This window comes from Coloeus monedula (assembly GCF_965178545.1).
Source record: "Coloeus monedula genome assembly, chromosome: 14".
NCBI classification, from domain to species: domain Eukaryota; kingdom Metazoa; phylum Chordata; class Aves; order Passeriformes; family Corvidae; genus Coloeus; species Coloeus monedula.
In genome coordinates this window covers 5296502-5435121 of record NC_138794.1, presented here as the reverse complement: position 1 = coordinate 5435121, position 138620 = coordinate 5296502, and the positions used below count along the sequence as shown (strand labels likewise).

The 138620-nt window shown below is 51.7% G+C and overlaps 7 protein-coding genes across 9 annotated transcripts; 3 read left to right on the top strand and 4 right to left on the bottom strand.

The window, feature by feature from the left end:
- Positions 1–46224: 46224 nt before the first annotated feature.
- On the bottom strand, positions 46225–54056 carry RHCG (Rh family C glycoprotein; the record flags this gene model as incomplete). Its single annotated transcript, XM_082290561.1, has 10 exons — positions 46225–46290; positions 46386–46459; positions 46677–46801; positions 47352–47488; positions 47844–47981; positions 48635–48801; positions 49200–49347; positions 49689–49839; positions 50294–50480; positions 53846–54056. 10 exons carry the CDS (start codon positions 54054–54056, stop codon positions 46225–46227), a joined length of 1404 nt encoding a protein of 467 aa, XP_082146687.1.
- Positions 54057–58984: 4928 nt separating this feature from the next.
- TICRR (TOPBP1 interacting checkpoint and replication regulator) lies at positions 58985–75992 on the top strand. The gene is made up of 22 exons (XM_082290941.1): positions 58985–59657; positions 60207–60492; positions 61052–61293; positions 61555–61798; positions 62319–62454; positions 63178–63320; positions 64026–64238; positions 64892–65040; positions 65776–65870; positions 66230–66323; positions 66491–66570; positions 66895–67131; positions 67546–67642; positions 67863–67935; positions 68643–68783; positions 69278–69368; positions 69884–69945; positions 70759–70914; positions 71646–71803; positions 72005–74267; positions 75458–75562; positions 75701–75992. Exons 1-22 carry the CDS (start codon positions 59010–59012, stop codon positions 75817–75819), a joined length of 5832 nt encoding a protein of 1943 aa, XP_082147067.1. The 5' UTR covers positions 58985–59009; the 3' UTR covers positions 75820–75992.
- Positions 75993–77979: 1987 nt separating this feature from the next.
- On the bottom strand, positions 77980–88343 carry KIF7 (kinesin family member 7; the record flags this gene model as incomplete). 2 transcript variants are annotated; one of them, XM_082290366.1, is made up of 18 exons in its annotated part: positions 77980–78667; positions 78870–79019; positions 79112–79310; positions 79778–79984; positions 80186–80401; positions 80703–80879; positions 81357–81482; positions 81679–81876; positions 81992–82194; positions 82497–82652; positions 82952–83058; positions 83341–83543; positions 83953–84177; positions 84317–84454; positions 84753–85284; positions 85846–86257; positions 86508–86708; positions 88043–88343. In XM_082290366.1, the coding sequence occupies 18 exons, from the start codon at positions 88341–88343 to the stop codon at positions 78282–78284; spliced, it is 4137 nt and encodes a 1378-aa protein (XP_082146492.1). In that variant the 3' UTR covers positions 77980–78281. The 2 variants fall into 2 exon arrangements, with proteins under 2 accessions (XP_082146492.1, XP_082146493.1); XM_082290367.1 differs by having other exon boundaries at positions 77980–78664.
- Positions 88344–89157: 814 nt separating this feature from the next.
- Positions 89158–91105, top strand: LOC309578154 (ras-related and estrogen-regulated growth inhibitor-like protein; the record flags this gene model as incomplete). Its single annotated transcript, XM_082290568.1, has 4 exons — positions 89158–89296; positions 89711–89764; positions 90030–90106; positions 90665–91105. 4 exons carry the CDS (start codon positions 89158–89160, stop codon positions 91088–91090), a joined length of 696 nt encoding a protein of 231 aa, XP_082146694.1. The 3' UTR covers positions 91091–91105.
- Positions 91106–92337: 1232 nt separating this feature from the next.
- PLIN1 (perilipin 1) lies at positions 92338–103743 on the bottom strand. Of its 2 annotated transcripts, none has more exons than XM_082290923.1 (10): positions 103635–103743; positions 97618–98662; positions 96778–96976; positions 96565–96647; positions 95939–96191; positions 95474–95754; positions 94808–94954; positions 93876–94109; positions 93102–93386; positions 92338–92559 (listed from the first exon to the last, which is right to left on the bottom strand). In XM_082290923.1, the coding sequence occupies exons 2-10, from the start codon at positions 97660–97662 to the stop codon at positions 92488–92490; spliced, it is 1599 nt and encodes a 532-aa protein (XP_082147049.1). In that variant the 5' UTR covers positions 97663–98662; positions 103635–103743; the 3' UTR covers positions 92338–92487. The 2 variants fall into 2 exon arrangements, with proteins under 2 accessions (XP_082147049.1, XP_082147048.1); XM_082290922.1 differs by having other exon boundaries at positions 92338–93386; positions 97618–97676; positions 98309–98662.
- PEX11A (peroxisomal biogenesis factor 11 alpha) lies at positions 101461–106802 on the bottom strand. Its single transcript, XM_082290924.1, has 3 exons — positions 106686–106802; positions 106065–106180; positions 101461–104527 (listed from the first exon to the last, which is right to left on the bottom strand). Exons 1-3 carry the CDS (start codon positions 106739–106741, stop codon positions 103962–103964), a joined length of 738 nt encoding a protein of 245 aa, XP_082147050.1. The 5' UTR covers positions 106742–106802; the 3' UTR covers positions 101461–103961.
- WDR93 (WD repeat domain 93) lies at positions 105477–118286 on the top strand. Its single transcript, XM_082290921.1, has 16 exons — positions 105477–105560; positions 107504–107812; positions 108546–108741; positions 109361–109425; positions 109667–109745; positions 110590–110717; positions 112214–112301; positions 112876–113053; positions 113257–113324; positions 113782–113868; positions 114189–114320; positions 114827–115058; positions 115719–115779; positions 116496–116652; positions 116779–116980; positions 118099–118286. Exons 1-16 carry the CDS (start codon positions 105525–105527, stop codon positions 118208–118210), a joined length of 2130 nt encoding a protein of 709 aa, XP_082147047.1. The 5' UTR covers positions 105477–105524; the 3' UTR covers positions 118211–118286.
- The last annotated feature ends 20334 nt before the right edge of the window (positions 118287–138620 follow it).

Sequence of the window (138620 nt, the reverse complement as noted above, 5' to 3'; positions counted from 1 at the left end):
CGGCTCCCCTCCTCCTCCTCGTACTTCTGTATGCAGCAGGCAGGGCCTCAGCGCAGGTTCCTGCACTGAGCTGTTGCCAGGGGAGTAGTTAGGCGAGTCTGAGCTATGTGGGGAAAAGGCCCGGCCTGTCAAAGTGTCTGAGATGAACCATAGCCCGGTCCCCCTGCAGCTGGGCCCAAGCATGCATCAGCCCTTGTTTGGAGCCTGGGAATGGCAAAGCCCAGGGAGGTTCAAGGGCAAACTTGCTATTCATTAGTCAGGGGTCCTTGACGTTCCCACTCTCTGTCTCCCTTCTTCTTCTTCTTCTTCTCTTTTCTGTCCCTCTTTTGACAGATTCCTGGGTGCTTTTGGGGAAAACTCCCCTCCTCCTCCTCGCCCCAGCAAAAGCCCTCCACATAAACTTCCCCAGCAGACAAGGCAGGAGGACAATAACGTCAGGGCCACGATGCAAACGAGAGCCAGCGGAGCAGCCGCATCCCCCGGGTGTCCTTTCTCCCCGGCCCTTCCCGCGCTGCTGCGGGAGGCTCAGCCGACGCATTCATTTCGCTCATCTTGCCCATCGCCGATGTTTTATTATCTTGATGCTTGCAGGAAATTGTAACTTGAGATAAGGAAAATGTCAGACGCCTTCTCCTCTCTCCTGTAGCCCAAAGCGCCGAGAAGTTGCTCCGTAGGAAATGTAAATGCTTGCCCAGGTGCAGAGGATGAGCACGAGATGGAGGGAGCCTCGAGAGGCCGCGCGAGCATCTCCGTCAGGAGATAAAACTCGCGGCGTAGGCGTAACACGGAGCCTCCCTCCCGCCCCGCTGCACAGAATATTTCATAGCTCTTAGAAGCCGAAGCTCCCTTGTAATTATCCAAAGCAAACAGCACGTGTTATTAGTTTAAAATGATTTTTTTTTCCCCCTCCCCGGGCCCCTGGAGCAGAATGGAGGTGTAATTGTGCTAAGGAGTTAGCAGGGGAGAGCACAGCTTTTGGTCACATTCAAGTTGGAGGGCTTGAGCCAGGGAGGCTGGTATGAAAGGCTGGTATTTGCATAAGCAGCGTGCATCCCTACAAAAAAGAAAGATATCAGGGGCTTGCAAAATTCAATCAAGGCTGGGAGGGAAGAAAAAAAAAGGGGGGGGTGGAAGGGAGGGGGGAAAAAAATTGACAGTGAAAAAGGTTTTTCTAAGTAACACCCTGTCGAGATTAAATTGTCCAGAAAGTTTCTCCGTGTGAGCCGGTGAAGCGGAGGCTGGGCTGAGGGCAGGGGAGGAGCGGGGTCCCTCCTTCCTGGCCTCAATAGGGGACAGGAATCTGATTAGGCAGAGCGTTCTGCATCCATTTACCATTATTTGAGGTTTTTTTTTTTTTTCTCTTCCCACCGCCCAGAATTGCTGTGGCAGGGGAGTTTATCAGCATATAAACCTCAGTGCTGGCTTTGTAAGGGCACGAGGAGGTCCAGGAGCAAGTGTTGGGGCAGAGGCTGAGCTATAATTTCAATTATTTATGCAGTTTTTAAAAAAAAGATGGACAGTAAATCCACACGGAGAGGGATGTTTTCCCTGTGCAGGGCGCTGGGGAGGGAAGGCAGTGTTGGCCTGGGATTGGGTCCTGGTGGAGCCCTATTTTTGCAGGCACCCTCAGTGCAAGGCTGAACTGTGCCCGTAGAGAAAGTGCATGCAGGAGATTTGAGTTTTCCTGAGGCTTATGTCAAATCAGTCGGGTTGGTCCAGCCCCTCCTGCCTTCAGTTACTGAGTGCCAGAAGTTTCAAGCCCACCAGGCAGGCAGCGTGTGATTTCCAGGCTGGGTTGATGTCTGGTACCAACGAGCATCCTCTCTATCCACACTACAGAGGAGTTTCTCTGAGGCCTGTCCCTACAGCCTGTCCCTACAGAGGATAGGGGCTGTCCCTGCCCAGGACAGGGGGCTTTACCTGCCAGGTAAAGACTTTTGCCTGGTGAGCACAAGGATTCAGCCACTTCCTCGTCTCCTGGGCTTGTGAAAGCACCCACCACCATTCAGATCTCATCTGTCCTGACCTCAACAGCCTTGCCAGCCTTGGGGGAATATTCAGGATGACTCCTAATCTCACATAGGATAAAGAAGTGCTGAGCCTTGGCTTTTTGCAGCCTGGGTCTCCCTACACACATGCCAGCATGGGGTCTGTCCTCTTGGCACCCAGAGACAGAGACAGGCCACGGTCCTTCCCCAAACCCATGCACTTGGGGTAGGTTTGGTCTCTGCCTGTCTTAAGTTCTAGGCTTGCTTCAAAGTTGCGGAAGGGAAGGGATTTTCCTTGGATTTCCATCAAGTGCTTTATGAATATTGCAATAAAGGGGTTACAGAAGATCTATTTTTAAGAGAGAAAAAAAATACCCATGAAAATTGCAGCCTGGACCCCAGAGTGTAGAGTATTTGCACAGTTCAAAGAGTTACGGTGGTTCATCCAGTCACAGCCTGGGAACGTCGCGGTGCGACCTACAGCAGATCACATGCCAGCTACTCCCAGGGTGGCTCATTAGAGAGCCACACAGAAGATTTATCTCTTAAAATGGGCTTGCAAATATTTTATAAAATTTGCAGTATTTTATAAAATTACAATTTGGTGCAATAAAAAGAATAAATTAGCCAGCTGATGGTTCCTTTTGCAAGTGTACTCAAGGATTTGTTGTATTAGTCTTTACTCCTTCCAATGTAACAGATGATGGGCGAAGCAGAGGGAGGACAGGAGAAGGATGGGACTGGTTTGGAGGCTAGGGAATACACACTCAACATGGATAAAGTGTAAAGGAAATAGAGGGAAAAATCAGAAAAAAGGGAGAACATGCTGCAAGGTGCAAGATGTGTGGGGCAAAGCACGGGAGGCATGGGGAAAGCCGAGAGGGGGACTTTTGCTGAGTGTCACAGCTTCGGCTCCAGCTCGGTGGCTTGGTATCACTTTCTCCAGCCAGGCAAGGGCGCCGAGGGCAGGGAAAGTTAACACGAAGATTAAAACATCAGAGGGCTGTGCCTTTAGTGGCTCTGACATGCAGAGTAATCCCATGCCCCAAAGCCTAGGGAGGAAGGACAAGCGGTGAGCCCTCCCCTGGCTGGCGGTGAGTGGGGCAGGCAGAGGTAAGGGATTGAGGAGGGCGCAGGGAAAGCTTGGCATCTTGGGGACCACAGTTTCCCTCGTAAGGAAGAGGGTAAGGTGGTCCAGAGCCATGAGAAACGTGTGGTGAGGAGGGAAAGAGGATTGGAGTTCTGCTGCATCAGTGAGACAAGTTGGTCTGTTCTCAGCCAAGAGACCAAGAGACTGGACCATTTCTCTGACAGAGATCATAACCACTCCATTTTTTTTTTCTTTCCTTCCTAGATCCCAGTGAGTGGACAAGGGACTTTTGAAGCCTGTGAGTTCCTTCTTGCAGCTGGCTACCACCTGCCCGGACTTGACATCTGACTTCTCCGAGTTTCTCCAGGAGGGTCCCAACCTTCTTCTCCATGGGCCCAGAGAGGAGACAGCTTTGTCCTGTGAACACAGTGGATTTCTGCATCACTTCAAAACACAGCGGTGCAGCCATGGGGAGGGAGCCAGGGCAGCACAGGGAGCCAAGGGATCTTCCCACATCACTCCTGTATGTTGCCTTCGGTGCCCTCAATATCCAAGAGCAGGACCAAAGTGCTTAGGCAGAGAGACCTGAGTCAGCCACTGTTTCACCTGGTGAAATACCAGCTGTGTGAAGTTTGGAGGGAGATTTTTGGAGGCTTTGCTCATGGAGCGGAGCTCGGCCCTTACTTCTCTTGATCCCTGGGTCTGTGGAGCTGTGGGAGTGCAGCCTTCCCAAAGGCACTGTGCTTGGGGCTCAAAGGACCATGAGCCTGTCCAGGCCAGGCAGCCCTGCTTGCTGTTGTACTGCACCCTCTCTGTTCCTGTAAGAGAAATGTACTGCCTGTAATTCTCTCCCATTCAAATCCCCCCCACCCCATGCACTGTTGAAAATAAAACTCTCCCTTTTGCAAAAGTGAGCGTGTGATTTGGTGCAGTCTCGAGATGGAGGAGGCAATGGGCACAAAATAAACCCGGGCAAATCAACAGGGAAGCGGGAGCAGCCGAGAGCCAAGCAGCCGGGCTGCGCCGTGCCCCGCATCAGGCATATTTCCCTGAAAGCCCGAGCGAATCCCTCGCCGCTCAATGATCTTTATTTGGTCTGAACCCCGTCTGGGAAGTAACCGCTAAACCCAATGCAAACAGACCCCCGTGAAAGAATATAATGAATATGTCTCTCAAATGATTTGGAGCCCTTCTGCCTGCAGAGCAGGGTTCCCCATTGTGCCCCGCTCCCGGCGTGCTCGGGGCAGGCTGCGCGAGGTGGCCGCTTTCCCAGCTGAAATCCGAAAAAAGCAAACAATGGGTCAAGGCCGGCATTGTGCAAGCCCAGGCAGGCAGAAGGAGCGCAGCCCGGCATGGCCAAGTTCAAGGCTGGGCAGGGGGCCGGGCGCGCGGGGATGCTAATGGGGGCTGCGCGGGGGCTGCGGAGCAGGGGGGCCGGGGGCTCTGCGTGCTCTTACGCTGTGCAGCCCCGAGCACCCAAAAACCACCTTGCAGAGGGGCAGTGATTGCCAAGTGCAGCGAGGGATGCTGGGGGCACTGGCGGTACTGGGAGGAATTTGGGTTGCTGTGGGGCTGGTGGTGCTTGGGGGGCTGTGGGGGATTAGCGTGAATTGGAGGAGGACTGATGCTGCTGGGGACAGACTGGTGCTATGGAGGTGTTGCGGGGGAGCTGGTGTTGCTAATGGGTATTACTGGGGGGACTGGTGCTGTAGGGGGGCTGCAAAAGGAGACGATGGCACAGTGCGGGGCCCTGAAAGTGCAGTGGGCGTCGCGGGGGTGATCTGGGCTTGAGATCCTCGCAGAGGGTGCAGCCTCTTTGGGTCTGCCTGGCGCTCCAGGCCCGAGCAGAGACCCCCCCACACCCCCTCATCTCCCCGCCGCTCCCCCCTCCCCGGATGAAGTGTGCGGAGACAGGCGGAGCGGCCCGTGGAAAAACACCATGGAGGGCCTGCACAAAGGGGGTTTTATTCAAATTTGTTTAGAGTTTAGCGGATTTGCATGAAAAATGTGTGAGAAAAGCCGGCTCCAATGACCTCATCCCCAGCTGCCATTAATGTTCAATTAAGTGCTGAATAGTAGCAAAGGGGGGACCGGCCGGGACGTGCAGAGAATCCAGGCTCGGGCGCAGACTATGAGAACCGGGCGGCCCCCCCGACCGTCTGGCCCTGGCCATCCCCGACGGGGTCCCCCCGCCGCCGCCCCGCTCTGCACCGGGAGGTGCGCTGAGCCCGTCGGGTCTCAGCCCGTCTGGGTTATTCCCCGCATCACTCTCATCCTGAAGTAGAGTGCACCCCCGCCCCGTCAAAGGTGGGTGTTTGGAGGGGGCAATGCCCCCTCTCTGCGTTGCCGGGGCTGTTGTCACTCCCCCCGCAGCCCGCCTCGCCCGGCCCGGAGCCGCTCTCCGCCTGGCAGACGGTGTCAAAGCCCAAGTTCAAGTCCACGCCGAGGGGCTCTGCCCTGGGATTCCCAGCTCCTTTCCATCCTCCGCCTTTTGTTCGCTTCTGACAATTGCTCTTTATTTCTTACACACCCCCAGCCTCCCCCCCGCACCCCCCTCCCTGCCCGCACTTGGCACCGTTTAGCTGTCTGCCTGCAAACTTAACAACCCCGGTTCTTGGTATAAGCACTCAAATTACCCTTCTTTCTACATATAAACACGGCCCGGGGTGTGCGGCTCTCCCCGGCCGCGGGGTCCCCCCCGGCACAGCCCGGGTCCCCCGCACCGCCCCCGGCCCCGGCCGGAGGAAGTTTCTGCTGCGGGACACGGCAGGAGAAAACGAGCCGGATACAGAATCCCCCGCTCTGCGTGGCTCCCCCGGGCCAGCGCTCAGGTAAGGGAACACACACCCCATTTGCTTTTGGGGGGCTGCCTCTTCTTCGGGGCGTGATGACACGGCAGGTTTTGGGGAGTGATAGGAGGGTGTCTCTCTGCAGGGGTTCCCACACACTCCTGGCAAAACCAGCCCTGCCTCGGGCACGCTGATGAGGAGCCCCGAGCCGACCTCCCCCGGGCGTGCGGACCCACCCCCGGCCGGGGTGCGGCGGGGACACTGCCTGGCGGGGGCAGTCGGAAAGCCAGGGGAGGTGGCCTTCCCAAACCTGCCTCTGCCCCGGCCTGCCTCTCTCCGCCCCCCTCGAGAGGGGAACACCCACCCGGGGAGCGGACCGAGGAGCTGGGGGGCCTTTGAGGGCCGGCACCCCCAGGGCTCCCGAGCACCGACACCTCCGGGCCCCCTGCCCTCCGGGACGGAGCTTCGGGGCAAAGGCCGTGCTGGGGGTCAGCGGCACCATCCCGGCTGGGTCACACCTCCCTCTGCACAGGTGTGATAACATGGGGCTGGGGAGGCCATAGGAGGGAGGTGCTGACTGACCCCACAAATAAACCCCCTCCCAGTACCTGCGGTTGGGTAGTGCTGGGATAAACTGGTCGGGACAGGGCGAGTCCGGGGTCCTCGGGCAGATTTAAGTTTTCGGCTGGTTTTATTTTTCTCTAAGACAATTTCGGGTGAAGGAGGGGGGGATAAACATACATGCCCCTCCACTTCCCGGGGCTAAAATAGCGATAACGGACGGAAGGAGAGAACACACCTTCACCGGGGAAATGAGCAAGATTTGGGGGAGTGAGAAAAGAAAGGAGGGGATAAGAGGCTGAGAAGGGACTGGCAGGAGCTGGGATACCGGGTGGGGAGACAGGAGGGAATCCCCCGAAACCCGTCCTCTAGTCCAGCGCAGCGACGCGGGCGCCCTTCACCGGCGCCTCGGGGCGGGGCGGCCCCGCGGCCCGGGGACAACGACGGGGCCGGGCCGTGCCGAGGGCCGAGGGCTATCACGTCGCATCGCGTCACGCAGCATCGTGGAGTGTAACACGGCGCCATAAATGATAGCGGAACACAAGAATATATGTGTTCTTTACATATCCATAGAATGGAGTGCACATAACGCTGTATGGCATTGCAGTCGTGAGTTGTCCCCAAAGCCCCGTGGGGTGTGGGGAGGTCGCACCGTGCCGCGTCCCCGCCGAGGGTGCGCTGGGGTCGCCGCATCCTCGCTCAGAGAGCGGGGACAGAGCACTCGCCACTCCCCAAAACAGAGCCCTTCTCTCTCACATGCGTGTTTGAAAATAGCGGCGTGGGCGCACCTCGGGGTCGGGGGAGAGGCTGCGCTTTTTATTTTTTTGGTGGCTATTTAAAAAACCCACACTCGCACCGGTGCCTCCAATGTCCGTCCCTTCCGTGGCGTGAATGTACACACGGCTGCTTCTCCCCACTAGTGCCCGTGGACACCTCACGCCCTTCTCAGCAGAGGAACCAGGGCCGAGCCCCTCCGGGGCACCCACCCGCGGCTCTGCGCCCACCGGGGGCTTCACACGGTGCCGGCGGACCCACATAGGTTACAAATTGCCGGGGGCTCAGCACCCGGGCGAGAGTCGGAATGCCTTGGAAGGATGGAAAAGACTTTTCCCGCGGTCGGTGGGAAATCAAAAATATCCCCGCGCGTGGAAACAGTGAAGATTTGACTCTGGGTTTGGGGAAAGCGGGACGAAGTGGGGGGGAAAGGAGGGATGGAGGTGAAAAAGGAATGGAGAGGGATTAGGAGAGTTGAAGGAGAGGATGGAAGGGCGGAAAGGGAGAAGGAAAGACGGAAGGATGGAGGGGGAGAAGGAGGGATAAAGGGTAGAAAAGAAATGGGAGGGTGAAAAAGGAGGGATGAAGGGTAGAAAAGGAGGGATGAGGGGTGCAAAAGGAGGCACAGAGGTGGGATAAAGAGATGGATGGAGTCGAGAGAAGGAAGAATAGAGTGGAAGGAGGACTGCAGGGTCAAAAAGGAAGGATGAAGAGGAAGAAGGAGGAATGGTGGGTGGAAAAAGAGGGATGGAGGGAGAAAGGAGGGATGGAGGGAGAAAGGAGGAATGGAGGGGGGAAGGGTACCGCGCCCCCGATTGGCTGCTTAAGCACAAAATCCGGAGGTGGGTTTGCGGGGAGGGGGCGCGGAGGGGCCGGGGACTGCTGGGGGGCAGAGGTGGGTGCTCGGGAGGCTGCAGGGCCCCCCCCGGCAGCCATTTTGTGGCAGTACCTGCCTTGGTGCCAGGGCTGGGCGGTGGGGCCGGAGCAGAGCCCTGCCCGACCCTCCCCGGCCCGGCGGGGCGGTGAGGGGCGCGGGGTGGGGGGAGGCCTCCACGCCACGGTGGGAAACGTATTACCGCGCCCGCCACGCTTGCCCATTGACAGAGATAAACATGCAAATCAGTCTCTTTGCATGTCATTAGCATACAGGCAGATTGCGGGGGGAGGGGCCGCAGTGTGCGCACTGCAGCGTGCTTTAATGCAACACCCAAACAGCCATTGCGGGTCTCTCCTGCCAGCAGCACCTGCGGCTCCCCGCGCCCCCCGCCGCGGGCACTGGGACCCCATCACCCCCTCGCACCCCCCAGCCCGCCGAGCCACCACCGGGGCTGTCCCGCCGGGCACCCGGCTCGTCCAGCCTGCCCGGGGCTGCAGGGCACAAGGATACGCAGGGACAAATAAAGCCAAATCTCTTTGGAAGCGGCTCTTTTGGGGCTATTTCTGTGCTTTCACCTTTTTCTGTGTTCTTTCACCTTGCGCAGGGAAAGAAGAGGGCGGGGGGCCCTGAGCTGCCGCCCTTGCTGCCCCGCTCCCGCCGCCGCCCTTAATTGAGTGGGTTGGGTGGAGCGGGGAAAAGGAGCGACAAAGCCGACCAGTTTGGGGAGGGAAGGTGCAGGGGAATAGGTACCCAGGACAGGAGGGCTCCCGGAGCCGGGGAGCGGCCGGGGTGCGTTCTGCGGGGGTGCGTTTGCAAACGACGGGTGCGAACCCGGTGTCTGTGTCCGTCTCTGGACACGGGCGTGTCCGCGACCTCTGCGTGTGCCGCCCTGTGCGTGCCCGCACACGCGTGTTGCATCCCCGCGCCGCACGCGTGTCCCCACTCGGGTGGGTGTGTCACACCGGAGGGTCACCACCCGGGGGTGTGCGTGCGTGTCCCGCACACGCGTGTGGGCACCAGAGCGGAGGGTGTCCGCACACAGCCCGGGCACCCTTGGGGAGCATCCCTGCCACGGGAGAGCACCGCGCCCACGGCCGGGGGGGTGCGGGGAAAGGCCGCCGCCCCTCGCTCGCAGCTGAGACGGGGGATCCCTCCCGGCCGGGCTGCCCCTCCATGCCGGCCGTCCTGCGGAGAGGGTGGCACCGCAGAGGGCCCCGCCGTCACCCCTCCGGGTTTTCGTTGAAGGGGGAACAGCTCTCCCGTCCTTGCGAGGAAGGCAGGCGAACAGTGTGCGACGGGCCTCGGGGCAAGGAAAACGCATCCATGGGGCAATTCAGCCTCGGCGGGAAAAGGAGGGCACTTCCCGGGCACCTTTGTGCCTCGCTCCCTGCCCCCCAAATCTCCGCACATCTGCGGTGAGAGAGCGAGGAAGCGCCCTGGATGCGGGGCTGGGTGCGGGCCCCCGGCGCCCCTGGCAGCGGCCGCTGGCAGCTCGGGGGGACCCGCTGGGGAATGAACCCCAGCCCCATTTAGGGGGCACTCGGCGGGGAAGGCACCCCCTTTCTTCTGCGTACCCCCGAGACACGGCACAGCCCCCCGTCCCACATCTCCGAGAGCAGCGGGTCCTCGCTCTGCAAAGAACCGGCTTTTTGGTCTCGCAAATAAACCCGATTTTCATTCCTGAAAAGAAACACACTTTTCATTCTTCCAAGTATATAAGATTTTTAAAAAAAAATCTTGCAAATAAGCACGATTTTTATTCTAGCAAATAAGCCAGCTTTTCTCCGCCTCGATGGTTTATTTCTGGCCGGGAATGACAAAGCGGGGAGAGGATGCGGGGCCGGACCGGCCAGTGTTTTGGGGAGGGGAGAGCCCAAACTCCGGCCGGCGTTGAGAAATTAAATCGCCCTGGCTCACCTCCGTGTCCCACCACAGAGGAGATAAAAGCACCGGCGAATTTGTTTTCCAAAATAATTTTTAAAACCCCGAGTATATCCTTTCCTTGTATGTCCTCGGGAGAGCGAAAATTCACAGAGCAGCCCCGTAATGAATTTTTTTTGCTGAAAATTCCTCCCAAACCCAGTTAATAGATTATGATTACAAATAATGCCGCCTCTTTTTTTCAGCGACTTAATATACAATTGGAAATTAGAAACACCGTTGTTTTGGCATTATTATTATTATTATTATTATTATTATTATGGTTTATTTTGTGTATAGGGGGTGTTTTTAAGTTTGGGGTTTGGGTTTGGTTTTTTTTTTTCAAATGTACCTGAAATGTAATTTTCTTAAGCTTAAGCAGCCTTTCAGAACAGCACTCTGGACAAAATTCGGAGGTTCTGCTTTTTAAAACGACAAAAGTGTTAGGCGAAGGTTCTGGGAGAAGCCCCGTGGCACGGACAATGCCGAGCGGGGATGACTCTGTCCGGCGTGTGCCACTTACGGGAATCATCCTTTTAATTTCTGTCTCGAGTGAGAGAATTTCAAGAGTCTGAAAAAGTGATTTATGGAGACCCTGAGACCTGCGGCCGCCGGGGCTGCCCCGGCAACCCTGGCCCCGGCCCGCAGCAGCCCCCGAACCCGCTCTCCATCTCCCTGCACCCGATGCCTCCAGGATCAGGACTGCAGGGACAGCCTTGAGCTGCCGGGCAAAGTTTGCAGCGCTCGGCAGTATTGCTGCCAGGGCTGTGTGGGGCGCAGGGTCCGGCCCGGCTCTGCAGAACCGGTCCCGGTCTCGGTCCGGGGCTGCCACCATCTCGTGCCGCCCACCCCAGGCACAGCCCTCACCCGGGGCATCTCTGGCTCCGGCTTTGGGGTCAGCCACAGGAGAGGAGGAGAAGGGGGAATGCGGTTAACGAAAGAGGGCTGTATTTCTGGCAGCTCTTTGTCGCTAGGACCGGGCAGAGCTACCCCGGGTCTCTGCCACCCCGTTTCACCGTCGGGGCACGGCGGGGAGTACACACCATCCCCGGCACCGGGAGCAGCCCGCATGCCGACGAGGGCGGCGGAGGCTGACCGAGCCGCTCGATATTCATTAAAACAGCCCCTCGGCTGCATTTGCGTCCCCTATGCACGATTTCTGCGCGCTGGCGGGTGTGCTTGCGTTGGAGTGGGCTCCGACCCGTGCCAAACCGTGGCCCGTCCCCACAGCATGGCCCCGGGGCTGGACGGCCTCCGCGGCGGGTGATCCCAGCCCGGTAACGTGGGGAAAAGGAGGCGAGAGGCCAAGATCGGGCCGGACCAGGGAGGACCCCTCTCCCTCGGCCCGTCGGGACGTGGCCGGAGAACGCGAGGGGACCCGGCGGCGCCGCGCCCCGACGGCGGCCCCGCCCCTGTCCAGGGTCCTGAAACAGTCTGGGGCCGCCGAGTCTGCCGAGCAGCCGACGGGGCGGGCTCGGGGCGGAGGGCGGCGGGACCCCGCGGGGTGCGGGAGGGACCCCTCTGTTGCGGGAAGGGAATGCTCGGGTGCGGGGCGGGAGGCGTCGCTGTATGGGGCGGGAGCCGGGAATGCCACCGAGGAGACGGTGGCTCTGACGGCGGCGAGACGGGGCGGCAGCTGTAGGGCCAGCCAGCGGCCCCGACGGCGCGTTTCCATGCGCTATTCTTCCCCGATTTACTGCTTGTCACCGGCAGCTCAATGGGGGTCCCCCGTCTCCGGGACCTACGCTGCCTTCCCCCTCTCCCGCCCCCGCCGGCCCCGGGGCCGCGCTGGGCCGACCCCCCACCCCCCCGGCACACCGCTCTGCCCGGCGGCCGCTCCCCTGCGCGGCTTCGGGGAAGTTCAAGAAGTTGCCTGGCCCCGCTCCCTCCGAGCAGAGCTAGCCCAAACACCAGCGCCTGCCCCGGAATATTTCACCGTCGGGCAGAGGGAAGGGAGGGGGGCAGACGGCTTAAATCCACCCCCCCAAGCCCCTCAGGGTCTAATCTCCCATGCATCGTTACAACTGTCCGCAACGAGGCGGGGGAGGCCGGGCTGCAATTAGCTATAGAGCCGCTCGCCTTGCAAACAGAGGGGCTCGGATTATTGCAAATTCATTTCTATTTTCCAGGCCAGCGCTTGTATTCTCTGTTAGCATAAGAATAGAGCCAGGCCCTGTGAACTCCTCCGACCTACTGACCCCTCTCCCCAGAAATGAATAGCAGCACTTTCCGTCCCCCCCCCTCGCCAGCCTCTCCAGCAGACTCGAGCCACGGCCTAAATTCCTAATCAGGGTAATTTAATATATCTTAAGCCCCTGGCTGCTTTATTTTCACTCCTTTTTTTTAGTTTGTTTTAGGCATTCACTGGCTCTCACCCCGTCATTAGAGATCCTTATTTGACGGATATAAGAAGCTGTTATGAGACTACAAGTCTCTTTTTATCTTCTAAATAAGCTGTGCTTCCCCGTAATTAGAATGGTGTTCCCAGCCTTTGAGGCCTTTCAGGGCCGCCTAACAAAAAACTTGCAGGAGCTGAATAATCCCGAAGTACAGACTCCCCGTCCCAAGCAAAGAGCCGGGACAGAGAGCCGCGCCGGGCGGAGCAGGGGGGGCGGGTGGCGGCGGGGGCACCCACGCGTGGGCTGCCTCGGCTCCGCCCGCAAGTGTGCAAGAGGCGGCCTCGCCCGCACCCCCCCGGAGCGCTGGGGTTTTCGGTGGGACCGGGACAACCCCTCGTCCTTTGTTTGGGTCTCTGCTCCTCGCTCCTCCACCGCTCCGTGAGGGTCTCGCCCCCTTCCCACACCCCCAGTTGTGACAGCGTGACCCAACCCCACCGCGCAATCCCGGCACCTGGCGCTGCCCCAGCCCTTCCCAGTCCCCTCCCCTCGCCGGGGGATGCGACCCCAGAGCTCCCGACGGGGCGGGGAGGTCCCGGAGCGCCCCGCGGGAGCCTCGAGCCGTCGAGGGGATCCCGGCGGGGCCGCGCCGCCCGCCCCTCATTGGTCAGCGCGGGCTGACGGGCGCGCTCGGGCGTCGCGGATTGGCTGGCGGGGGAGCCGGGCTCGGTGTCGTCACGGCTGCTCGACGGGGCTCCCCCGGGCGCGGGGACGCGACGGGCGATGGGCGCGGGCGGCCTGTCCCCTGCCGTGCTCCGCCCTGCAAAGCGGCAGCCCCGGCTGGCTCGTGAGAGTACCGTGTCTCTGAATATAGACATACATAGGTGTGCGAAATAGATGTGGAAACGCCGGCGAAGTGGCTTTGGGATAATTAGCCTTCTTGATGTGGTTGGAGAGTTATCTAATCCAGAGGAGCCTAAAGGCATCATTACGGAGACAATATTTCAGGAAATCCAATTCATTGGAGCAAAAATATGACATTCATTTTGCTGGTTATGTTATTACAAATATCCTTCAAAGCCGACATTTCACACCCCACCCCACCCCACCCCCCCCAGAAAAAAAAAAAAAGTGAAATAAAATAAAATAAAATGACCAGACTAAAAGCCCCCAAGCTATGGACTGGGTAGTGGGAGGAGGAGGCCGACGGCAGAGGGATCAGCCCTTAGCTTCCAGGACCTGAACGCAGCGGGCTGGATGGAACACGAGGGTCTTTGATGCTGGAGGGAGCTCCCGGAGGGGCAGAGGGTTGTGGGGGATCAGACAGAAACAGCCCCAAACACCCGACACCAGCGCTGCGGCTGTCGGGGGCTATCGGAGGCCGACCCATGCTCGCCTTGCGCTGGGCTGCGCGCTATTTTCAGCTCTTCCGCGGAGGAACTTGCGGTGCGAGCTGCGGGCAGCGGCGGGCAGCGGGCAGAGGGCAGCGGGCAGGGCGGCTCTGCCTCGTACGACCAATCTCGGAGCCGAGCGGCGTAAAACCACGGTCCCTCGGGGCACGGCTTCCCCTTTGCCGGCGCTGCCCGGAGCTCCGATGCCCAGGCATGGCAAGTGCCAGTGCCACTGGTGCTACTGGTGCCCGCCGGGGAGCAGCTGGCCGGGAAATGCTCTGTCGGGGTCTCCCTGCCCGGATCAGACCGTTTCCCACCTCTTGTGTGTAGGGCCGGGGACAGGTGCGGGGCCGCATCCCATGAGGGGGTGGCTGTCAGTCGGTCTGCATCTCCCCAAATCCCCCTCAACGAAATCCGCCCCTTGGAGTGTCCCTCGCCTCTCCCCCGCGCCTCAGACCGCCGGGCACCCGTCCTGCTCTACGCCGGGGCAGGGACGCGCGTGGGCCTCCGCCGTCGTGCTGCGTCCCGCGCATCTTTTTGTAAAGAGGCGGCAAAACGGGGAAGAAAAATGCTGTTTCCCGGCCCTGGCCGGCAGTGTCGGCGGGGAAGCCGGGCCGCCCGTCCAGCCTCGGCTTGCCGAGCCACGCCGGGCTCCGAGCGGCCGACGTGGACTCATCCCGGCGGGGCGGCGACGGGTGTCGGTCCCGAACCGCGCCCAGCCCGGCTCCTCCAGCTGCCGCCACGTCCCCGCTCCAGCTCGCAGCCTGGTTGTTTTGTTTAATTAAACTCAATGTCAGTGTTAATTTTCCGCCTGGCCGGGCAGCCCTGCCTTTGCCGGAGCTGGCGTGTTGGTTACAGATGTCAACGCGCCCCATCGGGGCTGCGCCGAGCCCGTGGAGACGCGCTGCGCCGGCCACGCGTGGCCACGGCCGCGGGTTCCTGGCTGTGGCCGTGGGCTGCGGGGCCGGGAGAGGGCAGGGGCCGGACTTCCCCGGGACCCACCCCCGCCATTCGCGTCTAGGTCCTGCAAGGGAGAAAAGGGTGGGCACTCATGGCTGTGATGCGTGTCCTGTAAAGACCTGTCCCTGTGTGTCTCGCGTGCATTTCCAAGGAGAACGGGGTAACTGGTGAGAATCCGTCCCGGCGGGGTGGGGGCGAGACGCTGGGAAACCTGGAGGCTCATTTTGGGAGCGAGGAGATCCTTCCTGGTGCTGTAGCAAAACAGTCCCCTACCGAGGTTCATGCCCGGCTCTGGAGGGCAGAGATGCTCCAGGGACAAGTGGAGGATCCCGGGCCACGCCCAAACCCATGTCAGGTCCGGAGATGACTCACTCCGTCCCCAGGGCTGTCTCAGGCCAGGCCAGGGCACAGGACAGTGACAGGGAGCGGGCGCTCTCTCGCCTGCTCTTGCCCTGCTTTCTGCAGAGCCCTCAGCCCCAGCGCGTTCATTGCCTTTCCAGCAGCCAGGCACATCTATGCTCTCCCCGATTACTTTTCCAACCCCTCCAAACTTTTGGTCACTGCCGAAGCAGCTTCCTGTGCCAGGCAGGACCGGGAAGCCAGGCAGCTGGAGCATCTGAGCCCCTCTTTCTGCAGGCTGGACTCTTTAATTCCTCCTCGGGCGGCAGCTATTGCACAACTCCAAGATGCCTCCTCGCCCTGCCCTGCTGCCTCCCCAGTCCTCGTGGGATGCCCTCAGTGAGGCAGGGACCCACACGGCACAGGGTGAGCCTGCTCCTCACCTATCTCTGCCCTCTTCTCTGGTCTATCTTGAGTCATTCCTGACATGCCATGTGCCTCTTGACTCTTGCTAGTGACCAGGCTAATCTTTTCAATATCCGTGTCTTGGAGCACCCTTCCTCCATGGATGTAGCTGTTTCATTGTCATGTAGGTAATGGATTTATTTTCTCTGTGCTCAACACTGAATTCCTCCTTCATTTGAAGGCCAGGTTCATTACCACGATGAGACCCTTCCACAGCCTTCTACACAGTGCCAGATTTTATCATGTTGAGGCAGCAATGGATATTGTCCTGTTGCTACTTCCTCCCTCCTCCCTGGCACTTCCGAAGGCTCGCACTCCTGCCTGCTGCGGGGGCTCCAGCACTGACCGCTCTGAGCTGGGAACCCCTCGGGTTTGTTATGCCACTTTGTCTCCTAACTTTTAACCGGTTATTCATTCCCCAGCTGCTTTTCAAACTTCCCTTCTCGGCAACAGGCTTGGTCTTATTTACCAAACAATCAGGTTTATTGCTGTTTCTCCCCATTCTTTGTTACCATTTCTATCTGTTTTCCCCATTAAACTCAGGACGTTGTGGTTTTCCGGACCCCCCGTAGAGCCCTTTTGGGGAAGTTGGCTATCCTCCATTCCTATTTACAAAGACCGATTCACACAGGAGGCTAAACTGCAGCTACTGAAATAGCCATTTCATATTTAACTTCTTCTAAAAGCCTCGCCTAAATCCCATCTTTTCTCACTACTTTTTTCTGTGCACTTGATCAAGCTGTTTTGCAACCTCTCCTCCTGCTGTCAGGGCCACCAGGGCATCCAGGCCCCCAAAAGACTGGGGGATTTTCTTTGAGGTGGTGGTAACAGTGTCCAGTGTGGGAGAGTGTTCCACGTAGGATTCATCCCATTTTCCTCTCCCTCCATTTTCTTCTCCTGCAGATTGCAAGCCCCCAGACATCCACCTCTGGTGCTTTTTATTGGTTTATTATTGGCAAATCATTCCTAAAAATTCCCTTTGTCCTGCTTTTTTGTTTTATGTTGGTGCTGGGGAGTTCACCTTGGAGGGGAATTGAGGATGGGATCTGAGGACTATAGGGGGCCACAGCCCTGACACAAGTGACTGGTAGAAGCAAGCCACCATATGCCTACCCTGCCCTGGTGGGGGGGATTTACTTCTACCACCTGTCCCTAAAACTCCCCAAACAGATCCCTCTCTTCTGGCAGTTGCCACGGTCCAAGCATCCCAGTCATTTTTCCAAGACAGGCATCACATCCCAAGAGACAGAGGATGGATGATGGTGGGCCCGAAACAGTAGAACTCGGAGGGGCTGCAGAGTTGGCCAGCACTGGTCCCTGAGGAGATCCAGCCCCCTGGCATGTGTCCACCCCCTGCCTTGATGGAGGTGCAGGTGTGAAGGAGATAGAGGAGCAGAACGGGCCCTGCCTTACTGGAGCCGCTCGTAAACAAAGCCACTTGAGTGGAGACGATTCAGAGAGCCCAACAGCCGCAGGAAACTATAATTACGTTTAAATATTGTTAGCATCATTATCTTTTATCCGCCATCAGATTAAAACAATTATGGCATTTTCAGGAATCGTCCTTGGCATTCTCTTGACCGACGTTATCTGTCAGGCAGGAAATGTGATTTTCGCTTGGAGAGGTGCCAGCCACCGTGCGGCCGGTCCCACAGCCCCTGCGATGGGAGAAGCCAGCAGCCAGGGTGAATTCCAATTTTGTGGAGAAACCCGCATTCATCCCATTCCCTGTGGTCAGGCATCAGTCACTCCGGCCTCGTCCCCATATTACTCTGAGTTTCTACCAAGTGGCTTTGGGATTGCCGAACGGGGGTGGCAAGGGGAGGCAGCGGTGGGGACACCAGCCTGTGCCATCACCTCTGCCGGTGGCTGTGGCAGCGTGCCGGAGAGGGTGGCCTTGGCAAACACGGCTCCGTGCCTGAAAGCTGTGGTGAGTAATTTACCCGAGGAACTCATTTCAGGAGATCTAGTCTAAGTTAATTAAAGATGGCTGGCTGGGGTCATCGCCTTGGCAACAATTAAGGGCAGGAAAGACGCCTCATTAGTAATAGTTTTTAACAAAAACCGTAATTTTTCATATCAAGACAATCCTGGGCACATGAGACGGGGGGCAGGAGGATGCTTTCTATCTGGCTTTCTCTCTTTTCCTACCCTGTCTGTGGGGTTAGCTCATAAGGCAGGACGGAGAGATGGGAAAACAGGAGTGAAAAGCCCCTTTGCAGATCTGTGTGCTGGTGAGGCTCTGGTGGCCAGTGGCCAGTGCCCGGGTAGCAGCACCAGAGCTGTCGAGAAAGGGGCACATGGATAATAGGGGTTATGACTGGAGGGTAGCAGGTGAGATCCAGTTTCTTGGGAAGGGGAGAAGCCAAGAACCGGCCATCGCTGCCGTGCAGGGGCTGCCTGCACATCCCGACCCAGGGAACATCATGCCAGGCTGCCACCCCCAGCCACCGGCGATGGGGTTATTCCTCCAGCTGTGCCTTTGTTTTTTAATTTCCCCCTTGTACTCCAGAAATCTTAATGCCGCTGCCTACTAATGCCAGGCTGGGCAGAGCAGCTTTATTTTCTACTTAATTAACTGTCATCCAGTGATTGATCAATTAATGATGGAGCCATCATGGTAATGCTCTGGGAGCTGGTGCGCCGGGGCCAGGCCAAGTCATGTGCTTGCCTTCCCACTCCTACCTGCTCCGGCACCCGGCACGCTCCCCCCGGCACCAGGGCTGTGCCGACTTCTCTCCTGACAGCAAAGGACACTGTGACAGATGGAAAATCCCTCGCTCCCGGGAAATTTGGCCATTTACAGGGCAGCTGCATGAGGGACTGGGGACCGGTGACTGGGGACCGGGAGTGATGCTCCTACCCTGCCATCCCTGACCGGTGTCTGGGAGTGGCAGAGGGGCCACTTCCCTGCTGGACAGAGTGCCTGCTGCTGTGTTAAGCTCTAGCTCAAGTATTTCTGCAGCTTCCGCTTGCCTTAGTGACATTTTGGCTGAGTTTGACCACCTGGGTGATGCTCTCACCGCTGACCAAAAGGAGTCAGGGTTCAGCAGAGCCAGCAGCAGGGCGGCTCTGCTCTTGGCCTCCTCCTTCTCCTCCAAAGTTGCACACATGGCTCAAACGGGAGAGATAAATATAAACTCCATTCAGATATCCATAGAAACAGAGCTGGAGATGGAAGACCCCATGCAGATAAAAACCTTTCTCCTTCCCACACACTGCTATTCCCAGTGTTATTCCAGAGCATTTTACAAAACCAGTGGAGCTGGGCAGGGACCAACAGAAATGACCAATAAGGTGTTAGCAGGAAAATCCCCGAATGGGGGAAACACTTTTTCTGCTGAATAATTTATCTGCTATAAAAAAAAAACCCCATCAGGACCGTGCTTAAGAAGGGGTGAGGCTGCACCTGGAATAGTGGGGCCCGCCGGCACACACGTGCACGGGGCTGAAAGGGATGCAGCGAGACTCCGGCGCGGAAGTGGTGTAAGTCCTGTCGCTTAATTACTGTTTCCTCTCCGTGCCGTGAAAAGTGCTGAGATGCGGATTTGATGTGCTGAAAAGCGTCTGGCATCTTGTCATGCACCAGCCCATCTCCAGCATTCAACAGCTGGAGAATAAACCTCCCCACACACCCCCAGGTGTATTCCTGCACCTACAACAGCACCGCCTGTTTATCTACGGATCGGTCCCGATGATAACCTGTTTGTTCAGACAACTCTGACGGCTGCTAGAAAAGAAACCGAATTGGTACCAAAGGGAACCAGCTGCTGCTCGGGGCTGCGTGTGCAGCTCCTCCTCCCCACCGGCTCCAGATTGAGCTGTTTGTCTCATTACATCCCTGCACACACATCCGCACCCACACACCGACACATATATAATCCCGTGCGTACAGCCAGGAGAAAACCTTATATAGTATTATAAACATCATGCTATTTTTTGAATTAAAGCTTAAAACTGTTCATTGGAGATGACACACGCAACGTGTTCAAGGCCAAGAATAGGTTTGGAAGCAACTCGGGAAAATATCAATATTCTCCAGCGTTTCCTTACATCCCAAACCCAATCCAACATAATTTCTGCTATCAATAATGCATGTTTACAGGGAGAAGACATTCAAGGAGGCCCATGGCTCAAGCCCTGCCTCCCTTTAGGGGTGATGTTTCTGCATTTCCCTGGGCTGGGAGAAAGATTTATTTCACCTATCCTCATGGCAAGGAGGCTGTTTGCTGAATTAACCCCCCTGGGAGTTTTTTGGGTGAGGAATAGAGCCTTTTCTCTGCCTGCTCGGTGCCTGGAGGTGCACGGTGGTGTGAGGTGTGGTGTGCCAAGAGAAGCTTAGGCAGTCCCTGGGCTCGTGCCGGCTGCTGAGCTCCCACATGTCGTGGCCATGTGGAGCCTAGAAATAAGCTGAGGTTTGGGTGGCAAGGAGGGGTTTGCAGTGTGCCAAGGTGGGGGATAAAGTGGGGAGTGGGTGGCAAAGCAAATCTCCCCCATAGTCATACAGGAGGGAGCAGAGAGCTGGAGAAATTGTGAATTCATTTGGAAAAGTAATGGCTGAGCACCCTCAGCATCTTCCTGGCTCATCTCCCCATCGGCTGCATCCGTACCCTGTCTGAAGCAGGGGGAGCTCGGCAGGTCCTGGGGGGCTTTGTAGGACTGACCATGGGGTGGAGAAGGAGGAGAGGCCACAGGGGAGGTGAGCTGGCTGCTCACCCACATAAAGGGGCCTGGGCCAGCCATGCCCGGCATGCCCTGACCCCGTGTGGTGCAGTCAGGAGGGCACAGACATATTGTGGCCAGCTCAAAAAGATGCTTCAAGACAGAGCTGGAGCCATTTAAAACCAATTAATAACTGTAAACTGCCCTGGCCCTTGCTGTTCATTAGGCAAGCACAAAGAAACTTTATTTTAGAGTTGCAAGTCCTCTTTTTTTTTTTTTCCAGAGAGAAACTTTTTAAATATGTAATTGGCTCTGGGAACCAGGACCCAAAGGGGTTGCAAAAGCAAGGGAAGCAATTGCCTTAATCAGTCCAAGATCCCTGATTTATTTATGTATTTATTTCGATTTCAAAGCAGTGCTGCTCATCATATCAGAGCCTTTAGAAGCACAATTATTCTCTCGACAGAAGAGCTAACCTAGGCTGCGATTATTTGCCTTTCTGAAAGGCAGCGGTTCCCCGTCAGCCGTCCTTCCCATGAACGCAGTCCCACTCCTGCATCTCTCTCAGCGATTTTAGCATCCGAGAAACATTCCCCCCAGCCTTCCCATAGCCACAGCCTGCCTGAACACCCAGCCTTTCTGCCGAGCTTCCCAGCTTCAAAGAGTGGGGCGAGCATTCACTAAATAATGATTCTTTATTCCTGTTCTTTGGCTGCTTTTCAAGCGGTGGTCGGGAAATGTGCTCACGTCTTTATGGCTTGTAAAAGACACTCGAGGTCACAGGTGGAAGGAGCTGGGCACCCCCAGGTGGGTTTTGGACCACGGGGGTTTGCTTATGCTTCACCCCTGAGAAAAGCTTTATTTCCAGGCTGTGCCTGGAGCTGGAATTGGAGCGGGATCGGGGTGGAATTCAGAGGCGATGCTCTGCTGGCCTGCAGAGACAGAGGGTGTTCCAGCAGAGGAAGGGAACAAGTGGAAAGGCAGGAAAAGAGGGATCTGTTCTTTGAAAAGAAACCTTCTGGAAGCTGCAGTGGGATGCCCAGGGTTGGGGCAATGTCCCGAGCCCTGGCTGCCCACCCTGGGAACACCCATCCACAGGGTGAGCGGGCAGGTCAGGGCTCAGGATGGGCAGGCTGCTTCCTGCGAGGTCAAGGGGGCCACCTGGATCGATCCTACTCTGTTCCCTCCACCAGCTGCAAATTTTGCCCCATAAAGGGACAAACCCCTTTTCAGTGACCGCCCTGCAAGGATCCCCATCTCAGGGGGCTCAGCTGCCCCATCCCTGGAAGGTTCCCACGGCAAGCAGCGATAGAGCACCGCATCCCCAAGCCACCACGGGGCTCCTCCGCGGCAGCACGAGCCATCCGTGGGCTCGGCAGAAATCCTCGCGTGTTGTTTCCCCCCCATCCCCGTCCCCACAATGCATATTTTGCGAAGGTTTAATTGGCAGCAATTATTAACTAGCACGGACCCTGGAAACCTGCCAGTCAGGAAAATAATGAACCATTTTAATACAAATTCAGCCCGTAAACAAATGTGGCTGCCAGAGCCATTGCGGCCGCCTGGCACTGGGAGAGGCAGCACAGAAGATCAGCAGCGAGACCCAGGGCAGCCCCACTGTTCTTCTGGCACTGGCTGAGAGTCTGTGTCCCCAAGGCCAGCCCGTGTCCCTGCAGGAAAGGCCTTGCCTTTCCCTGGGGGCTCTCCACGGGACCCTAACACTGCCCTGAAATAGCAGCATCAGCAATGGAGCTGGGACCGAACCCATGTAGATTTAAGGTGTAGATTTGGGATAGTTTTGAGGGGCAGCACTGGGTCTGTGCATTGGGAACTGAGCGCAGGGGGTGCCCAAGACTGAATCCTGCAGAGCATCCTTGCTCCCTGCCTTGCCCTGCATCCCTCCCTTGGTCCCACGAGCCCAACTGGGGTCCCAGTGCCTCCACTCCCATTTGCACAGTCACAGGGGACAAACCCGCTCTCCCCTGGCTGATACCTCCTTTATCTGCCAACAGGCTCCCCCCAGAAAGGGTTTCCAGGGCATTCAGGCAGTGGGCAAACAGCCTCCTCTGCCCGCTGCAGGTGGAAGAAGGAGATGTCGTGTCCCTAGAACATCGCTGGGGCACTGGCATCCTCCAGCACCCCTCGGCAACCCCCTGCTATCCAGCATAAAAAGGCAGGGCCCCCCTGCTAAAAAAAATATGTGGGACACAGGCTTGAAATCTTTCACCCAGGGAAATATTTCTGCAAAGGAGCCGCTTTAGGTTTATTCTACAAGGACTACATTTTTCCATGTTATATTTTAATTTTCTCTCTCTCTTTCTCTCTCTCTCATTTTTTTTTTTTTTTAATAGTAAAATGAGCTGATGGTTCTTTTAACTTTCAGTAATTTGTGGAAATTAAAAAAAAAAAAAAAAAAGAAAATCATTTGCAACGCGACCCAGATTTAAATGGCACTCTGAAATGGATGTCGCCTGGCTTTGTTTTTTTTTTCTTTCTTTTTTTTTTTTTTATGAACTCACTCCCAGAATGGTGAAAAATCTCTCAAATCTAGATCATGAAAGTGTCATGAATTGTTTTCCTAATTTTTTTAAGTGTTACTGACAAATAATTATTCTGTATCTGGAAGGAGATTAAAATAATCTTTGTTTTGCACGTAGCTCACAGAAGCATATTTTACCACTGGAAAATAAAGCAAAATTGTATAAACCAGAGAGACTTAAAATATATAAATTAGTAAAAAGGTGGAATCAGCTCTTTCCTCAGGTTCATGTGTTTAAAAAGGCATTTTTATATCTTGCCTGAGCTAAGACTATTGCTGCCTGCCTTCAGAAGTGGTTTCTTCCCTGAATTAAGTACCAAGGTAGTAAAGATACAGTATTTATAAGCCAAAAAATAAAGCAGGCACAATTTATTAAACAGCTACAATGTGACAATAAATAATTTTAATGTCAATCAAAATCGGATTATTGTCACTGAAATTTGGATTGAAAAGATAAAAGCCTGAAAGGGAGAATTGAAATCCAACGCTGGAGACGATTCCAGTATCTTTGTTCCTCGCAATAAATATTTTGGGTGAGAGTTTAAACCATCTCATTCTTAATTTGGGGGAAAAAGGTTGAGTGTGGTAGACTTTTAAGAAACATACTAAGAAAATATATTCGTGCTTGGGATTGGTGAGAACAGCTTTTTTTGGTTTTTTTTTGTGGAAGTGAGAAATAAAACAATTTTATTGTATTTTTTAAAAAAAAACTGCTTGGGTTTTAATTTTCTTTTCAGTGTCAGGCAGTGGCGGGAGAGGGATGCTTTTCTTGACCTGGTGAATATTCCCCCTCCTTCCTCCTATTTTGGAAAACCCAGACTCAGCACCCCTTGAATTAATCGGCCAAAGCTGCCCATGCTTTGGGACAGGCATTTTTTGGTGCAGCCGCTCTCCAAAGGCACAGGGAGCCCCGGCTACTGTGGGGTGGCTCTGCTCCTGCACAGCCCCAGCCCCAACTCCCTGCCTGCCGTGCTGGGGCCTTGGGAGGCAAGAGCCCCATCTGAAAACCCTTGCTGAAACATTCCCCTTTGCTCCCAGGGATATTCAGAGGGGTAACATGTGCATCTGGGGAGAAAACGGCCCTTCTTCAAGGCAGTAAAGAACACCAGTAATTCCCCTGGTGGGGAGCAGGGCATGTGGGAGAGTGGAGGTCAAAGGCAGAGCTCTAGGAGAAGCATCCTCATCACCTATTTTTTAACCCCAAAATGAGGATGATGGGGATGCTGGGGTGCAGGCAAGGCTTCTGGCCTCTGCTTGGCTCCCCTGAGGGACTGAGACCATCCGGGCAGGAGAAGGGTCCCTTCTCGATCCCCTTCTGGACAGCATTGCCCAGCTGCCCACCGGCCTCGGGCAGCGGCTCTGCCTTGGCACCGAGTTCCAACCGTGCCTGAACCGGCAAATATTCAACTGGAGTGGCCGAGGCAGAAACACTGTGTGTGTCTCTAGGGCAACGTGTTTGTTCTGCATCCCAATAACGCCCAATTCCTCCTTGAGACAAAGCTCCCAATTATTTTTACAGGGATTTGGGTGCATGGCATAAATAAATATGCCCGTTTTTATATATTTAAATGTGGGTATGTGCACACCAAATTAATACCCAATATTGTTTTAAAACCCAGGGTGTCAGAACACGCAGGGATGCAGGTGTGGGCTAGGAGTGGGATGTCTAAGTTTGTCCCCGGAGCGGCTGATGGATGGACAAGGAGGAACCGGCGGGGGCCGGGTGGTTTTAATCAGCGTGTGTGTGTGACAATAGTTGGGTGAAGAAGGGGACCTGACACCGGCATCCTTGATTTGTTATAAATCACACACATAAAAATGGGGGGGGGGGGGGGGGGGGTGGAAATTAAATCTTGGGGATCACGGTGCCTTTAGTGCCAACTCAATCCCCAAGCTGGAACAAAGCTTTGCCAGCCCTGAAATAAATGATGCTTCACCTAATGGCTCTTATCCCTTCCCCACTGCCTCCGACCAGGCAGCTTTGGGGTTTTAACGATGCCGACGTGATGAGAAGCAACGTCTGGGCCTGGTGCTGATATTTACCAGCAAAGGTAGCCCTGCCAGGTGGGGTGGAGGCCCTGGGGGAGTTGTGGTGGGGAGGGGAGGCTCGTCCCCATGTCCCCAGGTCCCTGCTCGGCCGTGGCTTCGCTGATGCTCCGCAGCCGCCGGGCTCCTCTCTCTGCTCAATTGCACAGCGCTCAAATGGAATCGCTCTCCTCGCTGTGTTTGTGGCCACGGGAGTGGAAGAATTACATTGGGCTGAAAATAGTATTTACTTTTACTGATTGAAAAATAGATGTTAGGAAAAAAAAATAAAAAAAAAAAAGCAAAAGCAGGAATTGAAACTATAATTACAACAAACCATATGTAAACTCCCAGGTAAACACTGATTATACTGTGTCATTTCAGCCAGACTTTATTAGCGAGGGAAGAAGAGAATCTTCTTTCTCTCTCCGCCCGCGGCGGATGCAGCACGCAGGATCCCACTGCCTGCCATTTGCAGAGCACTTTTCACCCTAAAAAATTTCAGGTTCGTGGCCTGATCCTGCATGTCTCTCATCAGCTCCGTTTCCTAGGTGAGCCGTGCCATTTCCCTCGTGTGGCTCTGCTGGGATGCTGCTGTGGGTGCAGGTCTGAGCTCCCCTGTGGCATCTCCTCTTCCCTGGGGAGAGGCAGGGAAGGGACTGGAGTATGCCAGGAGAAGAGAAACTCAGGGCATGGGACCCAGCCTGCTCACTCCTACAGGGTGTCGGGATGGGATGGGATGGGATGGGATGGGATGGGATGGGATGGGATGGGGTGCCCCAGCTGCAGCATGCCCTTTCTCTCAGGCAGTTCACAGGCCCAGGTGCAGAAGGACAGGGCTGGCCAGATCCATCCTTGGAGAAAAGCTGGAGGAGATGAGTGGCTGTAGCCATGCCAGGCCCTTTGCTTGCTCCCCAGCAATGGAGCTGGACCCCTTTTGTCAGGAAGTTGCATCCCCAGAGCCCAGCACACCAAATGCAGGAGAGGAGCATGGCTGGAGTATTGTTCCTGGACATCTGTGTTACACAGCATCCCACTCACTCACTGTCACGGCACAAGGTTCCACAAAGCCCCCAAATTCTCTCCTCCTGGCCAGGTCTGGGGGAGACAGAGCAATGCCATCCCAGTGTTGCCATGTCAGTCTCCTCTGTGTCACTCTCAGGACACCTCAGAGCAGGTGGCAGCATCCCTTCCTCTGCCGTGCAGTGCAGGGGTCACCCGGCAGCACTGTCCCCTTCGGATGAATATCTGGGGGGCTCTTGCCGCAGTTTCCCTGCGGGGTGGATGAGGGGAGATGGGAGCGGAGGGCAAGAAGGAAACCACGAGTAACGTGGGTAACGCCAGGTATCCTTACACAACGGGGCTGCGGGCCCGGCGGCCTTACAGCTTTGCCATAGTGGCACCCTGTGGCAAAACGCATTACTACAGCTGGCAGGGGCTCCGGAGGGGCGACACGGCCTGGGGGGCCCTCGCCCTGGGGGCTCACACCCTGCGGGGACACTCGCTCCCCACGCATGCAGGGATGGGATGGCGGGGGCTGAACAGCGAGTGGTCCCCTCCACCGTGACATCCCAGTCCCCCGTGGCGGGTACCACCCATCTCCACGGGGTCAGGCAGGATGCTCATCCAGCCTAGACATCCCCTGGGATGGTGCTGGGATGCTGGCAGGCTCGCTGGCCATTGCACGCTTGCTCGCTTTGGGCTTTCTGGTGGCATCCGTGCGGCCGGGCGGCGCGGGCTGAGTGCTGGTGTGGAGCGGGGTGTGTGCGTGTGTTGGTTTTCTCCTCCCGGAGCAGACCCGGAGTGACGGAGCGAGCTCTTTGTCTGCCTGCGCCTGCCTGTCACGGCTCCCGGCGTTTCCCAGCCACCTTGCACGGCGCGCAGCCACTTTGGCAGGAGCTGTCTCGGAATTTTAATGCGGCTGATTAACGCGCCACGATGTAATCGTGGAGTCAGCCGTACCCCTTCCCTAGCCTTGCCTTTTGGGGGAATAAATAACCAAACCCAACCAGGCACCCCCACCCACGGTGCCTCATCCTGCGCTGAACTGAGCTAGAGAATGGGACCGAACTGGAGGCAGGAGGTGATCCCAAAGGAAGAGATCCTGATGCTGGTCCTGTCTCAGCCCAGAAAGCTGAGGGGTGTAACAGCGATGCCTCTGCCATCCTGGCCCCAGGGTGGCAGAGCTGGTTTTGGGGCCGGCACAGGGATGTATCAAGGGTTGTGGCACTGCATGACACGACAAGGAGCTGTGAGAAGGGTCACCTCTCCCTCTGGGAACAAGGGTGAGCAATAGAAAACTCCAGGCAGAAGAGGAAACGGTGAAGGGCGAGAGGGGGAAGAGGAAGTCTGCCTGTGGAGCAGGGAGAAGATGGGAGAGCAGATCTCTGTGCCACCCAGGAGATGACGAGGGGGAGTTATCGACACAGAGGACACATTGCTAAATTTTCAATCTGTCCCTTCCTTAGGTGGTGTTGACAGAAGAGGATGGGTAGGAGATTTCAATGGCAGGCACACGTGTCCCAGGAGAGGGTGAGACACCAACAGAGACAGAGCAAGAAATGAACCTTGGACAGCTGCAGGAGAGAAACCCAAACCTTCTTTGGAAAGTGGGGTCACCTGCAGGCTGGGGGCACCCTATGGAATACCCATCCCTCCAGACATCCTGGAAGATCAAGCAGCCATCAGGATCTGGCATAGCTCCCATCGGCATTGGGACAGGTGCAGGGCTGAGTGAGGGGCTGGGGGAGACCCCTCCTGAACATCAGCTGCTCTGGTGGGGCTGTGCCAGCTCTCCACTGCAGCCAAAAATGATCTGGGGAAGAACAGACACCAAACTCCTCTGCAGCGGGGTGGGGCTGCAGGTGCCTGCCAGGCTCGGTGTGGGGACGCTCCCAGCTCCATTGGCCCTCGCTGTGGTACCCACAATTCCCATGCAGGCTGCCAAGCTGAGCCCAGCAGAGACATGAGCAGCCAGAAAGGGAAGGAAGGAAAGCGGGGGCAGCCGAAGTGACAGGGACCACAGCCTGGGCATCCCTGTGCTGTTCGTGTGCCAGCGACTGGGAGCAGTGACGTGGTGCATCCTCTTATGACACGGACATGCAAGGCAGGGTGCTCCTGGAGCAGAGCAGAGCAATGGGGAGAGGGTGGGAGGTGCCACTCAGGACCCATCACGCTGCTGGGATGTGCCCACGGATCGATGGGGAAATGTGAAAGGGACAACAAGGAACCAAGGGAATACCTAAAGTAAAGGGCTGAAGACTGAACATATGAAACAAAGGTGGTTCGGGCTCAGATGGGAGAGAAAATCCATATCTGGAACATGTCCTTCAGTGGGAGATGATTTCAGAGGGGTCATGAAGGTTTGAACTGGCTGAGGGTTTGCCTGGGAAAGGTTGGGCTGAGGTTTCTAGTGTGATTGCAAACAAGCCAGCTCTGCTGGGGATGGCTGTGATGTTTATTCATGGCGGGGAAGGAAGGGAGCAGCTGACTTTTAGATCCCCAAAAGCGTAAAGAGGGGGAATGGGCCCTTTCCCATGACCATGGACAATGATCGTACCCCTTCACCTCAGGGCTTTTCAGACGTCAGCCACGCCCCAAAAATTAAATGATGAAGAAAGAGGGAATAAACCCCAATGCAAGCAAGGCAGCACAACCTCCTCCTCTGCCTTAGGGCTGTCCTTACTAAAGGTTCAAATGACCCTGTTTTTGGGACCTGAAAGGTGAACCCCAAACGCAGACCAAATACCCCTTTTTGGGCATCTCTCATTTCACCCTTAGACCAGAGATCCCCCCATTTCCACAGCTGGGTGCAGCCTCCTGGTCCAACCATCACAGCCTTTTGTCCCATGCAAGAGCTTCCTTTGGGAAGGCAAATTCATTCCCATATGCACCTTCCCTGGTTTTCTTTGGGTCTGTATCCCCCCCCCTTCCAGCATCCCTTTACCCTATTAATATCCTTTGACTGTCCTCACACCTGCAGACAATCTGGTCCCAAACCACCTCCACCTCCCCCCTTCCTCAAAAGCTTCCCTCAGCTGTCTTTAAGTCGTAGCTGAAATCTGCGGTATGTAGGAGGAGAAATTCAGTCTGACAGCAGTTTAAAACACCGCACTACTTGGCAGATTTAAATGCTATTTTAAATATAAGCTATGACACAACGGACAAAAATAGCATTGAAAATACCCTGTCATGTTCCATATTGCGAGGAATAGGGAAGCAGACCAGGCTAGAAAGGAGCAGAGAGAGGGGCCAGATGGAGAGGAGAGGTTATTTTGTTTGTTTTAAAGAAACTGGATAAATGTATTTTGTATGTGACTGAGTAAATGTGTTTTGTGGAGCAACGAGCCAAAAATAAATAAATAAATAAACCTTCTCATGAAAAATCTACATATTTTATTTGATGTGGGATCTGCCAAAGCAGGTTTGCTGGTGAGAGGATATATTTGTTATCAGGTTGTTTTGGAGATGCTCAACACCAGCAGCCACCAGCTATTGAAGACCACTTGGTCTCAGCTGAACCTTTTCCTTCCCTTTATTTATCTACGATTTAATAGGCTTTTAAAAGAAAAAGCCATCCTAAATACCTGGAAGCGACTTTTCACCTGCGACTCCCAGCTTGGTGACCCTGCATTGTAGGAGCTGATGAATCGCAGTGCTTGGCTGGGAGTGTCCCTGCAGAGTCAGCCCATGGGACCAGGGAGGGATGGAGGGATGCAGGCTGAGCCGCCACTGATTTCCCAAAGTACGTGGGGGTGTGGCTGGAAAATCCTGGGAGCTCACCTGACCCTGCAGCACAGCTGCTTGCTGGCATGGGTATGAAGCACCTGGAGCATCTGGGCCCTGAAACTGCAGGGAGAGGTTTCCTCATCATTCTTCTGAATACAACCATGGCTCCAAGCTGCTCTCTCATCACAACATCTTCCTTCCCTGTCCCCCACACACGCTGTGGTACGAGGCAGGACAAACATCTGTTCACTCTTTGGGTTTGTCTCACTGGGGTGGGTTTTGGCTCCTTCCAATCCCCCCAGTACAACCAGCAGTAAATCTGGTTATGAGAATGACCTGAGGCAAATCCCAGAGATTTGGGGAAAGGTCAGAATGTGAGCATGTCTCCCGCTGCAGCACCATGGGACATACTGGGAAGCCTGGAGATAAGGGCTGGTGTTCCACACTAGACTGGCCCTACCTGGGACAGGCACAGGGTTGGCATCCATAGCACATTGGTGCCAGATGCCAGTTGTACCCCAAAATGGGGTAGAATTCGAGGTTCACTCCCAGTACACGATCTGAGCAGCTCTGCCTCTGGCTGCCTGATTGCAATAGCAATTCCCTGCTTGTGCTGGGGTAAGGATTTGGTCCTGACAAGCACCTGATGGCACAAGTTACCAGGGTGGCCGAGCTGCCAGTGCTCTGATGAACCCCCTGGCAGGAATTCAGGGGTTCCCCAAGCCTCCTGCATTCACTGCTAATCCAGCTGCAGCAGCTGAAACCAGGGGTGAAGACACAGAGTGAAACATTTTTGCTATCATCTTAAAAAGGTATTTTTAATTTTAAAACCTAGTATGTTATTATAATAGAAACACACAATATGAAGAGTTTAACAAAACAGTTCAACAAAGCCAGGTTAGCACTAGAAATCAAAGACTGAGATCTTTCAACCCCTTGCCAATCACTGTGGCCTGGGAAAATGTGCCCTCTAGGCAGATTTCTCTGACTATCCAGCGGTGGATGCAAAAAAAGCAAAAGCTTTTTATTAAGAGAGAGAACAGCCCTGAATCTGTGCTCCCGTCTCACCCGCTCACCACTGGGTGCCCACTCCTAGCCAGGGGCTCATGGCTCCTCCTGACCCTCTGGCTGTGGCCACCCTTGGGATTCCTGGGGACAGCAGCTCTGTGGGCACTGTGGAAAGAACTGAGACTTCAAGCACTGCTCACAGTGCCAGAAAGCCTGCGAAGCTCCCAGCTCATCACCACAACCTTGTCTGGCTCTGGACTAAGGCAAATGACAGAGCAGGGCACCCACACCTCCACATCTTAATAAAGATTTTAAAGACTCCCAGTTGTCCTGTCTGCTGCAGGGCAGAGCCAATAGGCAGCAGTTTCAGCATGGAGTCTGGCTCCAGACACTTGTGCCAAGTGGGATGTTCTCACTCAGCAGCTCTCAGCCCTTGTGCACCTTGCAAAGGGGGGTGTGCACCCTTCTTGACACCTCCCTGCACATACAGAAACCCAGAGCTAGAGGGAAACAGGAGAATCCCTGGTGAGAGGTGAAGGAAAACACCTGGTAGGGCCAAGAGAGGCTTTGCTGTGCTACAGACCAAGTAGCATCACTGTTGCCAGAGCTGGCACTGGGCACTCCAGTCATCGACTGATTTTCGTGCCCCACTCAGAAAAGCAGAACCATCGCTCTGTAAAAGCATCTCTTTTGTGCTTCTTTTTTATTTCAGATGAAAATAAAAGCATTTCTGTGTCTTTTGATCTGCCTCACTTCCTTACTGACACATTCAGGATGCTCACAAGCATTTGGATATGGTGGGTCCCCATATCTCAACAAGGTCCCAAGATTCCCTGAGGAATTGCATCCGTGCAAGTACAACCAGCAGCAGAGGAGCAAAGCAAGGATGGGATGTGTCCCCAGCCCCCCTGCTTTTCCTTAGCCGTCACCCCCTGTTGCAATATGAGCTTCAGGGTGCAGTTACTGATGCTCAGGTACGTGGCAGGCCCAGCCCTGGGGGTACGCCAGGCTCCTGCCCACCTGCAGCAGGTATTGCAGGGCCGAAGATGCTCGCTGGAGTGGTGGCATTGCAGTCCTGCCTCCTCTTACCGCCCTGCCCAGCTGCGACAGCAGCTCAGCTCCCTCCCTTGCTCTTTGTTAACCACTGAATTCATCTGACAACTCAAAGAGAGAGAGAGAGGGGAGAGACCCTGCGGCCCGCCGGCGCGGTTCCCCGGCTCCCCCTCTGCCCTCATTTGCAATGCTTGAGTGGGGATTTCTCTATTTACTAAGCTAACAATGTGGGTTCCCAGGGCCTGGGCTGATGATGACATCCCGGCGCTGGTGGGTGGTGGGGCCGGGGGGGCGGTGAGGGCTGGGGGGGGATTGCATAATGCCGAGGCAGGCGTGGGAAACCACAGCATCTGCGAGAAAAGTCTCTGCCAGCCGCTTTGAGCATGGCTCAAAGGGCTCCCGGGGAAGCCACGGGGCAGAGGGAGCCCTGGGGACCCGGTGGCAAGGGGAGATGCTCAAAACCACATCCCACGACCACGGCCCTGCTGGCACGTCCCCGCAGAGCGGCAAATGGCCCCGCTGCCACCGCCGCCGTCCCCGGAAGGGTTAACGCGGGCTGCCACGGGTCTGCTCATTACAGGGTTAAGGGGGAGATGGCACTTGCAAATCCCTCAATTACCCGGGCCAGAAGGCTGCTCAGGAAGAGCTTTATTAACGGTTGCCGTCTTCATTAACCGCTTCTCCACAGCTGCCTAATTACGGCCGCCATTAGGCTCACTGGGTCTCCCCACCACCGCCCTGATCCCCGGCCCCCTGATTAACCTTAATTACACCTCCATCCTCCGAACCGGGTGCTCACCTGAGCGGGGCCACGGCCAGGGGCTCAGGGCTGCCTAATTGCGGGCAACCCCGGCGGGGCGGCGCGGGGAGGGGGCCGGGGCGGCCGTGGCCAGGCGCCCGCCGCACGCCAGATGTTCGCTGCTGAAAAGGCGAGGGCTGCCCTCGCACTGAGCTAAGCGGTGGCAATGAGATCGGTAGCAGGGCATTGAGGGAGGCGGTGAAAGGGTTTCCCACCTGAGCCGATGGGGCTCTGCTGGGAGGAGAACGGGGCTTGCCGGCGAGGGAGGGCGAAGGGTGAGGGTTGGGAGATGCTGTGGGTGCTGCTGGTTGTCTCCCAGAGCTCATCCTTGCCGGGAGACTAAGCATGCTCGGAATGCGGAGGTTGGAACTAGATGATCTTTAATGCCCCTTCCAACCCAAGCCTTTCTATGATGATCCTTCAGGGTTTTCCCCCAGCCTTGTTCCTTTCTGGTAAGGCTATGGGGTGTCTCCCGGGCTGGATGCAGCGCACGTGGGTATCTGTGCCCGGATGTGGCTGTACGGTGCATGTCCAAGCTCAGCATTTCAGGCAAGGCCACAGATGCTACGGAGGGTAGCAGAGATCCCACTGCCCTCCAGCTCTGCTGTCCCCAGGGTGCCACCACTGCTTCAGGACAGCCGCAGTCTGACGTGCCACCCTGGCCTCCTTTCACAAAGAAGATGCTGCCGCTTTTCCTCTCTCCCTCACTGAAGAGGGTGAAGCTCAGCTCCTCAGGCACAAGGAAAATGGAGCCGCTTTCTCCCTCTCCCATGAGATGCCCCTGCCACTTTCTTCCCCCTCCTCACCACACACCTCCCTTTTGGGAGAAAAAAAAAAAAAAAAAAAAAAAAGATAATAAAGTTCTTATTTCCACCACATTTGCCATTTCCTGGTCTAAGTAAAGAGTGTCATAAGAGTGACAAGCTAAAAGCCACTGATTACTGTGGATTCATGGCATTTATTCTCCTCGTGAAAAGAGCAAACATCAGAAATAATGTGGTCCGGCCTGCCTCGGAGCCTAACCCTGCAATTAATCAGCATTCATGTGCAGAAGGTGCACGAGCATCTGATATGTAGAGAGGGAGTAATTAAAGGCAGATGCAATCTCTGCTTCCCGCAGGCCTGGGGAGGGTAACCACGCTCCCCCCTCATTGGGGTGCAGCCCCCAAAAATCACCACTGCTCCCTCTTTCCTTTGGAGCAGCCGGTCACGCTATCCCCATTCGCCTTTGCTGGGTGCATGGGAACAGGCTCTGCTCCCTGGAGCGAACGGGGCGACAGCGACTCCGCATCGCTCGGCTGTCGGCAAAGCGAGCAGGAGGGTTGGGGATGCGGTATTTAGGCGAGCTTCCGATGCCTTGAACCCTGACATGGCTCGGTGACACCGCGAGGTCCCCGGAGAGGGGGATTGCTGCGGGCTGGAGCTTGCCCGGGACTATCACTGGCCTCCTCCCGCCGGGGTCTGCCCCGCTGCTCCCGCTGATCCTGTCGAGACCTTTAATCCGTGGGGGATCAGCAAATTAATCCACTAAAGCATGAAGGGCCTGAGCTGTGTTTAATCGCTCCCTTTTGTGTCAGGGGACGGCTAAATGACCATACAAGAGAAAAACCCACAGAGGGGTCAGAGGGGAGGCGGTGGGCGATTAACCCCCGTCACCTCCCTCCAGGCTGCGGCGCGGGGTGAGACGGGGCAGAACCCGCAGCCGCCGGTCCCGGCACCAGTTGAGTCGGTGTCCCCTTGTGCCCCGATGTCCCTTGGCACCCATCAGGGGTAGCACTGCGGCCCATGGCGCTCTGTAGCCCCCCCCCGCCTGATCGGAGCTGCCCCAGCCGCGGGCAACATGAGCCGTCCGAGGTCTCAGCCTGGCTCGCAGCAGACAAGATGTTATCACGGCAATTACCGCCCAAAACATCCTTTGGGAGCTATTCTGGCCGAGGGGTCAGTGGTGCTGACAGCGGCCGAACGCTCCCGTTGCTCCCGGCGGAGGAGGAGCCGTGCCGGGGGAGGCTGAGCACAAGCCGTCTGCCTGCTCCGGCACAGATTGTGCCAACGCGTGGTTGAGTGCGGCGAACGCTTGCAGCCAGCACCCTTCAAAAATATCACTCGGGGAACAAATGACACCACCTCCCCCTCGCCATCCTCGCACACCAACGCCCTCGCCCAGGCAGGGGCGGCCACGCCAGCCTGGGTGCTGCGGCCCCCCGGTTTCTCCCCCTCCCATTTTCTTCAAAAGGAGAATAACCTGCAGTATATATATATATATATATATATTTTTTTTTTTCCTTTCTGGAAACTAATGGACTCCTTAAATAGCAAAAATTGCACCCTGTAATTAAGATCTTGCTTTTTAAATGATTAATCATTCTAACCCCTTCCAGCGGCATCCCACTTACTGCTGCTCTCATATTGAAATGCAGATCTGAGAGGGAGGGAGCCGAACAGGTCTGTGGAGAGGAGCAATTAAATCTTCCAGCTGTCGCTGGTCCACCCCATCCTCCATTTTTTTCGGGAAGCCCTGGGCGTTGTCCGCCGGGCTGGCTCTGTGCCCTGATTCACATCCCCCTTTATCATCCTCTCATCTTCTTCCTCCTTCCCACCTCCACCCCTCCTTTTTCTGTCGTCTCTTGGTTTCTGGGCTCAGTGACACTTTTTCACTGCAAGGTCTGACCTTCCTTTCCTTGGAAGTGCTGTCAGCTCCCCAAAAATCTGCCTGTACCCCTCTTCCCAGGTGAAAGGGGAAAGGATGTGAATGCACGGTAACATCAGGCAGAGGCCTTGGAGAACCAGCATTCCCAGTTCAGCCCAGAGCAACCGGATGCCTGTTCAGGTACTGCTTCTCTGCATCTCTGCCTAAGCCAGCCTTCGCAGCTCTGTGAGGCTGCACCCTCCTGTCCTTCCCTTGGCTTTCCTCTGAACCACATCCTGCTGCAAAAAAACCAAATCCTGCAAAAGACACCCATGAACATGTGCCACTTCCCTGAAAGGGGTTTCCACAGCCTTGGCACAGCACCTCATTCACACTTCCCCAGGACCAACTACAGATTTCTCAGGCTGCTTCATCAGGAAAACTGCTCTGCTGTGTATAAACCATCATCAAAAGAATGTCTTCTGGCCTGAATCCATCCTGTAGATTCTCCTTGGGTTGGAGGGTATCCTTCAGGAGTTTTCCAGAAGCATGCTGTTGGTTTTTCAGCCCATTTCTGTGAAGCCACGGGTGGATGGAAAAAAACCTGGGGAAAATACACCCGGTTTCAGTCCCCAGCTGTGTCAGGTTAATAGTTTGGGAAGGGCAGGCTCCTTCCTAATCATCACCCAAAGGGGAAGGACCTAGGATGTTCATTTCTGTTTCAGTGCTCTGAAATAAATCCCCCTTTCTGTCAACCCTGCAAGCCAGTCCCATGGCAGGTCCGTGAGATGGATGGGAGTGCAACTTCTATCCCCATGGGCCAAGGAAGAACCTGGCACTCTGGGTCTGTTGAAAATGGACAAGAGTTTCTCCAAGAAAGCAGAGAAGGGACTCTCTGGAGTTTCTGTGTCTCTCTGCCAGTTTGATTTTTCTGATATGGAAACAGAGGAGACAGGAGTGCGTACTCATATGAGATGTGGGAGAGCAGGTGAGAGAGAATAAAAGAAGAGGGGTTAGGATGGGGAGAGAATGATCCCCAAAGAATGGAAATGAGAGGAGAACACGCTTTCCTAAGGGAGCAGAATGGAAAGGGGGTTCCTGTGCTACTGTTACCTTTAAAATACTCACCTCTCCTCTCAAATGTATCCAAAATAGAAGATTCCCAGAAGATCTGGGGAAAGGAAGGAGATTGGAGCTCCTCTGGACCATCCATCTACAGTCACTACGTGGCACATTGGGCCAGCACAGCGCTGAGCCCCAGGGCACAGCATGGGAAGGATGCTCCATAGTCTGGGGGGAGTGAGCAGTGAGCCTCCTCCACAGCACACATCAGACAGCGAGCCCTCAGCATCTGCACTGCTGCCACTCTGATTTTCAGGCTTATTCCTCATATTCTGGGTTGCAATATCTGGCTAGGACATGGCTATACAACAGGACATGGCTCTCCCCACCAGGTACTGACCCGTCCCAGGGCACAAGACAATATTGCCAATGAGGCCAAGGGGAGCTCCACCCCTCCACCCTCAGCCTCTTGACATGGACGTATCCAAGAGGGAAGAAGGCCCTTGTCTTGTCTGAAGGATGTTTTGGTCTTTGTGGTCACCAGCATGTCTTTTAATGGCATGGGCAACACTGACCAGGGGCTTCATTCCCCCCTCACCCAGCTAGAGCTCAGAGGCCTTTTTCCCATGGCAAAATGGAAAAATCAACAAGCCACCCAAGCAGCAGGGAGACACGCAGAGCATGAGCTGCCCTTCCAAAAGGAATTATTCCTTGCAGCCTCCAAACTGTCCTGACACCCTCTCTCGTACAGTCTGGATGCTCCAAAACAGCCAGTGATCCTCCAGGATTTTAAAGCATTGAATACCTGTTTTTTTGCTGTTTTGGCTTTGGTCTTGCTGGGAAAAACATAGGCAACCAGGCTTGTATGGCCAGGAGCACCACAAGGGTTAACCAGTGGGAAGCAGAGTGGGATACAGATGGGTCTTGATGGGACCAGATTCCCAGAGCACCATGAGGAAAGCCAGCAAACCCCACGAAGCTCTCTATTTATGGATCCCTACTCCTCTGCATGGCCCCTTTCTTCCTCCCCTTCGCTTTCCCCTTTTTACTCCCTGCCCTGAGTTGCAAGGCGCAGGACCCCGTCCCGTCCCCAAGCCCCCTTCATGCCGTCATTTGCATTTTCACCAGCCTTGATTAATGCCAGAGCCTGTTTATAGAGTTACAATCTCCAAATTAGGTTGCCGAAGGCATCCCGGACCAGCCCTGGAAAAATCTCGGTGGCTGAAAGGAGCCATAACTAAGCCTCAAGCAGACGTCTTTATTCAGCTGTAATTGACGTTTAACAGACGTCTGTAACTTCGTCTGGACTTATAAAAAAACCCGAAAAAAAGTTCTCCCCTCTCTTTATGTTCCCCCCTTTTATCCAGCAGTCAAAAGTGTAAGAGCCCACCACACCGGCCCCACTCGGTCAGTGTGCAGCAGGGGCCGTGACAATAGTGGGGCTGAGACAAAGCCGCAGCCCACGCTGCACACACTGGCGCCTTGTATGTCTATTTACCTCCTAGAGTGGTTTATGCTAATTTATTGGCGAGCAGCGACCACTCCTGCATACTGATGTGCCGCCTCTTCTTTCTGAGCGGGGGCCCTCGTCTGCAGGGAGGCCCGTGGGGGGACCCCCTTCCCCGCTGGCAGCGCCCCAGAAAAGGATGCTGCGGTGCTCGAGGCTCCCCATGTGCTCCCAGACCATCCAAGCTCCCATTCTGATCCCATGATGGCTCTTTATTTTGGTTTCCTTTGGACATGGGGTGCTGATGCCATCCCTTTGCACAGGGATGTTCCAGGCGCTGGAACCAAGCAGGCAAAGCGAGCCCACAGCCACAGGAGCTGAGGGCATGGAAAGAAATGCTATAGATAGCTGTGGAGACAAACGGATTTTCATATAAATATATCTCCATGGTGTTCTGCTGACATGTGTGAGTATGGAAGGGTGCTCACAAGTCAGGAAGACACTAGAAATCAGGATAAAATTATTTTCTTCTTTCCTGAGTGCTTACATTGTGTACTATTCTTCGCTGCACAATGGTTTATTTCAGCACTGGGACATGAATTCTCAGATCAGGTTTTACCTGCTAGTTCTTGAAGGCAAATTTTCCTTTCTTCCTCAGGAAGACATGGTGCTGCTCAGCCCTGGTCATGGAAGAGCCCCTGTGCTCTCCTGCAGATGATCAGACCATCAGGAGGACAGTCAAATCTCTCTGCAGACCACATCCTTCCCAAATAAGTGTTCTATAGAGCATTTCCAATGTAGAGACTACCCAGAGTTACAGAGTAAATTGGATTTAGTGGTTCAGGATTCTCCAGAGAAAAGGGAAGCCATATGGGATGCTCCTGCTCTCATCCACAGAGCACCTCCCAGCACCTGCCAAGCACAATCCGAGGCAAAGCCAAGGCTTGGAAGCAAAGCCAGCAGACACAATCGAGACAAAAGGAATAAAGTCAGGAGCAGTTAATTCTGATGCTGTGGACTTGCTGTATGTAGCACATGGAGCTCCCGAAAACCTGGTCAGTGGAAGTCGGGGGCAGTCAAACATGGGTCTTCATATCCGTGGTGTGAGCATCGGGTCATTGTACTGCAGATGAAGAAGTCAATGAGTCAGAGAGTTTATCCAAGAGGAACAGAGGCCATTTGCAGGTTTAACCAAGCAATGGGCCAGGAAGCTTTAAGATGTATGTCCAAAGTCATTCAGCCGCCCCAGGAGAGGATGAAGGGAGTTGTGCTCCAGCCCCCCTCCAGCTCTCGCTGCTCATTCACACAGGTGATTCCTGGCTGCAGAGCAAGGCAGGAGACCTGTCTGTGCCGTGGAGAACATGACTCATGGCTGGCAGAGATGCACAAAAAGAGTGAGAAATCTGGCCTGAAGTACCACAGGAATGCTAAGGTCCCAAAGCTGAGAGCTTGCCCATGCCAGAATGGCCAACAGCCAGGAAAAAAGCATAACAGAGACTTAGGTAGGACTGTGTGAGAGCCTCAAAAGTCAGCAGACCTTGCCTGTGCTTTGCTGGTTCAAGCCTAGAGAGATTTGAGCATGTCCTTCAGAAACTGCGGGCTAGGAGGGATTTTTTTGGGGCAGGTGCCCTCTGCCAGGAATGGAAAACAGCCCATGCAGCCATTGCTGCCCATGGCAAGCACAAACTGATAGAGCACCTGCACCAAAAATCCACCTGCCCCCAGAATGCCAAACATAGGTACTTCTGTTCCCAGGAAGACTGGAGAAAGTCATCATGCCTCTGGTGTGACCTAGGACAACCTCTAGGCACTGGGAAACCCATTGCATTGCCCATGGCACTGGAGGTGGCTGTGACATCAGCACTGGTGCTGCCCCTTCAGTCAGCGAGTGACCCTCCACAAACTGGAGGAGAGCTCCCTGGGCCAGAGACGACAGCTTTTCAGTGGCTTTGTGCTGCTAAAGATCCAGAAAGGGGCTGGATCACAGCCACGGATCCAGCGTTTTGTGTTTCAAACCAGGAGGCTCAGGGTTTCTTTCCTTTCTGTGCTGCTCAAAGCAGCAGTAACTTTTGCATCCCCTCTGGCATCTTTCCCTGGGTTTTTTTGCACCAGCTGGGCACAGGGCATGGCCTGAGGAGAGGGAGCAGCTTGTGATGCTGTGCCAGAGCGGTTTATCTTTCCCGTGGAAAAGGAAACAGCCTCTCTGCTTGTCTCTTCCACAGTCCTGCACGTCAGTGGAATGAACCCTGGTCACCTCTATCAGGAGATCAAGGGCTTGCAGGAGTCTGAGGTCAGGCAAGACTTCCCGGGCTGAGGTAGGAGTGAGCGGGTTTCTCCAGGCTTCCTACAGCAGTGGAGAGGGAGATTTCCTGCACAGGGCTGCTCACAAAGAGCCTGAGCTGCCGTGCATCAGTAACACTCAGGGATGCCTTTGCTCAGGGCTGGCGAGGGAGGCTCGGCAGCAGCACTAGAGAGTCACTGGAGGGGTACCTGAACGAAGGAGAGCCTCCTTCCTCCCCCAGCACTCTGCCTGCGAGCGAGGGCGGGCAGGGCAGGCAGGGCTCTGCGAAGGTGCCAGCCCCGGCCCTGGCAGCCTGCAGTCCTGCCTGCACCGCTGCCTTGCAGGAGAGGAGGGAGATGCGAGCACCATGTCTTAGGCGAGGGCACCTCATGCTGGCAGCTCCAGAAATAGCCTGGAAGCCTTTGTTTTAGTGATTTCCCTTCTTTCTCTCAGGGTCACACGGCTGGTGCTGACTGGGTAAGAGGGTGCTCTGGAGCAGAGAGAAGCTGCGGGGACTAAAAAAGCATCCCAAACCTGGAGATCACCCTCCTGTTTCCTCTGTCACACGTTCCCCTGCATTACCATGCCCAGAGCCACCCCTGCATGAGGCCAAGCCAGGTTTTTGTTGGACACAAGCACCAGGCATCCTCCAAGGCGACATCCCCAAGCTCCCGCTGGACCCAAACCCACCAGGACATGGGGGCTGTGGGGTGGCTGGCCTTCCACAGCCCAGATAGGGGACACCCCCATGTGTGGTAACAAACCCCAGACATTCAGGGCTGAGTGCCTGACCCCGATGCCCCAGTCTGCCCTCCAAAGGCTTCTGCATTTTCCCTTTCCTCCCAGGGCAAGCTGCCTCAGCAGGGGCATCCCCGGGCCTCGCCGGCGAGCTGTTATTTGCCAGCCAGAGGTGGGTAAGAAAAGAAACACCCTCCCTAAAATACAAGATGTCTGGTGTGAATATCCTGATCCTGCTAACCTGAGGGCCCGGCTGGAGCCGGCCGCGTGCAAGCAGCAGCCCCGGGTCTCGCTTAGCAACAGGGCATGGAGCAGCCCGTGGCTGGCAGGGAGAAAAAAGGGTCTTTTCTTGTCGGTGAAAGATTCATCGTTGGGCTGAAAGTGGCCCCTCCCCTCTTTCAAATACTTGTCAGCAGGGAGAATACAGCTTAGATACTGGGCTGATCAGATCATGGCTAATCTGTTATTCCCGGCCATGAAAACTGCCGGAAGACTTTCAAACAACTTCACTGGGAGCGTGTGCGGCGGGAGGGAGCGGGCAGGAGGTGCCGGGCCACTGGCAGCCCCATGCCGGCATCCTGAGGGCATCCCCTGCTCGTGAGGTGTGCAGGGAGGGCAGCACTGGTCCCCCACCCCGTGCTGACCGGGGCATCCTCAGTGCCATGGGCAGGGGCAGCAGAGGGGAAGGGGTCAGTGCCGAGCAGTAGAAGATGGGCTGGCCAAAAGTCCCTGTGGTGAGAACAGGGCTGTCCTGGTTGCATTTTTTTTCTTCCAAATGAGGTGGTTTGAAAATGTTTGTCACTGTTGAAGGACATTTGACACTCATGTCTGGGAGCCTCCCTGCTGCAGAGAGTACCAGAAAAAGATGGCCAGCTCAGAGAAAGGTGCTTTCCTCCCTCTGGGCTGAGATGTTTGTAAGGAAAAAACCAGAACAGACAGGTCAGAAAATTTGTGTACTCAGTGCTTTGCAGAAATTTCACATGGTGGCCCAGATTCTGCCCCTGTACATGAAGGTACATCAGAGAGATGCAGTATCCTACAATATCTCCTACAAGTCTTGCTATGCCCAGCACTGGGGCCAGTGTGGGTGGCCAGCCCAGGGAACAGTGGAAATGCATCCTCACTGCCAGAAACTCACTTCTCCCTACATAACCAGGGTAGGTGGAGCTGCTTTAACCACTGCCACTGGACACACAGGTAAAATCTGATCCCCAGGCCTGGCACACACTGCTCTGTCTCTCCCCAGATGCTCTGCATGCCCGTACATCTTGGCCATGCACCTTGCCCTGCTCCCCAGCTTTCCTGCTGCTGCCTTGTCCTGCTGCATTCCACTGTCAGCTTGGCTTTAACCCTAAATCTGCCTCTTCTGGGCTCAGTGGTAGCCCGGGTTATTGTCCAGTACATGCCATGAAGATGGACCTTTGGTGGGACAGCTCTGTGATAGAGAGGAAAACTACCCTGAAGTGGCCCAAACTGATGGTAGCCTGTGGGAGGGGGATGGATGACCAGCAAGCCTGGGGACTGGCCTGCACCTTGGCAAGCTCCTCTTAGTCAGGAATAATTAATTAACCTTCTCGAGGATCTTAGCTTCAGCCCTTCCCTGCTCATGCCCCAGCCCAGGAGAGGAGGGAGGAGGAGACGGCAGTGAAGAGGGTAGAGAATTAATTGGACATTGTGTTGGGAATCGCCTCCTGGTTGCTGTCAATCTTGGGAGTGAACAGCCTCTTGTCTCACTCAATAGGAACTTTATATGCTCCTTTAATCCTTCAGTCTGTATTGTCAGAGCTTCCCCCCTCCTCCTGTCTCTCCTTCCCACCACAGGACTTTTGATGACCCCAGCTGTCTGAGGCAATACAAAGAAGCCCCTTAACTAACACCCTGTGATCTATACAGGCAATAAAGAGGGTCCCCTTGACAAGGATTTGCGGGCAGAATATATGCAAATGCTGGGAGGTGCACGGGTGGGGAGGTGTGCCGGGAAAACCACTGTGAGGAGGGTATGGCTCCTGGCCCTGGGGATGCTGTGGCCCAAGCGGGCATGTGGTGCAGGTGAGGGGTGGCCAGAGAAAACCAGGGCTGTCTGGGGCAGGTTGGCCATTGCACACCCTGCCATGGGCTAAAGTAAACAGGAGTGCCCCGTTCATCAGGGCTGCAAGGCCAAGCCATCCACCATGGGCACCTAAATGGGGGACTCCTGGCCCATGCACCTCTGTGCTTTGCTCCTTGACGGCCACCTCCCGAAGTCAGGAGGCCATGCTCCTTCCCACATTAGCACATGAATGGGGTTAGGGGTGGGGGGGAGGTGTGAAGGGGGGCAAGCCCCCACTGTCCACTCAAGCAAACAATTTGGCTAGCAAATTGACATAATTACAAGGGACAGAGAGAAAAGAAAGGCGAGCCCCCTCCCCTGCGCTCCAGAGGGCCCGACCCCTGCCGAGTTACTTAGACCCTTTGTGCGACTCAATGCTAGGTACTGATGAGGGGACGTATGCCCTTTTCAAGGGCCCTAAGCGACCGGCTGCCCTAATCTGATTACAATTTACAGCGCTCCTTCAGAAGGGGCCGGAGCGGTGCTCACGCAGGCGTGGACACGCCGGGCCGGACACGCACGCGCTCGCTCCGGCCCAAAGGTAGGTGGATGTGCGTGGCCAAGGTGGGAGGATGTGCACAGTGGCACCACGGCCAACAGCGTGTGAGCATCACCAGCAGCACCCACAGCGTGGTTTTCAGCGTGCCAGTTGTGCGAGGTCAAGAAGGCTGAGGGCACGGCTGTGGGAACATGCGGCTTGTACACATGGGCACTCTGCCAGCAGCAGATACGCAGCGGCCAGGGGCTGGCGTGTGCAATGTGTCCATTTCAGCCCAAATCTGGGGTTGGCACCATGTAGCTGCACTCATGCACACCAACACACACATGGGCATGGATGCAGCAAGCAGGCAACCCCCCTTGTCTCGGGCAGATCCACAGATGGGGCCCCTCTCCACCAAGAATAGGGGACAGCAGAGGTGAGCAAAGGCCTTCTGCCAAAATCTCTGCAGCAGCTTACAGAAGCAGGAGTGCAAGCAAAGCCCACCACCTGCCTATTAAAAGAGGGATTAAACTACGCTGTTCCCCCCCCACCTCCTCCCTGCTCTCTCTAACATCATCCCCTTGGGGAAACCACCACCTTTACATGAGATTTTCTCTTTTTTTTAACCTCTTTTTTGCTCCGTGCCACACAGATCCCAGGGGATTAGCAGCCAGGCTGGGCCTTCCAGCCTCCTTGAAGGCAGGTTGTTTCAGTGGCCCCCCCCCATGGGAACCTGCCCCAGGACAACTTTGGTCAATGCCTCTGGTGCTTCCCAGCCAATTTGTACCACCTAATCCCCATGAGTATCTACAGCCCCTTTCTCACACGTTCTCCCGCCTGCCAGAGCAGCCCAATCCTCTGCTCTCCACGCTCCCCTGTTGAGAAACCCTCCGTCCACTGCTGGGGCGGCGACTGCACTTCAAACGCGCCAGCCCGATCCCAGCATTGTTTGCCAGGGAATTAAAACTGCACAGCCAGCCCCAGAGAGTGATTTAGGTACTGAGACCAGACCGAGCCCCGCAAGAGCATGGGCAATAAAACGCTTCACTGCCCAGCAGCCTGGGCAATTTAGGTGTCTTCCCATGAGGAGGAAGCAGAGCCCAGAGGGACAGGGAACTGGGTCAGGTTTTCTTCTTCCAGCACGTGCACATGGGAACATCTCCCAGGGCTCACAGACCCGTCTCACAAGAGATGTGGGCTGGCCACCTCGCAGAAGCAGTAAGGGTCACCCAGTCTTTGCCATTACTGAACCCCACAGCCCCTTGCAAGCTGCTGGGAGGAAGATCAGAGGTCATGAAGGTTGGACACACAGATTATCTGGGACACAGAACTCAAATGGTGTGGGATGGAGGGACACCAGTCTGGTGACACAGTAGGAAATGCAGTGCCCAAAAGGTCTGCTGCTGCTTTCAGAATTTGCAGACTTGGGGGGAAGAGTTTAGAACTCCCTTTTTGAAATGACATTGTCTACGGTGCCTGTCAGTAAACATCCCTGTGGTGGTTTCTGATGCAGTCTCTGAATGAAGCTGTGAGCAGAAAATGGCTGTTACATCCCTTTCCCAATGCAGAGAAGCTGGGAGGAGATCTCCTTCCTTCAGGAGATCCCTGCACAGGGAAAACTGCCCTACATTTTCCCATCCCTGTTCTGGAGAAAGGATGCAGCTCAACGTATGCTTCAGCCTCTGCAGGGATCATTCTCCAGAGACCATTTCTAACCCCTGTCAGTCCTGCCTTTGCCATCATAAAATAAATACACAATATACCACTTGCTGGCAAAAGGGCTGGAGCTCCTGATGGCCCAGCTACGATATTTCTGAATTTCTCCTTAGCCAACCAGCCCTTTCCCTGCATCACACACTGCTGCCATGCTCGAGACCAATCCTATGGAGGATTTTAGATCTTTTATTACTCTTCTTTTTTCAATGGTGAGGTTGTTTCAGGCCAAATGGAGGCAACGCGTGTACAGGAGAGAGCGTCTCCCGTGCCTGGCTGTCCCCGCGCCATGGCAGGGGAACACAGTGTTTCGGCACCTCCTCCTCTGTCACAATGTTTTTCAGCTCCACCAAGCAAAGTGTCCAATTAGAGCAGAGCCTCTTGCTTCCATCTTTGCCGACATTTAATTAACATGCTGCTGCTGGCAGCCGCTGACAAATTCCAGAAACATGTTGTAAAGGGTTTTTGTCTTTACTCAGCATGGAAAATGAGGGTGTCATATCCCAAGGGGATGTGAATAGCTACTTTTGACTCCCCCCCTCAGGTGTAAGAATTACAGCTAGATGCAGTGAAGAGACCTATCAGCCCTCCTACCTCCTTCCCCCCCCCCCCTTTTCCTTTCCTGCTCCTCACATTATATCACCCTGGAAAACATGTAGGATTTTAGGCCTGGTTTTCATCCCTGTTTCCTCCAACTCCGTCTGAAGCCTGATGGTCCAGCTAAGAGAAAGGGACAGTCCTCTTCCCATCAGAATAGCATCAGTAAGTGGACGGAGCCATCTGATGACACTGGTAGAAATGGCTGAAGCCAAAAAAGAGGAAAGGATCCTGTCAGTCTGTGCTGTACATCCTAACAAGGTTCCCAGGGAGCTGATGGAGGTCTCAGTAGGGCAGTTCAAGGGAAGGCGATGGCAGAGGCCATCATGTAGGAGTGTAGCTGGACTCACAGCTGGCCCTCACCCCACTGTGGATGGCACGATGAGTGCAGGGACAGCTGCTGCACCCCAGCATCCCCTCCTCAAAAAGAACCAGCCTGGTCCGTGCTTCCCATAGGGGCTCATCACCTTCTCAGTTGTCATCTCAAGGTGCCAGCTCCCAAACCAAGCGTCTCCCCAGCCTGCACTATCCAGTACAGTATCTAACTAACACACCCAGCCTCTGTTGCCACCGTTCATGCCTCCACTTTGTCCCCGAGGCACCAGGAGTGTCCCAGCGCCTCCACTTTGTCCCGGCCAGCCAAGAGCTCTCCCGGCAGCCGGCGGGAGAGACGGCTCTGGGCGACATCCCATCCCGCTCGGCCGCTGACACAAAGCAGCACAGCCCTGGAAAGAAGAACACGTCTTTATTATACCCACAGCAGCTCGTTACGAACGCGGCAGAGTAGGGCAGAGCCCTCGTCATCACGGGGAGAGGGCGATCCTTCGGCCCCGGCAGCGGGGCGAGCTCCTGCGGCGGGGGAGGCGGGCGGGCGGCGGGGCGCGGCTCAGGGCGAGGCGGGCTTGTCGGGGTTGTGCATGTGGTACGCGTCGCTCTCCTCGTCCTCCGGCACCTGCGGCAGAGCCCCCTGAGCCCCCCGGGCCGGGCCGCGGGCCGACAGCGCCATCTCGTGCCCCCCGCCCCGCTCCCGCCCCGCGCCCCCCTCACCTCCCAGTACACGTCGTCCTCGAAGCAGTTCTCGGCCGCGGCGTCCCCCCAGATGGGCAGCTTCAGGATGCCCCCTGGAAGGAGGAGGGCAGGGCGGTGGGCAGGGGGCCGTGAGGGATGCAGGCGGCATGAGGGTGGTCCACCCAAGGGGGCAAACGCAGCCCTGGTACGTTGCTCGGTGCCGTTCCCCCAGGATGATCGCCCCGGCCATGGAGAAGGAGCAGACTGATGCCTCTGTTTCAGCTGCAGGCTGGCTCAGCCCTCCCCGCTCCGCTCTCCCCTCCGGCTTACCCACAATGGCACCCCCAGCGAATGCCATCAGCAGAGACACCACAATGCCGGCCGCCTGGAACCCTCCCTGGATGCTGGGTGTCCGCGTCTGGTACGCGCCGGTGAAGTCAAACGCCTTGATGAACCTGCCGAGGGCAGAAATGGTGACAACAGCCCCTGGCAGGAGATATTCCCTGGCTCCAGAGGAACCATGTTGCCCTGCTCTCCTGGGAACTCTTTCCTAGCCCCATCCCTCTTCTACAATCGACCAGGAGAGTTTTGCAGTGACCAAAACACTGCTCACTTCCTTCTCTGGCCCTGGCAAAGCTTTACCAAGGAGAAGCCCAAAATATAAACATTCGCTTTGTAATTCAGACATTTAGCCTTACCTGACCCCACAAAACAATGCAGGGGGGAGGGAGAAGCACTTCCCTACCCATTGTGGCCCAGAATAATGCCAAACAGCAGGACTGTGGCTCACTTTATGAGGCCACCAGGAATCAGCTGCATAAGATGCTGCTATGTAAGATGGACTACAATTCTGTAAGCCCAACACAGTCAGTGCGCCCCACGTTTTTGAGGGACAACTCTGGGCAACTCTGAACTATTAACAAAAGCTCTTAATTGCTCCCTGCTCCCAGCCCACAGAGTTTCAGATAAAATCTGTTCTCAGGGAAGATTTTCAAGCCATCTTACCCTTCCTTTCCATATACATCTTCCGTGGCTGCGGCTGCTGTGATGGCCCCCACAATGCCCCCAATAAGGCCTGGCATGGCATGGAGGTTGTGGATGCCACATGTGTCCTGAATGTGCAACCTAGACTCCAAAAAAGGCTGAGGGGAAGGGAAGTAGAGACAGATGAGGGAGTTGAGTGTGGCCCGGGAAAGGATTAGTCCCTTCCATGGAGGACTGGGATAAGCAGAGAAAGAGGAGTGATATTGTGTCCCAATAAAGAGCTAAGGGCTTGTAGACAAAGATGTGAACCAAGCTCAAGGTAAAACAACAACAAATCCTCCAAACACACTCCTGTTGGGAGTATGAAACTTCCTGAGCACTTTGGGGCAGCAAAAGGAGTCAGAAGTGCATCTCATAAGGGATTCTGGAAAGCAGGAACCATCAAAGGGAAGTGAATCCATTTCTGGTCTCCTCAGCAGGACCAGGGCTGCAGACCCCTCGAGCAGCACTCACCGTGAAGTAGACATACCCCACCGTGGACACGATGCCAGAGATGGACCCGACAATGAGGGAGCCGTACGGAGTCAGCATCATCTCGGCGCTGGTGCCCACGGCCACGCCGCCGGCCAGTGTGGCGTTCTGGATGTGGACCTGCAGAAGCAACCGCCCTGCCTTGGCATCTCAGGGAGATTGTAATTGCTCAGGGATGGTGCAAATGGCAAAGTGGGAGAATCAGCTCTGAAAATGTTTCCAGAGGAAATATCAGGGCCCATTTTCCTGCTTGGTGGTGAAAAACAAGAAAAGAACAGGCGGCTTCTGTCTGTAGCACAGGTGCACATAGACTCCCACTCCCCGTACCACACACGTTCTTTGCATCCACAGATATGGGTGGGGAGTTGTGATGAGATGGAAATTGTCTCACCCGTGTGTCATGCAAGCTCTGCTGTCACAGAGACATGTCACCCACACATCTAACGCGTACAAGTCAGCCCCCCGATTGCTCACGAGCTGCTGCGCAGGCCTGGTTTGCTGGGGAGTGCTGCCAAACACGCCCAGCAGAGCAAGTCTAGTCCCTGCTGTGACTTGGGTCCACCACAGATAGGGCATCACCCCACACCTCAAGCCCTGCAGGACTCATTCCCACTTTCTTATTTCAGAGTTTCTACCTGGATGCTGGTTTCACCATCATGCCCTGAAACCCTGCATCTGTTCAGCATAGCACAAGTGCCAATTGTTTCCTGGACCCTTGATCAACCTCATTACATGTCCCCTGGGCAGTGCAGAATGCTCTGCTCGCATCTTACCATGTCAAGCTTGCCCTTCTTTTGCAGCATGCTGGAGAAGGCCATTGTGGTGAGGACACAGGCAGCCAGCGAGCAGTACGTGTTAATGGCAGAGCGGTGCTGGGCATCCCCGTGATCAGAAATGGCTGAGTTAAAACTGGGCCAGTACATCCACAGGTACAGGGTACCTGGTGGTGGGATGGGGCAGATGGGATGAGGAGGAGAAAGGGAAAAGAGAGAATACAGGGACTGAAAAAAAACCTCTAAAGAAGATACTTTTGCACAGGGGGAAATTACATCCCATAGTCCTCCTTCCCCCGAGCCGCACCCCGCATGATGAGACCAGCATCAGGAAAGGCTGGCTGAAAAAGGGAACCAAAATGCATCCTTGTCTTCCCAGGCATCATCTCAGACCAGGCACTGATGAAGGGAGCTGAGTAACTCTGAAAGGTGAAAGCCCTCTGGGATGCAGAGCTCCTCAACTCCATATCCTGGGTTCAATTTTTCCCAGAGACACAGGAGGAACCACCCTGTGCAGCTGAGTGGTCCCCACGTAGCAGCACCCCTGAGATGAGGGCTGACTCACCGATCATAGCAAAGAGGTCGGAGTGGTACACGGAGCCCTGCTTGTCCTTACTCTGCTCCAGGTTGGGTCTGTACAGGATCCGTGTGACCGTGAGGCCGAAGTAGGCTCCGAAGGTGTGAATGGTCATGGAGCCACCCGCATCCTTTACCTGCAGCCATGGGAAAACAGAGGTTTGCTTCTGCAGTCGCCACTCATTCTGGAGCTGAGGCCTGATTTGCATCGTGCCCAGCTTGTCTGCGCACTTGACAGAGGGACCCAGTGCTCCTGAATTGCCAAGCTTACGTGTAAAACCCCAGAAGATCTCCCTTCTCAGGGAAGTACAACCCACTGCCCCTCTCCTTCATAATCTGTCTACTTTTGCTGCCTGAATTCTTGCATTTTAAATGCTTATGAAGGCAGTGGCTTGGTGGAGCCATAGCAAAGGGAGACAGTTTGGAGAGGTGCAGAGAGGAAGGAACAGAACAAAGCAGGTACTACCTAAAGCCTTACATGAAGAAGGTTGAGGAGGATGTACTCGTTCACTGAAAAGAGCGTGACTTGAAACAGAGTCATGACAAGGAGCTGGATGGGGCTGGTTTTGCCCAGGATTGCCCCAAAGGCGATGCACACGGACCCCACGCAGAAATCAGCATTGATCAGGCTGAAAAAGGGGAAGGAAAATTGTGGTTCAATAAGGAAATACTCCTCTGTGAATCACTCTCACCTTCACCCTGCTCTAGAGATCCCACCTGAAGACAAAGAGGTGATTAGGAGACATCCCCGGATTTCCCACTGACCTTCCTCCCATCCTCACACACCCACATTATTTAGATAACGCGGATGATACGTGCTCTCAGCACTGACACCCGTGGGACTTGGCTTGGCACTAAGGGGTGACGCTCAACTCAAATCTCCCTTTGAGCAGTACCACCACAATGGCAGGTACCTTTGGACTGACAGGTGGAAAGCAAGTGGACATATGTGGAGGGAAAACAACAGTTTAGAGACTGATTTGATGTAAGTGAGGGACAGGTGTTGCCAGCTGCTTGGCTCTCATTCCAGCTCTCCCACTGGCCAGGCAAGAGGTGCCATCCCGGAGCCCAACTCCTCCTTACTTCTCCACTCCAATGAGGATCTTCCCATTCTTGAAAGAGTGGAACCAGCCTTGCATCAGGAGAGCCCACTGGATCCCAAAGGCAGCAAGGAGGAAATTGAAACCCACAGCTCCGAATCCATAGCGCTTGAGGAAGGTCATGAGGAAGCCAAAGCCCACAAAGATCATCACATGGACGTCCTGGAAGGCTGTGCAGAGGGAAGGGACTGTTAGCTCTGTGAGGACAGCAGGGCTGAAAGTGCCACGTGCATTTGGTGTTGAATAGAAACTAATTACATCAGAAGCAGTACGGGGGAAATTCAAGCAGAAATGTGTGTTTGCCTCATGTCCCCACATTTCTAAGTCTGAAAAGGGCTCAGCTTTTGGAAACTGGCTTTTGGGTAAAAGGCTCAGCCTTTAAAGTAAATGTTTACTAAAAGCTGTGTGCAAAAGAAGACCTGAGAGTAATGGAGTGTACAGAGGAAGACATTTTTCTGTTCAGATTGTTTATCCCCCTTTTGTAAAAAACTCAAAAAATATCATGTGAAATGAACAGTAAAGTTTTGTTAAAACACGTAAGTGGTCATTTTGGGTAGGTCCATTCATTGCAGGGTCCTGGTGATGGCTCAGAGCAAGGAGAGCACAAGAACAAGGAATGTTTACAAATACATTTTTAAATGCTTTGGAAATCAGCGGCAAAATACCCTTGAAACCAGAAACCCACCTTGTGAGATTTTTAGTGCTTAAACCAGAGAGACCCAGTTCTTCCCACTAATGGTCAGACCTGCTCACTCGAGCCCCTCAGATGCCCTTCCCCGGGGGAAACCAGATCTGTGTGAGCCTCTTGAAAGACCTTCTTGGTGCAGTAAACCCACTGTACTTTTTAATGCTGCACGTTTCTATCAGATAAGCATTGCTTTGCAATTAAGTGAGCTGAAACGCTTGCATACTTACAAATTGAACCATGCAAACCCTCACACTGCAGGCCACTCAGCCCATGGAAAGAACAGGAGGCCCAAGGCTGGGATCCCCCCTGGGAGGCTCCCACCAGCAAACCCATGCTGTAGGACAGATAAACACAGCATTGATGGAGCTAAACCAGAAAGTTCTGCATTTTGCAGTGCACAAATCATTGTATCCACTATATCCAGCAACATCTGTGCACCTCAGAGAGGGTGTAAGCTCAGGGCAAAGGAAATTCGGTGACTGCAAGTCCGCTCTACCCCGAACCTGTGCTGAAATCCATCAGCCCCTGGTCCATTTCCACAGAGCTTGTGTCTGCTACTTCCACTGAGGGCTGGTGAAGACTTGCATGAAGTGCAGCTCTGCAGAAGCCATGACTTTCATCCTTTTGTGCTTTAGAAGACCTTGCAACTTGTTTAAGGTGAGCATTTGGATAGGCTTAAGCCATGTAGTGCCATGCTCATCTGCTTGCTCTTTAAAAATGCCCCCCATACCTATGAAATCACTCTGAAAAAAGGAAGGAGGCGAGACCTGCAGCTGGCACTGTTCAGCAGAGGTCACTTCAAAAGCACTTCTCCACGTGTCCTAAGAAGCAGCCTTCCTTACTGTGGTTTTTCCACACAATCCCACAGACTTTCTCTCTGCAGCTGTATTTATTTCCCCTCTCTCTTTTCCAGTGTAAGCAGCACAATATACTGCTAGAATTATCCACTGCCATTTGCATTACATATTCATTCTTTCTTCCTAAAAGCAGAAGTACACACGTCAGACTTAAAGCTGTGGACTGTGTGCCTTCCAGAAACCCAGAGGATCCCACTGTGTGTTAGACCCTGTACGAACTCAGGAGGAAGAGCAGATCTTTCTTCAAACCGCACCCAGACTAAAACATTTTTCTAACCCTTGCCTTTGTTTTCCCTTAGTAAGAATAACACTGTTGTCACTGAGAGGCAGCACAGGCATTGCTGTGCCCTAAAGGTTTTGTAAGCCCACTTTTGTGGGAGGACAATTGCCATAACTATCAAGAGGCTTTGGGAATGCTACCCGGGATGAAAAATCGAATTTCTTTTTCTGTAGAGAGCAGATGAGTCACCCATTATGGAATATCCATATGCAATCCAAAATGAGAAGGAATTGTTACACTGACTGGACCTGGCAATGGGCACCACTGACACAACCACGCACTGGCTTCCTGAAACCAGCACAACTTCCCTCTGCCTGCCTTCCCAATCATCTCTGGCTTGAAGGACCTGTCAGTTTGTCACTCCTACCCCTCTGCCATTGCAGACAGGTCCTGTGGACAGCAGTGATCGAAGATATGTGGGTCCAAGTGATCTTTGGGTGTTCAGCCACCACATTATTCTGAGCAGCACTGGATGGACACAAGGATTAAAATTCCAGGGCTTGGCCACCTTGTCATGTTTGTCCATCTTAGCAGAGAGAGAATATTTCTGATTAGATAAGGGAGGAAGAACAGCTGCGCTTTTGGGCATGTGAACTCTTCCTCAGATCTGAAACAAACGTAATTCAAAGCTAAACTGAGCAGTTGCCCTTAGATTGACTTAGTTGTGTTGAATCCATGCAGCCATTTGAGGGGGAATATTTGGCACTGCAGAGCAGGAGTGGGATATGAGGACAGAAGAGATGTCACTTCCTTAGCTCCTACACGCTCTTTCCTGGACTCCTGATGTCCTCCCAGCACACCAGTGACAAGAGCAGCCCTCAGGCACTGCTTCTGTTTCACACCAACCTGCGTGGGGCTGGTCCCAGGGGCAGATGTCCAGGGCGAGCCTAGGGCAGCCACGACCGTACATGAACCTGGAGGCTGACTGAGCAGCAGGTTTCTGTAAGCCAATCCTTTTCTGAACTAATCCTCAGCAGCCACAGGTTGCTATAGCTCCTTTGATTTAGCAGGTGTTTTTAATGGAAATGTTCTAAATAGATGCATGACTCAGGCCTGTTGCTTCCTTGGAAACAATTGCCTACAGAAGCAGCCTGTTCTGAAAGGCTCACAAAGATGACCAGCCCTGGAGATCAAAGCCACCCAAAGGCACTGCCTGGCCAGAAGAGCTTTAACCTTCTTAATAATTTCTGTGTCACTACAACGTAGAGACCCAAGAACCCTGGGATCCTGGCATCTTAGGAGGACTCTGGCATTGAAATGCCAGTAGCTAAAGGGTAATTCACAAGTGAGGGGGTGGACGGAGGAAGAGGAGGAAGATGTCACAGGATCTCGACAGCTGTTCCTCTGTGTGCACAGAAAGGCTTGCTCTGATCCAGAGCTGAGGGAGGGGGCAGCAAGCTGAAACTTTCAGAGTGCTGGGAACACGTCAGCCCTATTCCTGGAAAAAAGACATCACGATACCCTGCTGACAGAGCCCCAAGGCACTGGAGGGCCATGAGGCTTTTCTCTTCCTCTTTGGTGAACCCCAAACCAGCCTCAAGGCAAGAGCGCGACTTTCCAGCCATCGGTGAAGACAGCGCCTATGACAGGCTCTGCCACAGGACAGGATGGATGGGATGGGATGGGATGGGATGGGATGGGATGGGATGGGATGGGATGGGATGGGATGGGGACCAGCCAGCACAAGGATTAGGCTCCCAGAATACTCACAGGGGTATCGGAAGTAGAAATCATTCTCTATGTCACTGGTCAGGTTCATCTCTCGCTTCTCTTCCTCCCAGTGTGCATCAGCTTCGGCACCGAAGTGCACGAAGACCCCAAAGAGGACGATCATGGCCACCTCCCAGAGGAGGCACACGAGCGGGAGCCGCCAGCGCATGTAGGTGTTCTTTGCCATGCCTTGGTGCCTCGGCCTCTCCATCCACAGGGATTCCGGGGGACCGTGCGAGCCCGCGTCCCCCACGCCCGCCCAAGGCCGGTCACATATATAGGTCGGAGAGGGCGAGGTGGGGCCCAGGGAGGTGCCTCTGGCAGGATCACATTTCAGAGCACTGGAGCTTCAGCAGGGTTGTTTCTCTAAACCCACCTTCCTCCCTGGGAGGAGGGACAGGCTTCAGTACCTTTCCTCTGAGCTGCTCCGAGCACCTCTGAGCCCTGCCTCCACAGGGACGAGAAGATGTGGAGGCCAGTGCGAGTGGGGAGTGGAGGCAGCGTGTCCAGCCCCCTGCTCTGCCCAGTCCCACACCCCTTCCCAGCCCCTGGCAGGAGCACCCTGATCCCTGCTGTCCTCTCCCCCCTGGCTCTGGGTGCTCCCCTCACCCCCCTCCAGTTCTGCGAGCGCCCTTCCCCTGCTGGCACTGAGGGTGAAGGCAGGGTGCCCTTTGCTCCAGCTCTTGGCTTTTGGAAAAGCAACGGTGCTGCAGAACTGGAGGAAGGGGAAGGTGTGTGCTTCAAACCAGGTACCAAGAACCTGCGTTGAGTGCACAGACACGCGACGGCCCCGCCAAGGCTGCCACAGAGCTGTAAGGATGTTCAAGTGACACATGTTCCATAATTTCCCAAAGCGATTTACCCAGAGCATCCTCCTGGCAAGGCAAACTGAGCTGGGGCTGCATAACCAGGGCAATACTGTGAGACGGTGCTGGAGGCCTGAACGCCCCCTCCTCTGGTATGAGGTTTCCTTTAATTAACAAACATAAACACGAAACTCCATTTTTCCTACTGTTTTGAATTATGTTCTTTTTCCCCGAAAAGCCGGGCAACTCCTTCAAATGGATCCCAGCTCCTTCCTCTGCCTGCAGATCCCTGGGTTGCTTGTCAGTCTTCAAGAGATGAAAGACTGCAGCCCAGGCAAGCTGCCCAAATTTGCTGATGGCATCTAATTGTGGCCCGCTGGCTGAGCAAGCAGCGCTGATTTTGGTGTTGATTAGGCAATAATTTGAGTTTATTATTTTTTCTTGTGTGCTTTCTTCTCAAAATGACAGATGGCAGAAAAATGCTGTGGATGGTCTTGAAGAGACTGACGGCCACACAAAATCATTCCCCAACCTCATTTGAACCCCGTGCAGGCAGCAGGATAGAGACAGCGCTGGGAAAAAGAGAGAAGCCCATCTGCCTTAGCCCTTACCCTGCATGAGCAGAGCTCTGTGTGACTGGGGTCACTTTTTGGGGACACCTAAAGCAAGTGGATGTTGCTGTTATCTGAAGGATGAGCGCTCCCTCGAGCGATGCTGCTCAGGGTATGTTTTTGGGTCTCCCATTACACAGGGTTTCTGCAGGGCAGTCTCAGCTGTACACACCAGGAAACAAAAGATCTCCAGCTAGAAAGAAGCTGAAATCCCCAAACAATACTTCAGCTCTAATTGCTGGAGCACTGTTGACAGTTGCATGTTCTCGTGCCAACTATGTGGTAAGACCAGTATTCCACCCTGCCCTAGAGCAGCCCTTAAACACCTCAAAAAAGGCAGCACAGAGGAGCATTTTAAAACAAAAGGGAACTTGCTAAGGTACTGTATCCACCAGCAGCTATGCTCTGTGATTATGGTAGCAAAAGAGTAACTACAGAGCTTTTCTAATCTATGGCATCACTGAAATGGCAGGGTGTCCAGAAAAGCAGCTTGCAAAGCCCTTGTGCAGCCCCAAGAGGCAGCAGTTCTGCCCCTCCTGCTGTCCCCAGCCCCTCTCCCCAGGTGTGGAGGCCAGGAACAAAGGCTAATGGTTTTTCTGCTGGCCCAATAAGCTCACTTTGTTGCATGCCTGGCGATGCCCCTCCTTATCAACCCGCAGATCAGCACTTTGTCACTGCAGTCCCATCAGGGCTGGCATGCTCCACTGGCTGTCCATGCCGTGAGAGCCCGTTAAGGGACCAGCTTCTCTTCAGGCTCCTCCTGAGGGCCAGGATAACACTGGGAAGGCTGATGGGGCTGTGCCAGCACCTGTCTGCAGCAGTGCTGGCAGAGCACTTCCTGTGATGCCTTAGACCACCATTGCATCCACCCTACAAGATACCCAGCTGTGTGGTAGGACACACAGCGCAGGTTTCACCATGCCCCAGTCAAGAATACCAAGGTGCTTAAATGTCCTGTTGGAAACTCCAGGCTGCTGTGAGCTTGCTCCACCACAGAATTTCACTCATCACGTCCAGCACCCATAAGAGCTGCAAGGTTTCCCCAAAAAATCACTGGGATGATTCTGGGGGAGAAAGAACATTCGCCTTTCTGCTTAAGAGATGTGGGACTAGGCCTGGCAGTGGGCAGGTCTTAGTTGCCTTGGGTGAGGGTTGTACAGTACTGGTCCCAGCTGGGTCTCCCAGTTTTTCACTTTTATGAGCACTAAAAATATTTGAAAGATGTAGAAACAAAATCAAAAGCACACAGAAATCCCTCTCTCCTGCCAGGAGGCCTTGGGGCAGCTTCACCCTGGATAGGAGGGAATGGGTGCTCCCCAGAATTAGTGGTCAAAGCAGCCACTACCAGTGGCCTTTGGGCACACGGGGTGGAGAGGGCACTGGAGAATGAGGATATGGGGAGGCTTGGAAGCCTTCATGCAGCACAAGGGAGACTCTGGGCACTGCCCAGTATCAAAGATGACTTGTTGCTTGTGCAGGTCCTTGAGGAGCGACCTGAAAGCAAAGCATCTGGGTCAATACAAAACAAAACTTTTTTTCGGGCTGGCTCAGCAGAAAGGCAAACAAACTTTCCACTGGGGCAGGATAGAGTGGTGGTATGAGGGGAGATCAAACAAGTTCACTTAAGTCTGGGCTTTCTCAGCCTTTTTTTGAGCCCCCACCATTAAGTATCGCTTGGAGATAAATGCTGGAAACAGGATGAAATAAAGTGAGACTTTTTTAAGTTTAAAAAAATCCCATCTGGATCAAAGTGTCAACCACACGTGAGCCAAATTTACAAATGGTTTTTCTTGCGCCCTCTCCTTCCTCCCAAGAAACAGCATTTATCAGCAAGTAAATGATTGTCCAGAAAGAACCCAAGGACTGTTTGAGAGGGAAGTCAGTGTCCTTGTGGAGCAGGCAGAGAGGGCAAATGTCTCTGTAAGCAGCACAAACACGGGACAGCACAAGAAGCAGAGGTGTGAGCAACTCTGGCTGTCACACTGGGAAACACCATCACCTGGGCTCAGCCAACACCTCTGCTGGCTTTCCCAAGAGCTGGACAGGCTTCTAGAACAAATACACTGTAGTGGGCAGGAAAGGAGAAGGGGTTTGAGTAGCCAGCAGCAGTTCCTGTGTTGGAAGCTGTCAGACTTTGCTGGGAAACTCCCCTTTGCCCTGGGTTTGTTTCTGGTCCCAGGTGGACTGTGATAAGGCAGGTTTTGGTCACACTCTGCTAAGTGTCCTCAGCGGGCTGCTGGGACAGATGCCAGTGGCTGGACAATGGCAGTGACATGGTGTGGTTGGCTCTTCTTCAGGGTTCAGACAGCAGTGATATACTGGCAAGCAGCACAAGATGTCAACCCTCAGCCAGGAGAAGGGACCCACGGCTCCCCAGGGAGCCCACATCCCCAAGGCTGCGGGCTGCCCTCCGCACTTTCACCCAGGGAGAGCGGTTGTCCTTCTCCTGCTCTTGGTGGCAGGTTACTCCTGCCCACCCGAGTGGATCAGCTCCTCGTGTTCCAGCCCATTAAACCCACTTGTGTTCACAGTCACCAGCAGAGCCAAATGGGCAGTTTAGTGCCCGCTTGTCTTTGTTGCTTTATAAATATGACTGGTTGCTAGTGACACTGGTTTGGGCTGGGGCATTCAAGCTCTGGAGGCAAGGGTGGAGCGGGCAGCTGGGTGGCTCTGCTCTTTGGGGATTCCTCTGCCCTTACCCAGTGTGATCACACCTTAACCACCAACACCATGGGGCAAGATGTGCTTCAAGCCCTGCAGGGAGGAGATGATCCTGGCCAGGGCAGCTGATGACGACCCAGGGTCTTTGTCCTCCACAAGTGTCAGCCCCTGTCCGGGTGCCCTGATCCTACACTTTTTCATAGAACCATCAGGGTTGAAGAGACCTTTACAATCAAGTCCAACCATCACTGTAACTCCTAAACCACATCACCCAGCGTCAGATCCAGATGCCTCTCGAACACCTCCGGGGATGCTCTCTCCACCACTTCCCTGAGCAACCTGTTTCAACGCCTGACCACCCGAACACTGCATTTTTTTTTTTTTTTCTAATATGTAATCTGAATTTGAACTTCATCCATACAGGCCCAGGGCTGTCTTTGCTGCCCTCCAGGGAGGCTCGGGCAGGAGGATGCCGTATCGGCAGGACCCTCCAGGCAGGCTCTGTCTGCCGCTGTCCCTGTCCCTCCCGCCCGCGGGCGGTAGCGGGGATGGGGAGGTGCCGGTGCGCGGACGGACGCAGACCTCTAGCGGCACTAGAGGAGCCTGCCCGGGTGCAGGGTGGGCAGGATCGGGCCGGGGCTCAGCCCCGGGGTCGCGGCCGGTGCCCGGCGAGCGCTGCCAGGGCCGCTCGCTGCGCGGGTTTCCCCGCCCGCCCCGGTGACGTCATACCCTCGCTCACGGTGACGTCACCGCTACGCGCGCCCCGCCGGCTTTAAATTTTAAACCGGTGGCGGCGGCCAATCGGCTCGGTCCGCGCGCTGGCCCCGCCCCCCCCGCTCCGTGTCCGGTCCCCGCCAATGGGATTGGCTGCGCTCGCCGAGCGGCCGGCCAATCAGCGGCGAGCGCCCGTCTCGCCGCCGCGCGGCTCCGCCCCCCAGATCTCCGCTCTCCGCCAATGGGAGAGGGAGGCGCGGGAAGTGGGCGTGGCGGGTGCTCGGCGGCAGCCAATGGGGGCGCGCGCGAGGCGAGGGCGCGAGCGGCCGTACCGGGCGGGCGATGGCGGCGGCGGCGTGAGGAGGCTGCGCCATGTCGTGCTCGCACAGCGCCGTGTTCCTGCTGGACACCGCCGGCCCCGCGCGCCGCGAGCGGCTCCAGCGCGGCGCCCTCCGCCTTCTCACCCTCCTGGGCTGCCGCTTCGGCCTCTCCCGCCTCCGCTGGGCCTTCCGCTTCTTCGACTCGCTCGGCGGCCGCGGCGGCGCCTCGCGGGGCGGCGGGTTCCGCCCGCCGGGGCCCCGCGCCTGGGAGCGGTTCGAGGAGGAGCTGGCGGAGCGGCTCGGGGCACGGGCCCCCGCCGCCTTGCCCGGCCCCGCGCCGCGCGCTGCCCTCACGCACAGCGGGCTCAAGGAGACGCTGCTCGACTTCCAGTGGGACCGCCCGGAGATCGCGTCCCCCGCCAAGCCGCCCCGCAGGAGCCGCAGGACGGGGCTGGCTGCCCGAGAGCCCCCGGAGGCGCCGCCCGAGGGCTTCGTGAACGCCGTGTTCCTTTTCTCCCCCTGCCCGCACTCGCGGAGGGAGCTCCGGCAGTTCGTGTCCGGGAACGATGCCCCCTCCTCCCCTGGAGAGCCGCCCACGGCGCAGGAGCTGGCGGAGAAACTCCTGCCCAAGAGTGTCCAGGAGTTGCTCACGGAGCAGAAAATCACCCTGTTCTGGGTGGACACTGCCGACTGGGCTCAGGTAACGAGGTTACACCGCACAGCTTTCAGCTGGGAGCACTAGTGGGACGTCTGCCACGCTACTTTCTGGCATAAGTAATCTTTGGGTGGTAGGGAAGCGCGCCAAGGTTCACTTACTGCCGCACAGTCTTCAGCAAGGGACTGAAATCTGGAACGGAATTATCCACCTGGAGGCTGAGATACATCTGCAGTGGAGTAGCTGTGCAGTGTTTATTGATGAGATGTCTTGTGCTTTGAGTTAGGGGGGTGTTACAGTTGTTCAGAATTGCAGATAAGCAGCCTGATAGTTCAGGTGTGTAGACACCAGATTTTTTAAAAAAAAGAGCTTGAAAATATTGCTAGCTTTTAGATCACTGGGAATAGTATAAACTTTGCTAGGTTCCTGTGAAGGCTGATAAAGTCCATAAAAACTCCCAGAAAGCACCGTGTTTAGATGCTCTGGATAGGTTTCCTATACCAGCTTTTCTGAAAACGTGCAGTCTTTATTTGTTTACATGGAAGTTCTCTCACTGCCAACCTTAACTTGAGACCTCTCTTACTTTTATTTCAGCTGATCGAATGCCCGGATCATGGTGGCTACTGGACAATGTTTGAAGTGATTTGTCAGATGGGAGGCACCATTTTGCCAGCTGAAACCTTGGTGCACTGTTTGAGTCACCCTAGGGCAGATGTTGCTGCTGGCTTCCTTGGGGACTCCAGGTTCCCAGTGCCACAGGCTGTGCCTTGGACCACGCTTCTGCCGCTGGATGCGACTTTGAACTGCTTGTTCTCGAGGCCATCCGTGTATCGATCAGTGTTTCCCCAGCAAGAAGGAACATTGTTTGTCAGCATGCCTGGTAATAAAAAAAAAAAAGAAAGAAAAATATAGATATATATGATAGTAACTGATCTCTCATGCAGGGTCCTTGATGAGCTTTCCTTGTGAATAGTATGTGTAGAAGTAACTTCGGATATTTAAAAGCCTAGGTGGTTTTTTTTGTTAAAGTTCTGCTTGTGCTCTATTTCTGATTTAGCCTCTTCAGTTTTCCATGCTCCTAGAAGTTTGGATGAAGAGCTCTTTGCTGGTCCCACCTTATAGAGGTGTACTCCCTTTTCTCATACGATTATTCAGTTTAGCTAAAAAACCCCCACAGATTAAAAGCCCCTTCAAAATAAAACAGATCAGCTTTAAAGCAGCATGCATTATGGGTGGGGTCTTTCTTTAGTGGTCCTTCCATGCACTCAGCTCCTTGAGAGCTTGGGAAGGAGGTCAGTTCTGTAACACACTTACTGCAGAGTATATTCCTCATTTAATCTTGGAGCTGACTTTTTTACATTGAACTTGTCTCTTTACCTAGATGGAAAAACGTTTTTTACTTGCTTTCAGACTTTTGTTTTTATCCTATCCTTGCACAGGAGGGAAGAAGCAGGAAAGCTGTGCCGTGATCCTGGAACCTCTTGCCATGAGCCAAAGACACCTGCAGTGTCCAGTCAGCATCTTCCTGAAAGGAAGCTTGACAGGTTGGAGCTTGGCACAGGCTGGCCACTTCCTCACAGAGAGCTGGATACTGCAGAGCTCACAGGCTGAGCAGGGAGAATGTAACACATCTCTGTTTCATCAGCTGTTGAGGAGTCTAGTGGCTGAAGGACTGCACATGGTAAATCTTCCTCTTTGCCTTAAGCTAATATCTGCTCTGAAATGAGCTGTGACAAAAAGGGTGGCAGTATCATGTTGGGAAGACAATAATAGTAAAAGCTGCACTGCAAATTGTTCATTTGAAGCTAAATTCAGAACATTTTCATTGAGATCATGTGACTCTACAACCTGCTTGTAAAGTATCTGTGCTCCTTAAGGCTCTGTATTTCCAGATAATGTAAACTCTTCGCTTTTCCCCTTTTTTTTTTCTTTTAAAATGCAGGTTGCTGAGGTATCTCTGTCTAAAACTTGGTGCCCCTGCACTGCTGTTCTGTCACCACTTTCTGAGGATACTGCAGTTCTGACTGTGCTTGGTCCTGAGAAGACTGCTGAAATTCAGGGATGCAGCCTTGAAAGAGCTGTAGTGGAAGACTCTTCCCAAGACTGTGCTACTCACCTGCCAGAGATTGTGAATAGTGTGTTGAGTAAAATTGACATGTCAGTGGAAGATTGTCTGGCCAGTCTGGGTAGGTGTCAGGAAATGTAAAACTTGCCATCTTTTGATCATCTCCAGATCTGCAGTGGAAAAAAATCTAAGGTTAATGATTTTGTCCTTGAGGAGTCTCATTTTTGGGACTTGTTCATTGTGTCATCTGTAGCTGAGGCCTTGTGATGTGACGCAGAAAGAAATCTGCAGGGGTGTAGCTTTCTGCTTTCTGGCAGAGTGTTAGTTTCCATTAGCTCGCAGCTAAAGCACAGCTACATGTGCCTGGGGCCATGTTTTCAGAAGGAGGCTTCCTAAAATGTGTCACATGGGCTATCCCTGGCCAGGAAAGCCTTTGGGTGGGACAGCAGCAAGAAGGCTGCTTTTACTCGTGTGTTTTGTGTTTGAGTGAATCTTTCATCTTCTGACGTATTAGCTATGAAAATGCCTTTCCAGGATCAAAGGTTTGGGAACCTCTGCTTTAGAGCCTCTCTGAAGCCTGGGACCTTCTGCCACTTAGTTCAGCTTTTCTAATTTTTATGTATGTGTGTGTCTGCTTACAGGAGAAGAAACTCCAGTGCCAGAGTGGGTCCAGCGGGAACTGTCCCACACAGGGGGCTGGCATCCTTCAGTGCTGGAAGCGTGGTATCCTGCATCAAATGCTTGTGGAGCAAGCTCGGATCTGATGGAGTCATTCAGGTATTTTTCTGAATGTCTCTGAGTAGTAATCAAGGATTTCTGCTTCCAGTTAAAGGAGTATGGCTGTAGCATTGCTTGGAGTTCTATAATTAAGTGCCTCTTAATTAGTAGTGCTTTTATTTGTGTACTCAGTTTACTGTTGGCTTAAATCTTGGTGTATAGACAAAAGAAAACGGGAACAGGTTGTTTGGGTATCAGTTTGTGTGGATCAAAATCTTGGTAGTTTCAAGAGTTATACAGGTCACTTAAAATGACCTTAAGCTACTTGGGAAATTACAGACTTGAGCTTTTATGGCATGGTAAGATCCAGTGCAAGATACTGAAGATGTGGTTGTGTTCTCACAGTTGGTATTTATTTGGAATGAATGAGCTTGCTTTCTTCAAAGAGCTTGCTGAGTGAAACAAGAGAGCCTAATGCAGGGTAGTTTAGAAAGCACAAAGCTGCTGATTTAGTTTTGTGGTACAGGTCAGTGCCATATCCATTGTACATTAATGTAATGCTTGTTTCCAGCTTGCCATGACCCTTCTAAGAGGGTGGTTTGGGTTTTTTGCATCTCCTAAGTGTGTTGGGGAACAGGTGCTGGAAGAGTTACTAGTGTGTGCTACTTGCATTGTATTGCTGCAGAGTGGAACCTAGAAAAACATTGTTTCTGTCCACAGGGAAGAAGGGATATGCCTCCTATTCCCACCTTTTTTTGATAACTGTAGTGTTCTTTCATATAGGCTCCTGCAGGCTCCTAGTGCTAACAGGAAGGGTGATGCAGACCAGTCTGATGTGGAGCTCTCAGAAAGTCTATCTGAGCTGTACCAGAGAAAATTCAGTGAAACTTCTGCTGCAGCTGGACCAGGAAATAACAAAAAAAGACGTATGTATACTTTGGGATTATATGTGCATGTTGTCAAAAAAAGATAATGCATGAACTGCAGAGATATGTACTCTTAAGTAGTAGCATGCTTTGGATTATTTTATTTAGGGACAGTCTCATTTATCTACTAAGTATTAGGTTTGTCCTATAGTAGAACTTGAATTACTGTAATTCAAGGCTATGCAGTGACTGACAAAGCTGTTAAAAGCAGCATGCAGAGCGCTGCAGTTTAATTAGCTGTTGAAACAGGGACTGCTACAACTACTAGTAAATATTGCAACCTCTCAATTTTGTTCTAATTAGAGAAATAGAACACTTTCTTCTAGAAGAGTTTAATCATTGCATTTCTCTACACTAACCATAGTTGACTTTACCCTAGCCTCATGTATCTGCAAGTCCTACTCTGTCAGCTGTTTCTATTTCTGTGACATAAGATTGCCTCCTATATATATAAATTTGATTAAATCTACCTAAGTTCTTATGCAGAGCAATGTGCACCTGCTTTTTATTTGGAGAAGCAGCTGCCTACTGTGCTGCCTGTATGCTCATTTCATGAAGAAATGTGAACCTTTTGGGCCACATTTTCCTCTAGGAGGTTACTAATTTCACTTCAGAGTTACACAGAGTTTAGTGTTGTGCTCTACGTTGGATGGAGTACCTGTCCCAGCATGCCTGACGGTAGAACACTTTTTTGTGGCATTGCAGGTGGAGTTCCCCGAACTCCAGTCAGGCAGAAGATGAAGACCATGTCCAGATCCCTGCAGATGCTCAATGTAGCAAGACTGAATGTAAAAGCTCAGAAGTTTCAACCTGATGCTGTGCCACCAGCAGTGAACGAGAAGGTTCCACAGAAGCTTTCAGCAAAAAGATTGGATGAAAAGGTGGAAGGAAAGGAAAAGGCACTTAAAATATCAATTGGTGTGTGTTAAGTCCTGTTATCTTTCTGTCTTGATACATCCCATATGAACTCTTGATATCCTGATATAGGAGTCCATGCAGGATTTTTATGGAAGGGAGAGCAGAGGATAATGGAGTATTCAGTGCCAAGCAGCAGATCAGTGTTTGGGTTTCTGTATCTTCAGCATGGCAAACAGTAGACATTTTTTCCCCATCTTTACCCCATTTTATTTCTGTCTCTTTACAAACTAGTGTTACAGCTGCTTCTGGGGTTAGTTTCTTGCCTTATATCCATCTGAAAAAAGCAATAAGGATTTACTTCTTTATTTTTTTAACCAAAAAAAATAGAGGGAAGCACCCATCAGCGTGTAACTGGAAATGTAGTCCTGTTTACTAATTAGGCAGAAATAAAGGGCATTTCTTGACTGCTACAGTAGCCTAAAAGTTTGCTGACCTTAAGCAAACTTTGTTGATTATAGAATTGATTTAGCTTGTAGTATGTCAAGGGCCTGGACCTGGGACTGCTTCTGTTAGTGTTCTGTGGTCTGGATGTGTCCTTGCTGGAGAAAATATTTCTTATGACTTCCTCTGTTCCCCACTTCAGCTGGGGTGAGTATTTTATCGGTGAGGTGTGGGGAACAGGCATTTTGTTAATGTAGACCATTTCCTTGCAGACTTCCAAACAGAGGAGGAGCTGCAGTCCCACCTGACTGCGAGCTACCAGAAGGCTGTTGCTGAGGGAATTCCCTCACCTGCACGTGCCCAGAATATGATCATGGCCATTAAAAGGTTCTTGAAAATACAAGATGCCAAAGAGAAGGAGGTAGGTAAGAGTGTGTGAGCGAGGTTGTTACTGATCTGGAAGTCAGAATTTTTACTGTTTTGGGCTACCTTTCCTTCATGTTCTCTGAAGTTTTATGTGCAGTTGCACCCTGATCACTGACTGCTTCTATCTGTGAGGACTCAATAGTGAAAAACTGTGGATGGTTGTAAAGAACGTAGGAAAATCCAGTTCAGTTATCAGTTTACAACTTTGCTAAACGTTGCAAGATGTCTTTTCTTTACATTGGCCTCCTTAAAAATTCTAATTTCAAAGACAGTATTTTTAAAAATACATTCTTGCAAACTGTATTGTAAAGAAGGTGCATCTTTTGTTTTTCCATTACATGGGAAATCTAGGCCTGGCTTTGCCAGCAAAGAGAAATCGTTCAAGGTATTTCTTAAAATCTTTAGCACTATTTACAGGCTTACAACAGTCTGAAACCAAAACTGGTAAACCTGTGATTAATTGAACAAAAATACCATGAGAGACAAATCCCGAGTGAAGAAGGCCTGAAGCTGTGAGCAAGAAACCTCTGTGATTTCAAGCTCTAAGCTGTTCTGTCTCATCATAACTGTGCTACTGAAAAGTAATTCCTTTCCTTGAAAGAAAAGGAAAAAACTGAACTACATCCAAAAGAAGGTATTGGGTTGGGGGGATAACTGGGGGACAAGGGAGGGACCTGCCCTTCAGACAGGGAACAGAGTTGAAGTTCTTGCTGTCATTATGTGTCTGCAGGTGGCCTGTGTGGAAAGAGCCAGAAACCATCTCCTGAAGACCAGCAAAATGTTCAGACAACAGCATGGCTCACAGAAGGAGACCAAAGTCAGAGAGTATGAGACACTGTATTTACTTCAGCTTCTGAGATACTGTGGAGTTGGTTAGCAGTTTTTAATGGTGGCTTTTTTGTATAACTGGAAAAGTATTTCCATGGGGCACATGTTTCAAGGAGAATCTCTGGTTGCAGTAAAACCGTTTCATTAAATGCAGATATACCCATGCTGTGTGATAAGCACTGCAGCCTGTATCTGGAATGAGACATCTCCCTTGCCACCAAAATGAAATGCTAACTAAATTTTGCTGTCAAAAGGAACCACTTCCCTTCCCATTGCTTTTTTTGAGCACACCTTTTCTAGTAAATATGCTGTTTCCATTAGAAAAAGAGGTGGTGGATAATTACTTGTTTTCTTAGGTGCCGACTTCAGGTATTTTTGCGCCTTGAGTTGTGCCTTCAGTGCCCTTCGCTGCAAAGCAACGCTGAGGAAATGGAGCAGCTGTTAGAAGAGGCAAGTAAAGTATAAACCAGGTTGTGTTTCTGCATGGCACTGGAAATGCAGACCTGGAACCTGCTTTTGCTTTGATTTTACACTAACACTTTATATTCTTTGCTAAAATACCTGGTGCTGCAGCTGTCACACCTTAATCCATTTTCCCACCTGACTTTCTCTTCCAGATGACAGATATGCTGCGCATTTTATGTCTGACTGAAGACCCAGCCTATCTTACAAAGTTTCTAGAGGAAATATTAGAATTGTAAGTTCTTTAGCATGACTTACGTGTTGCTGGGGACTGTGGTTTGGGTTGGATGTTGTCTGTGAGTAGACAGCAATCAATAGCTTTGATTACTGCATCTTTGTAATACCCAGAAATTTACATGTGTTCTGTTTGTTATATTTTGATTAAAGAAAAAGTAGCTGATAAGCAAGTAAACTAATTAAAAAACCCAGTTGATATTCAATTTGTTGTTTGTTTTTAAATTGGCATGTAAGAACAAGGATTTAGCTCAAACGTTGGGACTGGAACACCAACAGTTTTGAGGAGGGGTGTATTTGATGTGGGTTCTCTCTGATGCTCCAGGTATATGAATTCTATACCGAAGACCCTTGGAGATATTTATTATGGTCTGGGTACACAAATACCTCCGAAGCTGGCATCTGTTCTGCCTTCAGACTTCTTCAGTGATGACTCCATGACTCTGGATAGCAAATCTCCAGGCCTTCCACCCTCTTTATCATCTGTCTTAACTCCCAGCGCTGTTTGCAGTGAGAGTGATCAGCTGGAGGAGCTGCGCACCAGATCTGCCAAAAAGAGAAGGTAATAATTCCGAACAGGAGGCAGCTTTTTGTTGGCTATAAAAATACAATCTTGGTTCTGTATTTGTATCTTATGCAAAAGTAGAGTTCAGGAGCATTGTCCAGGAGAGGAAAAGCATGTTATGCTGTGCAGTAGCTGACCTATATTGTTAAAAGTGATTTACTGGAGATCTCTGTGTTGGGGATTCTGTGTTCATATTAGCAAATTGTGAATGAGTTCCAATACCAACCTTAGATGGGAATAGCTTTTTATATTGCAAGTCATATCTTAGTATAGTAAGTGAGTTATCAATGCAGTTTGCAATTTCAGTTTAGGTAAACACTTCCTATGTCTCGAGTCAAACCTGAGTTTAATTGTCAGTAGGTTGATAACTGTGCTTCTGATCTTATTTTAACTTTTGTCTGTCTTCTAAAGGAATAATGTGTTAGCCAGACACAGGAGCATGACAGAAGCACCACAGAACTTGCGACAAATTGAGATTCCCAAGGTAGCCAAGAATCCCATCAGAAAGGTAAAACTCTTCCAGAAGGACTGTGTATGAGTTGCGATGCTTGACTGCAAAAACTCTTGCTCTGTATTCCCTTAGTAAGTGTGCCCTGTAGCAGCTATACAGAGATCAAATTGTTTCAAAGGAGAAACTGAAATAATGTGTGGTTCAGAGCTTACAGTTAATATTCATACTTAAACATAACATTGCACTGCTGCTGAGGCTGATTTCTCATTTGTTTCAGGAGAACTCGCGTTCTTACCTTGCCACTGAGAAGTCCCAGCAGATACCTTTGTTGCAGAAAGAGGCAGTGCAAGGTATATTGACTTCTGGCTTGTTGATGGAAAGGTGCATCTTCAGCACACGTTGTCCCTGTAAATTTTACTGAGCCATGATGAAATTATGCTGAGGCATGCTGGAAATGTGAAGGAAGTTTTGCTGAGTTGTGCAAAAACTTTGAGGGGGAAAAAAATACGCGATATTCTGTGTACTCATACGCAGAAAACTTAAATTCTGTGTCCTCAAAAGAAAACCTTGACTCTTGAAATTATTTCTGTCTTCTCTGTCCTGGAAAGAAAATGGGGACAAGAATGAACTGTATCTGAAAATAGGATATATCCCCACAAATACTTAATAAAAATAAATCTCACGTGTTTTCTCTGAACCAAGATGTGCTTTGGTTGAGATTTTGTAGTACACCTAATGTTCCACATGGGACACACTGACTGTCTGCTTTTTCTGCTATGGCATCTGCTTGTAGTTTATTGCTGGAATAATGCAAATAATAGAAATTCAAGAGAGAAGGCTGGAATGGATTTAGAGGAGGACATGTTCCAGTAGCAGAAAAAACAACTTTTCAAAGCTTTGTAGCCTTTCAAAAGTTGTCTTTCCATGCTGGTAAATTGTTCCTATCCCTAGTGGCCTGGCAAAATTAACTTTGTATGGTTTTTCCTTTCTTTCTTTTTTTTTTTTTCTTCTGCTTTTCCTTGTAATCTGATCTTTTCTTGCTTTTCTTGCCTCACAGAGGTTACAAAGGTAAGGAGGAATCTCTTCAATGAAGAGATACCTCCACCATCAAAAAGGTCACTGAAAAAGATGCTTAGAAGCCAGTCAGTATCTGCTGTGGAAGGCCTAAAATACAAATGCACCAGTGAGGGCAACAAAGGTAGGCTATGACTTGCACATGTAAGATTGTTGTGGAAGAGCTTTTGCTAAAATTCCTATTTTTGCATTCTTAGTTCTATGAAACAATTAGGGTCTGTTTTTAATAAAGGAGGAGGTCATCGCTGTGGTGCTTGGGGATTGAATAATGATAGTATTGAAGCTGAAACCTGTTTTTTACTGAACTCTTTACATATAAAGAAAATTAAAATGCTTGGTTGAAAAAGGACCTGTGAAATAAAGATGAAGAATGAAAGTTATCTCAGTAGGTTAACTGTGTCTGACATGGTACTATTAATAATATTGAGGGAGTGGGAAGGAGGCGTAGACACTGGACTGAAATAATGATAGCTTGTGAGTGCTGGGAGACAGCACAGTGGTTCTATATTGACTGTCATTCTTAAGCTGAAGCCTGTATGAAACTGTATTTATGTATTTATTTATTTGTTCCAAGTGCTTATTAATTGTGGGATGTTACACATCTTGCATGATTTTTAGATCATCGCAAGTTACTGACCAGGAGAGTTGCAGAAACACCACTACATAAGCAGGTGTCCAGGAGACTCCTACACAAGCAGATCAAAGGCCGGTGAGTTCCTTCTGAATTTTTCAGTAAGTATTGGGTGTCTAATTAATGGATGTCTAATTAGTGGCTATGAGCAGAATTATCAGGTATCGTTGTGGTCAAAGATCATCTTCACTTAAGGCAGCAAGGGAACCAGTGGAGGCTAAATGCCACTGGGGGAAATACTGCTTGCTTCATCATGTAAGTCAGGCTGCTTTAATTCCTGCAGCTAATGTCTGTCTGGGTTGAATTGCTGATTCCAGGGCTTCTTCAGAAAAGGTTCTTGCTGTATCTTGTGGACTCCAGGCTGAACTGTAGCATTTTCTTTCATGTAGAACTGTTACCTGTACAGCTAGGGAGCTACCCATACTTAATTACATGTTAATAGGAGGTGAAGTGCTCACTAACTGCTCACTTAGAGTAGCCCACAAAGCAATATATTGGTGTAGAATAGAGTACTGCTTTTCAGTCTCTGTGCAAGTTGTGTTCCTGTAAATGTGCTTAGTATGCTAAGCCCAAAATGTCTGTTGTTTCTCAAGGTCTTCTGATCCAGGTTGTGACACTGGTGTTGTAGAAGAATCTCCAGAGAAGGCCATATATGGTAAGCACTGATTTTTCATTAAAGGTGGTTTGGCTGTGTCATAGCTCGTAAGACGAGTGTGCTTTGATTTAGTTAATTTATGAGAAGTCAGCCCAAAAGTGTTGTACTGTTCTGTTGGTGGAGCACAGCTGCCTCTGAGAGAACCACTTGCTGCTCATTGCTTTAACAGCTCTGTACAGTAGAGGTTAAGAAAGAGACGTAGATAGTAAGTCTGTTAAATGAAAAAACATGAAGGACTTGAAGGGTGAACAAGATTCCGAGCTGCTATAATTACTGTCAAACCAGCACATGCTTATTTTTAACGTAACTTCACCATGTTGTGCTGTGACCCTGCTCTGATTTCTGCTGTAACAGACAGCCACTTGGCTCTGGGGAGTGTCTCTTATGTTGGCTACTGCTGTTCCTTATCCCCAGAAGGGAAGAAAAAACCAGCACGTCTGGGCAAGGAGGAAAATGAAATTGGTAGCAGAAAGAGACAAGAGTATTAACCCATCTTTTAACCTGGATGTAACTTGCATTGAACGTGGCTTTTCTAGCATTCCTTTCCATTTAATTGCTAAAGAGGAATGAGTGTAAACATGACTTAGAGGAGGGGGGCATCATAATTTAGAAGAAGATTGGTATGCATAAATATTCCAGATTCTCCAGAAAGCTGAACCTTTTCTTCACCTGCTTGCCTTGCTGGGTGAGATAGGTATCTGTAGAGAAGTTTATTCTGAGAGTATGTTCCTTGCAGTTGGGAACTGTTCCTGATGATGTGCCCATTGTTGAGGGAGAAAGAAGGCTCAATCTCCAATGTCCTTGCCTTTGCAGAAGCAGGTTTGAGAAGAAGTCCACGCATCAAACAGCTGTCTTTGAATAGGACCTGCTCTGGTGCTTTCTATTCCACTACACAGCCCAGCTCAAAAAATTCAGAGCACCTCTGCCAGAGACAAGAAAAGGAGAGCTGTAAACTGCAGGATGTAGAAGGTACTGAGTGGGATTTGAGCAGACTGATACTGCTGATCTGAAAAGCTGGCATGGATAGCTCTGAGTTTGATTTGATTTGGCTCTACAAGAGACTGTAAGAAGCTAAGAGCTGTCATGTAATATCTTCTGTAGACAGAAATTCATCCTCAGTAATTATTTTTTTTAATTGGTAATCTGAATTTTGAGGATGGTAAGGCAGCTATTTTGAATTCACTGCCAACTTAACAAACCAGTTAGGCCCATCTAACAGAATACCACTGATTGTCAGTCTGCATTCCTTACATGCAGTGAAATCCTTGTAAAATATGGGACAGAAATCCTATAGCTTACTTTCAGTCTACTCTGTGGCAGCATAAAGCAATGACGGATGGGATCTTCTTTGCGGGCTTTCTCAGTAGGATTATCAGCTAAAAATGGTGACAGTTCTTTATATTCTACTTATTAGAATCCTTAGTCATGAACCAGAACTATCTAAAGCTACGAGCTATAAATAGAATAAGAGGCTGAGGTATTTTGTACCTTTTTTTACCATTGGAGCACTCTTCCTACAGATGGATATTAATTTCATAATGGGAAATAACAATAATTCTGATGAAGCTTTAACACTTGGCTAGAAAAGCACATGCCAGGGATATGAGCTTTTTACACTACTTTTCCACACATCTGATGTGATTCAGACAACTGTGGCACGTTACTTTGTATTAGTTAAATTGTACTGTTCCATATTATAGGCCTTAACCAGCATTCAGAGAGCCCCCCTGTCCAGACTCCCAAGAGGTTTTTCTTTGGTGCAGTCATTGACATGTGTAGTCCTGCAGTGAAGCATTCACCTGGAAGGAGGAGAACAAGAAAAGATTCCTTACACTTAGAGGAGGTCACCTCATGTCAGGTAGAAACAGTTACCTCTTTCTTCCCATCCTTGTTTTCTATTAATGTTTAGTCAGACCTATGCATCTTAAATGTAGTGTTCTTTAAGTTTAATCCAATGGGTTTTTTGTGTTTCAAATCTTGGGAAGTAAATATGAAGATGAGTAGATGATACTGCTGGAGTAGAACAAACATGATTCTTTAATTTAATTTTCCCCTGCAGACTCCTAGGAAAACACCTCATAAATTTGCCCAGAAGCCACTGAATTCTGCCAGTAAGCTCCCAAGGAGATCGCCTCGCATTGTCCACAGGACACCACAGAAGCTGGAGAAGACACCTGGCAGAAGTCCAGCAGCTAAGCAGACTGTAGCTAAATGTTTGGGAAAGTACTTTTCTCATCCTTCACAAAGGGTCAAGTCTCCATCTGTGCTAAGTGACAGCAAGAGGGTTCACTTACTGCAAGTAACTGCTGAGGCCTGTTGTGCAGCACAAACACTTTCCCCTCCTTGCAAAGAGTCTGGCTTGCAAACACCAAAACGTGAAGGGTTTGCAGTGCTTAAAGCCTCAAAATTACCTCCAACAGATTCAAACCCAACTGCTTCTTCTTCCCCCTCTGCCATCCAAGAAAGGTGTTTTACAGAACTGCAGACTCCAAGACGTTCCTTGAGATACCTCTCAAAATTAGCATCTCCAGGTAGTGCTCGAAGGCAAATCCTCACAAACGAAATTCAGGTGCAGTTAGATCCGTTACCTCGAACACCTAAAAGGACTCCCAGGAAACTTGAAGATCCAGGTTCAAAGTTATGTACCATCCCACTGAGTACAGAAATACCTCAGCTTTCTGTGAGGCCAGAGCCTTTCTGCAGTTCTCCACTCCATGAAAGTTCCACAATCACTGAGACAATCTGCTCTCCTTCCCACACACAGGCTGGGGAGTCTGGTGCATCTAAACCATTTTCTCAAAAGACTCCAGGCACTTCGCTGAGGTCCCTGCTTCACACATCCAAGCTGGCCATACATGATCCAGGTTCTAGAGGAGAGAGCCTCACACTTAAATGTACAACGCTTTCAGAAAATAAGGACAGTCGTCATGATACTGGTGGCAACTGTTCTGTTGAAAGCCTTCAGCTTCATCCGTCTGAAAATACCCCTGTATTAGAGAAAAACAAACAGATGGATAGAGTGTCTCAAAAGCCTCCTTCAGGGGAGGACTTGGAAAACCATTTGTCTCCAAAGCCTTTTGCTGGAGGGCAGGAACATTCACAGAATGCTGAGAGAGACTGTGAGCCATCAGTTAAGGGGGAGAACTGCAGTGCAAACACCTGTGAGTCCTTCCTAAGTGATTTGCAAACAGTTAGTGATGACTTGGAAGCCAGAACTCTGCTGAGGGAAGACTATATGGGGCTGAAGGCTCCGAGTCTCAAGAGACGCTCCAGATTTGCCCTGAATACGTCGCCTCCTATGCAGAAGTCTGCTCCTGCTTATTCCTTACGCTGCACTGCAGACAGGAGGCAGCGGGAGGCTGCGGCACGGATGGGAGAGCCTCCCTTTGTAGCCAAATTCTCGACTCCTGAAAGTCATTGCAAACTCCCTTCTGCCAGCCCACCGACGTACGAAGTGGAAATTGAAATGCAAGCTTCGGGCCTGCCCAAGCTTCGCATTAAGAAAATTTGCTCTTGCTCATCGTTGGAAGTTCAAGCTGAAGCAAGTGCCAGCAAACTCAAGGGAGGAGAAAGTCCCTTCGGTGATCTTGCTATGACCTGGTGCAGCAAGCACCCAGGAAAACTAGCAGCTGCCTGTGTTTCTCCGTCCTGCTGCCGTTCTTTCCACAGTACACCTGGGAAAGGTGCAGGACAGACGTACATATGCCAGTCATACACCCCAACAAGCTGTGCCTCTAATGTCACCTCCCCATTTCCCTTGGAAGCAGGAGTTCTCCAGACACCTTCTCCAAAGCAGAAGGGGAAGACTACTCCTGATGCCATCAATGACTGGCCTCGGAGGAAGAGAGCAGCAGGCAGCACTGCTAACGGGAGCTGTGCTCAGAGCGAGAGGAATGCTGATGAACGGACATGGGTGTCAGCAGGCAGAGAGAGAACGATGAGGGTCTCGGAACACTGCAGCAGCAAAGTAACGAATGCTCTTGGGGAATTTGAACTGGAAGGGATTTGCAGGCTCCAGGATCAGGCATCTCCTAGTGACTCTGAACCGAGGGCTGATGAGGACTCTGCCATGGGAGCTTTTGGCTTGAAATCTCGGAAGCGGGTCTTTACTTACCTATCACCAGAAAAGGAGGAGAGTCACGGTGCCAAGAGATCACGTGCTGATAGGTGCAGCTTGGATCTCACTGGCTGTTCCACAGATGAGGGCAACAGAAGCAAATCAAGGACAGACTCTCTACTACCTGAGAAGCCAGGAGCATGTGCTCTCAAAGCACTGGAGCAGCACAGTTGTCTAGGGGATGATGATGTCTTCCTTTTGTCAGGTAATTAAGCGGCATGAAAGACACTCCACTGATGTTCAGATGTGGTTAAAAGTGGAGGTTAGACAAAAACAAGAACCCAGTTTTCTGTGTAATTATCTGAGGGAGAATGAGGTGAAAGGGGAATGGTTTGTAGATGACATGGAAGATACTTATGTGGAGAGGCAGACTAAATATGAGTATTAATGATGGAAGAGATATCAGAGAAATATGAAAAGAGCAGGAGGCTGGAGGAACTAAAAGGAAAGTTTGAGAACTTGAGAGAGGATTCCAGTGGCATCCAGCTGGTGATTTGTTCAGGTTTGTGTAGATGCCACTGGCTGTTTCTGCCCAGCATCCAGCTCTGAAGCCAGCAGTCTTAAGTTTAAAGCTTGGCTGCTTCAGTGTAGACTAGAGTGTTGGTGGGGTTAATCCTGTGGGTGTTGGTGTTTATTGGTGCTCCAGTTGTCTCTGCCTGTGGTGGTGGGCCTGTTGAAAGTGGCTACCAGAAATTATTCCCTTGCTAGCAGTAATGTTGTATTAGTAGGTGTATAGGTTTAAGCTGCCTCGTTGCTTTTGCTGTGGGTACAGATGAGTCAGCTGACCATGGTGAAACAGCTCTGTAAACCAGGCCTTGTGAATTTCAAAGACTTAATCCAGTATTGTTGTAGAAATCACAGGGGCTTTGGCAGGTGTTGTTCTGTAGTCATTGCACTAAGCTTTGGTGTCGTTCCTCTTGCAAGGAAAGATCTGTGTACAGAGGCAGTGTCTTACTCAACATTATAACAGAGGAAAAAGGCCAAACCTTTAAGCAACATTACTCCATATTCAGGACATGAAATAATAGCAGCGTTTAGCCTCAAGATGGTCCTGTAAGAGACATTCTGTACCTACAGACCTTGTGTTTATATTTCTAGCTCATCGTGGTTATAATAGTTTTCTTCCAGGACATGTGAATTACCTGTGTTTAATACAAGTGAAGCGCCTTTCTGCTAAAACCAGCTAAGAAAATTAAATGTGCTAAGAGCTGATTCCAGACTGCCATTTACCTTTCTTGAATGCCAAAACCCCACTGTGCCAGCCTAGAGTTTGCTTCAGATAAACTCAAATATCACTTGTATTGATGGCAGTTTTGAGGTAGCATAAAGGCTGTGTGTGAGGCTTAGCACACGAGTTGAGTGGTTTTGCTGCAGCATCTCACTGTGCTTCTCCAGGCTCCACACCACCCGTGGAGAGAGGACTTTCTGCCAGCAGCCTTCTAGCCCTGACCCAGTCTCCACTGCTGTCCCCACCGCCAGCTCGGAGAAGGCGTGTCCAAGGTAAGCACAAGTGAGGAAAGGGCTAAGTGAGAAGTGCAGCTTCCAGTTCTTGCTGTCTCCACTTGGTATTTGGCTTCTTGGAATCACCAGTGGACTCTGGTAAATTGTGGCTCTCATGTATTCTTTCTGTTTTTTTAGAAGAGGAGTCTGATGCTGTCCAAATTACTGCCAACCAGGAGCTGTCTCCATTCCACATCATGGTTTCCAGGAGGCGTCCCCTTAGCAGGACTTACTCACGGAAAAAGCTGCTCAGCTGAAGTTTGGAGCCAGGATAGTATGGGAAACTATATTATCCCAGCTGTACAACACACCTTTTAACAAAGACCTGTATTTGGTGCTGGACTGGAGCTGGCTTGTGCTGGTAGGAGACTGGATGCAAGCACATGGCAGTAGAAATAAGGACCACTCTAAAAATTTATGGTTTCTTAAACATCACTTGCAGCATCTCTCCATCCATTCAAAGCCTGGCTCGGTCTTTCTCCTTGTGGAACCTTAGAGTGAGTTCTGCACTCTAAGAAGGTTCAATTCTCCCAGGTCACGAGGGAGAATTGTCAGTTCTCTACAGCTTTCTTGTAAAATAAACTGATACGAATCTTCTTTGTGTCCCTTAATCCAAAATCTGTCTTTGGCTTTAGGGATGGGGGCTGCAGGAAGGAGGATGCTGGAGGCGAATGGGTACAGAACAAGCTGCGTGCTCCTGCTGTGTCTTGTCCTGATACTAAATGGATCCCTCTGTTAATTGCATCCAGTTTGCCACAGCTTAGTGGGAAAATAACAAGGGAATTAATTAATTAGCAGAGTGCCAAGAGTACAGAAAGGGGGAAGATAATTTAACTGGGAACATGTTTGTAGATCATGAATGGTTTGGTGTATCCGCTCCTGGCTACTGCTGGATAAGCAGATGCTGATGGAATGACTTCATTGCCCTTTTCTGCAAACTTGCAGTAAGCTAGAGAGAATTGGCTGGGGAAGTGTCCTTGAGAAGTAAAACTTGGATGGAATAACTGGAGATGTCAGTTTCGAGACTACTCTTTACCAAACTGAGTCACGGATTAAATAGTGATTTAGTTGCCCGTGCCACATTTGTGTTCTAACCCCATGAAGAGAGCAGGAGCTGTGGTTCAGTGCCTGAGATGTAGCCTACAAGGGGCTAAAATAGTGCATAATATTGGAAGGGCTGAATTTTTTCCCCTGGGATAGTGATCTGTTTGTGCATAGCAGGATCTTGGGGAAGTCACCCCACTGTGTCTACTGACTGCACAGGAATTGGAGAGCTATGAAGATGGTGTGAGGTCATCCTAAAACAGGGCATGGGAAACCAGAGGTTTGTTAGGTTGCTTTAAGGCTTTGAGGGGCTAGATGGGATTGAGTGGAGCTTCTTTCCTGGACATACTATTCGTTGCAGGAAAGCTGTTCGTTTCCCACTGGGAAGAGGGGTGGAATCCTGTGCTTAACAGGGATTGTTTTGCTTCTGGGAGAGCTGCACCTGCTTCAAGGACGTCGAGTGACAAGCATGGAGCTCTAACTCTACTACTTCCAAGTAGGATGGATTTTTTATTTTCCCTATTGAAGATCTTTGTTTTCAACAGCAGGAAGTAAAGTCTCTGAACTTAATCTTGTGCAGCTCAGCCACAGCCAGAGCCCTCAGTAATATCCCCGCTCACTGTGACACCACTACAGGCAAGGTCAATGATGCAGGAGATCAAAAGGTGGTTCTTAGAACAGATGCTGGCTTTTAATGTGCTGTGTTACCCCTCAAGTAGTGGTTGTGGTAGCTGTTCTCATGACTTCAGGCTGAAGCAGTGGCTTGTTTTTAGGGTCAGGTAGTCAAGCAGCCCTTTGTCCCTGCCCCTTGCCCTTCTTAAAGCAGATCTCTGGGCTTTCATTTCTTGCTCTGCTGGAGTTAAACTTACGTCCCCCTTCATGAGCTGTCAAGATGCAGGATTATATTTAGTCTCCCTTAAATCCAGACTGAAGTTCTCTCCAGAATATTAAAACCCTGCTTAAAAGCAGCTTATAGGCTGCAACAGAAAACCAGAACCACTGAGTTATCATGGATGTTTCAGACAATTCTGCTGCTGGCTGGAGATGCTCTTCCTGTGGCAATTTAATGTAGGAGGCCTACTCGATCTGGTTGGGACTACTTAAAGCAGGTATTTAGACATTAGGGCAACACTGTGACAGCAGCTGACTTCCCATGCAGTGAGATTTAAATACAACTCCTTTCCTACATAGCTGGAGTACGTGGCCCCTCCGACAAGTGACCATTTCATAAAATTCACTCTGCTTTATTAGAAAAGTTATAGTAGAAATGTAAAAACCTCAAAGTTACTACAAAAATCTATGTACAAATTCTGCAGGACTGCAGAGCATCTCCCTCTGAAGCTGCCAGGGCTGAGCAAACCCTTGAGCTGAGGATTCCAAATTGTAAACAAGTTTTTAGTGTTAAGAGGCCTGGAAGGAAGGTGTCTCTTGCTTCACAGTGTTTAAGCTGCTGAGGGAGCAGAGAAAAACTCCCATCAGTGCTGCCTGGACTGGCAGCACTGTGGAGAATGTGGAGGCTGGTGCTCCCACACCTTACACCCTCAACTCCCTTAGGGTGACCAGTCACATCTTTCTCAGGCCTCTGAAATGTAACAGGGTCGTAGTCAGGCTGGCGTGCGGGGTCAGCAACACCCGCTGCTCCCTGCCCGGTGCCAGGTGAGTGTGAAGGCTGTCTCTAGAGCGGGTTTTTCCTCACATCTATCATGGCTGGGTGATAAGGCACTGGGCTCATGTTCAGGCTGGCTCTGCGCAGCTCCCGGCGGGGTTTGGGAACAGGAGCCAGGCTCCGCGCTGGCTGCAGCTCGTGGGGCTGCCCCGCTCTCAGCGCCTGCTCTGCGTCCCTCTGCCGAAGGTCACCGGGGCTCTCGGTGGGCAGCGAGGAACGCCTCCAGGTCGAGGGCAAAGGGGCATGCACCAGGTCCCTGCTCTCATCCCTGGCCCGAGGGCTCTCTTCAGCGACAGCTGGAGGCATGGGCTGTTCCCTGAGGCTGGATTCCTCACAGGTGCCGAGCTCAGGGGCAGCTCTGTCCCCAGCCCCATGAATGCTTCTCTCCATCCCTGCTGGGAAAAATTGAGGGTACAGTGAGGTGAGTATCAGGATCCCTACTTTCCTCATCAAAGTTGGTGCCTGTATAGCAGTTGCTAAAGGACCTATACGTGCACTGCTCTGGACTGCTCCAAGCTCTCACTGCCAGGCATGGCAACTGAAACTCCATTTTAACTTGGCAGGAACAGCAAAGCCCTAGCCTGTGTTTCCTCTCACCTTTGGTCTGTCCAGGATGGGGGTTCATGTTACTCAGTCTCTGGTTCAGCTCCTGGTTTGCCCACATGTAACGGCTCAGCTCCTTTTCCAGCACCTGAATCCTCGCCTCATACTGCAGCTTGCTGCTGGCCAGCCCCTCGTCCATGTGCTCTACAAGAAAAAACAAGGCTATTCCAGCCTGGGCATCCTGTGAAAGACCAAAGCAGTGGCACTGCTGCCCGTTTGGGCAGCTGGGGGGTTACCACGGCTCTGCTGCAGCAGTAACTGCATGTTCTGCTCGTGCTCCTTCTGCTGCAGGGTGAGCTGGCGATCCATCTCCAGGCGCTGGCGCTCCACAGCTGCCTCCAGCCAGTACACCAGCTGCTGCTGCTCCTCCAGCTGCATCTCCAGCTCTGAGAAGGCAATGTGCTGCCTGTGCTGATCCTCTCGCAGTGTCACCACCTGGGCAGGGCCCAAGAGGAAGGAACACTTCAGCTCCTTCATGCCTGGGAAGATTTCCTGCCCCACTGAGTCCCAGTCAAGTTAGTTTTTTGGTACAGCTTACAGAGGTTAGTACTGCTGGGATGTCAGAGCTGCCTCGTGGAGGGAAGAGCAAGATGTGGCTGCACTGATGTGGCAGAGCCACTGCAGGGATCCATGCATCCTATGACTAGTTAAGCCCCTTTCCCAGCTGGGGGTCATGGTGCTGTGGCTTTGTGGCCTGAGTATACAGGAAAACTACAGTATGATGCAAGGAGAAAGCTTGAAACTGAGGAAAACAAGAGTTTGGTCAGATCATAGTTTCTGTTAACAAGTGCTTTCAAGCCGTGTTAATTTCATTATGTGTTCTGGTTGGCTAATAATGTAATCACTAAAAGCCAGTAAATGAAATACAGCTCCCACCAGTACAGAAGGCAGTTGTCTCCCACCTTGTCAAAGTACTTGCAGAGCAGAGCTCGTGTCTCAGAGGAGGAGAGGTAGCTGAGCTTGGCCATGAGGTTCATCTCACACTGGGACAGCAGGCTGGCCGAGGCCCGCAGGACTCGCTGCCTGCACGTGATGGACTCATTCTTGTACTCAATGGCTGCATCCAGAGCCTCGATTGCCTCATCCAGCTGGAACAAGATCCGTTCCTCCTGCCAGGGCAGAGCTGCAGTTACTAGGGAGCAAAGGGTTTGCTCTGTCTCACCCTGCTCTAACCTTGTCATCGCAATAGCGATGGTGGGAAGCTGGGATATGCACTGTTTGGGATGCGGGGGAGCATCTGCTAATGACCTTGTGCTCAGGTTTTTACTTCTCTCCTACAACCTCCTGCTCCCCAGCCCCAGCAGAGGTACCTCTGGGGACAGCAGGGTGCCCTGACGCAGCTTGTTGTCGAGCTCCAGCCTCTGTTTGAGCAGCTGGTCCTTCTCCTGGCGCAGGCTGTTGATCTCCTGGCGGATCTGCTGCTGGTCGTGGGCACTGCCGTGACGCAGCTGCCCGTTCTTCTCGCTCAGCTCCTTTTCCAGGTGCTCCAGGCGGCTGGACACGCGCACGATGTCATCTGTCAGGGCCTGCAGCAGAGGATGCTCAAGGGGAGCTACTCTGAAGGCAAGTCAGGCCCTCAGCCCCGTTCTACTTCCTCTGTAGGTCAAGTGACCCCCAGGCAGATATAAGCCAAGGGCTACCAAACCAATGAGCTCAGAGGCACAGCACAACCAGTCTTCCATAGAGACAGAGTTCCCACCCACTTTCCAACACCACCTAATCCTGGCCTGCAGCCCTCTGCCAGACCCAGGATGGCACCTACATCTTCCAGCCTCCACCTCTGCTGGAAATAAAGCACGGGGTTGAGGTGTCACACTCCTGTCCTACCTGGCTGGAGCGCAGCCGTTTGCTCTCCAGGCCATTCTTCTCCTGCAGCAGGGCTTCCTTTTTGGCCACAATAGCTTCCCGCTTCCTCAGCTCATCTTCCAGCTCATCCAGGGCCCGGCGCTGCTCAAGAACTTTATCCATCTCCATGTCCAGCCACTTCTTCTGTTCCTCAATTTTCTGATGGAGGGAGAGGCAAAAGGCATGTGTGTGTGCAGACAGCAGCAGCAATGCCCAGGACTCCTGGACTAAAGGGCAGTGGGGTTGAGATCAGAACAAAAGTCTCAATTTCATCTCTGCTAACCCCTACAGCCCAGACTCCGCTGGTTTTATCCTTCCAGCTCCTCCAAGAGGCAAAGCTAAACTAAATTCCCAGCTGTCAAGGAGTTCTTGGAGGGCACATCTCCCACCACCCTTCTGCTAGCAGACAAAATTTCAAAGCTTCTTTACCAATGCCAGGATTTAGGAGAGATCCTGGTTCTGGGGGTAAGACAAGATCTTAAGTCCTCTGCTACTAGATGCAAATGACACTATGGACTGTCCTTCTCAAGGGCAGGATGGGCTCAGGTCCCTGTTTTCAGATCTCCCCCATCAGCCTGCAGTCTGCCAAGCATCCCCTCTGAACAGGAATGCGGAGGCAAGGCTTGCTGTCTGTACCTGCTGCTGCTCCAGGCTGATGACAGAACCATTGCTGCCACTCCGCCGCTTCCTCTGGAAAGCCGCAATTTCCTCTGTTTTGATGCGCAGGATTTTCTGGTGCTGCTCATGCTTCAGTTCCAGTTCCTGCGTGTGAAAAAGCAGCCATGAGCATGGAGGGAGTGGGAGGTGTGAGGGCTGAGGGACAGCTTATGTTCTCCTCTATCTCTTCGGATGCTCTCCGTCTTCACGCTCTCCGAGAAAATCGCAGACCACATCAGAGCCCACCCGCTGTCATCCTCACAACCACCACAGAAGCACAGCTGCTCCTGCCCTCTCCTACCTTGACTCGGTGCTGTCCCTTGTGCACCTCAGTCTCCAGCCGCCGTTTCTGCTCGCTCTCCTCACGCAGCCGCCGCTGCAGCTGCCCCTGCTGCCGCCGCATCAGCTGAATGTTCCTCTCCAGCTCCTGCACGCGCTTCTCGCTCTGTGCCGACAGCGACACCAGCCTCTCCGTCGCCTGCTTCTTCCTGCACAGAACCTGCCGGAGGGTGAAAATCATCCTTGGCCTCGGCATCTCCCTGGTGCCCTTTGCAGAGACGCCCCCAGCTCTGCCCCTGCTCAGCGCCGGGGTGGGCAGAGCCCTTCCCCCTCACCTGTGCCTTGCTCTGTGCGGCCGCCACGCGTGTGCGGTACTCCTGCAGCTTGCGCTTCTCCCCGGGGTCCCATGGCTCTTTGCCCTCCAGCTCCTGGAGCTGCTTCTGGCTGTCGCTGAGCTCTGTCCGCACCTGCTCTGCTTCCTGCTCCAGCTCACTGATCTTCTGGCTGTACTGCCTGTTCAGAGCCTGGGCGTCCTTGCCTGCAACACAGTCCCCTCTCTCACAGCCAGGATCCTGACCCTTTCTCCCCCTCCCCAATTATTTCTGGCTACAGACACTGATTGTTCCCTTTCCTTCAGCCACTCCAGAGAAGCAAGAAACCAGTGGGAAGGGTTTCTGTCAGCTGGAGGGATGGGCAGACAAGGCCCTGCTGCTTACAGGGGAAGAGACTGAGCACAAGCAACACAGGAAGAGAAGATGAGGATGGAAGCAGAGACCAAGCACCAAGAGTAGGAGCAGGTTTAATGGGAAGTGGGTGCGTATCCCACCAGTAGCTCTGCACCTGTCTTAATGAGCTCTGTGATCAGCTCCTCTTTCATGCGGATGTTGATCGCCAGCTCTCGGATCTTCTGCTGTGCTTGCACCAGCCTCCACTCAGAGTCCTTCCCTGGCAGGCGCTCCCAGGAACCAAGCAGTGACTCCCGCTTCCCACAGACTTCTGGAACACAGATTCTCAGGTAAGGAAAGTCGTATCTTAGCAGCTGGGTGACAGAAGGGTGATCTGTTATTGGATCTGTAGCCAGAGTCTGGCACAGCATTGCCCAGAGTCACCGGAAGCTTCCACCAAAACACACACCCTTGCCAGACCCTAGGAGTTCAAGTTTCTCCCTAATAAAAGCAGCTGGACTGTCAACTGCTCCATTTTTGTCCTCTGGGCTCAGGTGGGACATCAACATTACCCAGTGAAGCACCGCCAGCCCAAGGAAGATTGTCCAACAACCTGTGGTTGCTACTTGCCTTTTGACAGCTCCAGCTGCTCCTCCTGAATTGAGTGGGCATTGCCTCCACTTGGCTCCTCACTCAACTTGAAAATCTCTTTCTTGCTCAAATTTTGGATCCCATTTCTAGAAGGAGAAGCAAATTAATCAGTTTGGTCTGGGCAGTGCTAAAGTTGTTCCCAGTAAGGACCCTTATGATCAACAGGATTCAGGAGGAGATGGAAACAATAGCTGTGGTCAGGAGAGATGGTAATTAGCTCCCCAGGGAGCAGTGAGGTGTCTGGGCAGCATCACTGATCCCTCAGGCAGCATTTGCCCCTACATCAGACATGAGGGCAGAGCTGCAGCAGTGGGACAGCCAGCTCACTGCCCAGGGCACTGCACAGGGCTGGGACAGCCCCAACTCACCGGCGCTGGGACAGGGACCGTTTCCGTTCCCATTCCTCCAGCTCCTCTCCCGAGGACAGTTCTGATGGCTTCTCCAAGTCCTGGCTGAGCTCCCTCCGCAGCACCACATCTCTGACCTCAGGATCACTAGTCAGGCACTGGGTGTGATTCGGCTGCCAGCCTGCCGGCTCCTCCTTCTGCAAGGAGGAGCTGCTGCTGAGCTTCTGGGGCACAGAATTGGAAAGAGGAAACAAGCTGTGTGAGAGCCAGTGTTAGAAAAAGCGGCTCCCAGCTGAGCATCGCTGCTAGACATAAAGAAAGGCAACAAAATGGAGCTGAGTGTATTTTCAGGAGAACCGGTGTGTTGCCAGACCCAGCTGCCTGTGCTTCTGCTGCTCAGACACTGAACAAATCTGGGACTCACCCACAACATCAAAATAAAAGCCTCAGTTTTGAAGCTGGGCTGTTTTTGCCAGGGCTGTAAAACTCTGGATTTGAACACTGAGCACAGTCCTCTGGACTACGCTTCTGACAAGGGTCATGTTCAACATAAGGGAAAAAGCAATTCCTACAGTGGGGAGCAGACAGGTGAAGAGGCAGCAGTTCTTCGATGGCACAGCCTCGTGCCCTCACCTTCTTGCAAAGAGCTCTTCCCATCTGCTCAGGAAGAAGCCCCGAGGGAACCCCACCAAGGCCATGGGATGGGGCAGCATCCAGTGGGGCTGTGTGAGGTCTCTGGCTGGCAGTCACCAGGTGAAGATTTTCCAGCAGTCCTGGCACACACAGGTTTGGCATTGCCATCTCCAAGCGCACATGCAGCTCTGAGATCTTATCCTGCTGCTCCTGCAGTTTGTCACTCTAGGAAACAATGAGAAAAATATGGTTGCACACGTTGATCTGAGACCTACTGCAGAGGAACCTGAAAGCTGGGCTGAGCGCCCCTGGGCAAGGAGAGGAGTGGAGCAGGTCCTACAGAGAGAGCAGAGCCCAGAAATACCTGCAGCTTATACTGTTCCATAGCATCCTCCAGGGCAGCCAGGAAATCACGGTTCTCCTCCTCCAGGCGTTCCACTTGCCTCTGCAGCTTGGCCACTTGCTCGTCTTTGATGGACTCACACTTCTTCTCGGTGCTCACCTGCTCCCCAAAATAAAAGAGAGGCAGCATCAGCATCTACCTTGGCCCTTCCCATGCTGAACTCTGTAAGGACACAACAGCTCAGCAGACTCAGATTTTTCCTGTAAAATACATCTCAGCTGCAGCTGAATCCAATTTCTCCCTCCCTGCTGGGATGATCATGTCTTTCTGCCTCCCTAGGGCCTCCTGGACAGGTTGCTTCTCCTCCCATCCCTCTCCTGACCCTTCCATCATGCCACGCTGGGGCTGCTGTGGCCATGAGACGAACCCAACCTCAGAGCTGTAACACCCCCATTACCTGGGCTTTTGCCAGCTTTGAGCCTTGTGCCTCAGCGCCCTGATCTTCCATGGAGGTGCTCTCAATGCCGCTATCCAGCCCGGCTGAGGTCAGCTCGCTCCTCTCACTCTCCACCGCGCACAGCCACTCCTTAAGGCGCAGCACCTGCTCCACGGTGAGGTTGCTGTCCTCCTGGAGCTCCATGAGCAGCCGGTACGCGGCGTCGGTGCAGGTGCGGTAATGGGCGCACTCGGCCAGCAGCCGGGCCGTGGCGTCCGGCGCGCAGCGCTTGGTGCCGGCCGAGCGGTGGATGATGCGGGTCTCGGAGCGCTGCCGCTGCTCCAGCGCCTTCTGCAGGTTCTTTATCTGCAGGTGGAGCTCCTCGATGTGCTCCGTCTCCTTGCGGCAGTTCACCACCGCCTTGTTCTGGATGTTCTGAGCCCGGTTGGCGTAATTCAGAGTGTTGAGGCTCTCGTCGAAGTCAGAGGATGATGGGCTGACACAGGCTATCATCACGGTCTGGGCGTTCCCCCCCAGAGAGTCTTTCAGGATCCTAAGGGAGAGCACAGGGATTAAAATCGCGGAAATGCAAAGTAACACAGGAAACAGAAGGTTTTCAACCCTTTTCAGAGGTTAAGCTGAAGGAAAATGATGGCCTTGCTCTGTAGGTGGTTTGGCACTAGTGAGGTGAGTGGAATCATTAAGCAGAGGATTAACAGTTTGCACCACGGCAAATTTCCATCCACGTAACTCCTCAGGTTGGGAGCTCCCTGACTCTGTGATTGCTGCTAGGTATGTGCTACCAGGGCTCCTGCTGGAGACTGCAAAGGCCACCTGCTCGAGCAAAGAGCTAACTGTGGACCATGAGCTGAGCCTACTGTAAATAGTTTTTATTCCTTGCCCGGCAGGAAGGGCAGGATAACCCACAGCAACACCTCAGCTTCAGCAGCACGACTCATACAAGCCTCATCTTCTCCAGCACTGCAGTGAGCTAGGCCTGCCACTTCTATCCTGGCCTCATTGCTCCTCGAGATTCCCTACACAACAACCCGCAGAGAGGGCAGACCTGTTAACTGAGCCCGTGAGACGTGGCAAGTCCTGGTCCCAGTGGTACCTGGTAATTTTGGAGTCTCTGTATGGGATGTGGGTGGTCTTTCTCCGAGGATCTCCCAAGGCACTGATGACGTTGCCCAAGGCCAGGAGGCCGCAGTTGATCTGGATGCTCTCCTTCAGCCTCTCCCCTGTGTTTCCTGTCTTCACAATTCGCTCTGAGCCCGCCAGATCCACAAAATGAAACTTGGACACCAGGACCTGTCCGGCGGCGGGGACAGCAGGGGGGCGGTGGTGCAGGGGCAGCCGGCCAGCCCCACGCCGCTGCTCCATGGTCACTGTGAAGATGGTGTGCGAGCGGCTCGACTGCCTGTTGATGTGGGTGGCTCCCGTGTGCTTGGCTGTGTTCCCCATCTCCAGCAGGCTCAGCACCTCGTCCAGCCCTTCCACTTCTGACTCCTTCACACCGCAGAGCACTGCAAAGCAAAGGCAGCTGCGGCTGGGAGGGATGGGCTGCCCGAGGATGCAGCTCCTCTGCACAGCCTGCTGCTGTCACTCTGCCTGTAGTGGGCCTTGCCCAGACCGGCTTTCAGGACTAAACACAGCAAACTGCTGCAGGAGACAAAGGGATGGAGGGAGAAGACCTGGCTCTGCCTCCATGGGTAGATAACCAAACTCTGGCCTACAACATGGGGAGAAAAGGAGCCCGCGCACAGCCACACATACCAACGTTCCCCTTGTCATCCTCCCGGATCTGGATGTCTTTGCTGGCTGTATCCACCTGCAGCAAGTCCCGAAACTCCTCCTTGTACACTTCCAGGTAGGACACTCGGACTGTGTAGTCGATCAGGTCATTCTCATCGATGAGCCTGAAGGTCTCAGCCATGGCTCGTGGGATGATGCCCTGCTCATCCTCATTGATGGAAGCTGGCAAAGAGAGGCACACGCTCACGGAGAGCAGGGAATGTCCAGGGAGCCCACGCTGGCTGGGGACAGAGCTGTGGTCAGAAGCCTGCCTGCAGCACACGTCAGCTGGAAAGGAGCAGCCTCACAACTCTCCCACTGCTCAGCCCTCACAGCCTGGGTTAAACATCCCACAAGACCTCTGGGCAAATCCTATCCCACTGCTGTGCTGGATTCCAGCAAAGCTTCCTGTTTCCAGTCCTTCCTCAAGAAGGAAAAAGCACCTAGCATTTTAGTGAGTATCAAACACCATGTCTGCAGCTACAGTGTGCTGTGCTTTGAAGCCAACATGACTCTACAACTTTTTCCAGCTCCAAGAAGGGGTTTTTTTGATGCTTGCAACTTGCTTGTATCTGACCACAGCACTCTGCTGCCTGAAGTTTAAATGTTTTTCCTTTTGTCTCCAACAGCCATGTAAAATGGCAATTTCCAAATTTGGTGCAATGATAGCCTAAAATGGGAGACTGAAAACAGAGGTAGATTAAAAGTATGAAACAATTTAGTGTTTACAAATAATGCAATTAAGTAAAGATGACTGAAATATTTACAGTACATCCTCTGTAAGAAACCACAATGCCGTTAAACCAGAATGAAGAAGTTTCCTCTTTCTCCATTTCCTTCATATAAAGAAACTAACAGGATTAACACTTGCAAACTTCCCTCTCCTTCAGGTTTATTTCAGGACCTAAGACTATCACCACCACCTCCAGAGCTGGTGGAGGACCAGGTCCTGTCACTTGTCCTGCAGTGAAAGAGGAGAAACCTACACACTCTGATCTCAAATGTGTCCACGGGGGTTGGCTGCAGCAACAAAGGTAGGGGGGAAGAAAAGGCTGCCGGGGGTACGGGGCGGGGGGGGGGGGGGTTGGCTTGAGCTAGAGGGGCTGGCAGGGTGTGTTTGGGAGTGACACTGGAAGTGATGGAGATGATGATGCAGTTGGGCTCGGGTAGAGAGAGCAAAAGTGCTGAAATGGGTGTGGACAGCAGCACCGGTGAGGCTGGTGGGTTGGGAGAGATGGCTGGGATAATGGTGGTGTGGGTGGCTTGGCTGGGGATGGAAGGAGATGGCGATGCGAGGCTGGTGGGGATGCTGGAGGGACAGGGATTCTGGCGAAGCAGGGACGCCGGCGGAGCAGGGATGCCGGCGGAGCAGGGATGCCGGCGGAGCAGGGATGCCGGCGGGACAGGGATGCCGGCGGAGCAGGGATGCCGGCGGAGCAGGGATGCCGGCGGGACAGGGACGCCGGCGGAGCAGGGATGCTGGCGGGCACGGCGCCTCCGGTCCCGGCGAGACTCACCGACGCTGGCCTCCCCGATGGTGTAGGTCTTTCCGGAGCCGGTCTGCCCGTAGGCGAAGACGGTGGCGTTGAAGCCGCGGAAGAAGGCGCGCAGCAGCGGCTGGACGCAGGCCCGGTACACGGCCGCCTGCCCCGCCGCCTCGGGCAGCACGGCGGCGAAGCGGAACCGGCGGCGGCCCAGCGCCACCTCGCCGGTGGTGGCATCGCCCCGCAGGCAGGGCCGGTGTCCCCGCAGCGCCTCCCGGGGCAGCAGCGGCCGCACCCGCACCGCCACCCGCACCGCCGCCGCCTCCGCCGCCATGGCCGCGCCGGGCGCGCCGCGATGGCGTCAGCGGCTCCTCCCGGCGCCGGGAGGGAGGGAGGGAAGGAAGGAGGGAGGATGCGGCCGGTCCTCGCTGCATCCCGGGGAGAGCGGCCGGCGGCAGCGGGGGACGCTCGTGGGCTCTGGGGGTTGCGCGGCGGCTCCCCGGTGCTCCCGAGGAGCTGCGTCACTCGGGAGGCGCTCCATCACTCTTGGGATGCTTCGCCACTCACAAGGGGCTCCGTCCCTCGTGAGATGCTTCGTCACGTGCGAGACCCCGTTAATCGTGAGGTGTTCCATCTGTGGTGAAACACAGTTCCCCCACCCGTGAGATGCTCCGTCAGGCACGAGGGACTCGCATCTCTCGTGAGCTGCTTCATCGCTGACGAGACACCCCAGCACTTGTGACACTCCTCCACTCCTCGCAGACATTCCCACGATCACCGTGGGGAAGGGAGAAGGGGCTACGTGGCCCTGCCGAGGCACAAAGTGCTTGAGGTGGAGGCGTGGGCACCTCCTGGGATGCAGTTTGCGGAGCAGCTGGTGCAGACAGCTGGTGCTTCCCGGCCGCCCGCCGTGCTGGGGGCTGGCAGGGCCGGCTCAGCCACTGACGTATGTTCAGGACAATCTGAGCGATGACAAAGTTTTTCATCCGGCTGCCTGCAGTTCCCTCTGCACCGCCCCTGCGGCTGCGGGGAGGGGTATGGGGCCTCGTGGGTCCCCCGGGTGCCGTGGGAAGCGCTGGACTGTCGGCTGTGCCGAGCGGAGTTGTACACACGGCTGGGACTGCCGGAGGGGCACGGCCACGCTCGGCATGGGGCTCCGGCTCCCACTGCGCCGCAGCACCAGCTTCACCCCCGACCACCCTGCCCTCATGGAGGTGCCTGGCCCCACTGCCCTGAAGATGGAAGCGAACGTCCTTGTCATGGGAGCAGACAACGTAGGGAAATCAGGTGAGAACTGACCGTGAACTGGAACAGGAGATTCCCAGGCTGAAAACTGCAGCGGTGTTTGGAGGACGAGTGGCAGGGAACAGCCCACGGAGCAAATTGATGAGATGGGGCTGAGCCCTGGGGTGCAGCTGTGATTCAAGGTGGGGAAGCTGAGCACAACCTTGTAGGCAGCCGGTGAATGACAGGGGAAGGTATTTTGCACTGAGCTGCAGTTTGCTGATGCTCCGGGTCATGCTGATGCTTCGGTTCGTGCTGTGCCTCTGCTGCACTCACAGACCTGCTGGGGGAAACTCAGAGGTCGTTCTTGCTTGTAGGAGTTTACAATGGGATGGTGCCTGACTCTGCTCTGGATTTAGAAAGGAGAGTCCTCCAGGTCTAGGGTTATTCTGATGATTCCTGTCCTTCCCTCTGCAGCTCTGACCGTGCGTTTCCTGACCCGGCGCTTTATTGGAGAGTACGGAGACATGGGTGAGTGCCAGGCCAGGTCCAGGCCAGTTCCCAGTAGGGACTGGGGTTGAGAGACAACCCTGCTTCTGCCTGTGGGATTTCATTGCAGCCTATCCTCTCCTGCCTTTCTCCAGAGCCTTTGCCTGCTCCCAGGGGCTCAATGTTGTATTTGTTCAGTGACCCATCTGTTTGCTCTGGAACTGCTTCTCTGGGGTGCAAAAGGTCCAGGGTGGCAGCTGGTGACACCATGAAGATGACTATTTTTTTTTTCTTTTATGGGGGGCAGAATTCATCTACAGCCACAACCTGACTGTGGATGGCCGAGAGATTCTCTTCCACATCTGGGACGTCCCCAATTCCCAGGTGAGAGGGCTCCACTCCTATCACCCGCTTCTACCCCAGGGACAAAAGACCCCTTTACTGGATGTTACCTATGGGGAACCACAGGCTGGGAGGTGCAGTTGAGCAAAGCTCTCAAATCAGAGTTTCATAGGCGACGGAACCCTTCTCACCTGCCAAGCACAGGGCAGCAGTGTTGCTGACAGGGTAACAATAGTTACCTTAGTCCAATGGCCCTCTGGCTGAGAACACTGGAGGTGAAGCACTGATGCTAATATAGGACTGTGCTAAAGAAGTGCAGGTGCTGTTCTGAGGTCCCCACACTCTTACCACCTACAGCCTGCAGTGCTTGGCAGCTGGGTGAGGGTTAGGGTTAGGGTGTGATGCTGAAAGCTGAATTGTTCCTCCGTGGTGAGGTCTGCCAGGTACTGCTCTGCCCTCCTCAGTACTCCTCTTTCTCTCTGCCCTTTTGCTGTTCTCTAGCCGTCCCTGTCCCGCCAACCTCAGGATTACCCTCTTCTAGCAGGCAGGCGTGGAGGGAGGGGGCCCGATAAAACAACCCTTCCTTTCCTCTTTCCCCAGGAGCAGGCAGAGGATGGCTCCTCAGAGGAGAAGCGAATCCAGTGGGCAGACAGCTTTGTCCTGGTCTACAGTATCTGTGACCGTGCCAGCTTCAACATCCTGCCCCTCAAAATCCAGTTCATCAAGGCAGCCAAGGAGGGGCAGAGCCAGGAGAAAGTGCCCATTGTCATTGTGGGCAACAAACGGGACCTGCACCACCAGCGGGTGGTGTCCAGCGAGGAGGGGCGGCTCCTGGCCCTCTCTTTAGACTGCGGTTTCTATGAGGTGTCTGCAGCTGAGGCTTATCACGGGGCCCTCATGGTCTTCCATGGACTGGCCAAGCGTATCCCGGACACCAAGCTGGCTCTGAAGAAGGGTACAGGGATCCGTGGCATCGTCAAGACCATGTCGGCTGTGTTTGCCCGTAAGCGAACGGACTCCCTCTGAGCTACTGCACGGATGTTGCTGCCCTCTGTGCTGCCCAGCTGGGCCCAACCTCCTCACTGGGTGCCCATGGAGATGGTGTGTGTCTTTCCATGAGTGTGACGGGTTCCTTGCTGTCCTCCTAGCGTCAGGGTCTGGGTGTCCTGCCATGCACAGCCAGTGCAGCTGAGGACTGTAGTGTGTTACTCTTGGCTCTGCCATGGGACAGTCTCATCTCTTTGCTGTACCAGCTTTTTAGGTGCCTCCTGCTTTCTTCTCCTGTCCTCCAGCACTGGAAAATGTGGGGTGATTTTGCCAAAGCTCCAGGCAGCAGCATCCCTAGCTCCTGCAACAGGACTGCCCAGGCTGTCAGTGAGTAGGGAAGAGATCCTGCTTTTGTACAGCACACGACTCCCTGTCTCTCCCCTCCTACCCTGGGATCCTTATTCCTCTTTAACACTCATCAGGATCCTCTTCAGTAACCCTGGAGCACCCATGAGCTGGAGAGGAGGTGGTTTCTGCGCTGAGGAGGCACTGGTAGTTCCCACGTCTCACACACCGTGTGAGAGTGTCCCAGAGCCCACGGCACTGGCAGTCCTGGAGCATTTTGGTGAGGGCTTGTGCTTCCCATCCCCCTGCCTTGCTTTTGAACAGTCCTGCTCGTGGCCTTCTCCCCCACAGCCTTTCAGCGATCGCAGCCGTTTCCCTTGAGCGGGCGAGTGCTGTACAGGCTGTGCCTGGGAAAAGCCAGGCGCGGGGCTCGTTCCCAGGATGGGGATCGCACCACGCGCCTTCCCAAGCCACTCCTTCTGTAGGGCTGCCAGTCCCCGGGGAGGAAAGGAGGTGGGGAAAGGGGTCGCTGGGCTCCTTGATGAACCCTTCTCCTGCTGGGAGGTTTTTCCCTGCCTCTCCCAATCCCTTCCCTTTGAGCCCTGGGAAAGCAGTGTGTTGGAAGAGGGTTTGTGCGTGCTGAATGGACACTGATTTCTCTGCTGTGTTCTTCTGGAAATGCAATAAATTGTCTTTGGCAGGAAGCCCCGGCTCCTTGGAGCTGTGAATTTGTACTTGGGGCATGGGAAGAGACACGTACCGTGCTGGGCATGAGCACCCACTATTCCTGTGGCAGCTACCCACAGGGAATGTAACGGGATGTTTCCCACACCCGCTCCCCTGGCCCTGAGTTGGGGGTCTCACCCCACTCTGTTGCCTTGGTTGGGTGTCTCACTCCCATAAAGCAGCCGAGCATATGGGGTGAGCGGCGTGTGGTTTATTATTGCAGGTTTATTATTGCAGCAGATACAACAAGGTGGTGTGGGAAGCCAGGTGATCCTGTGGGAGAGGGGCTCCAGGAGCTCCACCTGTTCTCACCAGCCTTTTTCCTGACCCCACCAGCTGGGAGGGAGGTCCCAGGGCTTTCCCACTCATGAATCCTGCTGGTTGGTGGGGATCTTCAGCCCCTCCATGGAGGAGAAATCTGTGGCCAGGGATGGGCCCTGCAAGGAGGGATGGAGGGAGGAAGGATGGAGAAACAGGCTTGCTATGGTGATGTTTCACAGCTTTGCCATCCTCCCTGCTCTCTCTCACTGCTGTTCTCAATGTGTAGCCCATCTAAGTTCACTCTGTCTGCTGAGCAGGCTCCAAGGTAGCCTCGTGCCAGCCCTGGCTGGTCCCTTTCTTCTGGTCTCATGGCTCTTTCCACATCTCCTTCACCTTTCTAGTCCCACCTTCCCCCACCTTCTCCTTCCAGCAGCAGAGCTTTTGGTTGCCTTTATTCCCCCATCCTGGCCTTGATGCACTCCACAATAAGCTATCCCATGGCCTGTCTACCACTTCAAGCTCCTGTCCTGGAACAGGGGTGTGTGTGGGCAGCTGGCAAGGGCCCAGGCAAAGCGTGCTGAGGGGATTTGAGAGGAGCTGGGATGTGCTTGTCCCCCTCCCCGGCTCAGTCCTTCTTGAAGACAGGACTGTAGAAGTTGCCGTAGTAGGCCCGGCTGTACATGGACTCGGGGCTGAAGCGGTAGGAGCCCTCGCTCACCCGCCTGTTGTAGGGGGAGAAGGCGGATTTCCGCGGGAAGGGGTAGTCGGGATCGAAGGCAGGGCTGCGGTAGTAGTTGTGCCGCAGGAAGAGGGGGTCCTCGAGCCCCAGGAAGGACAGGGGGTGATGGCCGCGGTACTGCCGCCAGTCACTCCTTAGCTGGGATTTCTCCTCAGTGGAGGGGGCAGCAGGCTTGGTCTCCTCCTCCTCCTTCTTCTCTTTCTTCTCCGTGTCGGTCTTGCTGCCCCTGGATGCTTCTTCTTCCTTCACTGACTGTCTGCGGAGCTGAGAGATGGGGTAAGCACCCGGCCAGGCTGTACCCACCTGCCAGCCCTGCTCCACCTGTGCCACACAGCCCCCCCTTAAATTGGAATAAGCCAATTTGCCCCCAGGGTGGAGGGGAGTGGGTGGCTTGCAGCCCTTGAGCAGCTGTGGTGGGGAAATGGTCCCAGGGGAACAACAGGCTGAGGTAAAGGAGAGGGGATTGGATCTCAGTGTGAACTTTCACCTTCCCAGGAGTGTGGTCACACCTTGGCTTGGGCATGAACTGTGAATGTGCCACCACAGTCTGACCTGTTTGTTCTACTGGAGGCCTCACTGTCATGGCTTGGGGGATGCTCAGGAGGAGGGTGGGGCTGAGGGGTCTTCAAGGCACCCCATCCCCCAGTCTGGTACCCCCTGACATTGCCTGGAGTTATGGGGTGCTCATGGGAGGAGATTAAGCAAAATGGGGTTTGCTGGAGATGGACAGGGCCTGGCTGGGGACAAACTCACCGGCACGTAGCTGTACAGGGTGCCCAGCAGATGCTTCGGGGCACTGACGAGGGTGCCCCCGAGAGCATCCACTGTCTCCATGGCCCTGGACAGCCTGCGGGGGGTGAAGAGGATCAAGCCCTCTGCCGCATCCCAGGCCACGGCTGGGACCTTCTTCACGCTGGAGATGCCAGAGGCGCAGGCTGTTTGCAGGTTGTGAGCCATGCTGCCCACCAGCCCAGGGTCCTGCTCTGCCTGCCCAGAGAAACCAGCTCAGCTCCTGACCGTGGCCTCTGCCCCACCAGCCCCTCCAGGCAGAGCAGGGGTGGCCCTGGGTTCCCTATCCCCTTTGCAGCACTAATCCTGAGAGATTTCAGCTTGCTGCTCTGCAAAAGCCACCACAGCTCTTTGCAGCAGGGTCTCTCCCTGTCCCCTCCTGCTCCCCCCACTCCAGGCCCCGGGGGACCCTCTGCTCGGGGCTGTGCTTCCGCTGCAGGCAGAGGCAAAGGGCGCTGACCCCAACCTGCCGCTTCCCGTCCCCAGGTCCCAGCGGAGCCGAGGCTGGAGACTGTTCCCAGCCCCACTGGCTCACACCACCCCTCACAGCTGGGACCATGGCAGGGGGATTTTCAGAGGTGTTCAGAGGCTCAGTAGGGAGTTTGGTGCTGACATCCCACAGCTCCAAAGGAATTTTGAACATACAAGCTGGGGTGACTTTGCCTGGCACAGAGGCTGCCCACAGCCCCCCAGCTTTGGGGAATCAGGGAAGGGGACAGCTGGGGCTGCCCCACTGCCAACCCCTTCTTGCCTCCTCCAAGCTGCAGTTCAGGGTTGAGCAGGGGTGGGGGCCTGGTCCCCAAAGGTGTGGGGGAACAGCCTCCATGCTTGCATGCTGCATGGGTAGAAGGATGCTTTGGAGCATCCCCAGCTCATTGCTCTGCTTTTCTCCATACCTTGGTGTGCTTGGTGTCTTTCTTCCCTGCCTTCTCCTGCTTCTGCTCTGGTGCCTTGCTCTGGTGCTGGCTCAGCCAGCCCGTGCTGCCCTGCCCATCACTGCGGGTCTGTGGGGCTGGGGGGGCACTCGGCTTGGCCAGGCTACCCTGCAAGGGGAGCAAAAAGCCAGGGCTCAGAGGGAGCTGGCTGGTCCCATCCACTCCATCCTGCTCAGCCTGAGGATTTCACAGGGGTGTGCAGGGAGCAGGGAGTTCATTTGTGCATCTGGGGAGAAACCCTGAGGGCAGATGGAAGCTCTGGGATTTTGGCACAGGCCAGGGAAGATATTCCCACTGCAGCATGGGGTAGGAGAGGCACCTCCTTCTCCCCATCCCCTCTGGGTCTCTGCAGGGGCTTTTTGCTTTAGGAAAGATGTTATGGCAAGGCCATAAATCAACAATTACACACTGGGAGCCTGCTAAAAATAACTTGTCCCACTAATGTGGTACATGGTTACGTGTGAACATCACGCAGGAACTGCCAGCCCCAGCTTGTCCTGCTGAGCAGGGGAAATGTACCCTGCTCAATTTGCTCCAAGGAGCTTGAAGTGTCTTGTCTGAAAGCAGAACCAGCTCCAAAGAGGATGTGGGGGAGCGGGAACCCAGCAGGTGGGTCCTGGCACTCACCAGGATGGGGATCCAGGAGGCCAGCTCCTGCCCTTTGGTTTTGGCACGCTGGAGGCTTTGGGTGGTTTGCTGGTAAGCACGGTGGGACATGGTGCTGACCAAAGCGCTGATCCGGCCCAGGGTGCTGGGAGCACTGGGAGCACTGGGAGTGCTGGGAGTGCTGGTTGTGCTGGGTGCACTGGGAGCCCTCGGAGCACTGGGAGTGTTGGGAGTGCTAGGAGTGCTGGGCTGCTGCTGGGATACCTTTGATGTTGACAGATGTTTCTTTTTGGGCTTCTTCTCTAAAGGCAGAAGAGTACAGGCAGAAGAATGGTGGGAGGGTTACATCCTGGTGGGACAATCCTCCTAGGTAGCCTTATGCCAAAACCCAGGGGCTGCCTCCTGCCCTGTGCACCCCACAACTGAGGAGCCACCCAGCCAGTTGCCACCAAACTCCCTCAGAGGGGATTTGGGCATCAGGACTACCTGCTTCTTCATCCTCCTCTGGCAGCAGGTATTCCATCAGCTTCTCCAGCCCTCCCAGGGCTGTGTCGACCCCTGCAGCTGCCATCTGGGTCACCGAGTTCTTCCTCGTGTACTTGGCTGTTGTTTCCACAGTGTTCTTGGTGGCCTCATAGCCCTCCGCTGCCAGCTCTATGATCTTATCCACGGAGCTGCCAATGGTGCTTTTGGCGCTTTGGAGGGGGCAGGAGATGGTGTCCTTCAGTTCAGATGCAAGCTGTGGGCACAGAGGTGGAGAACAGCCCCACTGGTGTGCTTGGGGTGGCATGGGACAGCCAGAGGGACTGCAGGGACCCCATCCATGTCCATGCCAGCAAACAGCTCCAAGAGCGACATAACACCTCTCTCCAACCTGGGCTGGGGGTATCTGGCAGGGACGGGACACAGGGCATTGTCGACTTATATTTGGGAGCCCAAGCTGTCCTTTAGGCTGCAGCAGCCCTTGGAGGAGCCCTCTCTTGGAGATGCTGCTGTGTTTCCCAGCCAGCAGCCCCTCACCATCCAGAAACAAGACAACAAGACTAGAGGAGATATGCTGTGGGCTCTTCAGAGGGGCTGGGGGGTCCCAGATTGTCCTGCCCGTGACTTACCTTGTCAACAGGGTACTGGAGGGCAGGGATCTTCTCCTCTAGGTGGTCCAAGCCCCGGCAAGCCAGGTTGTTGGCCACAGTGACTGCCTTGGGCAAACGCATGGTAAGAAATGCGCCTGGGCTGTGCCAGGCACGTGCTTGTGCCAGCACTGTCCCACCAGGGGAGGCTCTGGTGGGGCCCCCTGCCACATCCCCCCCAGCACGTGGACTCACACTGCGGCTCCAGCCGGCGCACCACGGGCTCCATGCCCCACATGGCCAGGGCACCGGCACCCTGCACGCCACGCTCGTACACCTCACACACCGAGGCCATCAGCGGGTGGGACTCCTTGGTGCTGCTGTACTTCCTCTGCAGGGTCTCGCAGGTCGAGCTCACCACGGGCAGCTGCAGGACCCTCTGCAGCACGTTCTCCTGCAAGGGCAGATGGGCATGGGTGAGCCAAGAGCCCTTCCCTGAAGAGTGCCTCATTGCCCACACACCAGTTGCTCTTGGAGAGTTGCAGTGACCAGAGGACTTCGGCTTGCACAGGAGGAGGAGGAGGAGGAGGCCATTTCTCAAGCCCCACTGAGGGTCTCCCAGGTATGTTGTGTAAGGACGAGCAGGCTCGCTGCTGCCACTGAGGGAGCAGGGACACTGCAGGCATGTCCCAAGGGAGACAGTCCCCACTCCTCCAATTGTCCAAGAACAGCTACTTGGGTGCTCCCTCTGGCTTCCCACCCTGGTGGAAACCTCCATGACTTCTGGAGATTTGGGGACTAAATGGGGCACGGATGAAGGACAGGCACAGTTGGCAGTTATCAGTTAGTCCTTGCATCAGCTCAAGGTTAACTTTTTTGAATCGGAACTATTTAATTTCAAGCAAGTAAAAAGGTTTATCCTTTCCCTTTGATGATGCTCTATACTACTGCAGGTACAGATCCGTATAAAAATAACACAGGCACATGTGGCATGGCGTGAGATGTGGCTGGCATTCATCCAGCAGAGTCAATACACACTACCTGGCCCCCTTGGCACATCTCTGCCCTCCTCTCTCTCCCTTTCCCTGCACCCACCTTGGCACTTCCATCCTGCAGAGCCTGAGTCTTCTTCACTGTCATCGTGGCGCATCCACCTGCAAAGCAAAGTTGGGAGCCGCAGACTCTGCCTGAAGGCAGGGCTGGGCTTGGGCTCCCCCCTCATTCCTGCACCCCCCAAGCACAGCAGCTGGGCTGACACACACCTCCCATGGGTGCAATGGAGGCGGCATTGCCCAACGCTTGACTTTTTACCAGTTAAACTGTAAAACCAAACCCTGCACGCAGCCCTGCCCTGCTCGTGTGCCTTAACACCCAAAGATACAACAAAATTAGTTGAGAGGCATCTAGTTTAGAGATATTATGGTATGGGCAGGATAAAAGATGCTGGCAAAGCAAACTCAGAGCAACCAGGATGCTAACAGATGTGCATGAGAATAGACTCTGGCTGAGAAGGGGTAAGAAGGCAGCACAGGAGCAGATAGAAGAGCAGTGGGTAGGGATGTTTTGAGATGTCCAGCTGAGGTCAGCATCCCCCTCACACACATCTGCTTCTAATGCCAACAGTCATCCCTGTGAAAACAGCTCCAGCTCCCAGCCCCAGCACAGACCCCGTTTTCTTAGCAGCAGATGAAATTCTGGAAATCTAGAGAGAATGGGTGATCCCTGTTCTCACTCCCTGGTCCCACGGAAGCTGACCCGGAGCACCCAGTGGGCACAGGCTACTCACCAAGGGCCAGCCTGTCCCCAACAGAGCAGGAGCAGAGAGCAGTGTCTGCGCCGTCCCTTCACCCGGGTCCTGTGAGGGTGATGCACTGGGCTCTGGCCACTACCACCACCACGAGGCCCCACCTCCCGGTTGCGTGGGCTCGGGAGCTGACGGATTGCGGTGGAAAGGGGCCAAGGAGCTCCCTGAAACCGCCGTAATTGGGAACAGATGATGGCAGAAAATCCCCTTTGTTGCCTTCCCTGCAGAGTCCAGAAGCTGCAGCCTGGCTGAAATGCTCCGGGGTTTAACACCACTCCTTCCACAGAAGATCAGAAGAAGCTGCCCTTGGACCTCACCACCTCAAAAGCAACAGATCTTGAGCAGACAGGGAGAAGGGGAAGAGTCAGGCAGGGTTTCCTAAGAGATGAAAACCTTCCTGTATTTCTGTAAGCCCTGTTATGCCTCATGATGGACCAGGATACGATCCTGTCGGGAAACCTAACACAGACCAAGAACATGGTTTCTTCCCAGGAGAGTTTACTAAGCACAGGGAGTAGAAGGCAGACGTGGGGAGACATATTCTGCTTGAAACAATCTGGTTTGGGCAGGTTTGTAATTTCTAAGAAAATTCATGAGGCTTTTGGTGAGGAGACTTTAGCTGAGGGTCAGGGCAGACACTACATTAGGAAAGCTTTAGGCATTTGGGGTACAGGGAGAAGAAAATCAGTTTGGAAGTGATCTCTGGAGATCACCTCATTCAACTCTTGCTCAAAGCAGGGCTACTCTCAAAGCCAGATCAGGCTGCTCGAGGTTCTTGTCCAGTAAAAACTTCCAGGGAGAAGATTCTCTTCTCTCTGGGGCCCAGTTCCTGTGCTAACCATACTAATGGTTTAACTATTTTTTCCTTATGTCCAGCTGGAATTTTCTTTGTTGCAATTTGTGTCTGACATCTCCTGTCCTTGCTCTGTGCACCTCTGAGCAGAATTTGTGCCCCAGCTGGTGCTGGTGCAGCATGTGTTCCATGCCCCTCAATGCCTTATCTCTCAATGATCCTCTGCTGGACTCTAGTCAAGATCTCTCCTGTGATGGTGGGACCAAAACAGGACACGGTTCCCCAAATGTGGACTCACAAATGCTTTGTAGAGGAACAACTGCCCTCCTTGACCTGCCAGCGATGCTCTCACTAAAACGCTGCTCTTCCATGGCCTCACTGCACAGGAGGCACACTGAGGACTCACACCATCATTAACAAATTCATTTGTGGTACTGACTGAAAAAAAACCACACCACCTGTGAGGGGCCAGGCCAGGTCTTGGTTATTGACTATGGATGAGCCACACTGATGAGGACAATGTGGTGGAAAGGGGACAAATGCCAGAGGACAAGGCAATAATCAGGGAGATCAGTGCAGATGAGTGGTCCAGGGCTGCTGTGTGTCCTGGACCAGCTGGCAAGAGGCAGGGAGTCCCTTGGCATGTGGCTCATGATGCCCACAGCTGCCCAGCACTCCTGTGCAGGACATGGAGGTGAGCACCCAACACACCTCTGTGGCTCTCAGCTTGTGGCTGCACTACTTGTACTTGGGGGTGGGAGGCTTGGGAAAGCCACAGATGGCAGAAAAATACCCCCTTTCCTTCCCAAAGAGTGCAGAGTTCACTGCCAGCCCAGGGCTGTGCCTGCCTTGCTGGCTGGGTACAGAGGCACATGAACGTGCTGGGCTGCCTCCAGCTGGGTGCTGGGGTCAGTCACTGCCCTTGAGACAGAGGGACAAAGGGCACCAGCCTGCTTAAAGGTTTGCTCTCTTGGCACTGAGATGTTTTCCAGCCCTGCTGGCCTGGCTAAAAGTGCAGAGGGCACAGCAACCTCCTCTCTGCCTTGGCTGGAGTCAGGAGCCAACACAGCCTTTGCCCTACTAACGCCTGTGCTCATCCCCTCCCCTTCCTCTGGGGCAAAGGCTGTGCCAGCCCCGGCTCTGCAGGGCAAAGGTACCACGGCCTCCCTGCCCCACCACTCCAGCTCACACCACAAACACTTCCTGTGCTCCTGCAGGCAATGTTTAGAGCTCACAGGATCTGCAGGGTGCAGGGAAGCAGTTCCACACCCCTGTCTCTGCAGTCTGCTCTGTACTCATTCATATACCATGGCGAGGGGATGAGCCAGATCCCCAAAGCCCTGCAAGGCACCTTCTCACTTCGGTCTGTGAGGGGGCTAGAGAAGGATCTGATTCATTTCCATGCAGGATCAGCAGCCCCATAAGCACTGCTGACAGATGTCTGCCCAGTTTCTTTATAAGGACTGCCCTCCTGGGCAATCTATTTAGATTTTTATTTTACTTGCAGTTCAAAAGAAGTGTGATTTAATTCTTTGTGGCAATATAAAAGTATTACCTCCTGGCTTTAGCGACTGATTTATTGCCTCGCTCTTGGCAGAAGAGCTTTTAGACACTTGAAGACTACTCACACCCTCCCCCAGTCACACTTCCTCTACAGAACTGGTTCATTTGGTATCTCCCTGGAGATGTTGGTTTTTAACCTTTGACTGCTCACCTGGGAATCCCCAATGGCTCACACATTCCTTGAAATGTCATGCCAAGCACAGTGATAATGTTGGGAAGGCCTTGTCTGTAAGCAGAAGATGACCACTCTCCTACTGTTTCCATTACAAAATGTGTATGAGGCCACTGATCCAGAAGGAAACTCTTGCTAAAGCATTCCTGAATGCCATGCTTTATACTTTGTTCAGGAGCTGACATTTTGGAGCTTCCAAGTTTGCAAGACTCTCACTGCAGGGGGTAGGAGCTAACAGTGAGCTCAGTCTAATGGTTATCCTGGCTCCATCCCTTGCCACCTCTGCTGGAGATGTTACCCTTTGTTCCCTCCCTGAACTGGAATTTGTCATTAAACCATGACCATCCAAATGAAAGGCTGTTCATAACATGCAGTTTTACCTGATACTCATGTATTTCTTAATGTTTTTTGCAGCTGAAATGGTGACTCTAAACTAGCTGGATGAATCTGTCTGCGAGCTGGCTACTGCAAAAGGGAAGCTCCAGCACCCAACCACAGGCAATGCCTCTTTAACAGTATCATCCTTCATAAAATTCAGAGATGGGAGGAATCCTCCCTCCTTCAGCATCTTTACACCACCTTCTAAGTTATACACAGACACAGTGCCACACTCACCACAGTTTATTGCTCATTTTCAAACACCTTGTTCTTACTCCAATTGCTGTATTAGAAACAGATACAAAACAAGGCACTAAAAGGATTTTCTCCATATGATCCTGATCCTATGGCTTCAGTTGCATTACATTAAGGTACCTTAAATCACCAGCCTCCAGCTGAGGAGCAGAAGGCAAACATTAAGTGCTTAACATCCATTACCAGAGGTACTCCTGTATGTTCTAGCCTGCATCATGGAGAATGGGACAGGTAGGGCTGAGACAGGCTGAAAACTCACCCCCCATCTCCCACATTAAGGCTGTACATGCTAATCCACAGCAGGCCCTACCCAGAGACATCGAAGCCTGGCTCAGGGCTTTGCACAGCGTTTGCATGCAGGGCACAGGGAGGTGGAGATTGGGCTACATCCCTGTATGGGATTCCCTGCAAAGTGTAAGACAGCAAGAGAAAGCAGTTTGCAAACCAGTGAAAGTATTCTGTGAAATATTTTGCATCTGAGAGCTCCTCTGAGTGGGATTGAGAACACATTTTTTGCAATAAGATGGAATTCTGTAGACAAAAGGTGGTCAAACCTCCACGGTCAGATCATCAAGACTCCTCTTCCTTTCTTCCAGGGGTTGCTACACACTGGGATAATGATCAAATCTGACCAAGGGAGGGATGGGTTCACATTGCCAGGAGATGAAAGACAAATGGAGAATAAAACAAAAAAATTCCATTGTTATAAAGGAGAGGAAGCCTAGAATATAACCTATCCCACACACAATGCTCCGTTTCGGCCTGAACTGCCAGTATGCTCTACTTTTAATGCTACTCATTTCCATATAAAAAAGAAGAGCTGCTGAAGGCCACATCTGGTCTTCAAACACAATTATGCTGCCCAGCAACCTCTTACTTTTTAAACACTTCACTGGCAGGCTATCACTTCATATTCAAACTGGAAGTAATTCCAAGCCCAACCACAACAACTTCAGGTACACTGGAGCACCGCCTCTCCTGCCTACTTAATTCCATATCCTTTGCTTTTTAATAAAGGAGACCCACACCTTTTAATTTTCTGTTTTTAGACAGCATCAGAAATAATAAGAGAACACGTTGGTCCAGGTTACTATAGTCTGTTCACATCTCCTTGACAGATTAAACAAGGAGTTCTTACACCAGGAAGCAGCAGAACACACAGGCCTAACTCTGATAAAGAAAAAAGTTAAATTTATCCCCTATATAATGTGCAATTTTGTCTCAGATGGTGTCAGACTGGTACTCTGCAAAGTCAGGAGCAACAAAAACTGCATGCCATGCTAGACAGCTGGACACAGCATTTCTGTTTTAACCCAGTTACACTGCCAGCCATCACTGCCAGTGAGGTCAGTGATGAACAATAATGCAGTTGCAGGGCAAACATGAAGCGTTTTCAAGTGGTTGAACCCATTCAGCCAGCGAGAGAACACACAACCAATCTTGTGGTCATGAGCAGGGAGGATAGGGAGCACCAGATAGGAAAATCAAAACCATGAATGCCCAAATCCAGTAAAAAGCTTTTCTTCTCCCAGGGAATTCTGATGTTAACATGACCAGCTCCATTCTCTTCCCTCCTGGAGCTTGCACAACTAGAAACACGTCCTTGCAGTTTTTCTGACTCAGAGAGCTCTGAGCCAGGCTTCTCTCCTTAACAGCAGGTTTCAAAGTCCTCGTTATACTGGAATTTTTAATGTTAAATTAAAAGAGAAAAACAAGGTCCTTATCACAATATGATTAATGGAAAATTGTTGTGCTTGCAGTTACAGGGGTTTGGGAGTTAATGTGCTTTCCTGCACCAAAGCTCTCAGCTGTGGCTGGCTGGAGCAGTCAGAGTCACTGGCCGACAGTCCTTGGCTCACAGTATCAAAGGAAACAAAGAAAGTGCAGATTTCGTGGGACAGGAGTTGGCACTCACTAGAGTACAGCTCCAGCACCACCAGTGCACACCACAGACATCATCTCCAGGTGCACTCAGACAGTGCCTGCAGGACACAGGATCCACCAACCCAAACCCATCAGAATGCTCATCCCTGACTTCAGGCCATTCTAACCTGCCTTAGCCCACTCCAGACAATCTGACTGTTGGGACCTTGGGTTAGTGAACTGAAGCTTTCCAGTGTAAACATGATTAGTCATGAATCATATACCTATTGCAGTTGCCTATGCAGCTATTTCACAACGCTGTATTAAAATAAATGAATATTTTCTTATCTAGCAGCCAAGTTCCAAGTCTTCTTTCTGTTTGTGAAATATTACTTGGCCTTTTCCTCTCTCCACTCCATCAGGGAGTGTGTCATGGCACCAAATTCATCTGCAGAGGCACAAGGAAGGAAAAAGGGCAGAATTCACTTATTCAGAGGAGAAAATTAATCTTGAGGTTATTGTAAGACACGTTCATTCAAAAGTGCCATATGAAGATAAAAATCTATCAGAAGATCAAAGCTGCAGCCTCATACTATGCAGCTCCTTTTATGTCACTGTTTCAGCTTCAGATGTGGGATTGCTAGTGTGAGGATCCCCACCAGGGAGGAGAGGAGGCCACAGAAACCAATCATTCCTGGGTTGGTTTTGTAGATTCCCAGCGTATCCAAAGGGCCTGAAAGATCACAGAGGTTCTTCATCAAGTCCAGCAGCAAAGGAGGATTCCTTTTCAGTATCTGAAAGAGCTGGCAGAGAAAACCGTGCACACCATCACTTTTCACACCGTTTAGTTCCTTGCTGTGCTTCTGCCAGAAGAAATTCTCCTTGGTCTGTTCTTCCAGTGCAGCTTGTTCCAGCCTCCAGGAGATCTCATACCAGTCCCTGGCCAGATTCATCAGGAGTGAGCAGTAGTAGCACTTGGTAGCCCAGTTCTGCCACTTGGGTTTGTCGATGTCCGGCTGGAGCCCGACGCTCCTGAGCCACAGCACCGCGTCGCACACGAAGTACAGGGCCCGGCTCAGGTGCGAGGCTGTGAGGCAGAAGCGAGGAACCACCTCGGGCAGCTCTGCAGTTCTCCTCGCTGCCACCAAGGCGTGCACCACGTTGCCCAGTCTGAGCACTGCAAGAAACCCCACAAAGGTTAGCACGGCCTGGCCTCACGAAGAAGCCGGCCTGCCACTGTCTGCATGTACTTTTACAAAACTTAGATGGCTTTGGGCATTTCTGTGCTTAAGCATTTGCTGGAATTAGTGAGGAAAGGGGTGTAAACATCTCAGTTCTGTGTAAACATCACCAGCCCAGGACCTACACACGTGTTTTGTTAATAGCCAGGACTTGCAGCCTCTCCTGCCACTCTGTTCTTGCACCTGGGTGCCCTCTGGACCAGTATCACCCTCAGCTCTGCAGGAGTCAGTGCCAACAAATAAAGAACACAAACAGAGCCTCTAATTTCAGCTGTACACCTCGCTGGATTTTACCTCACTCTGTGGACAGAAGATGTTACTGCATTAATCCTATTGCAATCATGAGCTACAGCTTTCCTAAGTGTCTGTGAAAGCTGGTGATTCACGTGCTGAGCACAGAGACCAAAATCCCTCCTCAAACATGAATCTGTCAGAGGGACTTGTAGCTCCCTGCAAACTGTGTGGAACAGCATATTCCATTTCAAGCTACAACAATCAGGCAAACCTGATTTCACCCGCTGCACAATTTGGGTTTTGTTCCCTGAATGTTAATACAATATTATTCAAAACACTTTTTACACCCTGCTGCCCTGTCACAGTGGCAAATGTTGGCAGCAGCCAAGCCTGGTGGAACTACAAGAGCCCTGAATTTAGGCCTGATGTCTGTGAGTGATTTGTTTAGCAGAAGCACGAGAATTATGGCTATGCTGACAAACCAATTGCCTTCCCTACTAGAAATTACCATACTCTGGAGCTAATGGAATAATAAACAAATCCATGGCAATACCATAGATTAGAATATTTGTCTCATATTGTTGCAGTTCCAGGATTGAGCAATTGAGAAGTGGGTGGAAGATCAAGCTGAAAACAAGGGATTACAAACGTAGCAACAGCGTAACCATCGTGCATGCAACCGTGACACAGAATGGAGTGATGCAAATGGCCAGGCTGTGCGAGAAGCATGGAAGGGTATGTGATTTAGTGGGGTATAAATGCTAAAGAAAATTAATATGTTAAGTAGGATATAAAAGCCATATTGAAGGATGGTCCTTCCAAAGTGATTTTATTGGATGATGATCTTTTAATGCTGGCTGGTCTCAACCCATCAGCTGGAAGGACTAATGAGCACACAGTGAGCCAGCTTTGCCTTGTAACCCCGCTCTATTCTTGAACAGAGATGACAGCTTGGCCTCTACAACAACAGCTGACTGTTAACTTATTCCTCTCATCATTCCAGCAGTAATTCCGATTGCCTAACTGGAGAGGAGGCTGAGGAAGTAAAAAAAATCTATCTGGCCCTACCTAGCCTGGCAAGCCATGGCAGGGATAAGGTCTATCAACAATTTTGTAAATATACTAAAAGAGGTTTTGTGGCTTAAGGTAGGTTAACTGCAGAAAACACAAGGCCAGGAGCTGTTTTACTGGAAGGAACAAGTGAAGAAGGTCTTATCCCTCTAGACATCAGGTACTTACTTTTCCGGCCAGAGCTCATGCTAGATTCCAACTGCTTGAGTTTCATTACCAGCTTCTTTTTACCGGTTTTATTCTCTATTAAATAGCTAAGTAACATGCATGTGTACTGAGTGGCTCTGGAAGGGAAAAAACGAGAGGGGGACACAGGTGAGACACAGACAATCACGGGATGGCAGCAGCAGGACAGGTTTATTTCACAGAATCACAGAATTGTCAGGGCTGGAAGAGACCCCAGTCCAACCCCACTGTCAAGGCAGGGTCACCGGCAGCGGGTGACACAGGAAGGCGCCCAGGGGGGTTTGGAATGTCTCCAGAGAGGGAGACCCCAGGGCTCTGCCACCCGCAATGGAAAGAAGCTCTTCCTCACGCTGAGGTGAAACTTCTTGCGTTTTATTTTATGGCCATTGCTCCTCGTCCTGTCGCTGGGCACCACGAGCCTGGCACCGTCCTCTGACAGCCGCCTTTGGAGCAGAAGGTGCCCCTGGCCCGCGCCGCGCCAGGGCCGGGCTGTGTGAGGGGACGGGGCCGCGGCCCGGCGGGACGGGGATGGGCGCGGGGCCGCTGACGGGCCCTGGGTCGGTGCTGGGGGGTCCCGAGAGGGACGCCTTCCCCCACACTCACCGGAAGAGCTGGTCGCGGCCCTGGCAGCGGTTGGTGAAGTCCACGAAGCCCTCCATGGCTCGGCGGCACGGCGGGAGCAGCGCGGGGGCCGCGGCCGCTCCGCCCCGCCGCGCTCGGGCCCCGCCCCGCCGCGGAACGCTCCGCTGCGCGCTACGTTCCCCGGCCGGGCTGCGGCACCGAGGCGCCGTTACCACGGCAACCGTCAACAACGGAGCGGCTGCTGTGTCACCCCTAAAGGGTTCCCCCGCCCGGGAGCCGCCGGCCGCACCTGCGGCGGATCCTGCCGGGAAAGCCGGAGGAGCCCGGCCCGGCCCCTCGAGCCCCGGCCCCGCTCCGAGGCCAGGCCGCTGTGAGGAGTGACGGCGGTGGGGGTGGGTCCGCGTGAGCACGGCCCCGCCGCATAGGTGAAGCTCAAAACCAGCCGGTGTCTTGGAAATGAGGTATAAAACTTCCAGGGGGAACACCTGCTTTCCAAGTTAATTGTTGGGATTTTACCCAGGCCGAATAAGTCCGTTAACGAAGAACAAGCTACTGTTTCTGAATGCTTTGTCATAATTCTTACACGAGCTCGTGACAAAGTTTTTAGTCTCCCTTTCCCTGTGGGCAGCCTGCAGATCCCTGTGTGGCTGAGATTGCCAGAGCAGGACAAAACCCCCGGGTAACAGAGCTGAGATAAGGAGAAATGAGCTGTATAGAACAGGGCTGCTCTGGCTATCAACACTGAAAGGAACCCCCCTTAGACATCATTAATCATCTTTTCCCCCATTACCTCATGAAAGAAGGTATTGAAGGTATCCCCTTCCTTCTTCTGCATCCAGGGTGATTCCTGCATCCGTGGTGCATTTTGCATCTGGAAGGAGAGAACCATGGCTGTGAATACATGGAAGTATCCCCTGGGGATTCCCCCACCATCTGAAAAGGACTGGCCAAAGGATGAGGAAGATTTCTTCCTGCTGGATCCTGATCGAGAGCGTGATGCATTGCCGCAGCCCTTCAGGATGATCAACAAACTGGTGATGCAGGTTTTTGAGAGTGCTATGGAAATCATTGAAAGAAGGGAGACGCTCCGAGAAGCACAAAAACGAAAGGTTCAGCCCAAGAAGTGCTTCCCTACAGCTGAATTCCAGGTACAGAGCCTCTCACAGCAGAGATAGCATTAACCACCACAGCAGAGTTTGTCACTCTTCTGTTCATGACCTTCCTCAGAATCCACCACAGTCTCACTGGTTCTCTTTAAAAGCCTGCAGCTTCTAAGCTTGTCTGACAGGTTCTGCTTCCCACTCGACTATCACACCTCTCTGGAAAGAGAGAAGCAGGTATTAAACACTAAATTCACCTTGTGCTTCCCAGGCTGGCTCCACCCTTGTTTGCTGAGGAGAAGGTAATTAGTCGGTAGCACACAAGTGGGCAAGCTCAGCTCTGTGTTATGGTGAATACTCCAGCACCGTGAGCAGAATGACAGTACTGCCTTCCCCATGATTATGTGGGGGTGTCCAGGAGGATACACTGGTGTCTGCTGGTGTTCTGTGATTGCCTGGGGGAGTTCAGCATCCCATCACATCTCTGCTCTAGAATGGAAGGGCTGAGTGCTCCTGAGTTCTTGGCCTTTAAAGCCCCTTCTGTTTGTGGGAAGGGGAAAGGTGGGAGAAAACTTCCTCTTTCCTACCACAGGCCAATCTCTGTGACAGAGATGAGAGACCCTCCCCTGCTTTTCTGGGGAAAGAATGTATCCAAGTTTTTCCCTTGTAGAAGAAATCAGCATTTTCTGGTGAAAAGGCCAGGAATATATCATTAGTATGGCTGAGGTATCCTCCACTGAGAAGGCAGTCGTGTACACTCACCTTTTCTGTTTCTTGGTAGGTAACTGAAAGAGCCAATTGCCTTGCAGTGTCTGGAAAATATGTCTTCGTTGGTCTGTCCGAGGGTCTGGCTGCCTTCAACACGTGTGACTTCAAGGATGTCTGTGCTTGGGATGCAGCCAAGACAGAGATCTGTGCCATCCATGCCTTGGATTTGGGGAACGAGTGCCATGTCCTGCTTGCTGTGGATGAAATGGGTTAGTGTGATGTGGATTTCCTTGCCTGGCTGGGGATAACTGTGCTCTGGAGCTGAATTGGCAGCTGCACTACAGAAGACTGCTGGATCAGGAGGAACATTAGGGTGGCTGACAGGTTTCCTAGAAAGCCCTTTAAAGAGGGCGTTAGACAGCTAACAGATTGTAGGGTGACGGGGTGATTAGCAGAAGGTGTGGGTTTGGTGGCCTCTCTGGAGCAGCAGAGGCAGGTGCAGAGCTGAGGATCAAGCACAGTAAAATTTAGGAACATCTTGGGCTGGACGGAAAGAACTAAAAGGCTCGGTATGACCCCCTGCCTGTGACCTGGTCCTGCACCTGTAATAGTTTTTTGGTTCATCTGAAACTCATCAGTTCTGGTGGAAACACTTTTCAGACTGGCTTATCCATCTCTGTACACAATCAAATCTTTACTGGTGCTGGCATAAGGAAGCCAGCATAGGTTTAGTGCTGGAAACAGTGAGATATTGTTCCTTGGGCCCAGGAAATAATGTAGCCCTGTTCACTCTCCTGCACATGTTGTAACATCCATCTCCCAAGAGTGCGGCTAACATTCATTCACTTTTCTCTCCCTCCTCCTGATACTTCTGTATTTCTATTTCAGGGCTTGTCTGGCTCTTCTGCTTTCACAAGCAAAGCTTCCTGCTCGTTAAAATCCTGAATGAAGTGGTAAGTACTGAGCTAACTCCGTAGACTCTGGGCACAGGCTGGGAAGTAATCAATCATGAGGAGTACTAATTGCCCTCAGAAATTTATTCATAGGCAGCAGCACTCCAAGACTGCTGCCCAATATTTATTCTTGGTCTTCCAACAATCTGCCTGGCCTTCAGCCTGTGGAGAACCGTGTAAGGCCATGGAGCTCTCTGAATCAGTGATCTTGCTTTGATGCCAGCCTGTTTTTCCTTGGCAGGAGGATATCAGCCAGCGAAACACTTGTGTGGAGGAGGTGCTGTCCCGAGGAGGTGATTATGCAGGAATCCTGCTGCAAGGCAAGTGCAGGAACGTGCTGTGTTTGGAGACTCTTGTGGTCTAACAGAGGGGCAGCAGCAATGTTTTTAAAATACTGCAAGTGGTGTGGGTACCCAGGGACCGTGTTATAACTCTCCCAGTTCCTCCTCCAGCTTAGAGAGCTGCCCGTGCCCCTCCGTGTCCCCTCCTTGGTGTGGATCAGACTGATCCCAAAAGTAAGCTGTTTGGAGCTGCTCAGTGCAGTCCCCAGCTCCCAGGAGACTCAGTGAAAGCAGGTTACCCTCCCTCCAGAAGTACCAAACTCAGTTCTTCCTCTGGCTTGCTATGGCTCACTTTTACACTGGAAAGATGTAGACCTGAAGAATTTTCTCTGCAAACATAGGCCAGAGAACACAGAGACCTCTAAAAACACTACAAGAAACTCCTTGCTACAACATTCTTCTGTTATCATGGCAGCTGAATCCATGGCAGGCAGGATTTCTGGTCCCATGTTTGGTGGAATCTGCCTGGACACATGCTGAGAATGAGACATGTAGCATCCACAGAGAACTAATGTGAGACCATGTCTCCATTTCTACTTTCTAGTCTACTACTTAGAGGCTACAAGTCAGATTCTTGACTTAGTAGCTTCATGGAGTTTCTTTGTTGGATGTGGGACCTTGAGGAGTTGAGCTGAGCTATCTGTCTCAGTCAAGCATGTCAAGCATTAAGTGGGAGAAGAGGTGGGCTGCATGGAGTTCACAGAGACTTTACATTTCAAAAAATGCACAGATCTTTTTATAAGAATATAAGATAACAGAGGCTGCTTGCCTGAAAGACCTTTTCTCCTCATTTCCAATTGCTTAACATGCTTTCCCAATGCAGACAGCACAAAAGCTTGGCTGGAGATCTACCAATTGCCTAAGGATTCCTGGCTGAGAGAGATGGAAAAAAACTCAGGAGCTGCAGAAGGGCTGAGTTGCAGTGAGAGGAGGTCAAGCTGCTTATCTGAGGTACAAAACAGTTCCATCTCCCTCTGTGCTATTTTCTCTTACACCTTTTTGCCCACAGGTCTTCCCCCAAGCCTTGCTGCTGCAGACAGTGACAGCAAGACACAGCCTGAACACTCCTATTGGCCCAAGGGGATGGTGTGTGTGTGTCTCTGCAGCTGCTGCAGCCACCCATCCCACGTTTCATAAGGCCTCTGTGCTACTGGGACATGTTTACTCTCCCAAGACAGGCTTTCCAAAGAGATTTCCCTGGTCCCAGGGTTAGTGTTCCTGCTGCCCTTCCCTGAAACTGGCAGCTCATTTCTGAGCAGTATTGCTCCATCTGAGGGGGCCCTGTGTAAGGGTATTCCCACAGGGCTTTTCCCTTATGTTACTGGGGGAAGGTGAAGAGGAGTGGGGATCAGGCAGGATGCCTCTGTTTGGGAGTCTGGCCCTGAAGCAGGGTTTGTGTTTTAGATTACATGCAAGAGGAGCCTGGTGGGGTCACGGCCTCACCCACCTGAGCAGGGCAGAGCCTCTGCCTGTGTGCACGAACCACTGTTACCTCTGTTTCTTTGCCAGAAAACTCAGGATCTACATGGAGATGGTTCTGCAGAGATGGTCACTGGCCTCAGTGACCATCCCTGAGCTGTCACAGGGAATTTTAAGTGCTGAGTCAGTGCTTAACCCTCCCCTTTCTCACTTTCACCCTGGTGGATTTCACCTCTCAGCACACAGACACCTCCTGCCCAGCACCTTGAACTAACCCCCTGGGAGAGTTGCCTCCTAACTCTTTCCTCTTCCATCAGCAAAGACTTGTCTGGACATTTAAGAGGGAACTGCTTCTCAGCCTTGTCTTTAGGACAAACACCCCACTTAACTTAGCCAAGCCAAAACCAAACACTCAGGCATTCCCTCTTTGCTGATTCCATGTAAACTACTCAAGTTCCTGCCCCTTCCTTCTCAGACATGTCTGATTACTAAGCCAAACCTTTTTTGTTTAGCCCAATGTCAATGTGTGTGGGGTGGTGATGGTGGTGAGCACACACTGGTGTTGGCCCCTTGTTACAATTTTCTATTCCCAGCCAAGCATATATGTGACCTCCTCCAGTCCTGGGCTCTGTGAAGTAAAATCTGGTTCTTGCTTTCAGCAGACACTGTTCAACCTTTAGTCCTGCTTCTTTTTTTTTTTCTTTTTTTCCCCATTATTTTCTGTACATTGCTCTGACTCACACAGGCCTGTGCTGCAATAGGAATAATTCAGAGATGGCACAAAGACAGGAGTCTGGGCAAGACATCCTTAGTAATGTAGCTGTAAAAGTAGTGACCTCCCTGGAGCTTCTGTGTTTTATCCTGAAGAATGAGCCTAAACCCTGTATCTCCCAGATGGTGCCAGCCAATCTTTGCATACACAAAGGAGTTTTTCCTAAATCTTAGGAAGCATTTGATTCCCATGGACAGGTGAAACTCATCAGTGTAGCACACAACACAGTTCTCAGGTGGGCACTTTTCTGTTGCAGGAGCTTCCCGTCTCTGCAATCCAAGCTGATGTAGAGCTGGATCTCCCAGTGCTGCTGCTGACAGTGAGGCCACCCAAACCCATTACAGGTCAGGACTGATTCTGTATGTGCAGCCTGCATCCCGTTTCAGGTGGCAAAGGAATCATGGCCCCTATAAATACAGAACAGGTCAGAAAGTTTCAGTAATGTGCTCCCTGGTCCTTTCCTGACCTTTCTAACTACATGTAATCCTGTAGTGGGAGTTGATTCCTACCAGACTATCTCACATCACCTTTGCCAGCACAAAATACTTCAGGGTATCTCAGAGTGGGTGTCATTACACCCTTGGCTTCAGTGTCATTGGAGAGGGAGGAGGCTGCTTCCTAGATCCTAGCAGCACCCCTAGTTCATCACTGAGTCCTGGATTTATAGAAAAATGCCAAGGATGGGGAGGGGACAGACTTTATGCTGGGAAAATGCCACAGAAAGGCAAGGCGAGCAGGATCCTCAGAAGTCTTCCCCTAATCCCTGCCTTCAAATACTGGAAAATGGACTAGAGATGTGGAAAGTCCTACTGAAGATAAAGCGTGTCCTGTGTGCTTCAAGACAATGCCAGCCCCAAATACCTTCGTGGTGTCTGCTTCTCCAGGGCTGTGCCTTTTCCCTCTGTGTTCCCAATCCAGGCACTAGTTTTAAAGACCCTTTGGATGCCTTGAAGGAAGTGGATGATGACAGCATGCTTGGCTTGGGGTACAACCACCTAATCAAGGATTCCCAGTGGGAGCTGCACGAAGCAATCTTCTGTAGCACTTACCGGGAGTATCTGGAGGGTCAGGGCGTGACCAAGGAGGAGATCCCCAGGTGAGTGGGAGCACCAACCAGGATTTCAGTCCACGAGTCATCCACACAGGGCACTGGGCACTCATAGATGGAAGCCCCTGTCTTAGTTTTGCTTCCTTCATCCCAAGGCTTCAGGGCAGGGGGCTGGAGCCATGCCAGGGCTTGTCACAGTGCTGCCTACTTATCAAAGCCTTTCTTTTACATGTATTTCTTCCTTTTTTCAGACATGCTACCTTTCATTTCCTCCTGCCTAGCCGGATCCTGATGGGACCAGAAATTGAAGTACAGCCAGGTAATCCAAATGGACAAAAAGCTGTTAATCTGTGAAGCACGGTTGTTGCATGACACTGAGCTCCAGTGAGAGCTCAGTGGGTCTGGCTTGCATCCACTCTGTAAATTCCATCTCCAAGGACATAGGCCTTGGTAAAACTGTCAGCTCTAAGACTTATAAGTCAGTTATCAGCATGGGGTAAGAATCTCCGTAGTTTAAAAAACCCCCACTACCTCCCCCCTGAAAAAAACACCAAGCAAGCCCCCCCCCCCAAAAAATGAAAAAGAAGGCATACAGTCAAGGTAAAAATGACAGAGGAGAGGTTATTCTGGTTTAGTTTCTGTGGGAGCAGAGCTTCTCTCAGGGGAACCATGAAAGCTCTAATGAGAGCTTTCTAATGGTGTTTTTGGTGTCCTGGATTGTTCCTTTCTTTGTCCCCAGTCTTCTTCTCTTTTTGTCATCCCCTTCTCTGTACCAGATATTCCAGTTGGCATCGGTGTGCATTGGGATGGAAACCACAATTTCTGCTTGTACTTACTTAACCATTCTCTCAAGGGGAAAGCAGGTAAGAATGTTTTGCTTTTTCTAGCAGAGCACTCTGTGGGGAGTGGGAGTGTTCTGTGGCCAATGGCTATCATTCTGCCAGGTCTTCATGATTCAGGGAAATGAGGAATTGGGAGGAGAGCTGACTCATATCTTGTGGGTTAGGCTGGCATTTGGATTGTGGGGCTCAGTGTTGCACAGGCTGGCAGTGTTTTTAGTGAAGCCACTCTGGCAGGAGGCTGCAGAATGGTGCATGTTTAATGGGGAAAATGGATGTTAGTACCATGTGAGGGAATGTTCTGCACCTTCTCACATTGTCTCTCTTCATGCTATTCTGTTTAGATTCTGATCTGATGCCTGATGTTGTGTGGCCATGTGCAGCTCCAATTGCATGCTCGGCTGTCAGTTCCTGCTCCAGGTACCTGGCACTGGCAGGTGAAGATGCAACAATAACTATCTGGGATAAACACCTAGGTGAGTTTGCCCTTTAGGACTGTATACTGGGATCACTGTCGATAAATTAGGTCTTTGCCTAGGAGTTTGAGGCTCAGACTTAGTGTAAATGAGGGGCTGGTAGTGAGTCTACAAGCAAATCTGAAAGTAGTTTGGATTCAGTTGTCCATTGGATGCTTGGCCAGAAGTTGCCAGCACAGAATGACTGCCCTGGCCTTTTCAGAACCCATCCAGGGCAAGGCAGGGCCTGGAACTGCTGCAGCAAGGACTGGTCACAGTCTTTCCTCGAGGCTGTGAGACAGTGATGGTCACTGCTTTGCCACTGCACTCTCAGGTCATCTTTGAGAGTGTTGTGTCATCACAGTTCAGGCTGCCATCAGTGCTGGTGTCATCCTGCCATGATGCAGGGACTCTCCTGGCAGAAGAATCTTCTTCTGCCATCTGCTTGTTCTCCCTCTGAGCGGGCCACACTCCAAACTAAGCTTTGCTTGGATAAATTACCAGTTCCTTTTTTCTTCCTTCCTCAGGATACCCACTGTCTGTGACTGCCATTCTAGAGGAACGTTTCATCCGCAGTATCCACTTTCTGTGTGGTTCTGCAGCTGCCAGTGATGAGACACCTGGTACAGATCCTGTCTGTCCTGGTGCAGATCCTGTCTGTCCCATCATACAGCTTCTAGTGCTGTGTACAGACAGCTCTTTCTATTTGGTGAAAGCACCCAGGGCTGGGAAATCCAGCATCACACTCCTGGCAGACAGGTGAGGTAGACTTGGACAGACCTCACTTCAGCCATGGTTATAGTGGTCAGGTCTAACAGGGAGCCCCAGACTTCTGTGGAGTAGAGAGCTTCCTACTGCTCTTACCCAGATGGCTCTGCCATGCTGCTGTCAGCAGCAAGTGTGGTTTTGCTAGTGCTAAAATCCGGTGGTTTGCCAGAATTAAGGGTGTTTCCGGGTTCTTCTGTGCACCAGGACACAAATACTAGCACAGCTCCAGGGCTCACGTTGAACTATTTGTATCTGTGCCAGGTACCCAGGGGAATTTTTTCTTCTCTCTTCTGCCCTTAACAGAGTAACTTCCCCCTAGAAGTCAGAATAAACATTTCTTGCCATCTTTCTATCATTTTTGGGTTCACTTATCCCCTTGGTTTGAGGAGAAGGAAAGCTATTGCTCTGAAGACTCTGGATTCATGCCTCCATGGCATTTGTATCTCCAGTGTAGTTCCTAGGCAGGTTTGCACAGGGATGGGCCTCGGGGGTTCCTGCCCGGGAGGAGACAGGTTTTGTCTCTAGAGGGAAGGGGCTTTGTTGGGACTTTAGGCCACCCAGCATGCTGCAGACTGCCACTGTCGTTATCACAGCCTCTCAGTACGTGCCAGGTACATGCAATAGCAGCATAAAGCTGTGTCTCTTTTACAGGCCTGAAAATCCAAATCTTACTATCAGTGCAGTGGTGCCTGTCCTGGCCTTCCCCAGTGCAGTGAGTATTACTGCCAGCTCTCTTAACAACTGGGTGGGAACACATGTCCAGCTGTGCTGGGATCTTGTTTCCAGCAAGGATGGTAACTGGGTGCCTAGAAGATAAAGACAAGGGCAATCAGATAGAGTTCTTCCCTCACATCCTTTCCCAGCCTCCAAATATTTTTAGCACGAAGACTTCCTGCACCTGTTACAGGTCTGTGTGTAGCTGGTAATGCTCAAAGGAATTATCTTCCATGATGTTACTCAGTATCCCCTTGCACCCATGTCCTCTAACTGGCCACTGAGGTGCACATGGACAGGTCCAACTGGGAGGTGAAAGGGTTCAGCCATGAAGTTTCAGGCATCAGGGTCAAATATGAGAGGGCATCCTGGGGAGGAACACAAGTCCAGCCAGACCTTTCAAGTGGCCTCAGAAAGTTTTCAGGTGTGAGAAGGAAAGGACTAAAAGCCACTCACCATAGCAGCCATGCAGAAGGCTGGATCTGGCTCATTTCTAATGTATTCTGTTGCCCTTTTCTAATCCCAACCTTCAGCATTTTCAGTCCAAGTTCCCTGCTAGGCCTGTTTTTGATCTGCTGTGGCCCTATGACTGTGGGGCAGGCAAAGAAAACAGCATCATAGTTGGGGATATGAGGTCCTGAATGTCATCCCATGAACTTTACAGAAAATGTTTCTCACTTCTTTTACACCTACGAGTCAATTTTGGTGCTTCAGGTCCTGATCTTCTCCTGGGATGGCACAGTGTCCCTGATGAACACTGACACATCACAGACTGTTTACTGCTTCTGCACTCCACCTTCTCATGCTGTAGCACCCCCCTGGCAGCCAGTGTTCACAGTGGACAGTATGAACTGCTGCCTGCTGCTTCGAGGTGGGTGATACTTTGGGGTGCTCACAGATACACCATCACTGGGCGCATTCAGCTGTGCACTGGTCCTTGGTAGTTCTTGTTGGATGACTCCTGATGCAGTAGCTAACTCTTCTTGTTTCTGTCTAGGAGATGAGCAGCAGCAGGAAGATGAATTGGCCCAGAGCAAAGCCGCTCAGAGCACCATCTTCCTTTTTGACTTCAATTCCTACCCACTGAAGGAGGCTTTCCCAAAGAAACCAGATTTGTCTCTCAAATCTTTGCAGGAGCTGAAGTGGATTGAGAGATGTAACATTTTCTTACGTGATAGGTTTCACTTTCTGCCAGAGAGGTAAGTGCACCTGCATTATTGTAAACTGTGGTGTTGCTGAGTTCATGCAAGGTCTCACCCTGGAGCTTCTGGGTTGTTCTGAGTGTTGTGACAGATTTGTGTCTGAGTGAGGTTGGTGTACAGGCAGCTGGATTCCTGACAGCCACCCAGAACCCCTCTTCCTCTCCCTTCTGTCCTTCCTAGACAGCTTCAGCTGTAAGGATGCCTGGAGCAGGCTTGTCCTTCCAAGGTAGAGGGCTTGCAAGTTCTAATGTGTTTTTGTGCAAAAGTTTGTGATAGTTTGTCAGGGAATATGATCCTCACGTGTTTGCATATTCCTTTTGATCCCTTTGATCTCCCAGGTAGAGCTGGGATCTCTTTGTACCTCTCTCTTCCCCTGCATTCCCGGGTTCGTGTGATGTTTACATAGGTTTGTGTCGGAGATTCCTTGTTTCGAGAACGTCCCCGGCAGCCTCGGGGATGATGCATTGCGTCGCTGCCGTCGTTAGATGGCGCTGTGACACCTCTTTTTGGGGTCCTTTGCCTTGAATTCTCTTGGGAACCCGGCGCTTGATCCATGTCAATATTTTGCATCTTCTTTTCACTATGCCTTAATTCTCCAAATTGAAACGGGACAGGTGGGTGCAGGTGTGACCTTATAGCACATATTACCTGGCAGCCTTCCCTAATTCCTTCTCTCCAGGGTGAATCCTGTGGAGTTGTCTGGTTAGTTAAGTGCAGAAAAGTGCTATCCTGTGCTACCAGCCACCAGTTCTGTTCCTCCTGGAGAGGAGAGGAGACACTTGTCTGCCTTATACCAGAAAACCGGGCAGACATCACCTCCAGGGATATCTTGCTCCCTGGGAACTGAGAGCTGAAGCCAGAGCAGTGCAAATACAACTGCAGTGTGACCTGTGTCTACAGACATCTACAGACAACAGAAATGCAGAGGTCCTTGCTGTCAGGAACAGTAAACTTGAGTGTTGATTGGCATGAGGGGATCACCGAGGTTTTTCAGACACAAGAAGTAGAACTACTTAATTGGTAGTGAGCCCCAGGGGCCCTTGGGGGAGTTGTCTGAGCACTGGGGGAATGTCAGGGACTGTTTTTGTTTTAACCACCCTTGTTTCCCCTTTTAGGCAGCAGGTACTGCTGGAAATGAAGGAGCAGGAATACTGGGATTGTCTGCAGGCACAAGCAGCTGCCATGGACAATGAGAGAGAGAAAGTGAAGGGAGAGAAGAAGCAGTAGCCATCCTTGCATCCTGGGGGCCAGGCTCATGATCCAGCACTGACATTTTGATAGACACTCTATTCCAATCATCTCTCTCCCAGCGACCTGGAGCATCAGAGTAATCTGGTATGTTACAATAATACAGAGGACCTTAATAAAGTCTTTTCTCCATTAAAAGTCTCTTGCTCTTCATAGGACTGGCATTTCTTCAGACTCTGATTTTCTGTCCTTGTGTTGCTGGAGCTCACCAGTGGGTCTCATTTTCAGCTCCTACCCCAATAGGCAGCCAGCAGCATCCTTGTGTTTAACCAGAGACCTGGTCCTTTCAAAGGAGGCAGCAAATTGGCTGTGGAGGTGTCTATCATCCCCCAAAGCATAGCAGTGCTAAGCAGCAGTGACACTGCAGAGTGTGACAGGCCTGACACAGGATGTTCTGCAGTTGTTTCTTTTGGCTTCAAAGCAGGAAGTTTTGGGATAAGACCACTTAGGATTACAGCCTGGAAACCCTATGAGAAAGCTTCAGTATTTTTACAACTGATCATGCTTCCAGGATGATTGCCTAACCCACAAAGAATCTGACAAATCTCCCAGGAACTACTCCAATCTGTGTGCATGGGAGAGGGTTTTTTTCCCCCAGGTCTCTCTCTAGTGCCTCCCCCAAAGTACAGGAGTGCATCAATGCAAGGTGCCAGGGATTCGGCACAGACTGAGCTGTGTAGATGCTCCTATGCCAAGGTCCCATTTCAGTTTTTTACAGCAAGTTGTCTTGTTTTGGGCCAAGTTTTGATGAGAGCTTTCAGCTAATCCCCTGGAAATAAAGTCAGCCACTCTGTTGGGGAGGTAGGAAAAGGGAGAAGCATTTCATTTGTTTCACAGTCTCACATGCCTGTCTTTGCTCTGGAGAAGGACAAGCTATTTGAATTGAACCTTCCTATTTGCTACCTTTGTGAAGGCTCTGAGGGCTGTAGTAAAAGCTTTTGTGCTGTCATTTTCCATCTGCCACAGATTACAGCTTCACAGCTCATCTGATTGTTACGGATATTGGGACTGGGCTGTGTGAGCTCTTGCCATCTGCCTCAGTTCGAAGTCAGATGGGTAAGCCCAAAACCCACCCTCAATTCCTGTTTAAACCAAGCCACCTGGGTCAGCACTGAAGTGAACAAGGAGCAATCCCTGATCCTTCCTTCTGTTCTTGCTGTGGTGGCCATACAGCTTAATTATTTTGTTTCTATGGTACTTTCAGGAACAACAGACCTTCTGCCATAGCCAGGCATAGGGGATGACTCAGGGCAGGAATTCCTATTCCTACATTGCTTCTCATGCTGCAGAAAGCCAGCACAACTGATATGTGGCCCCTTGAACAGCATTGGGTCTAGTTCTTGCTATTTGTGCAAATATAAAGGGCCTGGGGATCTGTGCCATTAATCCTAGCCCATCTGCTTTCCATCTAGAAGAGGAGCAGGACTTTCCTGGCATCAGAAGAGGCAGGACAGGATCTGCTGAAGGGTTAGACGTACTGTGCATCCACCAGTTTCTGTGCATTCCTCTCAAGATGTACTTGTTTGTTTGCAGTTCGAATTTGCTCTAAGATTCTAATCATGTGCTTGGCCAAGATAACCAGGAGCTGGCAGGCTCCACAGAGAAAGGAAAACAACAAGCAGCTGCAGGAGGCTGATGAAGAGCCTTTGTTTTAACTCATGATTTCAGCGGGGGACCATTTGTTTCCTGCTTCTTCGAGGGATACAGAAAAATTGGCATGATCAGTGTGTTGACATGTGTGTTGGTGATGGAGCTCTGTGCTGAGCTCCACAGCATGTTCTGGAGACAAACACAGGCACCTGACTGCTTATTCAGAGACAATGCCCTTGGCAGCTACGCTTTCATTCCTGGTCACTCTACAGCCCTGGGTAGCTGTGGGTCTGTTCCAATTTCAGCTGTTCTGCTGCTGGAAACTACTGAAAGGCCTTAAGTGTTATCATATATACATATATATATATATCTCACCATCAAAAGATGAAACTGTGAATTCTGGCTGGGCCAGCTCCTATCTCAGTGCCAAGTTCAGTGAACTCAGCGGTGCTGCCAGGGTATAATAGGAGCAATTTGGCTCTGTATTTTAAAAAATGTAAAAGAAAGGTAAAAAGATCAGTTGATGGATAGAGAAGGCTGTGAGGGAGGACGAGGGGCTCCGAGCCACAGAGAGGCGCTCGAGCAGCATCATTCCAGCAGAGCCAGGTTCCTGCCCAGCCGGGTGGAGATGGTTTCTCTGCGCGAGAAGGGAGACGAGGCTGTCGTTTAATCTCGCTAAATTATCTGCTGTTCTCTGCAAGAAGCCAAATGTCATCTTACTTCTTTGCATACTTGCCTTTTCTGTGAAGGCAGAGGAAATCAGAGGCTGATCTGATCTGATTCCCCCACTCCCAGGGCCAGCAAAAGTTTGGGCTGTTTGGGTAAACCACTTCTGTGTCTATTGGAAGGAGTGTGGTCCTCGGAAGAGCTGAAGTGCTGTGTGCTCCAGGATCTGCACTCCTTGTTGCCTGTGTTGCCAATTTTAATGCAAAAATCCACGTATCCTGTAGTGTCTAACCACATAAACCTGAAGCCATCCTGAGGAGGAAGCTGCAAAGACCTCTGTGTCCTACCTGGGGGAAATAATGTCCCTGCAAGACACTGTGGGACATGCAGTGGTGCCTGGGCCAGGACAGTCCCAGCAAGCTCTTTCTCAGTTTGCTCTGAAGTAGCAAGGGAAGGTCAAGCTGCCTCCCCTGCTCTATGAATTTGTGTCTAGATATAGGTAGACCATGTACTGCATCCCATTCCTAATTTCTGAAATAGCTCTCGTTGTCCAAACTAGTGTCGCCTCATTACCTCTAATGCCAGTTCCCTGTACCAGGGTGCAGTTTCTCATCTTCCTCTGAGTCCAGGCTATTGCTGTTGGATTGTGCTGTTCAGCCAAGCCATGCAGATCAACTCTTTTAATCTTCCCTAATGCATTGTGCCAGACATCTCAGTCTGGTTTAATTTGGGGCTTCTGCAAACCTTTCCAGTTTGTCCCTGTTTCTGTTCCAGTATCATGGTGACCAGTGTTTCCGGTACTGCTCTGTCTAGGGCCTGGTACAGTGTTTGTGTGTGGTCTCACATGGGGAGCCAGGTTCTTCTGGCCTTAATACCGGATTTTGCAAGAGCAGGACAATTGGCTGGGATGAGAAAAGAGCCACGTTTTTGAGGCCAAGATACAGGATGAAGTTGGCTGAGCTTAGCTGAGGGTGCTCGAGAGATAAGAGATCTGCACGATGAGGAGGGGGATGCTGCATTTTGGCTCCTGCCCCGTTGGATTTACAGGCACTCCATGCAGCTGAAGACAAACAGTGCTCGTGCTCTGAGGAACTCACACCCTGCACAAGCCAAGTGCTGGGCCTGGGGTGTAGAGGAGCAGACTCATTGTGCCGTAGGGGGGGATTTGTCCTCGCAGGAGCCAAGCCTTCACGTGGCACACCTCTGTGCGGTGCCATGTGTTGGCTCGGCCCCAGGAGGGTCCATGGTTTAAGAGAAAGGGAAGGCGAATGACTCATGTCACTGCAGGGCTGCAGATCAGACAGGAGGGAAATGTACAGTGTCTGAGTAGTGAATTGGCTGTGCTGCCAAGTTTGAAACACTTCCACTGCTTCAAGCTCGTCAGACTGAACAGTTCGTTTTATTAGAAGCTTCAGGTCAGCCCGCTCGGGCAAACAGCAGCTCTTCTTCATGTGAAGGGCTGGATTGTCAGAGGGAGAAGGAATAAATTTGTGTTGTAAGAGGGTGTTCACAGGAAAAGGAGATCTGTAGGGGCAAAACAGCAAGGCCTGCACTCAGCAATGAGGAAGATACACTAATCAGGCAAGGAAGACAAACCTGCTAGGTTGCAATCCTGACCTAACAACCAATTATAGGATAATATAGCACAGTAATACAGGGTAAACACTAAGTGGAGGATGCTTCCGAATTAATTCCATTTTGAAACACAGCAATCATTTAAAGACATCCGGCATCCTAATTTTAAGCTGCCCATCACTGATGCCAGCACAGCCTGTGGTCAGTTGTCACAGTTAAACTACCTGTGCTGTTTGAATTTGCACCCTGTTTCTGACCTGGATAGGTCACGTTCCAGCCTCCAGCTTGTTGGGTCTCTGGGAGATGGAAGACTCCACCAGCAAAAGGTGTGGGTTTCATGGAGGGACTTTAAGCCGAGTGTGGGTGCAAAGCAGATGTAGGGAGACTAAAGAGGCCGCAGTGTCCATGGGGGACCTGAGCAGTGGGTTCAGGTTAGAGGTGAGGGGAAATTTGCACTGGCTGTGGAGGCAGCATAAGTGTGTATTTCTGGGGAGTCATGCAGCATACATCAAGTGGAGGGATCTCTTCTGGCCAAGGAGACTCACTAAGACAGGGGCACTCTTGAATTTCTTCTAGCCGAGGTTCCCTGTGATTCTCAGTTTCTGGAAGTGAAATGGACTGGGTTCCTGAAGTGTTTCCCACACATTCTGCATTTGGGTCCTCTCTCTCTTTGAAGGCTATAACATACAGAAGGAAATGAGAAAAGCATTTCACACGATTCTTGGGACAGTGCAGAGAGGCAACAGGAGCAGGGATACAAACCACAAAAAAGATTTGCAGTTGTCCAAATGGGAATGGGATGTTTGGTTCCATCTAGCAGCTTTTGCTCTTTATGGATCTCCCCCGTGACAGACTCCTGGCAGAGACTGAGGCAGCAGTGGTGGATGAGACAGGACTAAACAGATCTGCCAGGTTGTACTTCCCTCCTGGTTCAATAACTCGGATCCTTTGTGCTTCCCAGTGAGCAGGCTGTGCCTACTATGGTTTTGTCATTTTTTCTCCTGGTCCTGTCTCTGTGGAAGTTCATATTTTAGCAATTCATTTTCCTAAAATTATTTCTGCTAAAAGCATTACCAGAAAGTCCCTTGGCACTGGCAAGTGTTTGCAAAGGCTGAGTTGTGTTGATCAGCGTTGCAGACAAGTCCCCTTCCAGCAGATTAAATCAGAGCCAGTGCTGCTGAGTGGAGTAAAAAGGGGTAAGGCAGGTATGAGTGATAAAAGGAGGAAGCCATGAGTTATTTGGCTTTGCTATGATCACCGTAATCAGTGGTTTTCAGGAACAAGCTGTATTTTTCTTCAGTGCACATTACCAGTGTTGTAAATCATCATTCCTCAGGGATCAGAGAGGCTGAAGTTATTTACTTGTTGGAACCAGAGTGAACAAATAGAGACTTACACATTTCCTTTACAAAATGAATCTGAAGCCTTCCTCTGTATATTCTCCACCTCTTGAGGGAAAACCTGAAATCCAGATCTGGACTTTACACTTGCATCTTGCTATGATCACACTGATCCCCATCTTCCAGACTGGGGAAGAAACTGTAAAGCCTAGCTGCCATTTAGGCTACCTGTTCTGCTTTTGTACTTCCATTTAGTCAGCCTTAACAGCAGTTTTTCTTTCTGAATGCATTAAGACAGTTTCATTACAGCATAATTATTTTGTGTAAAGACATGCATCTTGTTGCCTCATACCAGAGCTTCTGGAGGAAAAATGCTAATGCAGCCTGCAGTTTGATTATCATTGTGGCGACAGTTGTTTTCCCATTTAATTTTTACTTTGCATTCATTCTCTGGGAACAGAGGGATGGCTGGAGCCCCTCTCCCTCTTTCAAAGATGCCACACTGCAGCTAGGAAATATTTAGCAAGGCACTGGGGCAACACAACAGACACGTAATAAAAGGCACGTAATGAAATACAATGAATTGTTGGTGAAAAGATCAGCCAATTAATTATTTCAGCTGTTACAGCACAAAAACCCCCATATTCCCTTCCCCAAAGGTAGATCAAGTGCTGTTATGAATTCGTAAATCCTCTTTAGAGAATTTAAATGCATCATCCAGCTCTAAGCTGTGGACTCACGTAGCATTCCAGCAATAATATTTTCCCAAGGATGAACTGTTCCTGAGCAGAATGGCCACTGAAGTGCATTTCATATGTAAGGGATTTCAGGTTAGCAGGAGCTTATGGTTCTAGAAGTAAAGTTTGTATCATCTGTGAGAAAGCTAAATATTTCCCCAAGAAGTTTGTAAAAAATCCAGTGGTTTTCAAATTTTGAATAAAACCCCCGTGTACTTTTACTTGTCTTTATTAACTTATTACAGACACAGGGTGAAGAAGGAATAAGAACTCTAAGGAAGAGGTTTATTTTTTAAAAATTTTTCTCAAAGGAGAAATACTGCTGCATTTTGTTTCATTAGTTAACAAAACTACAATCCTTTTCACTGGAATCGTCTTCTGAGCAAAACTTGTTTCAGTGCTTTCATGTACATCCTCAATACTTTAGGAAAGAGCAGAGATGTGGTTTGCAAAAGAAATGAATGATTTTGGATGCCTTTATCTCACGTACTCAACTAGAGTTCCTTCAAATTGACTGTTTTCCCTGTACCCCAAAGGCCTCCTTCAAAGCAAATCAGAGTGTCTTGAGATTTTCAGATGAACCTAAGATGCATTGAAGATTTGGCTATCATTCATGTGAAGAAAGACCCAAGTTTTCCACTGCCCCTTAAAATTTCCCTGGGCTGAAGCTGCAAATGCCATTGGGCAGTTTCAATGTACACCTGAGCCTGTGACATGAACTTCCCTGGGTCAAATTCACTCCTGGAATGGGTCAACTTCAGTGGATTTACACCATGGAAAAAAAATTATTTCCTATTTAAATCGACAGGAAGGAACTTCAGCTAACTGCAGCCATGCTGAGGATTTGTAGGTGGGCAGAAGGCAGGTGCCTCCATACGTCCCTCAGACATCGCATCAGGGGTGCATTTGCAGAGCCTTTTGGCTTCACTGCTTCAGAAGCAGGGTGTGGTAATCTGCCACGGCTCTCTGCACCTCCAGGCCAAGGCAGAGCCTCGTGGGCTTCCACCCAAAGCCCCTTTGCTGGAGCACCATGGCCACCCCAGCTCTGAAATGCAGCCAAGCAATGATTCTGTTTGCCAGCCTACACGAACATCAAGTTCTCTGAGCTGAGCCTTGCGTTTGCTGCAAGTCCTTGGGCAGAGCCCAGGGTCTGGGATCAGAGAAGCTGAATGGGGCTGAAATTGTGGACACATCTGCAGTCACTGAGCCCACAGCCCTCCCTGCTACAGCTCTGTGCTGGTGACAAGTGGCTCGTGTGAATGAGACTGTCTGGCAGAGACAACACAGCCAGTGCCCAGGCAGGGGCAGGAACCTGGAAATTGCCTCCCGCTGGCAGCACGTTGCTGAGATAGTATGGGGAGGTTGAACTAAATCTACTGGAAATTCAGGGGCCTTCTGGGAAGGATGCTGAAGAGGGCAGGGAGCTGCAGGATGTCTCTTTTTGAGGAACAAATGTGTTTTATGCAATCATTTTAGACCCCCTCTTGGCTTCAGTGCCGTCCCCACAACAGTGAGGCTGATTATTTGTGCTAATGTCCTCATCTCTGGTGAACAATATTGGTGCTATATTTAATATGAGAGAGGGTTATTACAGTATTATCCAGAATGAGCCATAACCATTATAGGTTGCTCTGTGTCTCAAAGCTAGTTTTAATTAAAGATGCCAATAACTTTGGAGGTGTTTGACTTCTGGAGTTGAGACAAAGAAGATGCTCAGGTAGTTTCATTTGGTTGTACAATGAATTATTAGGAGGGTGGAATCAGGTTCACTGACAGCAGAGCCCTGCACTTTCTGTGTTATCTGTGAGAGTCCACAGAGCCTGACTGGCCTTCCCAACACGTGCATATATTTGGGAGCAGGTTATCATTTCCCACAGGCCCATGGAAGGAGAGATGTTATCCTCCCTCACACCACTCAACTTGATTTTATTATGAGGCAAAACGTGAAGTGGGACTTTATGTTGCTTGGGGTGCCATTTGAACAAACTCCCTGTTAGCCAGGAAGAAAGAACTGGCTCCTCAGAAATTGCTTGGTCTGAAGTAAATTCTGAGATTTTCCAGCTCCCTCCCAAGCTTCAGCAAGTCTGGACATCACATCTGCTCTGCCAGCACGTGCAATGGAACACAAGGTCACATCTCCCTTTACCTGCAGCAAGTAGAAAAGCTCCTCACAAGGGTGCTATTAAAAGACTGAAATGAACATGCAATTAGAGATCAGAGAAGCCTTCTGCAGGAAAGTGCTAATTACTCCAATCAGAGATTCCTGTGTCTCTCTCTACCTGTGCACATCAGAGTTCAAGCTTTTGGTAGTCGCAGCAAACTTGGAAAATCCATTTATATCCACAGCTGATGGCTGGTATAAGTGACATAATTGATCTGCTTTGCTTAGACCTTTGCCCATGTCCTACACAACCTCAACAGTCAAACGCAGCAGAGGTGAGCTCAGGGCTGAACTCAGGCAGTTTGCAGTTGGATACATTCTTTGGTTTGAAATGATTCCCCCCTTCGCCATGTACCTCCACCACCCTCTCACGCTCTGTGGATGTGCCTGATGAGTTACAGGGCACATTCCTAGGAGGGAAAGGGGAAACAATCTGTGATTTCATGTGCTTTAATGCAATTTTGTGAAGAGGGGACCACTTCAACCCTAGAACCAAAAAGGAGTAATGAAGAATTAAATAACCTTTTCCACCCTCTTCCTCTGCCTGTGCTTTTTCTCCTCAATATCACGAGGTATGTGACAAGTTTTCTTCCCTGATGGAAGTCACTGGGCAATTTCCCCACCTCAAGTGCTGATGGGTGCCCTTCCATATGCCAGTATGCTTAGTACTGTAATCACTACCTCCAGGAGAAAAATCATCTCAGGTTTACACTTCCAGGAGTTTTACACTCAGATTTTCAGCCTGTCCCTTTCCTTGGAGTGCAGAAACAATCCTGCCCCATTACATGGTTTGAATAATCTGGAATCCTACCAAGTCATCCATCTCATTGTTGACATAATATCATTAGAGGTCTTTGTAAGAAACTGTATGAACTTTGGCTTTATTTTGGTATCTAATCAGTACACATTGAGTCAGAATTAGCACCGTAATATGAGGAAAAAGACAGCGCATTTGTTTGGGAAAATGCAGGCAGGCAATGATGGTAGGTGTGAGTGATATTCTTTCTTAGCTGTGCCATGAAACCATTTTTTCTGAGCCTGAAACTTCAGTCTCAATTTCCTTAATAGCCAATTCTTTCATTTTGTTCTCCTTGTTCAGCCTTAAAAGTTATTTACAAGGTACTTCTAAAAGCATGTGATTTAGGCTGCTCTAATGCTTCGTTTGTTTTTGTCTCATCAAATTGCCTGCTGCCCTGCAAGTAGTGGCCAAATCAGACTGAAATTAAAAAGGTGGTAGAATATGCCCCAGTCTCTCCTCAATCAATACCAGCCTAAATTACTGCAAACCTGGAGCCTTGGTGCATGTAATACATCATTTTGTAACCCCATAAATTGCTTTTAGCCAGTCTCTTCTGATTTCTCTCTAATGGCCTTTCAGCTGAGATCAAGTGTAGCATCAGTTCTGCATCAGCTGTGTACCCTACACAGGGACTGCCTCACACTGGCACTGGGATGAGCTCAGCCAAATGGGGAGAACTCCTTGATGCTGGTCATTTGGAAGCTGCTCTGAGATGCCTCCCCTCTGTGAATCGCATTCAGAGAGCCAGTACCTGGCTGCCACAGACTGTGAAGTCCTGCCCAGGGCTGGGTTCTTATCTCATTCTTTTTTCAAGGAAGTGAGGAAGGGAGGTGGAGAGATGACACTGGAATTTGTTATTTAACCCCTGGATCACATGGCCCCACAGCACTAGCCCTTGCCATGATTTCTTCTGACTGAATGGAGCAGTTTCAATCCCCAGTGGGGACCTCCAAAAGCCACAGCTCTTTCCATGGTCTCAGCAGCCACAGCTGGAGAGGCAGCACCCTGGGCAGTGCCTGTTCTGCTCGTGGATCATCCCTTTGCTTGCACGGAGCCACGTGTGACTGGAAGAGCAGGTGTTGAGCCTCCCCTCCTCCTGAGAGAGCCCTGCAGCTTCTGCTGAGATGGAAGATCCTCACCATCTGCCAGTGCTGCTGGCCTGGCCACGCCACTCTCTTCCCAGCAGGATTGTGCCTGTGTCACAAATCCCACAGCAAGAGAGGCCCTGCCCTGCCTGTGGACCAGTCACCTCTGCAGCTGAGCTGAGAAGGTGAGGGGCTCTGAGAGAGCAGCTTGATCCCTTCCACTGGCCCTTCCCAGAGGCTGCGTCCACAGAGTTACTGTCAAGTAACTTTTGAGAGAGATGAGTTAAGCCCAGCCCAACCAGAAGCAGGACCAGCACTGCATGTCTTCGAACAGGACTCTTGCCTTTGATGCCTCTCCCCATGCTCGACCCCTTTTCTGTGGCTGCTTGCACAATGATCCCGGTTTCTGGAGACACCCCCTCATTTCCCACGAGCTGTGCTGCAGAGAGACATCTGCTCCCACCCGTGCCCCCTCCCTGGGACACCCACAAGCTCCCACTCGCTTCTGGGGTGACCCACTGGGGACTCGCAGGCTCCTTGTTCCAGAAAATACAGTAAAAGGAAATTGGACAGACTTTGCAGGACTCCACCGAAAAGAAGTATTTTTACAAGAAAATAACGAGAACTTTAAGAAGAAAAGGTTTAACTTTTGGCAAAGAAAGATGTGTTCTGTGTGTGTCTGCTGAACTGCCAAGTATGCATGGCATTGAGAGCAGCTCCTCTTCTCTTGGCTCTTCTGTTCCACTTTTCCCTGGTGATTGTCTTAAAGAGCTATTAGTTCTGGGAAGAACTATGGAATAAGCTGTAATTTAAGTACAGCCTTGGTCTGTGTTGGTGCAACGTGCAAGTCAAGTGATTCCCTGGGCTGGGAGAGATTCTATGAACTGAATTACTCATAGGATGCTTGAAATTTGTTGACTTGATCAGTGCAACTTTTAACACTCTGAAATGTCAACGTAGGCTGCAGAGCTCAAAACACTTTCAGATGTTCAGAGATGGTCAGAGATCAGCTTTCCCTATCAGAAGTATCAAACACCCCCTCCTTCTACCAAAACACAATCTTTTTATAAACATCTTAATAGGAAAAACAGGCTTGCTACTGGAGGCCAGAAATGCAAATGTCCTATTTGAAGCTGGCATTTTAAAATGAAATGAAAATTTCCATTTTGGTTTGCTTTCAGTTTTCCCAAGAGGAACACCATCATTTTCCCACTGGAACAGCTGCCTTCTTTTCAAATGATTTTTACTTTGGAAGAAAACTAATTTTTCTCTTGGGACAGGAGATACAGGGGTCAGTCTCAAAGAAAACAAATAATTTCTGAGACTCTGGGAGAAGATGCCATGTTTCCCTCTGTGTTCCAATGCCCCTTTTCCTGCATAAGCCACGTGTACATAAAGAAAGACACAAAGGGGCAGTGTGTGTGTTGGGGCAAGACTCACGCAAGCAGTGGCAGAGCAAACCATGAGTAACTGGCCTTTATTTTTCTAGGAACTGAAAACCAGATGCAACCCAAATCAAGTCAGGGTGGGATTTCCCAGCTCTGGCTGCTGAGGGAGAGAGCAGTGTAAACACTTTGAGGTTTGCTGTACTTCTGCTGTCTTTCATCAGGAGCTGACGGAGGTTTCAAGGTGACATGGAGAGGTCATTCCTGTGGCCTTTTTCTCTTGATGGACTTCCAGTGGATTAAGGGCTGCCCAGAAGTCACTGCACTTTACAAGCAATGCAGTCATGGATGCAGGGATGTTGCTGGTGGTTTCTGGTGAGGGTGCTACTTGTCACTGTTACTGCAGGGAGTCTAAAATCTCCTCAGATCTTCTGCATCTGAATAAAATGCACATCCAGCTACAAAATTAATTCATTTTCATTTCTCTCTGAATGTCAGGAGCAGCATGCTAGTAGGGTAAACCCTAATGCTTTTTTACATATCTTTATTTGAGGCTGCAGTATTTAAAACTTTCTGTTAATAAGAGTAAAGAGGCCTTTTAATTAATAGAACTTGTAATAGCCACAGTGGCATACAGAGCAAAATTTGACAAGAGAAATTACTTCTGCAGAAACATTATAATGAACTTGTGTGCAGATCACAGTACTGATAGGCATAATGTACTGCATCTGGTTTCAATTTGCACGTCTGACCTTTCACCGAAAATGAATTTTAATAGGCAATTGACTTAAATAATTCCTATGTGCTCAAATCAATACTGGAACGTGATGGCTAAGCGGTTAAAATAATTGAGGTGTACAAAAGGGGTTTTTAAAGGTTTTCAGATGCCCATCACAAGGCTGGTGTTTGAGGAGTTCGGAGCTCAGGTCCGTGGCTGTGCCGTCGCTAACGCGCCGTGTGTGGCCACAGCTGCAGCAAAACTGCTTTGGTGCCTCCTGGAGCCCTCCCAGCCCCACAGTGCTCCCTCCTCCTGCTCTTGCACAAGGGGTCATGGAGCTGAGTAGGATGCCGTGCTCCCTGGACTGCCATGGGAGGGAGAACCCAGGTGCGAATTCACGCATCCCACACCGCTGACCCGAGCTGGCCACGCACAGGGGGTTTGAGGCTCCAGTGCCTGTGTGGTCTCAGTGAGCTCATCTTCTGCATGTGCAAAGAAAAAACATGTTTTGCAGAGAATCGTTTCTTCAGTGGTCCACAAGAAGGTTCCCTTTGACTGTACAGCATGGCTGTTACTCTGAATTTCATTTGTGGTGTGTGGGTAACAGTAGGGGATGTCTCATTGCACCAGCAGCAGATGCTCTCAGGTGTGTACTGCTGGGGACCTGTTCTTGCTTCTGAAGCTAATGCAAAGAATTCAATCCTGCATACTGAAACAGGGGCTGAAAAGTGAAGGGCGAGACAGCACACCATAGTCTGGGGCCTCATTCTGACAGGTTGTGACTGCAAACCTGCCTTGCTGGCCACTGCACTGGGTGACAAAACCAAGCCCTGCCCTTCCTGCCACCCCCAGCCTGGCCACAGTGAGACCATTCTGCACAGGACAATTGTGCCAGTGATTTATGAGGCAAAGGAGAGTCCAGGGTTATTTTTCCACTGCTGAAGAGCAGAGCAAGACTCTGATGCTTTTATTACATCTGCACAAACATATGGTTTTTTTACTGCAAGATGTGTGTTTTGCTGCTGACTTGACCCCTAACACTTATACTCTGCATAGAAAAGGTTTTCTTTATCCAGAAAACAAAAAGCCCAAACCACCAAACTTTTCCATTTGTGCCATCCCTTTTCTCTAGGTTGGCCTCTTCTCTCTCTCCTGTGAAGGAACACAAATGTTTTGTCACAAAACTCACACGTCTCCTCCCAGGGCAATCCAGGAGAATGGGGTCAAAGCTTTCAGGTGGGGAGGATAAGCTTTTTTGGTGCACTGAATCCGGACCCCCTGACAAAGCCTTAAGGGCCATGAGTTTATAAAAGGCTCTTCCCCAGCTCAGAGGGTGGTCGTAGGTGGGGAGTTTAGGTTGGAGGATGAAGAGCATCTGCAAAGGAGGAGCATGGCTGTGGGAAATGGAGCTGCTTGGGAGCCTGGATGGAAAGCTGAGGTGGTGTCTGCTCTGGCTTTTCTTGTGCTTGGAAAAGCTGCTTTTGTTTGAGGCTCAATCTCTTGTTGAGGGGTGCTGAGCAGCAGCAGAAGGCTTGTATTTAGGCAAAACAAGTGAGAAAGCAAACCTCCTCAAGCATATTTGGGGAGAGAGATTTGTGCTAGTGCAAGACCTTGCAGTTCAAGCAGCTTTCAAGCAGTAGAATTGCTTCACTTGATGCTGGGGGAGTCAAATGTTGACCTGAGTTTGAAACAAGCACCCAGGAGAGACTTTTCCAGTGTAAAGTGCAGTGCTGAGCCTGTTTGTAAGTGGTAAATGTGTTCTGTGTTCTGGCACAATTTCCCTTCTGTTGAGCATTTATATCAGGAAGAGGAGGCTGAGTGGCAGAGCTGGGTAATGTGCCTGACTCAGGTTGGGGGATAGAAGGGGAAGGGCTGTGGGCTCTGGCTTTTGCATTTATAACAAATTTTGCCTTTTTGTGTTTTACCTGTCAGCTCCTTTTTGGCAACAGAGAGATGGAACACACACATGTATGTTTCAGCTTCTTAAAGATAGTAAACCCCAAAACCGAGGGGCTTTTGCTGCCTGAGGATTTGTGATAATGTCACCTCAAGTCAGATGAGTGGCCTTGCAATGCTTCCTGTCTGTCTGGTGAGGCTGTGGCTGGTGGGGACAGCCCAGGGAGGACTGTGGTGTTGCTGGGGACCACAGGCTGTGTGGTGCACGATGCTGATGTGCCCCAGTGTCCAGAGAAACCCCACATCTCCAGGGAAGAGCTGAGCCTGCCAGGAGGCATCTCCCTCTCAGCACAGCAGCCTGAATCAAGGAGAGTTCTGCTGCAAATTCTGAAGCTAAATTTAAGAGTTCATTTGCAAGGAGTTGCCTCTTTTTTTAGCCCAGATCAGTTCCTCAGTCTGCTTTTGCTGTGCAGCTGCATGTGCAGCTGTAGTTGGGTGATGGAGGGAGCAGAACAGGGCTGAGGGCAGGGGAGGGATCAGCAGGGCTGTGCATTGGCTGTGCTCAATTCGTGTGAGGGCACTGAGCTCTCCTTGCACTTGAAATTGGAGGGAAGGGTAAGAAATTTGGTCTCTGGGGCTGCTGTGATGCTGCTTTGCTGCTGCAGTTCTGACATGGCCCTGAGGACCTTCTGCTGTCCTTATAGCTGGCACCAGTGTCTGCTCACCCCAAACTGGGCAAGGCTCAGTCTCACCTGGGAAACCAGTAAGTGCAAGGTGACTCAGTGGTGGAGTAAAAAATTTGGCTGGACATGCAGCAAGCTGGGGGTGAGCATCATCTGACTCCAAATGAGATTTCTCTCCTCTTTCATCTGCTTTTGATCTTAGAGCTGGACTCTCATAAGTAGACTGAACAGTGACAGCAACATCATTGTATTTTAGCACATGCTTCATACTTAGGAGACTCTTCATCAAAAAGGGTGGGCAGGAGCTGGATGACAGTGAGAAGAGATGTGTTTTGCATGTGCATTTTTTTAAGAGCTGGAAATTCTGCAAAATACAAAACCTTTCTTAGCTCTATTTGCTCCCACAATGGAATAGCTGCCAGCTGAAATATTTTTGTGGTGCTTCTGTAAATAAGGTTCACAGGTATGACTGATATCATCGTGCCAAGTGGCTGCTCCACTCTGCAACTTCAATTTGATCCCTAAGCAGAATAACTTCTTTAATATACAGGGGAATAATCATAGACTGCTTTCCCAGCATATCCCTTCTCTGGGAAGATAAAGAAATGAAATCTTTCCATCAAACCATGTTTCCACCTAATTAATGCATGTGCAGACCCTTTGGTGGAGTTGTCCTTCCCAGGCGTGATGCTGATGAACGCAGCAGTGGATGGCAGATGGGCCTGACACGGACAGAAAAGGAGCAGGGGGAGAAATTTTCCCTTTTCTCTGTGAGTAACTGGACATCCTCAGCAGTGCATCTGTCATAATGCTGCCCAGATAATCTGTCTTCTGCAGCCTGAAATCTGATAGGATTTGAGACTGACAGTGTGGAAAATAGAAACTGTCTTGGCACTGAGCAGGCTGGCAGGGAAACCTCTTCCTGGGGGTGGGATTGACAGCGTGGCAAAACCAATTACCCTGGACCCCAGCCTCTGCTCTCCGGGGCTGTGACTGCAGACAACACTCCTGATTGTGATGGCTCTGCTTGTGCTCAGGTGAGCAGTTGCCATATGCTGAGGGTTGCTGCTTTCAGGGGTTTTGTGGTCCTGAACAGCTCTGTGGAGCTCGCTCTTACAAACTGCTTTTTGCAGCTCTGCATTATGTACTCCAACGCTAAAGCAATGCCTGGAGGAGCAGTGCCTTCTGGAAACATCACTTCACTCCTATATCTTCTGGAAAGTTCATTGCTGCCTTGACAAAATTCAGTTTTTATTTAAAATGATTAATGTCTATGAATTTAATCAAGGCGTGTTCACACAGCGGTGGCTTTGCTATAATAGCTCAATTTTAAACAGCTTGTGTCCTGATGCGTGAGGTGCGTTATGTTATTTGACAGCAGTGACATTTATATTTGTAATTACTAAATGGTGACAATCCATTGGAAAGCCTGCCCCACTAGAGGGAAGGAAATGGATGGAAATGCAGGGCACTGAAAAGCACAAAGTGTCACAATACATCAGTGCATCCCGAGATTAAAAAAGCCATGGATGACATTCTCCTACTGATGAAAGCACATATGTGTTCCCAAATAAATTGCTGAGTTTTAATTATTTCTTTTGTATTCATGAAATATTCTCTTCCTGCTTGTTGCCTGGCACAGCTACCTCTCTATTTCATAGCACAGGAGGAGCAACTTGAAAAGCAAAAGATATCATGCCCATGGGTCGTGGGCCTCTCGGGGTTTGGTTACAGAATGCTGAAAGATGGGGCAAGTCAAGCTGGAACAGAGAACCCAAATCTGGTACAAATCTTGATAAATTGGTCAGGGAAAAATGTTTGGAGCTGCTGTTTGTGAAGTGCTGAGATGTAGGATAAACTTATCAGCTGGTAGACGCTATTTTGAAAGTGGTTTTAGACTATTAACACTTTGCAGATAGGATCCCTCTCCCCTGCAAGAGGAAACTCAGTATTTATCAAAGCACTCGAGAGTGGGTTAGCAGTGAAAGGAGATATCCTCGGGCCTGCAGGTAATTAATGGTACTTATCTCCTAGTTAAGAGGCGCTGCTGGACGAGATCCCTATCTGGATTCTGCAGGTGGTGTAAGAACAAGGAGCTCTAAATGAAATTCATAACTTAGGCGGCTTATGTGACCTGCTGGGGTTCCTGGCAGCACTGGGCTGTGCTTGTCCTTGACACCAATCTGCTCTTCTCACCTGCTTGGTCTATTAAAACTTCTCCTGCCCGCTCTGGGTCTCTGTCCTGTCTGCACACCAATGCATGGGGGAAAACGGGCTCTGGCGTTCCTACAGAAACGGGCAAATAACCTCCTGCAGAATTGCTTCTCTGGCAGATGCAACACTTCTCCCTGTCCAGCCAGCCCTTTCCAGGAGCTCTGGCACGTTAACTAACAGCTGGGAAGGATGGTGCCCTGATGGGTGTACACCCATCTTCAGGCCGTGTAAGATCTTAGCAGCTTTGGTTTTGTTTCGGCTTTTTTTTTTTTTTTTTTTTTCTTTGCAAAACTCCCGTTGCTGAAGAGGTCTAGCTGTAAATAACAACCTTGTGACTTCCTCAAGTTCATGTTGCACCTGGAATTTTTCTGATAGTCATAATAGATATTTTCTTTTTTCTTTCCTTGTGTATTGGATTTATCCTTTGCAGGTGCTAATTTATACTGATTGCAGCTCATCAGTCTTGCATCTTGTCTGCCACAGGGTTTCTTACGCTTTCTGATTTCCTGAAGGAAATGTGTATTGACAGCTCTCAATGAATGCCACAGTACAAGGAGCTGCATGTGGTGCCAAATCCTTGTGGAGTGCTGAGTCCCAGATACTCCCCGACAATGCCTAATGGTTTTAGACTCAAGGAAATGTTTCATTGTATTAATCCAACAACGGCAAAAGTAGCACAAGACTTACGGTAGTCCTTTGTTTGCCAAAATAAAAACACTACTGAAAATAAGTGACCTATCTATCATCTTATCATAGGCTCTTCAGTAGGTGGCAAAAACTGTCCTTCAGATAAGACTGAAGTCCTCTTCCTCAAGTGGTTTTCTAGTTTTTAATCAAACTTTCCGTTTGGGAATGATCTATAAACTCTATCAGTACTTATGTAAAAAGATGTTCATAATTCAAAATGAAGAAATGAAATATTTAGGCAAGATTAATCCTGAAAACATCACTGCTTTAGCTGCATAGTCATTCATCTTATGACATGGACATATTTGCTTGGCTACAAACTTTTCCTTTGGAAAAAATCTAGTTCCGTTGTAGCTTAAAATATTAAAGTGGGGAGAAAGGACAAATTTTGGGAAAGGAACAATATGGGAATAGAAGCTGATGACATTTATACTGAAGGTAAAATGCCATAAGTCTGGCACAGGAGCAAGAATAATTAAAACTGCTGTGTTTTGAAGGTGGTCCCTGACCATGTGCACCTACTCAGTGCAGCTCTACAGGTTGCTGTCCGAGATGTCCCTGCAGAGGCAGCAGGATGGAGTAGTTGTGCTGCTTTTCCCCACCTGAGGGAGATGCTCCAATGGTCTTTTTTGTCCTGGGATAGGTTAAAACTTCTAAGAAATACCTGAAGGGCATCTTTGCAGCAAAGAAATTACTGATGTCTCTGGGGTACCCTTTGCTGCCTGGTGGGTCCTTCCATCCCCTGGGCTTTTGGGATGGGGCCACTGCAGAGCTCCCACAGATCCCATCCCTACCTCCAGTGCATCTTGTGTGCCCAGCTCTGCTAGATGGAATTGAATCTCCATTGTCTTGAGGCTGGGAGGTTTTTTGCTTACTTGTCTATAGCATTTCCCGAACTAAAGCCTGATTGCTGTTGTGGCAACCTTGAACTTTTGCAGTTTCTCATCTTCCAGCTAAAATGATTCAGTCTGGAGTCTGGTGAGGCTCTGAGCTGCTTATGAATGCATAGCTTGTACCAATAAGGGAAATTAATAATTCCTCAAAACCATGCAACAGTTTAGTCAGCTGTTCATTTTTCTAGTGGCTTTTTAGAGTTGAAAGGCACTTTGGAAATTTTACCCTGTGTGGTTTGGGGGGACTGGTGCACAGACTGAGCTTGAGTGTTGAGTGGGGTGAATGGCTGGCAGGGATCAATGCTCCTTCAAGTGCAAGGTCCTGTGAAACCTACTGGGAAATAGATAACAGAGTAGGAAGGTTTCACTGAGCAACTTCATGTGAAATCAAAATCCCCTCAGATCTCAGGCAGGTGGAGCCACAAGGATCTTCCAGAATATGCTGAGTGCCCATCTTGGGACAATCAACTCAAAACAGGGCTTCAAATAAGTACCAGGGGCATGGGGCTAATGTGGAACAGCTGGCACATTGAGCTCAGGCAGCTGTGCAATAAATCTCTAGCCCAGAAGATGCACAGAATATCTGTCACAGATCCCTATAGACCCGAGAACTGAAGTACAGCATGTCTTGCAGGCTTTGTAAGCTCCAGCACTATCTGCTCTGTCTCCTGGGGTCAGATGTGGCAACTGCTTGGTACACAGCCCTGCCTTTTTACAAACAATTTGGGACTGGTCTGAGGAAGCTGTCTAAATCCTGAGGATGCCTTAAGCACCTTTCAGAGCGAGGGGATGGACCATGGCTTTGGAAAAAGGAAAGCTGTTCTCCTGTCCTCTTGATGAGCAACAACCACCGAAGCTCTGAATTATTCCTGTGTGGGGGACACTGCGGGAGGACAAGCCCAGCTGAGACTTCCCCACCCTTGCTTTGCATAAGCCAATGTCCACTTTTGAGAGCAAAACAGTTGTACAGAACACGAAAGCAAATGAGCTCTCAGGTGCTGTGCATATCTCTGATTTACCCTTGGAAAAGAGCATCCTGATGTCATTCCCAGAGGGGGAGCAGCTGAAGCCAGTTGCTGTATTTACAGCTTGTGGTGCTCTGCAGGCTGGCCTCTGCTCTGTGGCACAACCCTTTCATGATGCAGGATGGTGCTGGTGTGGAGGTAAGTTAAAGGTCTGAGGGTTTTATTAGCCTACGTATGAATGATAAAATTGCACTGGCGTTCCTGCAGTTGTATAATTTAACACAAGATTCTATTACTTTTATCTTGCCCCTAAATTTTTAATTTTTCAGTATATTAAACTTCCTTCCCCCCCTACCCCCCCCATTCCTCTCTGAAAGACTTGGAAATGCTTCATGGAAATATTCAGGGATGAGGAGACTGAAAAACATGGACAGCTTTGGAGATGCTACTGGGGATGTTGGTATCCACACAAATTGCTGTGTGGGGTCAGGGAAAAAGGGAAGCAGCTGAAAGTTTAACTCCATGTCTTGGCTCAAGGAAGGATCCCAGTCCTGCTCAGAGAACTTCCAAGCAGGTGGGATCCTTTTGATAAAGGATGCTTGTTTCTCTCTCTCCCAAGGGAAAGCTTTTCCAGCTATGCCCTCATCTAACACTTAGATGTTTAACTTGCCAATGTATTTGTGCTGGAAATTAAATGCAAAAAATACCTCTTGTGCCCAAACTGCTTTTTTGTCTTGCACATTGTTGGTGGAGTCAGGGGTCACTCCAGCTCTCAGGGCTCTCAGTGTAAAAATAGGCAGGGTCTGATGCTGGTAATCTCCCTGATCTCTTCAAAGACTGCAATTGTACCACTAGACTTTTCATTTGCAAACTGAAATGAATTATTTTTAATCTTCTTTTGTGAGATTAACTAAATATGTATGGTTCTTTTTACCTGTTACCATCTGAATGAGATCTTTCCTAAATTGGGATGCCTGAGCAATGACACTGATCTT

Coding starts and splice junctions, on each gene's coding strand:
- TICRR (XM_082290941.1), top strand. CDS start 59,010: ATGTCGTGCTCGCACAGCGCCGTGTTCCTGCTGGACACCGCCGGCCCC. Junction 63,321..64,025: donor AGGAAATAACAAAAAAAGAC/GTATGTATACTT, acceptor GTGGCATTGCAG/GTGGAGTTCCCCGAACTCCA. Junction 68,784..69,277: donor CACCAGTGAGGGCAACAAAG/GTAGGCTATGAC, acceptor CATGATTTTTAG/ATCATCGCAAGTTACTGACC.
- PLIN1 (XM_082290922.1), bottom strand. CDS start 97,662: ATGACAGTGAAGAAGACTCAGGCTCTGCAGGATGGAAGTGCCAAG. Junction 96,648..96,777: donor GCGCCGGCTGGAGCCGCAGT/GTGAGTCCACGT, acceptor TGCCCAAGGCAG/TCACTGTGGCCAACAACCTG. Junction 94,110..94,807: donor AAGACACCAAGCACACCAAG/GTATGGAGAAAA, acceptor TTCTCTGGGCAG/GCAGAGCAGGACCCTGGGCT.
- WDR93 (XM_082290921.1), top strand. CDS start 105,525: ATGCAAATGGCCAGGCTGTGCGAGAAGCATGGAAGG. Junction 110,718..112,213: donor GGTCAAGCTGCTTATCTGAG/GTACAAAACAGT, acceptor TTTCTGTTGCAG/GAGCTTCCCGTCTCTGCAAT. Junction 115,780..116,495: donor TCCTGGCCTTCCCCAGTGCA/GTGAGTATTACT, acceptor TTGGTGCTTCAG/GTCCTGATCTTCTCCTGGGA.
- PEX11A (XM_082290924.1), bottom strand. CDS start 106,741: ATGGAGGGCTTCGTGGACTTCACCAACCGCTGCCAGGGCCGCGACCAG. Junction 106,181..106,685: donor GGCCGCGACCAGCTCTTCCG/GTGAGTGTGGGG, acceptor TTTCCCTTCCAG/AGCCACTCAGTACACATGCA. Junction 104,528..106,064: donor CATGAGCTCTGGCCGGAAAA/GTAAGTACCTGA, acceptor GGTTTCTTGCAG/TGCTCAGACTGGGCAACGTG.